Raw genomic sequence first — 144,179 nt, 5'->3', positions numbered from 1 at the left:
AATCAGCCAAGATTACAGGGCTCAGAAAAATTCAACTTTAGTAACTCAACCACCCAAAGTAAATATACATTTTTATGTGTTTAGCTTCCTTTTATGCTTAGACAATACAAAACGACCCAAAATATTTCATGTTTCGTCTCATTTCAGGCCACAAGGAGAGATTGGGATGGATGAGGATGAGAGGTTCAAACGATTGAACCTTTAAATGGCCAAAAAATTAAACAGTTAAAGATGTGTGAAAAAAACAGATCGACTGTAAATGGAACTTTCATTGGTATATTAAACTGTGAATAAAAGCTTCAGAAATGAAAAATCTAAAACTAAAACTGTAGATGTCCATTCATAAATCAATAATCAACGCTGAAATTAGTCAGTAAAGTGTCAATATTGATTGATTGATTTTTACCACCTTTATTTTGTAGAATTGAAAAAAAAAAAAGATTTTTATGAAGCTTTTTTCCCAAGAGGGTCATAAATGCTCCAGAGAAATCCTGTTTTTTGTGTTTGTCCATGTGTGAGGTCAATCCTAAAAGTGTGAGAAGCAAATAACTTCAAGTGCTGCAGCATCTGAAAGAACTTTGCTATGGATGTTGAGCTTTTTCTGCTGCAACAAGAAGATAATGATTTAAATAACGCCTGTACTTGGACTGTAACTTTTTTTTTTTATCTTTTCACGGCTAGAGTTAATTTATTCCCCATGAAAAAGGGGGGGGATCAACAAGACTCTGCTCCAGTTTTTGTACACATAGTTCATGGAATAAATTGGAGGTTTAGCTTTAACCGTTGTTCATTGGCTAGCCGGCTTCTCCAGCTGGTTCCATTTCCATTTGGTGCCACGTTGAGGTGAAAACGAGGGTTTTATTTGTGGATCAGCTCAGAGCGCGGGTCAATCTGAGAGCTTCCAGAAAAACTTGAGAGCTACAAAAATCCCATCCTCAGGGTGGGAAAACATAGAAGCGATGAAGGCGTAAAACACGGATTAAAAAACTCCCATGGGTGACGTGAAGGAGTGTGAGGCCGAACATGGAGATGTTGTGCTGGGAACAATTCAATCTGAAATGAGATAAAAGCACTGAGCTCTTCAATATGATGGAACTTCAGAGACCGAGCGGCTCTGGTAATTTGACAAGGATATTCTGAAGTTGGTTTGGTTTGGGGCCGGACTGTATCAGATGAATGGTGGTCTGTAACTGGATAAAACCCTCTTTTATCTTTGTACGCCATATCCATTCATAAAATATGGTTTTCATCTGATGTTCTGGAACGTGTTAGAGCTGACCTGGGAGAGCAGGCATGGGGTGGTGGGGGGGCAAAAGGCCTTCTGCTGTAAAAATATCAAGAAAAGAACAATAATCCTCATGACTTTAAACCCAATTGTGTTTGTGAGAGCAGGTTGTGTGCCAGTGGGTGGCTGTAAAACAGGACAGTATGTGGGTCACGCTCCAGAAAACATGGTGTGAGTGTTTGAACCTTGATAACTCCTCTGAGGAAGTTCCATGTACGATCATAATTTTTTTTTAAACATTTTTCTTATGATGGAGGACATATAAATAGAAAATTAGCCCTAAAATTGCATTTCTGAGTAGTTCTTTTCTCAAATGCAGACAAACAAATGCAGTTGGACAAAGCTTTGTGGCAGTGACGTAGGTGCTACAGTCAGCAAGCGCCACAAACTCCCTGTTCCGCTCACTTCTGCTACAGCCCTTTGCAGACAAATAGATCCATGTACCTCGCTGTTTTCCTCATCCAAGTTGGCATCTAGCTCAAAACTCTGCAGCTGAATTGCTCCAAAATTGCTCGCCATTTTTGTTGCCCATTTTGCATGGATGAAATTTTGGTCTTTTGTGATAAATTCAGAAGTGTTTGTTGCTTCCGTCATTCGTCAATGTGCGCAGATGTCTGTTGAGGGTCTTGGCTGATGTGACTTTATGTAAATTCGGTTTTGAGCTGTTTCAAAATTTTTGCTTGGTTGAAAATCAGGCAGTTTATGCATATTTTACTTAGTTTATATGTAATTATTATCTAACTGTTATCCCTGTTACATAAATTGTGTGTGATCTTTATGAGATGCATAAGCAAATTTGTTGCTTTCCACGACCGTTCAACCGTATGCCCATCTAACGGACTTTTACACAAGTACCACCAATGTATAATTTTTTTATAATTTTTAGAATGCGTATACGGCGCCCATATCACGCTAAAATTAAGTAATTGACGCATCAAAATACCAGTGAATTGCACATAAACAGCGCAATAATCACAAACGGATCACGGTCTAGGTACATTTACATGTTCTTTGTGTGGATTATTTTTACTTTTTCAGTGGTTTTAACGTGGTTCATTCAGGATACATCTGAAAATTTCATATGAAACAACTATTATCACTTTTTCCACGTGTATTCACATGTGACCAAACTTCATCAATGCAATACGCGCAAAATGCACGCAGTGTCTGTGTGACACGGCCTGATAGGTAGTGGGAGAACATGTAAACAGATAGATGACTGGAAATGGGAAAAGGCTTGCTCTGCACCAACAGTCCTGCAGAAACTGTGTCCTAGGAAACAACACAGGTTTTTGATTTTACCTTAGAAAAGCATAATTATATTTATATGACCACTGGGAATGCTTTTGAGATAGCTCAAATGGTGCTATCCGAGTGGGACTACAACCAAAAAAATCTCTCTGCTTCTCCACGGTTTTACTACTTTTATTGTTTTGATTCTCATCAGACCAGCCACTTCCTGCATCTGTAGAGGAACCTAAAAGCAGCGGGCACAAACCGAAGGGGTTCATCTTCGAGTTGTCTGAAACACGGCTCGGGTGATGGCGAAGGACTTCAGTTCTCCCTCCAAATTGGACACCTGATGCATGGAGCATGTGAGCGCAGACAGAAAGAACAGCTGCTGCAGACCTCCTGTTATTGCTGTGTGAAGGTCAGCCCTTTTCATCACGACGCGCCGCACCAGAGATGATGTCAACCTCAAACATTCCATTTTGTCAGTTCCCTTAGATCAAATCTGATGCAGATCTTTATCTTTAGAGATGAAGATACAGCATAGAGTATCATAGAGTATCAGAATGATACATTTGATGTTATTATGTGGTGCACTATAATTCAAAGCAGCATATTCAGAGCTTACATAGTAAATCCATTGGAGAATAGTGGGGGTAAAATGCAAATGCCTCCTTATGGGATACCAAGAGTAATCAGAAAATTATTTAATTGTAATTCAGTTATTCTATAATCATGTTGAGCCACAGATTTACATAACTTTTTTAACTTCATCACTTAGAATTTATGCTCTTTTGCTGTCTTTGTTTTAACTTCAAGTATTTAAATCATTAAACCCTGCAGATCCAGCAGCATTTTTTGCTAAAGGATCTCACACATTCAGAACTTCCTTTCTCTGCTTTCAGAGATGAGCTCAGCCTGTCACCATCGTCGGTGCCGCCTTCATCTGCGAACTTCCACATTTCATAGCAAGCCTCCTCACTTTCCTCTTTTAAACATGATCCGCCGTTTATGTACGATGCTCACACGCCATACAGGTATATGTGTCGCTGGAAGGCGCGTGGAGCTCAGAGTGGGCGTTTGTGTGGGTTTGGACCGTGAAGAGTTGAGTGCTGTGCAGCTGAAGCCCCCGCCTGCCCTGGTGTGAACTTTTAAAAAAGAGGGTCACGTGTCATTCTGTCTGATTTGTGGCCTCTTTATTTGGTCCAATCAGTGGTGTGTGTTCTTGAGGGGAAGAGCATGGCTGGCAGTTACAGGCGGGTGTGATGTTTCACCCGGAGTTTACATTGGAGCATTCAAATACCCTCAACGTATGACTTCCTCCTCTAGAAATGACCTACCAGCATATCAGGAGAGCAGAACTCTCCTGTGTTTGCTTTCAGTATAATTTTAAATATGCTTTTTTGTTTGTCTGTATCTGATATCTTCAATAACCATTTATTAAAGGTTAACAGTCCACATCAGCGCTGTCAGCCCTTGACTGCCTTAAACTACGTTCACATCGCCCACAGCAACACACGTCCAAGCAACCACTTTTAGTAAAAAGCCTGTATAAGCGCATATATGCGCTCAAAACCCTCAGACATGTTCAGACATAGCTGCGCAGGTTTCTACTATTGTTTCCAGACTCTGCGAACATAACGCTCGTCCATTCAACGCACGTGGAAAGCTTGACCAACTATTTTGGCCCAATTTCAGCACATTCAGCGCCTTTTCAGACCAATCACATCCCCGTTTGTGAGCTCTAACCAAAGTGACCTTGCACTGGAGTTGAGGGAAAAAAGATTGGAGGCCGCAGCTGCAGGAGCTGAAGGAGAAACGAAGGACCCATCATGTAGCTCATTTCACTCAGCACACGCTCATCAAATGCTTCGTCATAATCAGTCCCGTCATTCCCTCCATGGAATGAGAATCATGCTTCCCACCCAAAGTGAGCTTTAGCTCTCTTCTTGTGTCCAGAGACCCTCGACTACAACATCCAACTTTGCACCAGAAATCAACTTGTGCAAAATAAGACAGAAGCTTTATGGAGATGGAAGAAATATGTTGAAGCTTTTCTCCTGACTCAGATACTTAAGAAAGCTCAACATCAGATTTCAGGTTTCAGCAACTCCTCTGGACCACCAAACACTCCTTTGACCACTCACAGGTCAACTGTAACACTTGTAAATGTATTTTGCTGTCAAACTAAAAACAATTAGAGGGATTTATTTTTGTTCTCTGCAGTCCAAAACTCCTCTAAACTTTTCTATATTTTTATTAATAAAGCAAAACAATAAAAGCCTCATAAATGATCCACAGGAGATTTCCATAGAGAGAAGCTGCTGCCTCACAAATCAATCCTCCTGATTGATCAACTTTGTAAAAACTGCAAGTGTAATTAACGGCAGGCAGCGTGGAAGCAAACTGACTGAAAAATGGACAAAGGTGAAAAAGCAGGAGGCTAATCCTGGAGGCTTGAAGTTGAAAAAAAAAAAAGAACCAAAAACAAAAAAGCTTATGTTGGAGGAGAACAAGGTGGTAGTGGGAGAAGAACAGGAGCAATCAATGAAACTGTTATATGTTGCAGCAACTGAGAGATGAAGACAAGAGAGGAATCATGGCTGCACCGAGAGTTTGACTTCAAGCCTCATCGGTTTATGCTCTTATTAGCAACAAATGAACGACCTTGGGAGTATTTCAGGCAGGCAGCTCGAGCAGTGCGTTAACCTGGTTACTCCTCCCTGTGGGCGGTTCAGTCTTATCAACGCACCTGTTCAACGTCCTACTTAAGTTCCAGGTGTGGTCCAATCCTTCTTCATCCATTTCCCTAAACTCTGCGTTCGTCACCCCACCCTCCTCCCCGGCTTCCACCTGTGAGCTCCGTTAGGGGTAGTTTAATACCCAAAGTTTTCTATGGAGATCTTTGTTTAATGTATCTGAATGGAGCCTTATGCAAAACTAAAAGAATTATGGAAATAAACCTTCTTTACTGCATGAGTTGTCTGACTGAAATGATAAAAAGCTTGGAAATATTTTGGCGCTTCGCAATGTAGATAAGCTTTAGGATGAATATATATATATACTTAACCCAGGGGTCTTAAACCTGTGGCTACGGAGCCACATGTGGCTCTTTTGCCCCTCTATTGTGGCTCTCTGGTTAAAGAAAAGTAAATAGTTTTTAGTCATAAAAAGTAACTGTAAAGTAAACAGTAAGTAAATAAAATATAAATAAATTGATGAATTTCAACTCATTCACAAACAGTTGAGGGACAGTGCCTAACACAAGTCGAACTTAAACATTCTGACAGATTTTTGTGTCAAAGAAAATCAACTGAAGGTCAGAAAGCTCAACCAGAACTAAGGCGGACTAGATTATAAGGCAGGTTTTCTATTTTTGAACACCTTTTGGGGTTTGAAAAAATTCAGTGAGGGTCACTTCATTAGCTCAGATTTAATTTTTGTAAGTTCGATTTTTACAAAGTTCTTACTGAGATACACCACAAACGGTAAATTAAACTTGACTTTTTAAAGATCACTGATAACATTTCCTTCTACTACATTTGCTGCATTGAGAGGATCCCATGTGACGCAGAATTTAGTGGACACAGGGTGTCTTTTAATTTGAAAGGAAGTTGATAATTTCTGTCAAAAGTAATAAATTATTTCAAGTTTTGAAACATTTCCAGTTCATTTATATTTAGCATTATAATTACAGTTTAGTTATAGTGTGTTTTTTAAAGGGGTGCCTCTTAAATTGTTAAAGGTTGCAGAGCCTTGACTTGACATGTGCTTTTATGTATAACTGCATGTTATGCACTCATGTTTTAGGCATTTCTTTGTCATACATTTAGCCCTTATGTTAATAATCCCTCTTTTTTTAGATTTCTGTCTATATCCATCAGCAATTGAAAGAAGCAAAGAGTAAATTAACTAGTTATTGCTAGAAAAATGAGTATGATGAGGCGTTGAACTAGCAGGCACAAGTCTGTACATGCGCTTTTTTCACAGAACTGCTGGGTTTCTTTTGCTTTAGAATTCCGATGCAGACATGAATGAAAAAAGAATAAATTATTTATACATTGGAAGTAAACATATAGAAAAGTGTAAATTCATTTTGTAACTAGGAACCCCCACGGGATTAAGCACTCAGTAGTTCATGACAGCGAATGAGGGGAAGGTGAGTTATTCTAAAGGATAAGGTGGAAACCTGCTGACCCAGACAAAACTTTTCATCCTTTATTTTCCTCGGTTCTCATCTTCTCATCCATCCACGTCGAGCTGTTTGAAACCTTCTGTTGCTGATGACAGATTTGAATGAAACCGAGCAACACCGTCTGACTTTGTTCTTCCATGTTACCCTGCCCTTCATCTCAATCACACCCAATGCAGATTACCGCAAAGCCAGATGGGAAGCGCACACACATCTCCGAGCACAAACACACACACTGCCCCAGCATGAACAGCCTGGTAAACTGTGCGTACCAATATTTTCTCTGTGTGTGTGATGTTTAAAGCGTGTAATAAAGTCAGCCTGTGACCTCAGACTGCAGGTTGTTGGAGGCCATAAATCTGCCACCGAAGTCCAAAAGTTCCTCCGTTTGTGTTTCAGTACTGTCATGGTTGTCAAACAGGCATCCAGCGGGAAAAAATGAGGGAACAGATACAGACTTTCATGGTAAAATGAATTTGTTTTTTATTTAATTTCAAAGCTGTCGGAGGCTGAATAACTAACTTCCCATTTGGTGCGTCTCCCTTCACTCCTCTCAGTCTGATCCTGGGTTTACAGAGCTGGTGTCAGGCTGTCGCTGTCACGTCTTCTCGCCTGATTCTCAACCTTCTTCTTCTTCTCAGCTTTCCCTCAGTCGCATCTCAGCCTGTTTCTCGTTCCTCACCTTCTGTCTCGTGTTCAAGGCGGGCGACAGTTGTCCACTGCTGCTCTCGTAAACACCACTTCTCCCGGGGTCCCCTTTCAACCGCCATCAGCCACGTTTTCTCCCGCAAACGTGGTTCTCACCTTCAACACCAAAAGTTTCACCACTCCACTATTTTTACTACATCCTGTCTCTCACTTCATGTACATAGAGCATTTTAAAGATCGGGATCTATAAATGTGTTTAAAAAAAAAAGGATATGAAGAAAATGGGATTTAACCCTTTGATGCCTCTTGATGCAAATCAAACCACTTCTGCTCCAAAATCCCCTTAATTTAGCATCCAAAATCATTCATGATTGTACTTTTTTATAGCCGGAAATAAATTCAGGCGTCACAAATCTGAAAGATAAATGCTTTCGTTCCCAAAATGTTCCTAACCTTAAACAAAGAACCAACTCTTCAATTATGGCAAACCAAAAGAAAACAAATAAAATAAAAACAAGACCAGCTAAATGTTTATTTATGTTTCTAACCACACATTGGTTCTTGGGATTTGCCTTAAGTGGATTGTGACTTCTAACATGTAAAGGATAATCTATTATCCTAAAACGTCCTGATTCATCCTGAGAGCTATTCTTTGTAGCTACGTTCACACCCCTCACGCCCTCGGCAACACACATTCAAGCTGCCGCTTTTACTGAAAAGTCTACATAACCGCACATAAATGTGCAGTTCATGCTTCTGCGTTCAAAACTCTTGCATTCACACGTTGCTAAGCACATTTTAAGACAATTTTGGGGCATTACAAACAAAACGTGCAGCCATTATGAATGCATGTCGAAGGTTAAACCAGTTGAAGTTTGATCAGTCAGAGACTTGGATTTGGTAGGAACCTATGGATGGCGTCGATTTTAATTCACCCGTCTGTGTTTCAAGACATGCGGGTGGGTAGCCGACATCGCTGCTGACCCCTTGCGCCCGTTGTACGCGGTGCAACGGTAGGGCGGTCGACCCATTATCGTAAGGTTGCAGGCTCGATTCCCGCCTTGCACGCCCATGAGTTGAAGTGTCCTTGGACAAGACACTGAACCCCACCTTGCCTCTGCTGGTAGGTTGGCGCCTGTGTTCGGCAGCGGAGCCGCCACCAGTGTGTGAATGTGTGTGTGACTGTAGAGCGCTTTGGGCCTTGTAGATAGAAAAGCGCTATATAAGTATACGCCATTTACCAATGGTTTGAAAATTGATCATGAAGGAGAAACTAATAATTGTAGTATGTGCACGGATGGAATTATATGACACCAAGTCTTTCATAAATCGGAATACAGCTATGAAAGAAAAGCCAGGAGATTTGCACCGCTTCAACATTTCCCACCAAGGCTCCTCTAACTGTAGGTGGTGGACATGCACTAGTAAAATGAAGGCGAATCCCCTCCCTGCTGGTCCAGTGTTACAACCATGGACTACACGTTCCCGTGTCACATGCCTGGTATAAACGTAGCTTAAGGCTTAGTCAGCCTTTACAGGACAAATCTCTTAAAATAATTCTATTTATTCCTTTTTTTACACAGAGAGAGACCACAGTTTGTACCATAGGCAAAAGATTTTGACATTCCTTTGAAATGTAAACCCCACCCCCCACCCCACAACCCCCCCTCCGGGCATCTGTTGTGAAGAAACAAGCATACATGCATAATCTTCTGTCCACCAAGACTAAACAAATCCGCCAGGCGAGCAAACCCCATGCAGACTGGCTCGGCTTTGCTTGATGCCACAAGACTTCACAACAGAGACACCCAGGGGTAACTTGAGTTAAACAAAAGCAATTTCCTCCCCCTTTTAGCTCCGTTACAACATCATAAAGTCAGACGACAGATAGGAAAATATTATCCCGAGTTTTTATGAGGCTGTAACTGTGTTTGGGTGCAGGGCTTGGTGCATGTGAGAAGAGGAAGCTTCAAGTTGCTTGAGGGGTTGATAATAATGAGGGAAAGAGCTGCACTCCCCGTCAAAGGTGCACTTTTAAAACCGTATGCAACCCCCTTTTTCCTGCTTTGGGGTGACTATATTCACTGTATGGTTGTTTTTCCATGTAGCCAGACATTATTGTTGAAATAAACACAGAGACCGTGCTTAGAATAATTCACCGATACATAAATATTCCTAGGAGAGAAGCCAAATTGCTTCCATGTGCCGGTGCAGATTCCACCATCATCCGAGTGTGCCACTGCAAACTATCCCTGACCTCCCGCTTCATGTAATGCCTCAGTCATCCTGTCAAGTTTCCATCAGCTTCTCCAGCACAAGTTGGAAGTGACAGTCAAAGTGTGGTCTTTCTTTCCAAACTGTTCTGTGGACATCCTCTAAAGAAAAGGTGAGTTTTCTTCACTCTGCAGCTCCAGCATCACACCCGCCAGCAGAAGACTAAAAACTTCAGAAGAAACGAAGGGATTGGTGAAAAATACTTCCTGCGCAAACAAACATCCCACCATAGCGCTCACTAATACAGTCCGTTTAGAATTAGCAATCAAAATGTAGGTTTTGGACCGTGGGAGGAAGCTGGAGAGCCCAGATTAAACCCATACAAACAAGGGAGAACAAAAAAGACTTCAGTCAAAAAGCTGAGATTCAAACCAGGAACCTTCTAACTGTGAGGCAAAGATGCACACCACATCAAAGTGCCACCCGTAAATAAACCAGTCTTGCATCGTCAGAATTTGGTACAAAGTCCAAAATAATTAAACAACAAATTAAAATAAAAATGACTCTCATTAAACGGAATAAAATAATGTAAGCACTGCAATTATTGGTGACCTTTTAAATAATATTAAATTAGATTGCCAAACAAAATAGACAAGGTTCATCTGTTTTTCATTTTGGCTGTTCTCATGACGTAAATTAGCTAACGACTCATAGTTTTATGGCCTAAATAGGACCTTATTCTTCTTTACAACAGTGCAAACAAGAGAGCTCTTATAGGCGATGTTACATAAAGCACGAAAAACACAGTGAATTATAAGTAGAACAACAAAGTGATCATGAATCAATGGAGGAAATCTGGACTGAATAAATAAAAGCAGTGCTCTTTTTTGGAAAAAATTCCTTGGAGTCTTTTAGACAAAAGATTCCAAAGAGAAGCTATGTGGGAATGAGCAAAAGTCTTTTACTTTGATGAAATGCAGCCAGTTAAAACAAAAACACAATTCCCCAGTAAGGCACAGTGGAGGTTTTATTATGGTCAGTTTTTCGTGGCTACTGGGATCACAAGAATTGAGTGCACTGTTTTTTTTTTACTTTCAAATTATTGTGTTTGGTTTTTAGCAGCACCCTGATCTTTTTAAACTCTTAGTGCACTGTGCAAATAATCTGTAATTGAATTGAATTTGAAGTAAATGCATGTATTTGTGAATGAAAGACTAACTGCTGTCAAGAGCAGTGCAGAAAGATCAAAACTTGCAGATAAACTGGATGTTTAAATAAAAAAAAGCAAAAAGGCCCTGGTTCAAATACCAACTGGGTCTTTTCTGTGTGAAGTTTGCATGGGTGCATACATAGGTTCTCTCCAACTTCGTCCCACAGACCTGAAACACGCCTATAAGGATAATTGTTTCTAAACTGTCCATTTTTGCCCAAAAGTAACTGGGATAGGCTCCAGCAACCCCATGACCTCCGAAAAGGGTTGAGCGGATTTAGAGATTGCTGGATGGATAATGAAACATTTGAAAATATATTTTTTTGAATTTTAATGTTTTTTTTGTTTTGTTTTTTTGCAGAAGGCTCTGCCTGGTGTTGTTGTGGCCCACACTGCAAGAAAAAGGTGCTGGTTCTAGTTCCTGCAGAACCTCAAAAGGAAATTTGGTCTGGATGGAATTTGCGAGTGCTCCCTCTGAATGTGTGGCATCCTCCCATAAACCCAACAAAACTGATGGACTGATAGATAGGAGGTTCTAAATAGTTTCTAGGATTTTAGGACCTTTGTGAGGCCTCTGAAAGACTTGTGAGCTGTCCAGGACATTCCTCACCTTCACTTGATAACATCTGGGATTAGATCCTATCACAATTCCTGTGATCCTAGAGGAAAAGGTGGATACAGGGACAAATTTTTAAAGAAATGCTAATAGCTAGAGAAGTTGAGTCTATCAGCCAGAAAACTGGAACAGTTCTTGAGAAGCTATGTAGTGCAGTGATCCGTAAACAAGGTCAAACTATTATTGAATATGCTATAAAGACTAATTTGGCACTCTTTCTAAGTAAGTTGTCTGAGTTTTACCCCCATCTCCTCAATTGAAGTCAATTTTTAAGTTCTTTGTGGTCGGAAATGTCGTGTTTACTTAATGGCTTCCAGTAAAGCTCGCATAGTCCCCAAGGTAAATCTTACCATCCCCCAAAGGAGCTCCTCCATGCGCCCAATTAGTCGCTACATTTAAAGTAATGTAATCAAGACGTGAGCTTCGAAACCTTATTTTGAAGCTAAAACCTGACCACATGTCAAAAAAGAGAGTTTGGACATTCTGCTTAGCAATGCTGTTCCTGCATCTCGTCTCCAACAAACATATTATCGGATGAATTTATCAGTGTCAAAAAATTACTTTAAACAAAGAGGATCAAACGGGATATCCACAGTTTGTTGACTATTCCCTTTAAAACAGCTTTACCTGCATTTTCTTTTATATGAAACTCTAATGAAGTCAAACTTTGTTTGTAGAGGACTTTTGTGACTTCAACAGCTCTAAGTGATCTACGTTAAAAACGTTTTTCAAATATAAAAACAAAAAGCAACAAAAAAAAACAAACACACGTACCCCCCCCCCCCCCCCCCCCACACACACACACACACACAAACACACACAACATAGTAAGGCAAATGGAGCACAGCTCAGACTAGCACTGGACTAAATGTGTGTTTTTTCTTCACTACAGTCTCCATCCCATAGGATCTGTAGAAGCACGCCCCGGCCCTCATTAACAGGGGACCCCGCAGAGGGGACTCTGTTTTGAGTTTCACCTCTATGGGACTCCGAGTAATCACCAGCCATCACCACCTAAGGGTAGAACCCAGCCTGTTGCTCCACTGCAGAGGCAACCGGCCATCAAAAAGCCTTAGCTACGACCACAATGGCATTAACTGTTGGCATTGCAGCGAATGGGTATTTAATGGCACTGAATGCAGAGAGACATTTGGTAATGTGGGGATTATTAGGGTGTGTTATTAGCAGCCATCCATAGTGCTTTGGTTCAGTGGGACCTGCCCAGCTGTTAGGGAAACACACACAGTATGTTTAGGACACATTTTACGAGGCATGACTATGGAGAGAGGAAGCATGGATGTGGGGTTTCTAAGATTATTATGTTTCCCAATTCATCTTTGTTCCTGGGATTCTTCAAAAATCCTAAAAAAAATGACCCTGGAATATTTGGGAGTGCAAATGGAAGGAAACAATTTACTTTTGCCTGAGGTTTTTCTATTCATCGCGCAGCTTGCTCATTTGTCAACAAGTCACCCAGTGCAAGTTCAGAGATCTTCACCACAAAGTTTGACCTGGAGAACAATCTTTAAGTCGCTGTAATTGTTCTCTTCACATTGGTTTTTTTCTCAGAGAGTTTCCAGATTCCAATTTTTAATCGCATGTATCCAGTTGCACCTGCTTCTTCTCCCCCTGCCTCTGCCACCCCTTGTTGATGGGTTCCCTCATTACAGCTCCACAGGCTTCATAGTCACGCCGTTTGCACTCATGGCAAGTGTCACGAGCTGCAGCTGCACGGTCACCGAGAGGCACTCGCTGGAAATGTAGGACGTCTGTGTCTTATCACGCACGCAACATAGACACTACTTGAAACAAACGTGTAGCCTTATTATTTTTTTAAATAATACATAGATATTAACTATGATACATTGGATGATTGAGTTTTTGCTCATAAAGTTTTTGCTCACAATGTTAGTATTATGATATAAAAATAGTGTTTTTTGTTTAGTTTTTAGGGAAAAAAACATCTTATTTACCCAATGTCTCGAATTTGACATTTTTGACATTGTGTAACTTTATTACAAAGAATTGAATCATCAAATTTCGCCTTCTTTCAATACAATTAGTCATTTAAAGAAATTAATAACAATAAGTGAGTTATTCTCTCTAAAAATTAAAACAATTTGCTAAACTTTTCCCGCCCAAATGCCTCTGAGATTTCATTGAAGCAGTCATTTTGTAAAGAGCATGAAAAGCTCTTCTACTGCCCCTAGTGGAAGGAAGATGAACAACATGGCAGAAAACGAGTTGACAAAGTTGTCATGAAAATTGTGTTTTTGGTGTTTTTCACATGTTCTTGCGGCATTTTGCTGATGATGGAGGACATATAGAAAGAAAATATGATATGAATGGTTAAATAGGGTTAACAATCCCCAGAAACCCTGTTGCATTTTCTGATTCCACCTCAGTCTCCTTCTTTTGTAAAAAAAAAAAGAAAATTCTAAAGTTGCAAGTGAAATGAGTATCGTCTTTGCTCTCTTTTCTTCCGCTTCGTTGCATGCTGACATAATGTTGTGATATCCAACGCTGGGCTCAAATGAAGCATTTTATTTGATTCATTTCTCAGTAGGCACACCTGAGGATTCTGCTCACGGTTCAAACATGATTAACTTTTGACAAAAAAAGCTCCAGAAAGTACAAGAAATACAAGCACACACTCATAATGCAAAACCGTGTTTCTTATTGTGTTGCAGACAACCCCCTAACCCCTGCTGTGCACCCGTCCCACCGCTCGCTCTGCTTTTGCCTGTTCTGTCCAGATCCTCTCAGCTCATTTCGCAACAGCAGAAACCCACTTGCTTTGAAGAGACTCCAGCTCCTGCGCGCTCCTCACCACATGACTCACCAGCAGTGAGATCTGCCAGTCTGTTAGCAGCACTCTTCATGCACACAATAAAAACAAACAGCGATGGACATATTCCACATGCTCCGTGTCCACATCAAAAAAATAAAGAAGACATGGCACACCGTGTGCATGAGTTTGGACAGACTTGCATTGTTTCAGGCTGCAACTGAGGTGTGCCTGGCCCTCAATGTGCAGGATAAGTAGGAGCAGGAAGGAGAAGTTGTCTAAACTTCCAGTGTCTTTGAAGTTTGTTTGACATTAGCTCTAAAATGGGCCACTGTGTAATAATCCTTACAGGAAATGTTCAGGGACCATGTACTGTGTGTGCTTTCATATAATTCCTTCTTCTCTCGTACGCTTCAGTAATCCATCTGACATCGACGCACAGCAAGCAACAACAAAAAAAGGCCTGCTTTCCTCGATTCGGTGGTGTTCTAGACCAACTGGTGATGTAAACAGCAGGCAGAACAGAGGCCGCCTTTAATTTGATAACGAAAGAGTTTCCTTTATGTATACATCGGCAGGGACTTTCAATTCCACGGTAAAGGAAAACAGCACTACTTCTCTTCAGGCGACATCGCAAATTTTCCACTCAGGACTCTTGTTTTTTTCTCTTTTTTGTTTTACAAAAAAAGGCAAAAACTAAATTATCTGATAACTTAATTTTAATTTTCACAATAATACATAAACGAAACTCTTATTGTCTCCAGGATTAAGACTGAAATGGAATTCATTAGGGGTGTGGGGGTGGGGGGTGCTTAAAGGTAGGGATAGTTTAGACTCCAAGAACTGCTTTTCATTCAGAAATAAATAATGATAATTGTATGTAAATAAAAACAAAATTAATGAACAGAAATGGTGTTTTTCATTGTCTCATTTGTAAAAATGGATGCAATGGTCTATCAAAGGTAAAATGCTTGCAGTTTTGTTTGGCATTTAAATGTGCAAACAAGTCAAACGTGTGGAAAAATTGCAGAATTCATGAAGTTAGCAACTTGGTCATTAAAAATAGGTAAAAACTTGTATTTAAACAAAAGTAAAAAACTGTAAAAAAGGCAACAATGGCTAAACAATGTGTTTAGATGATCACTTATGCAAAAGAGGGCGTATTTTTCTCATAAAAGTGTTTTTTATGCACCCTTATAATGCACTTTTTTTTAAATGCTTGGGTGCAACAGAAAATGTAAGATTAATCCTAGAAATTAGCACATAACTCAAAACAACCAAGATAGGACCATTGAAATAATATCTACATTTAAACTAACAGGTTTTTTTTGTGTAAATGCAGAAAAGTTTGCATTAAAAGAAACAGGAATCCTTAATCGTAGTTTAATTTAATTGCATCTCCGGCCTGGAGTCTCCTTGCATGATTTAAACTGGACATTCCCTGGAAATGTTGACTGTAAATCACTGGAGAACTAGAAGCAAATCCATTTCAGTTCGCAGGACACCTGCGAGATCAGCTTGTGCGCACGCTCTGATAACATTTACCAGACACGTGCTTGCATGCACGCAAGACGCAACAAGCGCATCGCACCTATACACACAGCAGGACAGGATCAACAGTGCGCTTTCTGAAAACTAATAGAGCCACTCAGACTCAGTAAAAGTGTTGTTATTGAGAGAAACAGCAGGTTCTAATGCACCCTTGTGTGTTTAGTGTTGGAGGTATGTGTGTGTGTGTGTTGGTGGTAGTGGGGGGGGGGTCAGGTTTCAAATGAAAAAGAGCAGAAATTGAGCTGCTAAATGGCTTTTGTCATAAAGTGAAGAAGCACTTGGACTGAAAGGGAATTGCTGTAGGTATCATGACCCCCCCCCATCGTGCTCATCATGCACTCTTGTTGCAACCCCCCCCCACACACACACACCTCCTCCATCACGAAGCAGACCTTTCAGGATGTGGGGTGCTGACAGGAGACAATATTGCCGGCAACAAAATTCATTCACACAACCAGCAGTTCAAGGAAAGCAGTAAAAGGTTCCACATAAATTATCCCCGGGTCACTTCTGTTCACCTTCAACAGGTCAAGGATGGCTGAAGAGGATTGTAGGTAATCGCAAACCTGTCTGAAAACTGCCTTTTTTTTAAATTTTATTTTAACTATTCTCTCGAGGGCAAGCAGCTGTGACGAAGGTCGCCCGGTGTCATAAGCGTGCATGCTCTTCCTCACCCGCAGCGGTTGATATGAAAATATATTTGTTTGTGGTTTTCAGGGGAGCAGAAGGGACTCTGTTTACAAAAGTTTATGGACATGTTTAAACCTGCAACCGATACGGTGAACGCTCACACAAACAGGGCAGAGGACAGATGTAAAGAGATGGCAGGCGTGATCACGTAATGCTACTTTATTAAGACCCACAGCTTCTGTATGTTTGCACAACTCACTGCCGACTGTACACAGGAGGTGGGCTACTGAGAGATGCTGCAAAGAAACCTAAACAGAGAGATGGGATGCAGGAAAGGAAAGTCATAAAGAGGTCTTTTTAAGTAAACAGATGAATCAAGAGGGCAGGAGGCTGTCATAATGCTGGAGGATCATCATGGGGGGATTGCTTTAACCCCTAGATGCCTGAATTTAATTCCAACTATCAAAAAAGATTTTTTTTCCTTCCATGTAGATGCAAAATTAAGGTAATTTTGGGGATGAAGTGGTTTGATGCATATTATCCTCAATAGGCACCAAGGGGTTAAGAAGAGAAATCACTTAAAAATAAAATGTAGCTTTAAAAATATGGGTTTTACTACATAGGTAAACAGATTTTTTTAAGTTTTAATTTGATTTCTGAACTATATTTTTACTAAAATTTGGTAATTTAAATGTTTGGCTTTCTAAAAATCTAAAAAAAATAAAACAGAACAAAACAATATATGACAAACATCCATATCTATGGGTTTTGTTGGATTGTAACATTTTCAAAACAGCTATTGTGTGATTTCTTCTTTTCCTTTTGGCTTTTGCCTTCAGGGGTCGCCACAGCGCCTCAGCTTCCTCCATCTTACCCTGTCTTCTGCATCCTCTACTCCAACACCAGCTACCTTCATGTCTTCTTTCACTGCATCCATAAACCTCCTCTTTGGTCTTCCTCTAGACCTCTCCCCTGGCAGCTCTAGACTCAGCATCCTTCTATCAATAAATTCACTGTTTCTCCCCTGGACTCTCCGACTTTATCTCCTAAACCTCTAAGATGTGCTGTCCCTCTGATGTACTCATTCCTGATTCCATTCATCCCGGTGACTCCTACAAAGAACCTCTGCATCTTCATCTCTGCTACCTCCTGCTCTGCTTTCTGTCTTTTTCTCAGTGCCACGGTCTCTAGGCCCAACAACATGGCTGGTCTCAACAGTTTTCTACACCTTTCCTTTCATTTCAGCTGAAACTCTTCTATCACACATCACACCTGAAATTTTTCTCCACCCATTCCAACCTGCCTGCACTTGCTTCTTCACTTTTTTCCATACTCCCCATTACTCTGGACTGTTGACCATGGATACTTCAAATCCTCCACATTCTTTATCTCTTCTCCCTGTAACCTTCCTCTTCACTTGGGTCCTTCTCATTCACTCACATGTACTCCATCTTGCTGCATCTAGCCTTCATTCCTCTCATTTCCAGGGCAAACCTCCTCCTTTCAAGCTTCTCCTCCACCTATTCCCTGCTCTCACTACAAATCACAATATCGTCTGCAAACGTCACAGTCCATGGGGATTCCTGTCTGGAGTATAAAGACTCACTTAATGGGGAGTTCTAACCTAGCCCCCAACATGCCCTCCCAGAATCGACTCCACTCCAACAGTGCTACATTTTTTAGATCCAGTTTCAAAAGAAAGCAATTTCCATTTAACTCTCACAGTTTTTTTGATTGGCAGGAGGGTGCCCTAAACAGAACTCACTTTATTTTCTTTTTTCCGTCCAAACAGCAGTTATTTTCAATTTGTGGAGTTGCAAAGTCTGGTCACAGGGCTCCTCCCACCATTCAAAATTCCACTGTTGACATCGCAGAATATCCCTGCAGTTTATTTATGTCTTTGCCTTTACAATGAGCTGGACAGATCAACTTTTACTGTCAAAATAGTCGCTCTAACTGACAAGGGGAACGAATGCTCTCACCGCACAACACTAACTGATGAGAGATCGTCCAACTTTTTCTTGGCCGGAGTTTCATTGGACTAAAGATGTGCCCTGATCTGTATTTATTTTCATTAAAAAGCTCAGCGTTTCTATTGCGGCCTCAACTCACTCTGCCGGAAAGCCTGTCTGTTCGTACTGTTGCAAAATCTCATCATTGTTTATTAGCAACCAAACACAGACAGAGCTGTTCCCAATTGAATGGGAATTCGCTTGTTTAGTCCGATTCAGACGAACTTTCCCTGTTGCCCAAACAAAGTGGACTGAGAGAGGAAACCAGTTCTGTTGAGGATCTACCAGATCAACCAAAAACACCCTAAATGATGACACCCACAAATACATTTTTTAGTGAAAACAACAACATGGAAAGTGTCAGTTTTTTTCTTCTACAACAGAAACTGGATTGTGATGTCAAAAGTCCATTGAGACAAAACAGAACAACAGAAAAAAAAAAACTGTTTCTGAGTGATGTGAGGACTCTTTCTGCAAATAATTAGTCCAGCATGTGTTCTCTTTGTAAACATCATACTTTTGATGAGCATCCAACACCATAACATGTAGAAAAGCTCAGGACAAAGACATGACGCAGTGCAAAACTTCCTGATATAACAAAGAAAGACTCTTCAGGTTTGACAGAGTGCATCCTATCAGCAGCTTCAGTTGCTTTTAACTCTTAATAGCTCGAAAATAAAAGTGGCTCATATCCATGATTTTGCAAAGAGGAGATCATGTCTGAAAAAAATACTGTATTTCCTGCACTATTGACCCACTTAAAAGCCTAATTACTTTCAAAAAAGAATCACTGTGCACCTTATTACAGTGGCCGAAACCCACCATCACAGCAAAAAAAATTAACTCTGCAGATAAGAAGAAATGATGTTGCAAATAAAAGAAACCTTACAATGTAAAGGAAACGCTAATGCTGCAAAATAAAATATTCGCTGCAAAAAAAAGATCTTGCAAATAAAATAAATGCTAGATAAATAAAAAGAAATGCTGCAAATAAAATAAATGTTGCTGCAAATAAAATAAATGCTTCAAATAATATATAATAATTAAATAATAAATAAATAACTTCACATTCATCCAAATACCCGTTGTTACCCACGCCTTAGACAACCACAGTAAAAAGCTGCAGGAAGTATTTAGCCGTCAGTTTGTTCCACTTGGATGCGTTTTCGTTTCAGGATCTCAGTACCTCTTCGTTTGTTTTGTTCGTCTGGGGCAGAGGCTGCTCTGGAGTGAGACCGTGTGGTGGTATAACTGTGTTTTACTGCATTCTGGAGTAAAGCTCCAGAACTCGATTCTCCTCTTGTTAGTGGACTTTCAGCACACTAGCTTTCTCTGTATTAGTGTTAGTCGAAGCTAACAATAAACCGGCATCCTCCAGTTTATCTTCAATCTGGGGTTACATGGCCTTAAAACGTACATATAGTGACTATGAACCCTGAAATCTTTACTAACTTTCTCGTTTATTTTCCAATTTGTACTCCTATTCCTTTTTCTACTTCTTCTCACAGTGGTGCACGGGCAGAAACTATCCCTGAACGACTTACGTCGAGGCTTTTTTGTTTGCAGCCTTTTTTATATTTGCAGCAGCATATGCTTTTATTTCTACCCTTTTTTTATTTGCAACATCCTTATTTTTTATTTGCGGCAGTGTTTTTTTTATTTGCAGTTTCCTTTTTTGTTTGCACAGTGTTGCTGCGATGGCGGGTCTTGGCCTCAGTGCCTTATAATCCTGAGCTCCTTACATATGTATTAGTTCTGGTTGTCATTACTGATGTTGAAGCTATTTTGAGAGGTACACGACGCTCTGCCAAAGTGTTTGGTTGGTTGTAATTGTTGATTTGCTAACGTGGCTAACATGTATGCATGAAATAAAGTTTGGAAATTTAACAAGGACAGCAGAGAGATGAGGATGATCTAACATGATTCATTATATTAGGGCTGTGCATGCAGATGGGGCTAGTGAAGCGTTAAAGTTAAGAGCAAATTTAATGGGTTGTTGGGGGCACATCTGGACCACCGTCTCTCCTTCATCACCCAGCCACCTCCACGCTCACATGTCTCACTGTAACTGTAACTGCTTTGCAGCTGGACCGTCCTCGTGTCTGTCCGAATCACCGACGGGATGCGGGGGTGAAGACAATCCAGAGTTCTGGCTCTGGTTAGCTTGTTTGCTTTCTTAACACAGGGGGAGAAGGAAGCACCCCCGCTGCATCTCAGCGTCAACAGCCCACCACTCACCCGCCACGACCACTGGTCTGCGGCGAGGAGGCCACGATGGATGCAAAGGCAGAGGTGTGGTAATAGCGAAGAAAACAAGCGCCAGATCCCATGTGGTCAGTTTGCACAAAGAACAAAACTCTGGGAGGAGGGCAGACGAAAGCAGACAAAGCATAACCCGCTTTCACCTTAAACGCTTCACAAGCTGAGGTTAAAACCCAATCTAATGTTGGAATCTGGTGAAACATGCCGCAGTACCGCCACAAATAAGCCCTAATAGAGCTCCCCATTATCCACACCGCTGGAATGTGCAGCTAATGCACAGAGACCAAAGCAAGGCGCAGTTAACATACCTGCGGTGACTGCATGGTTAAGAGCAGTGGGGAGTGTCTGTGTATTTTCTGCTGTGATTACTGCAAAAAACGGGAATGAAGGAACAGGAGAGATTGTCTGGACTCAACAGAAAAGGATGCAAAAACCAAGAAGCTGACTCCTTCAGCTTTTCAGTATCCTTTGTTTCCAACTTTCAAATGTATGGAAAATCTACAGTTTTGAGTTTAAAGAACAAAGTATTTTAAAGTTTCGAAAATAGGATGCAAATAACAATTATTCTTGGTTTTTATTCATACATTCTTTAATACTTTTGGATTATTTAAACAGTTTTTGATGATAAACAAAAAAAAATCTATTTTTATGTTTATCCACACAGCATCAGACTCACAGCTACATTACAAAGATCTCTGGTCTACACTTTTGAAATAACTGTAATTAGTCTTTTGGCCCTTGTGTTATTCCATAGTTTAGATGTTTTTTCTGTAGAGTTATTAGATTGCATGAGTGCCTCCTCTTTTTAAGAGCTCTGCTCAACTGGATGGAAGTGCCTCATTACATGAAATGTGTAATTTCCTTTTTAAAAACCAAAAAATATAATGCAAAATGTCTAAAAATGGAACCTATGTATTTATAGACAGTGTTTTTTTTCCCCACACATTTTTTTCATACTTGTTCTGCGTCAAACCATCTATCCAACTCCTCAACCTGATGAATCCCTTTCAGGGTCATGGAGCCGCTGAAGCCATCCCAGCTAGTGTTGGGCAAAAGTGGGGTACAGCCTGAACAAGATTGCTGTCACAGACAAAAGCCTTGAAAATATGAGCACATCTCTAAAATTTCGTGAGAAATCATGTATTCGTTGCTTGTTTTTTTTAAATATTATTGAGCAATTTTCTAAATTCTTCGTTTTTTTCATGATGCTTTTGGATTTAAGCTGGTTTAATATCTTCACTCCAGTAAAAATATCAAAGCTGGGCTCTCAAATTTGATTGTGGATGTTATCAATAGTGTTAAAACAATCTCTGCAAGCTGTTTATTTTAGCTTAAATCCACTGAATCCAGCGTTAACCCAAACTGTCTATTAGAAAATTCCCCCACAAATTCTTAAAAACTCAGGTCCTGATTAAATATTTAAAAATGAAATAAAATGGTATTAGAAACTTTAACAGTATTTCTTATATTTTTATACTTTAACTGATGCTTGAATTTATTTCCAATTATGAAAAAGAATTCTTGCATTTTTGCAGCTGAATTGATTTGATGCCTATGTATATCAATCAGCGTCGAAGGGTTAAAATAACCTCTATTTTAATTTAATGAAAACAATTTTTTTACAGTCTCAAAAATTATAAGTCTCTCACTATGGCGTTTCCACCTGTAAAATCTGACACCTAAAGGTCTGTGTAGTGAACGCACCATAATAGATTTGAATGACAGCAGCCCGCTTACTATTAGATCACAACACTGAACCAACAAACTGGAACGGCACTGTGCTGCCAGCTGACCAGACAGCTGTCCTTGAGGTGCTCCTGTGACTTTCGCTCTGTCCAAGCATTTCCTGGTGCAGCTGCAGCTTAAATAACCATCGCCATGTGACTGAAGCCGCTTCAGTTTGGCTGAGGGCGATTGCACTTAATGCAATTGAGAATAAATTCCACTTCCTCCTCAGACTGTTTCCCAGACTTTTCCTGTGCTGCAGCATCTATTCATCCCTGGACTATTTTCTCTTTTTACCCCTAAATGACATTTCATCAGTCTTAAAGTGCTACGTCAACAGGGAGAAGTGGAGCACAGAATAGTAGTTTGGTCGGAGCGATGCACAGAAGATCATATATAAACTCAACTGAGATAATGTTATTGCAGCAGACACCAGAGAGGAGGAATGCATGTGTGACCCGAGCCTGAAGAAGCGAGGGAGGTCTAATAGTTAGGTTTGCAAAAATAAATATTCTGTCAGTCTACCCTCTGGGCCTCATTTGTGGAGTGATAAAGGTGGTGAGACACCACCTAAACCTTTTCAGGTGGATTTGGTGAAGTTCAAAGACAGAGAGTAAATCAGGTTTAGAGATTAAATGATGACTTTGACACCAGGAGGTCCCACAGACACAACAAAAGTGAAGCAGACACCATCTCTGCAGAAACAGGCTCAGAAACACACAAAAGTCCTGTGTGTCCTCCTGTTAATCAGAAATGAACAGAGGTCTGCTCCAAGCCTATGTGCTCGCCAGACTTATTTTTTCAGAAATGAAAGCAGCCTTTTCGCAAAGCTTTCAAAAATGTCATGAGAGGGGCTCAGAAAGCTTTTGGCTCTCCGACGTCTGTCATCGCTTTCATCCCTCCCGGCCGTCTATCCAGTTCTTCCCTTGTCCGCGTCCCCTCATCATCGCATCATTCGCTCGCTCCTTTGTTTTTGTGATGTCTCCCATGCTCTTCCTCCCTCCCTTTGGTGTTTTGTTGCGATGTCTTTGAGGTGGCGTGAGAGGAAGCTGGCCTCTGCTCTGTGCAACTGAGCTTTCAGGTCTGCTGCTGCAGCCCAAGCCAAGTTAGCAAGGAGCTGGAAATGACTTGTTCTCCATATTTGGAAAGGGTATCCCAACACAATCATTACTGATGACGACTATATTCTATCTACTCACAAAAACTTCCAAAAAGTGCTGCTTCCACTCACTTTTCCTGAACTTTTTTGGGTTTCTGTTCCCTGTTAAGCCTTTTTACTGCATTGTACTGTATTTAACACACAGCTAAAGCCTTCAGGTCTTGAAAACCTGTATTCTGCTATGTTTTCCAAAAAAAAAAAAACGAAATACACTTCATTTTTGTTAAATGGCAATCGTTATTACTGGTAAATGCCATATACCTATATTGCGCTTTAAGGCCCAAAGCAATTTACAGGCATAGTCCCATTCACTCATGCACACACACATTGACACACTCATTGATTAACTGAGGCTGTAAAATGGCATATAAGAGGTAACTCTTGTGCTTTAAATCCCAGGCTTGACAGTTATCATGCCCTTGGGCAAGATACTGCCTTGAATTCTTCGAAAACCTGTGCACAAAACCATCTGCTAAATGACTAAAAATTAAACCTTTGTACAAAATTATTAACCAAAGTTCATCCCCAAAAAGGATTTCAAATTCTTGCGCCCGCCAATCATCTTTTGATCTATTTTTAAAGCATTCCCAGTGGAGTTTTAATTATAATGATGCCCTTTTTTTGGGGCCAAAATCCAAAAACCTGTGTGGTTTTCTAGGACATACATTAGTTTCTTTCTTTTAAAGTTGCAGCATTTCGGTACAAGTGAATTGTTTCAAAAACTGCTAAAGTTCCAGCAGACTGAGGGGAATGTCACCGTCACCTTATTTGTGGTGTTTGTACTGCCAAAACTGAATCTCAAGAAAGTACAAAGACCCTTGATTATAGAAAAAATTTCTTATATTCTTTCTTGCAAGAAAAAAAAAATCTTCTAAAGAAAGATTTTCAATGGCAAAAGAAAAGAGTTTTTAGTGAATACATTTTTTTTCTTTCAATTCAGAATTTGGGTAAGACCATTTTTCATTCCCCCTTAGCAGATTTCTATTGCTTATTTAAAGAAAATCTGCCAACGCAGGAAGAGTTTTTGATTTATTTCTACTGTGCCTGTTTTGCAGTGTAACTAACAAACAACAAACCGTCAAAATCAGAAATTTGAGATCCAAAAGCTAGTGTTGAGTCACCCTCCTGTTACATCAGGTAAGTGTCTGATCTTCCTCATCCTTCAATGAGGCCCACATTTCCTGAAGAACATCTGGACCTTCAAAAACCGCTGGGAGATTATTTTTATCTAATCAAGAGACACAGAAGCCTAACAAGCATGTGCTGCAGAGCGATTCCCACTGATTTATCCTGACCATGTCTGGCACACCTCCAACAACACTGATGTTGCTGTTTTGGCTCAGGGCCACAGTTACACTTTCTTTTGAAAATCTTAGCAAGCAGCAAAGACTATTTATGGGGAGTAACCTCCAACCTGTTGGACTAAAAACTCAATTTATGCGGCAAAACTGTCACTTTGCTGAAAGTCGCTGAACGTTTGTCTACAGGAAACTTGGAACTCCCCCACAGACACAAAAGCATCCTGGGTTCAGGTTGTGTGCTTCATCTCAGTCTTGGAATCAGATGAGGAAAGCTGGGCTGAGTCCATCCTGAAGGAGAAAAGCTGCTTTGAAGGGGAATATCAGTTGAACTTCCCTCCAGGGAATGAGACCCTGCAGGTCTGCTGCTGCTAAAATTCACATGGCCTTTTCAGACATCTTTGTGGTGTTAGATTATCTCAAGTACAACAATGCTATCTTTACTGTTTAGTGGCTCTGTTTTCTGTGAAACCAACCAGGATCTCCAATGCCACCAACTCCAGGTTGAATTCCTGAACTCCTTTTTTTTTCTAGAAATTTAAAACAGGGTAAGGTTGAAAGAATTTTTATAGAATTTTTTAAATTTCTAATTAGTAGGAAATTGAAAGACGAATACAGAGCCCTGGACATGAAATCATTTAAAAAAAGAAAAATGGAACAAATGATCTTTATGTGCAAAAAATAGTATTTTAGTATCTTAAAGTTCTACTACTAATTTTTGGCCTCAAATACTGATTTGTGCCCACAAAATGCAAATTGTTCAGCACAAAATACTAACTCAACCGCACAAAAGTGCTAATTTGTGCACAAAAATTGCTGGTTTGTGCGCACAAAATACTCTTGTGCCCAAAAAAAATCCTCATTTGTGCACACTAAATGCTAATTTATACAGCAAAAATGCTCTTTGTGAGCACAAAATGCTAGTCTCTTTGAACACACAACAGCTCACTAATTTTTAAGGGTCAAAATGCTAATTTGTGCACACAAAATATGAATTTGTATGCACAAAATGCTAATTTGTGTCGAAAAAAACCACATTGAGGCCACAAAATGCTAAGATAAGTGTACAAAATACAAATTTGCAGCCACAAATGATCAATTTGAGGGACCAAATTGTTTTCGTTATATCCAGGGCTCCATTGACAGTAATGGAATTGATGGTTAAAATAAATCTCCTTTTAGGTTCTAAAAATTGCTTGTTAGCAGAGCAGTTTCACATTTTTGAACTATTGCACCTCTGTCTTTCTGTCCTGCGGTTGCCCTGTGAACTGACCTGCAGACAATTGAGTTTCCTCTCTGCGGGATTCAAAAAGTTTAATCTAATCTTAACTGAATAGTAAGAGATGGTAACCAAAGCATGATGCGATGGAAAAGAATGAGATAAAGAACTAGACTTCATGAAGGAACAAGGGATGGAAAGCAGAACAGACGGGACCCAGACCTAATGAAATAAAGGAATTACAATACAATAATATTTTTGTGGTCCCTGTGTCGAGGTCCGTTAAAACTGTCCAAAAAGACAACAAATAAAGTGGTTAGAGATGATCGATAATAAAAAGAGACAGTTTAAACTAAATGAACTCTAAAAGATGACAGCTCCTTTGATAAATGTGAGGTAACTAGATCCAACCAAAAGCCGGAGTTAAGGTTGTACTGGAATCATTTGGTCAGAGGCAACATCCATATTTCACCAGAGACAATAGTCAATAAAATGAAGGAAATTCCAACTTTCTTCTAAGAAGAGCATCTGTCTTTGGTTTGTTTTGTTTTTTTGAGCAGCCTCTGCTCTGTACCGTGCAGCAGGGTTGAGCTGAAAGGTACCGTTTGGTGCTGTATCAGTGAAAACAAACAACAGCTGACGGGACCCAATCCAAAATGCATGATTAAAAAGGAGCAGTCGGAAGGAGCCGCCTGCATGCTGGAGGAGGACTCTGCAGGCGAATGATTCAGCATCTGAAACTGAGATGTTACTAAAAACTATTTTTAATTTTCTTTAAAGTAGATAAATTGCAAGTGCTTTTTTCTTCTACTGTAAAAAAATGCATCCCCGCCATCTCTGATCTATTTTCCTCTCTGACGGAGCCTCTCTTGGATTGTCCTTCGTCACAGCTTGAGCTCTTCTTTCCCCCCTGAGGTGATGATCTAATTCTGTTGGTGGAAATGTAGCTAACGGCCTGTTGACCAAAATAGGGGGATGAGGATGGACGAGTCACTAAGAAGGGGGCAGAGCCTCTCTGGCGGGGTCAGAGGTGTGGAAAGGGTTTGGGAATATCCGGACAGACCTGCGGTGTCAGCACAGTTCCACGGGGCAAGCCGCCTCCTCTTGGGGGCGAATGCAGCATCCTGTTAGCCGGTAAAAGGAGATATAGCTGGTGCCAGAGGTTAACACAGCCAGGTTCAAGAGGTCAGAAGGCCGTGCGACCTCACCTGTCCTTCTCCTCAGTTCCAACCGTCGGAACAAACCTGTTACCACGCTTGAGGGAGGACAGACATGGAATTGCTGTGCTGAGCTGAGAGAAGCTCCCCGCTATGCTGCAGATGTGAGCTGCTGCGGCAGCAGGGGCTGCACATTTACAACGCTTTTGTTGGTATGTTAGCCTGGGGAGGTGAAACCAGAGAGAAACGTTCAGTGTTTGCGTGCATGTGCTTCACATTTGAAATGTCTCCACAGGTGTTAACGCTCTGAGAGAGAGCCTTGCTCTGAGGATGGATCCCACCAAGCTGGACACCTAGGAGACCAGCCATACATTTATGACTGTCAGTTTAGTTTCATAATTTTACAATAAATCAAACTTGAAAGTTTGCGTTTTCATAATCGGCACAACGTATTTAAAAAACACAAGTTCATGAAAGTGAGATGGTTTCATTTTATTTTTCCAACTAAGCAGGTAAATGTTCAAAAATATTTCTTGACAGGCTTTGTTCTCACGAATGTTTATCCTTTGGTTTTTATTAAAATGTTTGCTTTGTCCACTACTCAACCATAGCTCAAGGGAAGAGTAGCTGTCAGCTGGTCGGTTTTGGCTCCCTTCCCAGCCATGAGTCCTTGGGCAAGGCACGCAAATGCACACTGCCTCCACCTTTTTAAACTAAAAAAATCACTAAAAGCTACTGAAAGTCTATTGATGAGAGACACGGTCTTCAATTTCTCAAAACATCAAGGCTGAGTCATAAAAAAACTGATAAACCCCTAAAATCTGGCTATTGATTTATGTTTTTCCACCATATTTAAAAAAAAAAAACAGTGTTCTAGAGGTGAAAAGAGTCTCAGACAGGATGATGAGCTTAAAGTTAGAAATCGAAGGGGTGATGGTGAATGTAGTCAGTGGGTATGCGCCACAGGTTGGCTGTGAGTTAGAAGTGAAGGAGAGATTCTGGAGTGAGTTGGATGAGGTCATACAGAGTTTCCCCAGAGGAGAGAGAGTTGTTATTGGAGCAGACTTTAATGGGCATGTTGGTGAGGGCAATAGAGGTGATGAGGAGGTGATGGGCAGGTTTGGTGTGAAGGAAAGGAATCTGGAGGGACAGATGGTGGTGGACTTTGCGAAGAGGATGGAAATGGCTGTAGTCAACACTTACTTCCAGAAGAGAGAGGAACATAGAGTGACATACAGAAGTGGAGGTAGGAGTACCCAGGTGGACTACATCCTATGTAGACGAGGTCATTTGAGAGAGGTTAATGACTGCAAAGTGGTGGTAGGAGAGAGTGTAGCCAGACAGCACCGCATGGTGGTGTGTAAGATGACTCTGGAGGTCAGGAAGAAGAAGAGAGGGAAAACAGAAAAGAAGACCAAGTGGTGGAAGCTACAGAATGAAGAAACTTGTGAGGAATTTAGGCAGAAGTTGAGACAGGGTCTGGGTGGTCAGGATGAGCTTCCAGATGACTGGGAAACTACAGCAGAAATTATCAGGGAAACAGGTAGGAAGGTGCTAGGTGTGTCATCTGGAAAGAGGAAAGACGGTAAAGAGACTTGGTGGTGGAATGAGGAAGTACAGGAATGCGTCCAGAGGAAGAGGTTGGCTAAAAAGAAGTGGGATGTAGAAAGGACTGAGGAAGGTAGACAGGAGTACAAGGAAGCGCAGCGTAAAGTGAAGAGAGAGGTGGCAAAGGCCAAACAGAAGGCTTACGATGAGCTATATGACAGGTTAGACACAAAGGAAGGAGAGAAGGACTTGTACAGGCTAGCCAGACAGAGAGACAGAGATGGGAAGGACGTGCAACAGATAAGGGTGATTAAGGACAGAGATGGAAAGGTGCTAACAACCCAGGAGAGTGTACAGAAAAGATGGAAGGAGTATTTTGAGGAGCTGATGAACGTGGAAAATGACAGGGAAAGAAGGGAGGAAGATGTGGTTGTTGTGGAGCAGGAAGTAGCAGAGATTGGAAAGGATGAGGTTAGGAAGGCTCTGAAAAGGATGAAGAGCGGAAAGGCCGTTGGTCCTGATGACGTTCCTGTGGAGGTATGGAAGTGCTTAGGAGAGGCAGCAGTGGAATTTCTAACGAGGTTGTTCAATAGGATTTTAGAGAGTGAGAAGATGCCTGAGGAATGGAGGAGAAGCGTTCTGGTTCCGATCTTTAAGAACAAGGGTGACACGCAGAACTGCAGCAACTATAGAGGAATAAAGTTGATGAGCCACACAATGAAGCTGTGGGAAAGAGTAGTGGAAGCCAGGCTTAGGAAAGAGGTGGAGATTTGTGAGCAGCAGTATGGTTTCATGCCCCGTAAGAGCACCACTGATGCCATTTTTGCTTTGAGAATGTTGATGGAAAAGTACAGAGAAGGTCAGAAGGAGCTGCATTGTGTGTTCGTAGATTTAGAGAAGGCGTATGACAGGGTGCCGAGGGAGGAGCTGTGGTACTGTATGAGGTCGTCTGGAGTGGCAGAGAAGTATGTCAGAGTAGTTCAGGACATGTATGAGAGAAGTATGACGGTGGTGAGATGTGCTGTAGGTCAGACAGAGGAGTTCAAGGTGGAGGTGGGACTACACCAAGGATCAGCTTTGAGTCCTTTTTTGTTTGCTATGCTGATGGACAGGCTGACAGACGAGGTAAGACAGGAATCTCCCTGGACAATGATGTTTGCGGATGACATTGTAATTTGCAGTGAGAGTAGAGAGCAGGTGGAGGAACAGCTAGAGAGGTGGAGGTTTGCTCTGGAAAGAAGAGGCATGAAGGTCAGTCGTAGTAAGACAGAATACATGTGTCTGAACGAGAGGGATCAAGGTAGAAGCGTTAGGTTACAGGGGGCTGAGGTGAAGAAGGTGCAGGAGTTTAAGTACTTGGGGTCAACAGTTCAGTGTGATGGGGAGTGTGGAAAAGAGGTGAAGAGGCGAGTGCAGGCAGGTTGGAGCGGTTGGAGGAAAGTGTCAGGAGTGTTGTGTGACAGAAGAGTGCCAGCAAGACTCAAAGGAAAGGTGTACAAGACAGTGGTGAGACCAGCTCTGCTATATGGGTTAGAGACGGTAGCAGTGAGACAGAGACAAGAGGCTGAGATGGAGGTAGCGGAGATGAAGATGTTGAGGTTCTCCTTAGGAGTGACCAGGTTAGACAGGATAAGGAACGAGTACATCAGAGGGACGGCTCATGTTGCCTGTGTTAGCGACAAAGTCAGAGAAGCCAGACTGAGATGGTTTGGACATGTTCAGAGGAGGGATAGTGGATATATTGGTAGAAGGATGTTGGAGATGGAGCTGCCTGGCAGGAGGGCAAGAGGACGGCCAAAGAGGAGATACATGGATGTCTTAACAGAGGACATGAAGTTGGCTAATGTTAGGGTAGAAGATGTCCATGATAGAGTGAGGTGGAAAAGGACGATTCGCTGTGGCGACCCCTGATGGGAAAAGCCGAAAGAGAAAGAAGATTTAAAAAAAAAAAACAGTAGTGATCAGAACATGAGCTTTTAACAACTAAATAGAAACCGATGAAATTATGATATCTACAAGCAGTAGGTTTAATTGTGGAAACTCTTCCATTTTTTTGAATGAAACTAAACTTTTATATTAAATGTTCCATTTTAATTGCCTAAAAGCTGTGCAATCGCCTGCATAAAGACACGTGGAGGTGCAGCAAGTGAGCCATATGAAAGTGTGATGAATTAAAGCTGCAGAAGATTCAGAGGTAAGGAGGTTAGCACAGCACATCCATAACTGCTGCTCCTATTTCACAACAGTGGCTGACAGGGTGACCTCCAATCTCTGAACTCGTTCCTCCTTTTTCCTCCAGAGGAGGTATATTGCAGAATGATAATGATCTAAATTTACACTGCCAAAATTAGAGGAAAAGAGGGGGAAAAAGTGAAAACTAAGACCTGGGTCAACTCCTGTTGAACCCCTTTGTGGATTTAGGAACAGATCACTGAAGGCAAATGATAGCCATGTTTTTTCTTTGTGCTCCAAAGCCATTTTTCTCAATGCTGAGAAGAGCCTTGTGAAATATTCAAGTCTCTCTGAAGGATAGTTAGGGTGTAAAATGACAATCGGTCTCCAGATGAGTTTGCACACATATGGATGAGGCAATCCGAGCCTTTCCATAATGCAAACATAGTTAGCATGTAACCTTGTGTTTCTTTAGGATACAGTTTCAAAAAGGAAATCTGGATTTGGGATTCTGGAGTCGCATGTGACTCACATGCAGTGTTCAGGGACGGAAAATGAATCTCTTCAAAATAATTGCCAAATCAGGATTGTTTGCACTTCTGTTCACTCAAATTATAAGAGCCCTGGCCTTAAAGAACTGAAGATGTTAGCAAGGTGGCATCCACATCAACCAAAAGGGATTTTGCAAAAGATTTGAATGAGAGCAGGAGCTCTTTTAATACAGAACGCCCCTTAGTCTATTGGCTTGTACTGCTCTCATTTGAAGCAATAATGATGATGATGATAATATTCTCTTTCAGACGGATACTTTGAAAGAAGAGATGGGACAAGATAAACAAAAAATACAAGAAATTTCCTAAAGGGAGTGAGAAGTAGTAAACATTTAATAAATTTTAATGTAATAAATTAAAAAAAAATTACATTAAAAAAAAATTCATCACTTATTTTCTTAGGCCTTATATATAAAACCACAGTAATTAAGACATTTTGTTGGAACCATAACGTAGTTACAGTGCCATTAATAAAAATAAAGCATTTTAAAAGCTTTTAACCACTGGTGTTTTAAGAGCTAAACAGTTTAGTAGTTTAGAAATCCAAATCAGACTTAGACTGAAAAATCAGAATCCGAATTAGAATTAGAATCAGAATCAGAAATTGTGATGCTCTCCAGCCATTTGAAGAATATATATGTCAGGGTCAAATTAAAATCATATTTAAATGTAAAATGTAAAAAAGAGCTAAAATGTCTGAATTCAAAATTTATACATCTATTGCACATGTCAAATACCCGGTGATCTACTTTAATGAGATTTTTTTTCTTTTTTAAAATGTGCCTTAAGGTGTCTTTTTTTACCATTTTATTTTTCAAACTATTCGGCTCATTTAACAAAACAAGCTACTGGAATGAACAGCAGAACATCTTCCAGATCCACCTTTAATGTCCAGTTGCCCTATGGAACACAATCCTGTGATAACACGACCCGGGTGACCGCTGCTCATTGTGACACTGTGGTGAGTTTCCTCAAAGTGTCAGGTCAAACGTCTCCAAGGACATTATCTCTAAAGAGGCAACTTCCCGCCTTCACATATAACCATCTTGCCCAGCTAACGTCGCGAGCGGCTGACCAAGTCTGGGTTCAGGTCGCTGGAGATAAATAGAAAAATAAACATTTGGGCCAGCTGTCAACCAGACTATCAAACTGTAGCCTGCAGCAGATCTCTTTCATCGCTGCCGCAGAGGGCATAGTCTCACAGGAAAACAAGACAGACAGAGTGGAAAAGAAAACACAGAGACACAAGTGAAGAGAAAAAGAAGCAGTGTCCCTTGTTGCAAAAGGGAAACATTTTAAAAACCTACTGATGGATTAATTCACAGACGTGTGAAAACACCTCCAATAATGTCCACTGGGGTACTGGAAACGTCAACGGCTTTTAATCTTCTCCTCTGCAGAATCAAAACTGACAAGTTTACGAGAACGACGGTTATAACTTTTCATTTCTAACGCTCTTTGTGGTCCACAGAAGCTACAGTCTGGACATTTATTGTTTTTTTTTCATTTTGGAAATATTTTCATGGCACTGATAAAAGAAATCCATCCACTCTGACAAGTCCTGTGGTGAACGAAGGCCTGGGTTTTTACACACTGCAACTGCACAAACCGAGGCAAAAATTCTACTGTGAAAAAATAAATAGGTATCATATTTTCTACACTGTGAAGTGCACCGGATTATAAGGTCCACAGTCAATAAATGGAGCTTTTTCGCACGTATTTTATATTTTGGACGTCCTGAACTATAAAGCCACGATCACAGTGTCCTCAGCAACGCGAATTCAAGCGGCCACTTTCAATGAAAAGTCTACGTAAATGCGCATTTAAGGGCTGGTTTCGCGTTCAAAACCCTTACATGCACGGGTAGCACTCAAGTTTCTATAACTTTTTTTGGCTCAACATACAAAACGTGCAGTCATTAAACTCATGTTGCAAATGAAACCATTTTGAACTTTGACCAAACAGGGACCAACTTGGTAGTGACATACTGGTAGCATTTGTGGAAGAGCCAACCATTTGAAAATTAGTCATGGAGGAGAATTTAATCATTGCAGTTTGTGCCTGGCTCTAAGAAACCAAGAATTCTATCTATCAGAATAGAGCTGTGAAAGAAAAATCACGGCGCTTGTTCAGTGTGAATTTCATGTGCTAAATGTTCGTTCAAGACGCAGCGTTTAGTGCGTTCTTGAGGGTACGTCACATGCTTGACGTGTCTGTGGCTTAAAGGGCTTGTATCATGCAAAAATAAACTTTTGGAGCTTTTAAGTGTATTATAATGTTTATTCCTCGCAAAGAAATTCCTAAGTGGTATTTTGATACATTCCTGAATTTTAATTCAATTCAATTTTATTTACATATCCCATAGTCGTCTCAATGGGCTTCATACAGGTAATTGTAAAAGAACATGAAATTAGTTGTAAAATAAAATAGGTAATTGCTAAACGAAACCGACTAAGCTAAACTGTGCATCCCTGCCCTTAGATCCTCCTTCTCAGAGTACCCTCCTTTTCTGGGCATTCCTCTAAGAACTTGCGCTCTAAACACCAGCCCCTCCCAATCCACATCACATTGATAAGACATAGATAAGTTAAGAACAGCCCCTTCCAGGAAGAGTCTGCGCTGCCAGCACCGTCTCCAGGCTAACACGCACACTTTCTCTGTTGAGCTAGCGGTGATCAGCAAAACTCTTTCATTTTATATGCACAATATGCACATCCATCCATCATCTCCAAAAGTTTGGATGTTTTTTGTTTTCGTGGGCAAAATGCAGATACGCTGCCAAGTCAAAAGTAATATATGATCATATTTATGGATAGATTAGGCCTGAGTAAACCCGGATATAGTCCTTTTAAGGTGCCTTGAGCAAGACAAACGAGTTAGAGATAAGTCCGTCAGTCAGACCTTATTAACTACGTTCAAAGTAACTCTAGGACTTGAAACACGCTACATGTTAGTATTTTTGCAATACCTGTAACTCCTGTTGTTTTTTGAAACGATTAAGAATTGTAAATGCACCTTTTAGTACTGAAATACAGTAAATGGAGGCCATTGTGCATGTTGGACTTAAATTCCAAAGATAGGCTGTGTAGCACATGTATGATTGATGTTTTTTCAAGATGTTCAAAAAAGAATTTAACATTGATTTATTGAGACTTGAGCCAGCTTTTATTTGTTCCCACTAATAAAAGCTCATCAGGTTTTTATTCTCACTGATAAAAAGCAACAAAGAGCGACAGTGAATAATTATGTATGCAATTTCTGCCAGAAAAGGCAAGGCGAGCCGTGGCGTGGTGCACCACGATAAGAAGCTACAAGGAAAAACTGTTAGTTATCACCGAAATGACTCAGCATGGTAATGGATTATCTGCAGTGTAAACTTAAAACCACAAATTTCCCAGTCTCCTCCTCTTCCATGCTCCACAGTATGTTAGAGAACAGACAGCTCCTGCTGTGGAACAAAGATGCTCCGAGGCCCGAGAAGAAACATATCAGGTCCGTCTAAACAAGCAGATCATTATTTAAACGGCATCCTCGCACTGAGAAGTCCAGCCAAGCCCTGCGGCGGCTCAAAGGAAGCGCTCAGTGAAAGTAAATCACATCTACAGAAGGTTTTTAGCACACCAGGGAACAAGCTGGAAATATTTAGTAGTATCCAAATCATACGCTGGTGATTAGGTGTCCACATCTCTTGTTTAATTGCAGATCAAGGCTGGGAGCAGTGAAAACAATGGTGTTTAAGCAGGAGACAGTTTACACGTCTCAGGCTGGGACACGCTTCCAAAAACTTCCGGTCCTTCTCCTGATTGTGAGTTAATTAAATTAAATCAACATCTGAGGCAGTCTGAACGGAATTTCTGAAGAGTTCTTGATTGGGATCAGCCATCTTTTATCATAAAAACACAGAGAAGAAATGTTTGACTCGTTCAGTCATGAGTACCTACAGCCAATCACAACAGCAAGAGGGGAAAAATGAACCAAGCAAAAGCAGTGGACCAAAAAATAAAATAAACATGAACCTCTGAGGATGTTCAGGTCAAATCACCATTTAGAGAGAAAACACATGACAGGTAATTATGAAGCTTGGAGGGCTTTCCTTTTAGTACAATTCTGCTTCACTGGTTTATGGGAAACTCAGATTTAACTGCTGATGACTTTCTGTGAAGAGGGAACATGACAAAAACCACATCACATCTTTACTCCTGCACTCAAAAAGTTTTCTAATTTTTCCATTTCTGACTTAACTAAATTGAAATCCTGACCTTTTTTATTTAGTGCCGATTATCACCGACTGGAATCAAATGAAAGGATTCAATTAGATATCAGTTTATTTTAAAAAACACCATTCTAAAATTAGTTATTTTCTTTTGTAACAAACTGAATGGAGGAGGATTTTTAACAAATTAATTGTTGATTTTTACATTGGAAACTTACAGAAAATAGGTTTAAATAATACAGAAATTTCTTTGGAAAGGAAATAAATTTATTGATTCATCAAAACATTAGTTCCATTGGATTTAATTTAAACATTTTTAGATTTAGCCCTAATTTGTTGATAATTATAAATAGAGAGACTCTACAGATTCTATTTATACTCTACAACATTCCATAGACATTAGACACTCCATTGTGCTATTTATTGTATTTCAGTGCATTTTCTTATCTGTTTTTGTGTGTTATTTTTTTATTATTGTCTTGTTTCTAATTATGGTAACAAAGCAATTTCTCCTTTGTCAGATCATTTGAATTTCTATCCATCTATATATCCATCTTTATCTCCATCTATATATCCATCCATCCATCCATCCATCCATCTGAGTTCATTCTTTTTTTGTTAGCTGAAGAATCAAATGTTGAATCTGCTTCAGCCGCGTTTCTCCATCTTTTCCTGCTGCAGTGGGAGAGTCCAAACAAACTTGTTTTTCTTGGAAAATAAACAGAATTGTTTTATCTATGGTTTACAGTATGTTTTATCAAACATTAGTTGTTTAACAGGGAACAAAAGACAATTCAGTTGTAAATTCACATCATTAATACCTTTTTTTTAATTTGACAGCAAAATAAATAAATAAATATCCCTTTTTTGGGGGCAATTTCTGCCATATTTGTTTGCAATAAAGTCATAGTCATCATCGATATTTGCCAGTATTTGTTGTTTTAGTTTTTGTAAGGCCAATAAAAACCAGTGTTACACTGATGAACTCTACAGAATGAATCAAATGTGTGATTTTTCATCATCAACATGTGTGGTCTTCAAGCTTAAGGGAACCTGTTCCGACCCTGAAAATCCTCTAACGTGTCTTTGGTTTTAACCAGCAGCGCTTGACGGGACCTGAGCTCAGGTGTCCCAGCCTCACAGCGGGGCAGGGGCAGCACAGAGGTGACCTGCAACCTGAACGGATCTCTCCTGACACGCGTTTCAAACAGTTTCCCATGTTTCACACCCAACAGACGTCTCACTCGTGTCTAAACTTCCATAATCGATCCATGTTGGGCTGCAGAAACTCCAGACAACTTTTGTTTTATTAGAACGTGCGTTTAAGAAGAAAAGCTCCCATGTTTCTCTATTTATAATCCACAACCTTAAACCCCAAATTTGTCAAGAAAAATGTCAGAATGACCAAAAAGGATGTAGTGATCCCTTTAACTGCTCCTCATTAGTTTAATTCTGCTGTTTTAGTCTGGTTGTGCAGGTTTAATGGCTAATTTAAATGAGCTGAGTGAAGCAGAGAAGTGCTCAGTGTTTGTCCCCCATGATCTGAAACATCTGGGGAGGGAGGCAAGCTGACCTCATTTCACTTTGAGCTACACTGGGAAACGACAAGTGCCGTCACCCCTGTTTGGACTTTCACCACTTTCAGACCCACAACAGCAATGTTTCCTTCTCCATCACAAGTACTCGGTTGCTATGCAGAAGATCATTACACAAGTGTTGTTACCCACGCCAATTAATCACAACAGCCATAAGATCATCAACCAGCTTGTGAAACTTCATCTTGCAAGTCAAACTCCACTGAAAACAAGGGTAGATGTGAGTCAGGAGCATTGTGGGACGTTAAGGTCAAACTAACAAAGAACTGGTTTATCCTAGTGATAGGAGTGTCAATACCATTATAATAATATACATACCCATGCAGTACAGATTCTGGTATCAACTACTCTATAAAAGTATCAATCAGTAATAAATAAATGAGAAAATAAAAGTGCATTTTTTTTGGGTTATAACTACTGGTTATAATTGCTCCAGTGTTTTGTGCCAAAACACCCAGAGCCCACAGCATATTGAACTGAACAGAGAAGCTGCAAGTTGTGTGTTACCCATTGACTGTGTATAAGATCTGGACTGAGTGACCCCTCTCCCCTTCCGTACCAAACAGGAAGTACCTGTTGATCCCAACAATCCAAAATCCCATAGACTGCTATAGAGAAATAAACAGCTATTACTCAGTCCTTATATTTGTCAGAATAACCATTCTTGATCTGCTGCCTTCTTTTAACATGTTCTTGATATTTCTAATATTTTTTATGATAGTTTTTATGATAAGTTATAATTCTGGCCAGTTAGATCCCTCAACTAAAGTATGTGGTCTTGCAGACGTTTCAAGCATTTAATTGACTGATTCTCCAAAACCTCATCCAAGTGGTAGGGGTGTGGCCTTCTAACAAACTCACTCCTGTTTGGTGAGAGTGGTTGCCATACAAATGTTGAGTGACTTAAACCAATCACTCACTGCAGGGATGGGCAACTCCAGACCTCAAGGGCCAGCCAATGTGCCTGCATGATTTCCAGATACCCAAGCTATATTCGTGACTGATTACCTGGCTCAGGTGTGTCCAACCAATGAGACCATGCCAGAGCAGGATTTTTTGGAAAACATATAGGAATGTGGCCCTCGAGGACGGGAGTTGCACATCCCTGAATCACTGATACAGATGTTGACTTTATTTCATTGGAACCAAAAGTAAGTCATTGTCTATGGGTGACATCACACTTACTTGGTCCAGTTCTCATACTGTAAGGGTTGCTTGGGATAAAACAAAGTCCAGCCTTCTTATCCTTCTTTTTTTCCTATTCCTATCCCCCCCAATTTTCTATCCAGCTCACTCCTTCCTTGGAAAATGGCAGCAGGTCTGCAGCTGCTGGGAACATTTGCTGCAGTGTTTATCTCCCTGACAAACAAATGCCCGCACACAACCCACTTCAAACTCATAGAGAGGGGGGTCATTTAATCAGAAGACGGCCTCTACCATGTCAGGCCCTTACAGGACGAAGGGAGCCCCTTTTCACAGAACAACTGCAAAAAGCAAGGGCGCATGTGTGATGCATCACCTTTCCAGGCAACCCGCAGCTCTCTTTGTAGTTCCTGGAAGTAGTTTGTCATCAAGTGTACCTTTAGCATTAGCCCAACGAACGCTTGGATTCCTAATGAGGGATGAATGGACTTGAGTGGCGGTGCACGCGCAGAAGACACACATGTGGAGTGCGGCGGTGCAGCTGGCTTCAATTCAGGCCGAATGTAATCAGTCCAGAAAAGGCGATTTCTCCTACATACAAATATTGATACACATTTGGAGCCCTTCATTAAATGAAGCTCGCATGTGCTGAACACATACACTCTCGCTGGATGTCCTGCAGCTTGTGTTTATTTGTTCTCATGCATTTTAAGAGAACTCACAGACATAAACAGTTCGAGTCGCACTCTTCCCCCCACACATGCACTTGCTCTCTCTTCCCTTTTATATCCATCCGCTTTCCCACTTTTCCAAAGTCTGGAACACGGTTCAAGAGCTTTACATCCACCCCTTATGCTGTTGATACTTGACTCCACTCTTTGGAATAGACGTGAGGCTGGTGATTCAGCGCAGATGGGTGAGGGAAACAGGGCAGGATGTTGCATGAATAAACATGATGGTGGGGAAGCTAAGAACACAAGGAGAAAAAGGTCGTAATGAGCTCTGGAGCACACTGACACTCTCGCTTGGGTAGGGGTTTGATATTTGAGGAGCCCCAAAGCATAAAAAAGGTTTAGACTTCCTAACTGGTCTATCGGAGAACACTCATGACTCTAAGCACACTCGGTATATGAGCTTTTTACACCTCATCCATCAGTGTGAAAGTCTGTCTCTGAGCTGTTCCCTTTCCAAAAACATCTCTCCACACATTTAATTTAAACACTGTTACACCTGCTAGTTCTGGGTTTTTTCCTATATTCATTGGAGATTTTGTCTAGGTTTCATTTTATTTGGTCGTATTTTATGGTAATATTTGAAGGAAAGCAGATGTTTCCCACAGAGAAGATACAGATGTGGCTGACCGTCTGCTGCCTCCATTGTGAGTGTCCTGAATCCCAGAAAAGGTCCATCATGTTCAGGAGTAAAAAAAAAACTGGAGGCTAAGTCAGATATAGTTTTTGCAAAAACTGATTGAGTGATGCGGCTGTATAACAAGCCATGCAGGATTCTGTATGCAACAAACCCTCAATCTTTCAGTATTTAAATTGATAAATTGAACGTTCTTTACCTTTAGCCCTTTTCCTCATAAGATCCGAGCAAGCGTAGGTCTGCTTTACTTCTCAAACCACTTCTGCTCCTCTTTTTTTGAATCAGTATCACTGTAATGTTTTCAATTTCTTTAGGAAGTATTTCTTTAATATATGTTCCCTTATCCAACAAGCCGTTTAGGATAATGAGAAGAATGAATCATTTTTATGCAATAGTTAAGGCTTTCTGCCAACAGATATCTGATTTAGTTCAAAGCAGTGCACCTTTTATTTCATTTTAAACCTACGCATCAAACTACTTGGAGAAGAACCACTTTAACCCTTATGCTATGTTCACACCAGGCTCAAAAATGACAGTTCAAGTGACAAATTTACAATAAAAAGTCTATGAAAACACTCGTATATGCGCGTTTCAAGCTTCTGCATTCAAAACTCTTGCCTTCACACATTGCCAGGCAAGTTTTTAAGGCTGTTTTCAGGCTCTATAGACCACAAATTGTGCGGACATTGAACGCACATTGAAAGTTAAACCAGTTGAACTTTGAGCAATCATGGATTCAAATGTTTGTAGTGACGTAGGAGTAGCATCGTTTTTCATTCACGGAAATGCCAACTGTTTGAAAATTGATCACCAAGGAGGAATTAATAATTGTGGTTTGTGCCCGGATGGAATAACGTGACATCAAGTCTTTTAAATATTGGAATAAAGCTGCAAAAGAAAAAGCTTGGAGCAAGATCAGTGAGATTTGCAGGACTTTGACATTTCCCACCAAGACTCTTCCAACTGTAGGTACCTATTGGATGGCGACAGTCCAGTGTGAACACCGTATGTTAAAAGGGTAAGAATGCCCGTTTGACGCACATCACAAGCCTGGTGTATACAAAGCATTAGTCTGACGGTTTAATCCAGGTTTACCAATAGTGCAGAATTCATGTGAGAGGCTAAAAAAGTGAACGGCAGAACATGTTCAGAAATTTGTCTGTAGTGAAGTGATTGAAAAAGCATATGGTTAAGAAAGGCTGCCAAAGGGAGTCAGTGAGGTTAATTAGTCCCTTCTGATGCTTTTCTTTGTCCTAATGCTGGATAAACACTTACATAATTCAGTCTCACTTGCATGTGGCTCCTCACATTATTTATCACAGTCAATTTCACGTGTCAGCACAGAGAAGGGGTGAAGCTCAAACATATGTACATGCTATAAAAAATAATGTATATAGTATGACTCCGGTTACAGAGAGTGACATTTACATCAAATTAGTTTTCCACCAGGGGTTTTAAATGATGAATCCAAGTCAGTGTCAGGAATGGATGTGTTTTAGGAAGCAAGCTAATCAGGGCTGGTGAAACATGCTCTTGAAAGGTTTAATGGATACGTCAGTGAGGGCTGTGAAATGCCACATGAAGATGACAGATGATGGAAAGTCATGCAAACTGTGCGAGAGAAGAAACACAGAAACTGCCTTCAGCTTTTCCAGCTGCCGTAGCGAGATTTACGGCGTCAAACTGGCACGCAGTCTATCAGAGGACACATCCTGGTATAAAATGTGACTAGATGAGCAAAGCAGATGGAGGCCAATGATGTGTCCTCAAACTTAATCAGCTAAAATATCTGTTACATAGATTAAACTGTCTTTTTTTGATTAAGCTAACATATATTTAAACCAATTTCCATTGAATTATAACAAATTGAATTCTAAAATAAAAAATATTACAAGGATCTTAAATAAATATTCACATTTAGATGTAATTTCATGGAACTGAATCAAACTCAATTCAATGCGTTGGCATTTAATATATCATTACTTTTTTTCCTACAACATAGAGCGCTCAGCAATAAAAGGTGCTCCGCCAATAAATGGTCTGTTCAATCTTACATCATATATAGCAAACAATAAGGCACTTAAGCGAAATTATAGTTAGATAAATCCGTCAGCTGTTGACGTGTTAACAGTACCTGTAACACGTTACTGTGATAACGCTAACTCCAAAATCTGACTCTATATACAGAACTGGACTGAGTGACTCCTCTCCCTTGACATAACAAACAGGAAGTACTTCCTGGTCCCAAAATCCCAAAGGTTTTTATTGAGAAATAAACAGCTATTACTCAGTCAGGATAACCATTCTTGCTCTGATACATCTTTTTAGCATGCTCTTGCTAATCCTAGTGTTTTTTCATGATATGTTTGCTGTGGCACAAGTTATTCAAGTTATAAACTGACCAATCAGATGCCTCAATGAAAGTAGGTGGCCTCACGTTGAACGTTCGAACCATTTTGTAATGACATTGAGTTTATGGTGTGAAATTGTTTTCGTTTACTTTGAATTAAACATAGCTACGCTAATTTATGCTAAATATGATTTATTTTTAGTATATTTTTAAACGATTATCTAATTTAAACAGAATGTCATGTAATTGAAAGCAAATTCAAGAGCTACTACTTCCTCAATCCAGCTTCTCATCATAATTTACCTTCAAAAGACATGGCAAAGAGGGGTTTTTAAGACTTCCATCTCATAAAACTACACCGTACACAATCATTATTCTGTTTCTGCTTGGCTCAATCATCTAACAAAAAAAGGCCAAAAGCTACAAAGGCCCGTTCTGCCATTTGGAAGAGCACAGCTAACTTTTATCCTGAAAGAACGGCTGGAAAAATGCTTAGTGAATGTGGAGCAGCCAATAGAAACAGCTATAGAGAACCTGGTGATTTACCGTTGTTGAACATGTCATCATTGAGCAACAGAAGCCCAAGGATGGATCAACTCGAACAAGCTACAGTGCTCTCGGTAATGAATTCTCATGTCAGTGGGTTGGAATTTGTGGATGTTTTTGGACCAAAGTGGAGGTCTGCGGCTCAAAAGGAGACCTTTTTTATGGCATAAAGAAAAATTGCCAAATAGAATTGATTATTAGTTGCTGTCTTTAGACAGTTTAGTTTACAGTAAGAAAAGAACAATATATCATCAGGCTGTGATCGTGGAACGGAGTGGAAAATTAATTTATCTATGCATATTATTTCACTGGAAAAGTCACTTTTATCTAGAAATAAAAGCTGTTAACCAGCATAAGCTTTAAAAAAAGCAACAAAAAGGAGGTTTTTTTTTATTGGTCTCATTTTGGCAGCAGTTCATGTCCCCGTTATGAGTTAATTTAATTATCAGGCAGTATGAATTGCATTTCTTGGGAGCCTGAAGACATCCGGAAAGAAAACATTTTTGATGGAAAGCTTGTTGGTTCCTACCCTGCGACCAGTGACGTGCAGTCAGGAGAGGCAGGTGAGGCACAGCCTCACCTGTCATTATGGGAAGAAAAGAGAAACAATAAATTCAATTATTATATTTAATCTGTAATTTGTGCTTTGCAGTCATTTTCCATTTAAATGTACCATTTTTGGGTGTTTTTTCTTTTCAAAATCGCTGAATTTCCGCATTTGCCGTTCAGATACTAAGAAGTGACGTGCGATGAGGCACCAGCCCGCTGAGCCTCACCTTGGATTGCGCAATACCTATGCAGTCAGACGGTACTGCTGTCTCTCTGTATGTTGGTTCAATCACTTGTACTATATGAGCTGAGTTTGCATAATTTAGCAGATGTATATGATGTACAGTATTTGTTTTTATAAATAACTGTATGTGAGGGATGTGTTTCTTGTGCTGAGCGATAAACGCCGGCGAAAAAGCCGCTGGGTGAGGCCAGAAGTTCTCGTGCCTCATGTTAGGGGGCGCCGGTGAGCCCTGAGATTATGACGCTAAAAACAATAGAATAAGTGATTGCAAGCGGCAAGTCATTTTCTTCAGAAGGAGCGGCATATGGACTTTATTTACAAGTAAAGGTAAGATGATAATAACGTTTGTGCTTTTTTCTATGCTGCAGTTTGTATATGAAAAAAAAAACACGTTGAAATGATATTTTAAACAAAACACTTTAACTGTTATCAATTAAATGGTGAATAAGATACTCAGTATGGTTCATATGTTTGTAAATCTGACTGATGACGTCAGTGCCTCACCAGCCATTAACCTCACCGCACGTCACTGCCTGCGACAGACTGGCGACCTGTCCAGGGTGTCCCCTGCCTTTGCCCATAAGTGGCTGGGATAGACTTCGGCAGCCCCGTGACCCCGACAGGGATAAATGGAAGAAGATGAATGAATGAATGAATGAATGAATGAATGAATGAATAAATGAATGAATGAATGAATGAATGAATGAATGAATGAATGAATAAATGAGCTTGTTGGTTCCCTAGAGCTTCATCCCTTAGTCTCTGTAAACACAGAGGCAGTAACAAGCGACGAGAAATGTACGCAACGACAGACATTTTATACATTATAATAAAAAAATTATACGTTTTTTTCTCCATTAACCTCTTGACGCCGGAATTTCTTTCCAGCTATGAAATAAAAATAAAAATAAATAAATATATGAAATCACTTATTTTTTTGCTTTCAAGTAGATGCTAAATTAATTTAATTTTGGATCCGAAGTGCTTTGATACAAATTTGCATTAATAGGCGTCAAAAGTTGTTAAACTTGTGAAAGTTTCGGCTGGACTGTAAATGAAGGAGGTGGACGTTAAATCTGTAGGAGTGCACCAGTAACAAATGGCAGCACTCTCAGCCTGACAAAAGCTGTGCTACAAAACACACAAACATAAACCGCTACACAAAGCTTGTTTACAGAGTCTGGGACAGGTTACACAGGCCACATTTAAGCAGATCTTGTAAACATCCAGCAGTTTTTGTTTTTTTTTCTCAAAATGAACATCGGATCAGATGATGTTTGATCGGTCTAGCATCAATAGTGCACAAAATTTGGCATTAATTAAACACACATTTAGCATTGGATTTTTTCCAAACATCTCCCCCAGGGAGGCTAGGCAGAAGTTCCAATCAGCAAAACAGATGTTTACAATCTGCTAGAGCACATTCCAAAGACTATCATTTCTAAATGCATTATGAATAGTTACCAAAAAAACAAGTTTTCATGTTTGACTTCTCTAAAACAAGCAGCTAAATGTTTGTCTAAGGTACATTATTTTGTAAAATTGGATACCCTTAGCCTCCTATTGGTATTCATCTGCAAGTCTGGTTTTTACTTTAGCCATCACACGTGCCAACATCATATGGGTGCTAAAGGCTTATTTGTGGAGAGCATTCCAGCATGAAGCGTCTCCAGCACATTAAAGAGCCCTCCCCCGTATCAAACTAACCCGCCAACACACACATCTGTAGGTCCACAGGAGGGGGTCACACTTGCTTTATCAGCTTTGTTTTGCCTTTGCGCTGAGTATCCAATAGCAGCTGCCGGTACTGGCCTCGGAGTTTGTTGTTGCAGGACTGCATATCCCTTTTGAAGTGTCCGAGCCATAAAACTGTCCTCCGGCCCCATCAGACTTTGTACCACTATGACAGTTCCACGGCGGTGACAGCAGAGGTCTCCACCCTTAAAGGCTTTCACATGGACCAACTATTGCACTAGAATGTTAAATGCTAAATTAAGATGCTCCTCAGAAGAAGGTCTTCAGGTTTACAGATGTCAGGTTTCTCCGGTAAAAAAAAAAAAAAAAAGACAAAGCGCTGCTTTTCAATACTTCCTTTGCAATGAAAAATGAACACAACACTGATAGGTGCAAAGGCGAGGACTTGACTTTAAATCAATTATTTAACCAAACCAAAGGATTCTTGCAGAATTACGAGTTATTTTTAAAGACTGCTTCAGGCTAGCCACTTAACTATTGAACTTTAAGATAATTCAATTGCCTTCAAATGTGATTAAAAAAGGAGAAAATTATATCAAGTTATCCTTTTCTTATAAAATTTGAACTTGTTTACTCAAACATGTCAAACCAGTTTATCCCTGCATATGTTGTTATGATATGTTTGGAAACCTCTTACAGTGCAACGGGAAGTTTGAACCTACTTTACATGATACTAATTATCTTCTTTATTTTGATAAGCCCTATCCGTTTAAAGATCTGTATGGATATTCTTGGTTTCTATTTCTGTTTTTCCTTTTGTTTGTTTTGTTTTTGCAATTTGTTTCATTCAAGGAATCTGTCCTTGTCTGCTCCTTCCCCTGCATGCCATGAGCACACCAGGTTGGTGTTTGGAATGATCACAGCTGTTGTTGTTTTTTGTTCATTACTCTAAGTGTGTTTAAGAACATAGTTTCTTTATTTCAGGTCATCTGTTTTATCACTTTTTACTCCCAAACGGCTCCAATTTTAATTGAGTTATTTTGATGTTCAGGTTGTGTTATTTAGTATTTAGTCACATTATATAAATGTAATAAATCTCAATCTCCACCTGTGGTTCAAATGAGACGTGTCTGTTCTGTCTCTTTATAGCAAATGTTATTCTTCGACACTGACTTGCCAACTCTGTGGTTCAAAAATTGAGTAAACTCCTCAGTGGAGCCACTGAGGAAGTTTACTCAGTTTCAATAAAGCTTAATTTATTATGGATGAAGGGCTTATTTGAATTGAAAATGGAGTATCATATCATGTTATTTCTTATGTCTAAGACATTGTGCCCAAGACTGTAACAGATAATAAATAATAATAGTAGTTAATAATGGTGGTTTATGCAAACACAGCCTATCTTTACTTTTTTGATTTTTTGATACAGCAGTTGCTTACCTCACAATATATGATAAATGGCGTTTACTTATTTAGCGCTTTTCTGCATGTTTTAAGGCCCAAAACGCGTTACAGTCACAGTCCCATTCATCCATTCACCTGTAACCACCAGGAGCAATGTGGGGTTCATTGTCTTGTCCAAGGATACTTCGACACACAGACGGTGTGGCAAAGTGGGTACCGAATCTTAGATAATCTGATTAGAGGTCAACCACTCTACCTCAGCACCACTGCCACCCCAAAATAAATATATTAAATTCTAATTTTGGGTTTTCTTTGAGAGAACATGTTAAATCTACATTTTTTTCAATGAGAAAAAACAACAGTTAGCTTCTTTTTTGTTTTGTTTTTGCTGTTTGCCTCATCTAACCTGCAATGGGTAATGTGCAAAAAAAATAAAATAAAGATTTAGCTAACCACATTAGCATTCCACCATACTTCAAACCTTTGCCCACAAAGGTTATGCAGCTGCCATGTTACAAGCAGCTGAAGCAAACACAGGCAGGTGTGCATAGCAGTGGGATGTCATGTGACTGTTGCACTGATTCTCATTACTTGTAGATTTATCCACAAAGAAGCTGCAACTTAGAAAGAGCCTAGTATGTGATACAAACACCTTAAGGTGCTGACGATTAACTTTAATCCAAAGCTTTAACCACAGGGTTTAGTATTACAAAAACACATGATGTTAAGACAATAGTAAAAGAATGATAACGGCTGGTTATGGTTTTTGTTCGCAAACACCTTATCGGATTCTTTTTGCTTCTTTTGAAACTATGAGGCACACTTAAAGCCTTATTTTTTTTCAAAGAACAATGTAACTTAGACATGTAATGTAACTTGTACATGGATTAATTCTATATTTCTGATGTCCAAGCAATTTTGAGAAGCGCACATCTGTCTGTCAAAATGTCAGTCTGTTTTTTTTCTGGTAGCCCAGATGTGAAACATTAAAAATACAAGTAATGCCAGGAACTTATTTTACCTCCTGTTTTTTCTTTACTAAAATAACACGTTTACACTTCAGATATCACAATATCTTTTTATTTGTTTCTGAATGAAAGTTGTAGTTGTGGAGAGAGCTCTCAGAGCTTCTCCCAAGTTATCCATCAACTGTTCTTTGACATTTAGCCTCAAAATCCCAAAAATTTTGGGATGATTTCACCTTCGTTTTCCCAGAAGCAGTGCTTAATTTGGCAAAGACAGTCATCAGTGAACACTGATGTGTGAGACAAAATGTGGTCAGGACTGAGTTACCTTAGTGCAGCCAGCTTCAGAAGACATCCTGGTGTGAGATTTAACAGTTCTAATAAAAGCTCTTCCAACATACAAACATGCGCTAACTGTGCTTTCTTCCCCTGGTGTTGATGCTATATCAAAATGGAAAACTGCACAGTCACTCTGTAAACAACTCTGAAGCAGCAAAAAGAGATGGACCAAAAGAGTCCATTGCACTCCAGAAACCAAGAGTTAAAGAGTGTGTAGTTTAGACAACAAAAATCACTTCCATATGGCTGATCAGAGAGCCAGAACAGGACTGTGTTTAATGATATTTACTGGCACGTTGTCATAGTCCATGAAATATACAACAGTATATGCTCGAGTTGATGGAAATCATTCACTCTCATGTGCTGAGAGTCCAGACAGCTGGTTGTTTAAATATGTCAGTGAAAGATTGAAACTGGAAAAGTGAGATTTTGGGGCAATGTGGTAACAAAATCCAAGATAAGGAACGATAGAGAAAGAGAGAGAAGTGGGAAAAACCTCCAACACTTACCTTAATAAAAGAAGGAATGAAAATGGATTGCAGGAAATCGTCGACAAACATGGAAAAAAAAGGAGAGAAAAGATAGATGATTAAAAAATGCATATACCAAATGACAAATTATGTATGATGCTGAAGCCAACAGTGTCAAAGAAAAGCTTCAAAGTGAGTCAACACTGCAATAAATAAAAAGCTTCCAGTAAACCACAACCCCCCAAAATAACGTTATATGGGCATTTTCCATACACCAAACCTTATAACAGACAATACCCAGACGATTCACCTCCTATAACCTGACTTAGACTGGCACTGTACAACCACAGCCTGCTAAACATGTGGATTTCACAGTTATGTCACACTCTGGTGTCTAGTAGTATCTAGTAAAGCAGATGAATTAAAGCAACAACCCCTCATGGTGTCACGAGGCTGGGCCCTCATGCTAACTGTACATGCATGAAACCTAGAAATTTCAATTTGTTGTAAATCTCATTGATACACTTCATAGAATGTAATTATTGTCCAACATGAACCCGAAACTAACCATTTAACCTTTGAAACACAAACTTGATAGAGGAAAAATGCAGAACTGCATCCCAAGAACACCATGCCCACTGGGAAGCTTGGGGGTGAAGCTTCCACCCCCAAAGGGAACAGGATGACTGATACATGTTAAGGAAAGAATGAATGGGGCATGTTTGGTGAGATTATGGACAAAAAACCTTCTTCAATCAGTAAGAGCATCAAGGATGATACATGGTTGCATCTTCCAGCATGACAATGATTCTAAAGACATCGCCATGGAAAACAAAAAAAAAGGTACATAAAAGGCATGTCAAGGTTCTGGAGTGGTCTAGCCAGTCTCTGAACCACAAACCAATTGAGAATATATGGAGGGAATTGAAAGTCTGTGTTGTCCAGCGACAGTCCCAAAACATTGCTGCTCGAGAAGATTTCCATGGAAGAATGGAATCTGGTGAAAGCTACAGAAAAACCCTGATCTCTGTCACACTACGAAGCATTGAGATAACTTTGGTTATTGACTGAATACTTCATTTCTGCTGGATTATACAAATACATTCTTTAAAAAAATCGTTTTTTACATCTAAAAAAAAAATCCTCACATTTTAAATGGGTTTGAAGTGATGCATGTTGGTATTTTCCTTCATGTGAAAGGAAAAGCAATGAGTTTACAAAGTCATCAGCCGACTCGGACCAGAACAAATGAAGTCCAAGTGTGAGAGGACCTTAACTCTCTGGGAGTCATTAGAAAGAAAAGCAAATTTGGAATTTTAAAAATGACTTTCCTTAGAGCAAGCGGCAAAAACACACGCTACAACAATTATATTGGAGAATGTTTTGGTAAAAGACAGAGGAGTAGAGTCAGAAAAGACCATTTCACCTAGGCTTTGTGTGGGAGCGAGTAGGGCTACATCTGGGCAAAGTATAAACTCGAGCCCAATAACAATGTGCAGAAAACCACATGCTTCCAAAATCATTAATCTACTCGGTTAAGCACAAATTTGTGCGTTAGCGTGATTTCATCACACATGTCTTCTTCTTGCAACGCTAAACTGACCCCACAATGATCATAAACATGCACACGACTGTTCACATTTTTACATCATCATTCAGCAATAAAGAAGCAGGGTTAATGTGTAGGTGGCTCAAGTGTAAAAGCTACATTTGAAGTAACATACATGCTGGAATGTGATAATCTGTGAAAATGCACATGAGTCTTGATTGTTATTGCTTCTTTTTGAAGGTGTTCGTATGCTCTGGACGCCAGAGGGAGCCTTCTGACAGAAGCCTGGAGAAAGCATATCAAAAATCTTTGCCGTTGTTTGCTGAAACTTCCACTCTCCCATAAACACTGGCTTAGAGCTCTTTGCATAAGAGATGATTCATTAATCAGAAGCGCTGGCACAAAAAAAGGCCCATCCAGCCCAAACTGGAGTCTGTAACTGATTTGTTGGCATCAGAAGAGGTGAGTTATTCTTTAGTGAAAAGGCACCCTCTTGATGTGATGGAGCTGTTCAGAGAGGAATTTACTTTTCGTAATGCAGGGAACACAGTGATGTCAGTGTCTCCACCTGCTAATAATAACAGCAGGACCATAAAAATCACTTAACGTTTCTAAACAGCCTGAGAAGATTGGAACAGACTTTTCCTGTTTTGTTTTTTTTTTAAACTCACTTCTAGTCCTTTTTCTGCATCCCCGCTCTTCTCCATCAAAATGCTTTTCCACATCAAAATTGTTTTTATAGCTTTGTTGGCTGCTTGTGTTCCACAGCCCATTAGTTGAAGTTGTTTGAATCAAAAGAGTTTGGCCTACACTAGTATTTGGTGATGTTCAGCAAGGTTTATGACTTTACTAAGTCAGAATCTTCACACATTTTCTTTCAAAGTGGTTCCACGTTTACCTTTAAAATGTCCCAACAAATGTTTGAAAATAATTCTCTGTTAAAGAACAAAGAAGTAAAGCTAAAAATGTACGATTTGATCCTATATTCCCTCGAAATACCTTTAGTACTGGTTTCCCACGACAAAAAACTAAATTAGCAAAAGAGTATGTGTGCTCTGTAACTCCGTCTTTTATATTCTCCTTTATCATCAGCTGAATCCTAATTCTAACCATCATTTTTTTACCGTATTTTCCACACTATAGAGCGCACCGGACTTTAAAGCTTGCAGTCATTGAATGGTCTACCTTTGAAATGATGTCATATAGAAGGCACACTGAACTATAAGGCCCATTAAGTGAGACAAAAGAGTCAGATAAATCTGTCAGTTAGTCAGACTTTATTAGCTGCTTTCACATTAATTCTAAACTTCCCTGTAACCTGCCACAAGTTAGCCTCTTTAGAAGCGTTAGCCATGTTTTAACAATACAGTAAACCCTTGTTTTTCGGGTTACGTTCCAAAAAGAGCCCGTGATAGGCAAAATCCGTGAAGTGGAAACCTTTTTTTTCCTCCAATTATTATACAATTAAATACTCTATTATACATTGAAAAGAAATGACAAAACATTTTACAGGCTCAAGCATTTGTTTCACAAATAAAAGTACTTTAGAAACGTTTTTTTCAACAAACAACTTCTGTACTGTACTGTCAAATAATACTTTTAATCATCAATGTGAACAGAAGGCTTCAAATCGCGGAGATTAGCCCCGCCCACCGCGACCCAGATTATTGGATTAAACGGGAGAAAATTTAAAATGATTATGAAAAAAATACAAAGTACAGTGGGACAAATAGTGACTTAGGTGTATTTCACTGCTCGTCGGACTGAGCCGCTGCATCCTGACTCCGCTCTGCAGTGTTTTCTTCTTTTGAATCCGCGGTGCAGGTGTGTTTGATCGGGAGAAGAATAGTGATAGGCATTTGTTGTCGCTCTTTTTTCGATGGGTTTTAGAGAAACTCGATAGTGCTAGAGAATTTGCACGTACGTAATATAAATTTGGCAAGCTGTTTTACGTACGTGTACATATTAAACTGCAACGTTATTGACGCATAGGTAGAGAAGAAGCAGAGTGACTTTTTAGCCAATCAGAATGCAGAACACAATGCACGATGCAAATCCGTGAAATAGCGAAACCGTGAAAAGTAAACCGTGTTATAGCAAGGGATCACTGTACCTGTAAATCCCAACCTTTTGAGTAACACCAAAAAAAAGTCCAACACCACTACATGTTAGCTGTGTTAAGGTATTTATAATAACACTCCACATTGTTTGCAATTCGTATAAAATGAAAACAGGACTGACATTTTGACAGAGCGCCGTGTATTTCTATATATATAAATTTATATTTAACGCACTTTGTGGAAACAACCTCGTCGGGCGGTTCAGGCTTCCACTGCGTGCCTTAATTATTGATAATGCACACTCCGTCGGCCATTATCCCTTACATAAGGCGCTCCAGATTATGAGGCGCACTGTTGTTGTGATGCCAGACTTTGACAAGCCTCCATCTAACCCTCTCCTCTGCATCCTCCTCATTTACACAAACCACCCCAATGTCCTTCTTTACTATAACCATAAGATTCTTTTTCGGTCTTCCAAAGCCTCCTTTCACCAACATTATCCGTCCTCCGTCCCTCCTCTGAATAATCTCAATCTGCTTTCCTCCATTTATCTCCGAAACGTGAGCTGTCCTTCTGATGGATTCATTCCTGATCCTATCCATCCTTGTCATTCCCAACATCTTCATCTCTGCTACCTCAAGCTTTGTCTCTTAACCAGAGGCATGGTCTCTAAGCCAACAACATGGCTGGTCCTACCACAGTCTTTTGCACCTTTCCTTCCATTCTTCCTGACACTCTTTTGTCCCTGAAACCTTCCTCCACCCGTTCCGAGATGCTTCATCTTTTTCCCACACTCGCCTTTGCTCTGGGTTGTTGACCCCAAGTACTTAAAGTCCTCCACCTTCTTCACCTCTGCTCCCTGTAACCTCACCGTTCCACCCTCTTCCTAATCATGTTTGTCAGTGACTTCTTTATCCCGCAAAAAGAAAACTGAATAGAAACTAACAGAAAATGTGTTTTTGCTTTAAATGAGTAATTTAAACAGTTGTGTAACTGACTGGCAGACATATCCTGAAGTTTCACAACTGCAAAAAAATAAAAAAAAGTAAATCACAACATTTCTTTAGATGAATATTTGCTCTTTAATAAGGCTGATCCTGACTTAGACAAGGGGAGTGTGCCGGAAGGAAGGACAAAAACAAACGTGAGGAAAATCCCACGACCTAATTGAAGACATGTGTGCTTTACAAACTCAGCCATGACAGTGAACACCGACACCAGATGATGTGACAGGCAGCCCGTGAGGCAAACCAGACATGCCAGAAAACATACAAAGGTGTGTTCAAATGCAGGCTGAGGGTGATGAAGAGCAGAGTTTAGCTCACATATACGGATGGTCTGTTATCTACAACAGTTTATATTGTACAGAACAGTATTTTTAATTCATTTTACCAAACACGTGAACTGGTTTAATTGTATTATTTTCCTGTCATATGTTTCACTATGAACATTTTTTATTTCCTATATTTTGATTATATGTTTTTGCCTACCTTGCAAATTTTGAACAACTTTGTATCTGTTACACCTAATTTCTATTTATTTTTATATTTTTTTACTGAACCTTCCTAACCCCACCTTATTATCTTTCCATCTGTCTTCAACTGAAAATTTCCAGAAGATGAAAGATTTTCATCTTTGAGTTTCTTTGGCATTTTTAGAGAAAAGGGGGAAGAATGATTTGTAAATTTTCTGTAAAAAACAAAATAAAACCGATTTGTACTTAGTTTCAGTTTAGGATTTTGTGATTTTATTTATAAAATTTCCAAAATTTAATTTTGGAAGTAGCAGTTAAAGTAGAACAATTGTTAAAATCAAACAAAGCTGGTTTTAGGATTGACATTTCTAAATTAATCAATTGGTAATTAAAGTTAGTCAATTAGAATGTTAATTAGATTGAGTGGAGACAGTTCCTGTGCATTAATTCCCAGCCCAAGTACATTTGTATTTCAACATGTACAATTCATACACAAATTTGTCACTAAATCAGTCATTATTTATGTTGTTTCCTTTTTGTAGCCCTGCTATTGCTAGTCATTTTATGTCTCGGGAGCTCTGGACTTCAGGCATTTTGAGTAATTATACTCCAGAAGGGTAGATAAGGATCAGGTCTATCGACGATGTGTCAAAAGTAGGAAAACCAAATGGAATTCAAATGTTGAGATGCTGAAAAATGTCTGAAAGACCCCAAATCTCATTTCCATAACGTCCAATGGTTTTTAAAGCCATCATGACTACATGAGGATTATATAGTTGGTTGCAATAGATAGCATAAGAAAATGTACCGTAATGTTAATTCTATCCATCCTGTTAGAGAAGAGAAGATCCTAAACTATGCAGAGGGGGACTATGCAGCACTCTTTTTTCACACTTGTCCTTGACATGTTCCTCACCGGAATGATGTTGATGGATAAAGATTAGACATTAATGCATTCAGCTTAAGATGAATTGATTAAGAAATACTCAAAATAGAGAATTACGTTTGAGTTCCCTCAGAGTCATATTTGATATTTTTGTCTTAGTGTTTTTCATGGCAACAACTTTAAGTCATTCACACGATCCTGCTCTCTGATTATGATTTAAGACTTTGAGTCCAAGTCTTTTTGCTTCCTTTCCTGTAAATCATTTGGTGTCTGTTCGTTTTCTTTCTGCACTTGCACCTTTCCTTTTACCCCCCCCCCCCTCTAATTTTCTTACCGCGGTTCATTGAATTCTTGCATAACCTTTACAGCGCAAACGAGAGCCAACAAGCCATTATTCTTGCATCACTCATGTGCTCCTGCTCTGGCCCCGAGTGATGAAGTGATAAACTCTTGCCTCTTTATCTCTGTTCTCTCCTCAGACAAGCTCACTTCAATAGAGATTGGGTAAAATTATAGACATAGGAACATTAGAAGGATCATCTCTGATGTCACCCACTATATTCTGTGTGGCACAAGTGAAATCCAAAGTGGGATGAAAGGGTTGACCAGAGTTTTCCTCAGCCTGCTCAATAACATTCCAAACACAGTAGTTAGGAGGACAATTTGAAATTTCTTTGGGTCGCCCACCTGCCATTTCAACTAAAAACATGCCAGCATTACGTCCAAATTTAGGCTACACCCACAGGTATCATGAAAAAGAAATAAAGCAATATGCATTGAAGTGTCCTTGAAACCAGGCTGTAAAGTTGCAATTTTTAACATGGGACTCAATGGGAAAATCGCTGCCATCTGCTTCCAGTGGTCTTCTAAGGAACTGCAACATGGGGCTCTTCCTGGTTTGTGTCAAATTCTGCAGCAGAAGGAGGGGGCTGAGTTTCAAATCCACCCAAGATCTTTATCTTGCTTCTTCCATCTCCCCAGAGGGCTAAAACAACACAAAAATCAACACTTGGGCTGGATTTTGTTCCTGCAACATCTCACAGGGGAGCTGCCACTGATCCCAGTGACATCGTGTCATTAACTCTGAGAGGATCTTCAGCCTGAGCGACTAATTTCAGTAAAATACTTCTAAAAGCGGTCAAAATTGGTCTGAAACAGTCTGTTAAACACGTGCTCCTACGAAAATGTTCGTGGTATTTTTCTGATAATGGAGGACATATTAAGAAAATGAAAATAAAAAATTCATTTCTGAGTATTTCTTTATTCAAATATTGTGAATCAGGAGCTGACCAAAACTTGCCATTTGAAAATGTTTGTATTTGTGATGTCGAAAATTCGTAACAAGCTCCCTGATGCATCATCTTGCAGACAAATAGATCCGTGTACGTCTTCGTTTTCCTCATCTGAGCTGGTATTTGGCTCAAAACTATACGGCTGCAGAGCTCCAATATTGCTTGCCCTTTTTGTTGCACCGCTAATGTTAGGTTGGAGGTTGTGAGGGGCTGTAAGCTAGCGAGAGACGGTGTAAATAGAGAGCTCTCAGCAACAGGAATGGTGCTAAAAGTCCCACCCAAAACTCAGATGCGTATTCTAAGGAAGAGTTTTTTTTTTCTTTTTTTGGCTAAAAACAGCCCGATCATCTTTAAAAGACCACTGGGAACACTTTATAATAGATCAAAAATAATCGGAATGGAACTTTAAAGAACAAAATAACAAATTGCTGTGATGTTTTAGGTTTAGGGCAGCAATTAGATGAAAAGTTCTACGAACTGTCTGGGTGTTGCTGCTCAGCCTGTGATGGAAGAGCACATAAAAAAACTGCTCTCCATCTGAGCAACAGATGAACAAAAGATTTAGTTATTTTTCTCCAAAATTCCCTTTTTTCCAACCTATTCAATAATTCCTGATTTATCCATCCATCTTTCAGATTTATCCGTTTGTCTTGCAGCATGTTTCCTCGTCTTCTCTTGCACGTCTTCTTCCCTCACGTTAGCCCAGGTCTCCAGGTGCTTCATGTTTGGAGTCTGTGCTCTCTTTGCAGAGCGAAGGGCCAGGTCACACATCTGGCATCCCCTGGCAGGGAAGTCCCCTGCCCACCTCCCGCCACCCCCACCCCCTCGGCAGAACACACTGGCTCGAGATCTTTCGCTGCCTCGTCCTGCCTCCTGAAAAAACAAAACCGATACAGAAACCAAAACACTGAAGGGAGGTCTTTCTTTCATCTGGGAGCTGAGCAGGGGTTACACATGCTCCTGCTCACGAGCTGTTCACCGCTGGAACACAGCATTTATCAATCATCTATCAGCCTTTAATACGATTACGCGGAATAGACAAGTCATCTTCAGATAAATCGCTCACGGGGATGAGTTACAGCTTTCCCACGGGCCTTTCAAACCTCACAGCACCATTCCCCATCCACCCAACTCCAAACTATGGGTCATCCAGTGCTGGATAATGGAGCTCTTGCAAAGCCGCGGTGACAATGCCAATACAATAGCAATGACAATGCTAAGACCTAAAGCTAACGGAGACCATTGAGGGAGCGGAAGGGCATTAATCTCCCCATCACAGCACCCCGCAGTCCAGGCCAGCAGTCTGGAGTCCCTGAAGACAACATGCAGCCACATGGTGCAGACCCAATTACAATTTTAAGCCAACGTTTGATCTACATTTTTACTTTAGGGCTACGTTCACACTGCCCTCTACAAAATTCGTTCAAGAGCCCAATTTCAATGAAAAGTCCATATAAACGTGTGTGATTCTGGCGTCAAAAATTAAGTGAAGCTACGTAAGTTTGACATTTCACACCAAACCTCATTCAACTTTGAATAACTGCGCTAGTATCAGGTAGCGACAGCCCAGTGTGAACAACATGTGCTAATAGCATGTTCAAGAAAACATGATTAGTGTGTTCTTTTACTTGGCAATATTTGAACTCACAGATGGTTTGTTTTTATTTAAAAAGCCATGTTATGTTTTGAAAGTTGTGATAATTCAATTTATTGCAAAGAAAACACACTTTTTTAATAGGCATGTTGGAAATACCCAAAAAGTGGCATCTTGGAGTCTAATTCTTTCAATCAGTCTTGCAGTGAGAGCAGAAGAACTAAAGCCTGTATGGATTCGGTTACTGCGCTCCAGATTCTCCCATGTGTGAGCGCGGAGGAATTGTGGGACTCGTTTAGCATAAGCACAAACATGTGTGAGCGCATCGCTGTAACAACGGGCTAGCAGCATTCCTGCGTAGCGCACGTGATTGACAACCTCAAAAAGAGGCAAGATCTCAAAGCATGATCACTAAACCAGCAGGCTCCATAAATCCAAAGGCTGCAAATGTGAGAACTGTTGATTAAAAATGAATGAAATTGGCATTTGAATCTTTAAAGCCACTAGCACATCACAAAAAAAGATAAATGCACATGAGCCACAGCTTCGATGATGATTTATGCTCCCATGAGGGAAAACAAATGAGTTCTAAAAAGACAGGCTATTAAAGGAGACAGTGACGGGTTATTTTGACCGCAAAGCAGTGAGAAAGTGAGCCTGTCTGCATCCTCCTGACAGCTGACTCCATTAAGACTACAGAAAATGTTTGCGACTTTGCGTCCAGCCGTTAACCGCAGCCTCTCTGCCTCGGCCGCCAAGGATTCCGTCATCCACTTAGGGATCCATTGAGCCGCTTTCATTCATCTTTGCTGAACAACTGAGGATCCTTTCTGGGGAGCTTGAGTAAACACAAACCTGTAAACAAACACGCTCTGCTTTTTTGATATTTATTGATTTAGAAGGTCAGACTTCTACAAAGCATTTGTCTGCTGACAGAAGACAGATGTCCAGCTTTTAAAAGACGTGTGACGTGAGTCTAAAGGATATAGTTGATAGATGTAGCATGGTAGGAGAAAAAAATCAAGTGAGCGATCACATACTTGTTCAACAGCGCCTGGATTAAAAACTGATCAGTTGCGATCTGCAGTGGCTCTCACGCAAAGATGCATCGATGGAGGAAAACCAGGAATCGCTCTTTACGACCCCCGCCTCACCTCCTCCTTTCATATTTCAATTTATAGTTCTCTTTTTGAACTTTTAAGAGCTTAGTGGAAAGAAGATGATGCCTGATTTAAAGCCAGAGGAGTCCATTAGGCCTTTGCAGAGGTATCCCTTCACCGTTTCTCATTTTTCTTCCAATGCAAACATTGTAGTTCATATAAGATACATGTGAACCACCAATTTCACCTCCTGAAGTGAATTTAATACTTTAATTTAATTACTTTGATATTGATATGTTGGAGAAATATTCGCCTTAAGAAAACTAAAGTTATTTGTTCTTTCAACTTTTTATACTTAAGCTATGTTCAGTCTGGGCATGTAACACGCATGCGTTAAACGCTCATTCTTGAATGCGCATTTACTAGACAAGTAGGGAAGGGCTTCTTGTTCTTTTTCTACTGTATACTGGTGCATGTCCACCACCTAAAGTTGGAAGAGGCTCGGTGAGAAATGTCAAAATGGTGCGACTCCTGCAAATTTCTTTCATAGCTCCAATCTATGAAAGACTCGGCATCATATAATGCCAGCCAGACACAAACCACAATTACTCACTTCTCCTCCGTGATCAATTTTCAAACAGTTGGGACGTCCGTGAATTAAAAGGGATGCCGTTCATACATCACTACCAAAACGAGTCCCTAATTGGTCAAAGTTCAACCTGCTTCAATTTTTAACACACGTTCAGTGGCAGCGCCTTAAGTAAGTAGAGCCCCAAAACGGTCATTGAAACTTGTGTAGCTTCGTGTTTTCAAAGTCCAAAAACATGCATTTACATGGAGTAGAGAACATTCTACTCTTGATCAACCTGTCGGGTGTTTGTTAAGCATTTGCTTCTTTCCAGGTAAAAAAAAAGATGAATCCTGTAAATATGATAGAACAAAAAGAAAGTCTGGGATTGGAAGGAGATAAAAAAGCAGACGGATTAGAGAATCTAATCCGTTTTTGCTTTTAAGGTGTTTTACTCACGCAACAGCCGTGAGACTCAAGGTTATTCTGAATGTCTTATGATTGTATAAAAAAAGAGGAAAAACAATCCATGAATGTTCAACCAGAGCCTGGTGAGTTTGGGCTTTCAGAAAAATCCATAATAAGTTTTGATTTACATTAAGACACTCGTGGAGCTACAACATTTTTATATGGGGGGCGGGGGTGGACTTTGAAAGGGTGGCAAATGAGAACAGTGGAAAATTTGTACACAGTTTTATTTGCTTGATGCTTTTTATGCATTTGCAATGCTTAAAATAGCTTGTATTGATGATTTCTGAATCTTTATCAATAACTATATTAATGTTGACTCAAAAATGGGGGGTAAGTAGGGGGGCAAAGGTTTTTGCTGAGAGGAGAGCTGCCCCTGTTGCTCAGCTGCAGCTCCCCTCTGCCTTAAGACTTTTTACCAGTTTGGTCAAACCCTTTGAACATTAATTTCCCATCTTTAGCTACGTCAATAAACATGTTATAGTCCTAAAAGCCTCAAGCCAAGCAAAAAATAACTTTTAGCTGTAAAAAAAATGCTGTTTTCTTTATTCTGTTTATTAAATTATATATATAAATATTTTTTTTTTAAGATAGTTGTACTTCCTAAGAGGATCCCTACAGTATATTGGCTTTGATTTCCTACTTTGTAAACTTTTTTTACATATCATAATTGCTTTTCTTTTAAGTTTTTACATTAAAAAACAAAACAAAAAAAGGGGGGGGGGCTTTGTGTGTTTTGTTTCATCACCTATTACTTTAATTTTATAGCAGATCCACTGACTGTCATTGCACTTTATCAAATAAGCTACAGTCCCCCAAAAGTAATAAAGGTATCCAATTGCTCCCAATTTTTTTCCTGCAACAGAATAGAAATCATACAAGATCTAAGTTGTAGAATAAATGTTTGATCTCAAGCCCTTACTCCTTTTAAGAGATTATCGTATCAGCATACATTTGGATCAAGCTGCCTTCATATTTCTAAACTCTGCATTTCATGGTCACACAGCAAAAATAAACAGCTTTTTTTTTCAATCTCTTGCAGACGATAAATGTCTCCGGTCCTCTAAGTCTCCTCCCTCTTTGACTCCAAATCAAACAGTTCATCTTTTGACCTTGACCGATGTTTTTTAGCTTGTTTGTGCCAACATTTTCTCCTGCTTCCGGGGGACAGTCTGGTCCACAACGGTCTTTATTTTTGTTTGGAACAAACTGGCAGGAAGCCACAGTCCCAAACTAACCAGAATCCCCAACAGAGGTAAAGCTTCTGCTCAGATGAGCGCTGCAAAATGTGGCAGGAAAAGCCTCTGTCCAACTTTCCAGTGGCAGATGTGAATGATGCTTTTTTGGCTTTTGCTGAAATTTCAAGGGTATTTGGAAAACTTCCCGGGCTACGAAAAACACACAAACAGAAATAAATTTCATCCTCCGCTGCTCAAAAAGCAGTCCACTCTTTTCAGGATCCCGTGAGCATCGAGATGCTTGAACAGAAGCGCACAGCTGAGCGATAACTTGATTCTTTTTCCACCTCTTTAGACGGAGGACACAAAAGCTGGGGCTCAGAGGTGATTTAGCTGCTCAGTACGTCCTTCCTGCTTTATAATAACTAACCTCTGGCTATTGTCTGTGTGTGGCGGATGACTCAGTGTGTGTTGAGTGTGTGTCAGTGAGTACAAAAGCACGCTGGGTGCACTGACCGAGAGACCGAGAGAAATCAGCCATGTCATGAAGCTGTGGCCCTTTGCTGCCACCCTGTTTTTTGTGCCCCGAGGCCCCGTCGGGTTCCCAAGGGCCCAATCAAAACCCAGAGTCGCCCAGTGACCTCTCGACCCCAGCTGTAAGCAGTATGATTAAGAGCTCATCAGCAAACTGTGAACCTCACAGCTGCACACATTCACATGCTTGCACAGCACTTTGCTCTGCAGCACACTGACCCAGAAAGATGGACGGCTACAAGCTGGAGATGCTCTAACCCTGAGCTTCCATCAGCTTTTCAGACCTCATACCTGGCTGCTGCAAACATATCTGCAAACGTGTGTTTAATGTGTGTGCAGTGAGGTGGGAGAGGCAGGAAATGGGCATCCTGATCACAATAAGCCGGAATTGATTTCCATTCTCTAGCACAGCGTGAGCTGACATTGTGAGAGCTTGCAGGCTGGGCGAGATAGGGAAGAGGTGGCAAAATCCAGGAAGTACATAAGCCCTGGGATTGAAACACATAGATGGCACTTGTGGATGCAGCTTAACCCCCCCTGAGCACCTTCAAACACCCGTCAGACCCTCAGGCTTGCCCTGTTTTTTTGGTTTTACAATGACGTTATCTCCTCAAAGACCCACTCCAATGAAAATTGTGTTTTTAACATGTTCTTGTGTCATTTTCCTCATGACTGAGGACACATAATAAGAAAATTCAAATTTAAACTGCATTAATGTGAATTGCTTTATTCAAATCACTATGAATCAGAAGCAGACAAAAAGAAACGTTTGATAAAAACCGTATGTGTGATGTAGAGCTACAGGCGGCTGGCCACAAGCTCCCTAATGCATCCCCTCACAGACAAATAGATCCATCTACATCTTCGTTTTCCTTGTCTGAGCTGGCATTTGGCTCAAAACTGTACAGCAGCATAGCTCCAATATTGCTCGCCATTTTTGTAGCACTGCTAATGTTAATTTGGGGTTGTGAGGGGCTGTAAGCTAGCAGAAGAGTGTATTCAAAGGGAAGAGGGCGAAATTCAAATGAACTACTGCCGCTCTGCTGAATCTATGTCTTGAGAAAACAACAAGTTTTTGATTATGTCTAAAAACGGCATAATCATAATTAAAAGACCACTGGGAACGCTTTGAAATTAGACTGTAAGATGATCGGAGTGGGCATAAGGAACCCCCACCCTCTCAACGTTGGGGTTTGTGGTGGGATGCAAATCTAAACCACCTCAACATCCTGAAGTCTTTTGAAAATTATTTATTTTTGGGAGAATTCATTTCATTTAGATCTCTCAGGATAAAACAGAAGGTGTGCATTCCTCTGCATTCTACAGCGTTATCTGCAGCTCTGACTCAAACAGGAATTGTTGTGCGGTGAGACACATGTCCAACAGTGAAAGCCATGCAGAGGGATGAGGAACCCAATATGAGGATCCAACCAAAACAAGAAGTCTGTCCTCCAAGTGTGCTGCCAGCTATTCAGCACAAAGTATCCATACATTTACATCTCGTTTTCAGCTCCAGGCTGAGACTCCAGGCCTGCAGGTTGGGTTGCGTAAGAGCTGAAGCTGGTCTGCACACCTGCACTCAATTTACTGATAGTCACAGAACCAAACAAAGAAATGCACATTTGGATCTTTGACTGTTTTACAAAACAAAGAGGTGATTTTTTTAGAACATCCTCACAAACCTTGACAGCTATAAATTTCCTAAAACTTAGAAAAGAGGAAATTGCACTAAAACCTAAAGTTCAGCACCATCAGATCAGCGCAGACTAACCTGAGGCTGTTGTCAAACATTCTTCGGTTTCTTCCCTTCCATTGGTGGGCTCAGAGTTTGCTTCCACATTTTTTGAGTAGTGTGACATTGTATTACTCATTGACCTTATCTCATGTCTTCTCGTGTAACCTGAACACCAGAACATTACCAACAGCGTCCCCATAATTCAAAGCTTATCCCTCGTTGCTGGAGCGTATATGTACTTCTGTTAATTTGGAGAAACAAGCCAGAATGCATAGAAATTATGGGCAAAAATATGTTTGTTTTTTACAAGAAACATGCTGTTTATGATGATAATTCTAAATAGAAGAGAGAGAACTATATAGAAGTAAATGTTTTAGGCAATATAATCAATATACTGATTAATATGACTGAAACCTGTAAGCTGGAAGGACAAGAGACAATGAAAGAAGTATTTAGGAAGGGAAAAAAACAGGAAAAGGCCACAACAGTAGACTTAAAATCAGCTTAATGTGAAGGAAAACGCAGAAAAAACAGATTTAAAACCTATTTAACAGTATGCAGGTCTGCTGTATGTTTGTAAAGGCGTTGCACAATAAAACCGTTAGGGTGGGTAACATGGAACTATAAAAAAAACGTAATTAAATAAAGTAAATTCTATTTTTAAAAAAAATATAAATGTGCAAAAAAATGAAAGAGCGAGCTATTTGCATACTAAATACTCATGTGTGTTTTGATCTACTCATCTAATTGAACAGTATCTATCTGACTGTCAAGACACAAACAGATTAAAGTTCCTTCGTTTCCTTGCTTGGCTTCTTTGGGTTTGAAATCGACAGGCAGAGGAGCGTAGTCCAATACCGTTAGTGTTCAAGCAGCCATGCCCGTGGAAAAGAGAATAACTCTTGGAGTTTGAATTAGGGTAAAGAAGATCTGTAAATAGTTTATGGACTTCATTCCAGACTCAATATCGTTCAAGTGAGCTCCAAGACCAGAGAGGAAGTGCAGATAGAGGTTTATCAAGTCACTTCTGATTCTGAGTGGAGAAAAATGTCATTTTTATGTCCTGGACCAAAAGAACCAGATTGTTTTGACAGTTTTTCTGTCTTTTTGCACCTTCTTAAAAACTCTGCAAAATGTACATGCACCTATTACCTGATGAAAATGAATTCTGGGCCTACAGAATAACCACACCCAGCAGGAGAAACCATTAAAAAAAAAAGATTTGGACCAACATTTCATATGGAGCTAAACAAGAATATTTTTAAATCAAGTGACAAAACCAAAACATGTCTAGGATATCCAGAGAAAATGTTGAAATTATTATGGGATGGCCACAAGACCTACTGCTTGGCAGTAAAGGTTAAAATTTGGCAATTTTCACATTTTCCCACAATATGGGAAAACACTCACAAACTCACACACGCAACCAGGTTGAGTCTGCAACAACAACCGAAGTTTTGATAACCTTTGACCTGAAGAAGAGACTGCCATCTTAAATTTTCAAAGTAAATCCCCGTTGATAACAGCTACAAATTTAAACTCCTCCCAGGGATTTCGATCTATCAACTCCTAACTCCTCTGGCATCATTGGGAAGCTACTCTGGAAAGTATGTTGGAATTGAAAGATGTCGATTTTTAGAAGATGTTGATTTTGAAGTTCTGACAGGTTGGAGAGTGAGTGGGATGTAGTGGCTGTAGGCCAAACAACACCACCAACAGCTTTACTTTGGTTTTGTTTCATTTATTTTAGATCTAATTTAGATATAAAGATTATTAAATGTCATGGTTATTGGTGTTTAGCTGCACGATTGGGTTTTGTGCTTAAACTTTGCCGTGAGGAGATAAAACCCAGCAGCAGTTCAACTCCCACAGTCCCACGAGGAGCTTCACAGATAGAGGATGAACAGCAAAGACATGTAAGATGTCAACATGAGCTGATTTAAACAAGGAAACTGGGATTTATTCTCAGACATGTGGATTAGGGGCTGAACTAAAGCCCAGGAGTGAAAATAAACTTGACATGTTTGTATGATTTATTTATCTTTCAAAAGGAAAAAACCTTTTTGCATTGTGTGAAATTCCCAATGCAACATATCTTATTTTGAATAAATCTTTCATTACCCTTTGAAATTATGATATCGGGGCCAAACTGAGGCTTTACAGTAGCTTCACATACCTGAACTTACATTTTTTATCTGGATTGTGGGAAAAATAGTTTCAGGATTGTGGCCATCTAAACATCTGTGTGTTTTGTGTGTTGTTGTTTTTTAACACTTAGACCTGATAAAAAGAAACTCTCGTTCCCAAGAGTTGCTATTTTGTCAAACCCAGTAGTTTGTTTTAGACATCCAACACTTTTTTGGAAATCATGTCTTTCAGATATTTTCTCCCCACGTTCCCACATAAGGCGCGTTGAGGAAAGCCAGAGTCCGCGTGTGGACCTTTGGAGCTGACACTCTCTGCGTTTCTGCAGCCGTGATTGCAAATTGAAATGCATTTGGACAAATTGAAAATAAATTTGTGACACACAGAGATATTTCTCCATCTTTAAAAATCAAAAGCATGGCATTAAAAGGAGATGATCAAACACAAAAATTATGTTTCATTGGACACAACAGTAACGATTCATACAAACCATCAATTTTTGCTTTTTTCTTGCACCACAAAAAACTGTTAAAATCAGATCAGTTAAAAAAAATTTGTCTGTAATGGAAACTAGAAAAGGTTCCTTAATGTTTTTTGATGATTGATGATTTGGCGGAAACACTAAAAAAAAAAAGGAATACAGATAGTCCAGTTTCCACAGAATGTGATCAGATTGTATGGAAACAAAAAGTTTTTGTAAAACACTGTCTCAAAAACTAACCAAAGAGACATTTTAACCTCCTAACATGAAGGAGCTGTCAGGTTTTTACTTTTGTTGTCTGTTTGTGGTAAGTTCTTGGACTGTGTTCCATCGAAATCATTGGTCGACCACTGGATAGCATCTCCATAACTCAGCACAATTTGACTGCATATTTTTTGCTTCCTCAATAACAAGAACATGGGAGCCACCCGTAGGGCAACACGTGTGATAAGAGAGCACCAGATACATATTGTGTATCAAGGGGGTTTCAATAAAGATATCAAGACCACAGCACGCTTAAGCAGAAACAGGCTCGCCGACTCCCCGTTTCCCCAGCAAATGGTTTTCTGCTCCGAACATTTTATGCAAAAATCCTGACCTCACCTCTGAAGCCAATTTCCGGTAAAGTAGAAAATGCTCGTCTGTGAAGACTTTAACCCCGTTATTTAAAAGAACAAGAGGGCAGGTAAAAAAAAAAAAAAACACCTTAATGACAAACTTGCTCACATATATTAAGCTGAGCTGTCAGGATCGATTCAATCCAAAGATTGTAGGCTTTGGTGATCCAATGTAAAGACAAAGTGCTGATTGTCCAACATTTTAAGTATTCAACTGATTTTTGCTCTCCATTGCTTTTAGGCAATGAGAGGTTCTAAATAAAAAAAGGTTTTTTTTAGTTGGATAAAAGTGGATGAAAAAAAAAAGCTTCTCAAGTTAAGCTATGTTCACATCATCCTCGCCAACACGCTTCGAGTGCCCGCTTTCAATGAAAAGTCTATGTAAACGTGCATTTCAGGCTTATGCGTTCAAAAGTCTTGTATTCATGCGCAGCTTTTAAGAACTTTTTTGGGCTCTACGAACAAAATATGTTTCGAAAATTAAACTTTGACCAATCAGGGACTCGGATTTAGTCGTAACGTAAGGATTTGGTTTATCTGGTGAACCCAGGCACAGTGATGTGCATGACGATGTCTGTGGTTGTTTTTTCAAACAATGATAAACCAAGGCTACTGTTCTGACATCCATATCATTGCAAGCATGCTAGCAATGAACTAAACAGTTTCTCTTTTGTGCCCAAATCGCAAGATTTGCACAACTGTGACACTTTGCTCCAAGCTTCTTCCAACTGTAGGTGGCGAACATGTACTAGTAAACAGTAGAAAACAAGAAGAAACTTCTCCCTGCCTGTCTAGTGGGAACACCATGGTTCAAGAACTTACCATTAGCGTATTCAAAATAGTCTTTACTAAACCTGGTGTTATTGTTTGCTGTTATGGCCCTAGAGTTGTGACAGTGACAACAGAAATATTGATTTGTTGATGTGTTTCCCTGTCAGTGCTAGCTGGTTTAATCTCTAATGTGCAACATTATTGCATATTTATTCATCATATAAACTACAATAAACTGAAAGCAGATTATATACCAGTTCTTTTTTATATATTCTGAATCGCACAGTTGAAGTGTATCTATGATGAACGTTACAGACCAAACTCACCTTTTGAAGTGGAACAACTTGGAAAATCTATCAAAATCTATTGTATCTTATAAACTTGTCTGTCCTAAACACAGGAGAAATGCTACAAGAGGCCCTTTTAAAATGCCAAGCTGAGCTAGATTAGAGCTTCACACCTCAGCAAAGACTCATTCAGTTGACTAAAGCATACTTTCAATGGTCAGATTAGAAGCTGACTTTGGCATAGGCGCCTTGAGCTTTATGTATATGGCCTTTGAAGACTGCTAAATAGTTTTAACTTAGTCTTTTTCACCATTAGCTAATAAAAGAGCTGTTTGGCCATCTTGACAGTCAAGCTCTAGCTCTGCTGCTGAGGTCCTCTGCACTACTAAAAGCCTTGCAACAATCAGACAGTGGCACAGAAGAGCACATTCTCCACCTTACTGTACTTTTTGGAGAACAAGTCGCATTTTTTTTAATGGTTTGATTAGGGGTGCGGCTTATTTGTGATTTTTTTTCTTCTTTATTATGCTTTTTTTTAACTTATACTCCAGAGCAACTTATAGTACTGAAAATGTGGTACATAAAACCAAGCACAAAATATGAGAAAAAATGTCTTCAGTTTTGTATTTTGAAAATTTCCGTTTAAAGATCCTGTTCCAATATTAATGTATTGCAGATTTTCCGCCAATTCCCCAAAAGATTAATGGCTGCACGTTGCCAGCAAAACAAACCTCCTAATTGTCCTGGTCAGATGATGCTGCCCTTTGATTATTATCCTTGGAGTGGCCTATTAAGCTAAGAGTGTGCTTCATTAGCGCATGAGAGCAGATCTAAAGCTCCTGCTTCCTCACCTCACACAATTCCCTCTTTGACAGCTTTTTATAACTGACTGAAGCAGCAGTTCCCATGCTTTGGCCTGTATCACGATCGCACACTCATTATCCCTGTTGCCATCTGTGTTGTGGTACCAAGAGGAGATCAACCTAGCCTCTCTTCATCTTCTACACACATGACCTCCGACATGCCCTTTGACCCCTTAGGGGCGGCTCTCTGTGGATCCTGAGCACTTGGCCCCTGCTCTGTCACTTATCACCCATCAGGAAGCCCACCACGAAGCAGCTCTCTCTTGGGATGAAGGCTGAGGGCATGGCGGAAAAGAAGAAGGACGATGAAGAAGTTACACTGGAAAAACAAATCCACCGGCAGCAGAGTTGCCATGTTGAAGATTTTTGGATGTTTTGGGGTGTAAATGAATCATTTTGAAGCTACATTCACATTGACAGTGACGCCCAATAGAGAACGCAGGTTCTTAAACGCCCAGTTAGCCCCTGGTCTTCAGACTGAACTGTAGCTACCTAATACTAGCGCATGGACCTTCAGGTGGAAGAGGCTTGGTGCAAAACGTTGAAGTAGTGCAAATTTCATGAATCTTGCTGCAGGCTTTTTCTTTCCCAGCTCAATTCTGATTTATGAAGGACTTGGTGTCATAGAATTTCAGCCAGGCACAACCGCAGTTGTTTATTTCTTCTCCATGATAAATTTTCAAACTGTTGGCACTTCTGTGAATTAAAGGGGATGCCATCCTTATGTCACTATCAAATCTGAGTTCTTTATTGGTTCAAAGTCCTTCCAGGTTTAAGTTGCAATGTGCGTTCAATTGCCGCCTGAAAAAACTCATAGAAACTTTCGTAGAAACTTGCGTAAGAACGCGTGAGTGAGATGCTTTAGAACGTGGAAGCCCAAAACATGCATTTATGTGCGTTTACATGGACCTATTATTAAAAAAGGTCGCTCGAGCGCACTTTGCCGAAGGTGGTGTGAACGTACTATAGCTTTAGAATTACTATGGATCTGATTAGCATTTTTTTATTCAAGTAAGATTTTCATGGCATGAATTTGGTTTTTATCTTTAACAAAGAAGCATTATTGTTTACTGATGATGAGGCAAATAATGACAACAAAGACCCTTCTTCATTGGCTTAAAGTCCCCAGAGATGATTCTCGTTACTGCAGGGCCGTGAACTGTCAGTCCTTTCATTTCTCTCTGAACAGACGAGCAGGAATCTCCCCTGTGGAGCAGCACTGAAACATATCTGTGGTTACCTTCAGCGAACCTTACAGAGGACCGTGTGTTGCTCCCACTTCTAAGTGTGATCGTCCCAGCCAGGCGGCCTTGTTGTTTCAGCCGTATGTGTGGTAGTTTGTGAGTCCCAGCAGACCGATGTTTCCATTCCTGGCATTGAACCTTTTCTTGAAGATTAGGTTCAAAGGTCAGCAGAGCTCTACAAGTTCCACATCAGAAAGTACTTAGTAGCAGCGCACAACCCAGAACACATGCATGTCGCTGAACATAAAAGAGCACCTCTATAAATATTAAGAATGCGGTGGATCGTACAGGATCTTGAGCAGTGCTGACATGATCGGGGTTGCTATGGAAATGAATCTGGGTAAATTATTTCACTTTCATTGAGATACTCAGTAAGAGGGTAGACAACACTTTTTTTTCTCTTCTGTTTCTTATAATATCTAGGATCTTCCATAGATGTCAGGATTGGATGTTACTGTCACTGTTTTATCCTGCATGTGATGCTTGGACAAAGTAGACGATCATCTGATCTTGTAAATTGTAAAGTTTTAACCTGCGTAACAAGACAACAACAATGGCGTGTCCAAACTTTGATAATAGCAGTACCATCAAACCACAGACAAAGTGTAAAAACGTTATGCCCTAAGCTTTAGTCTCAACTGCACTTACAGGCAAGATACAGGCCGTTTGCAGGCGAAAAATGGACAAACCTGTATGTGGCATGCAGGTGGCCTGCATGAAATTTTAAGATTGTAAACCACTCAGTAATCCTATGGAGCTGTGGAGCTCACTGAGGGCATGCTGAGACTGACAGGTCATAGCGAACACTTATACAACAGCGGCTAAGAGAAATGTAGGGGTGGAGTAGGTGAGACGCATGCATGTTGTACAGATTTTCCATTTTTTCCATACCCTAAACCCTGCGCACAAGGAGCATGTTTGTTTAGTTCAAGTGATAAATGCGCTCCTTGCACGCCAGTTGCAGCCTGACTGTTAAGCTAGGTACACACTGGGCATGTGTGACAGGTTTAAAAACGTGCTAAACTCAGGTTTTTGAATTCACTTTTAGCATACAGTGTTCACACTGGTCTGTCGCTACCCGATACTAGCACATGTACTCAAAGTTGGAAGAGGGTTGGTGTGAAATGTTGAAGCAAATCTTGTGAATCTTGCTCAAGGTTCTCTTCTTTCACAGCTCTATTCTGATTTCTGAAATACTTTGTGTCATAGAATTCGAGCCGGACAAAAATCGCAATTATTATTTCTTTTTCCTCGATGATCATTTTTTAAACAGTTGGCACTTCCTTGTATTAAAAAGAACGCCACTCGTACTTCGCTACTAAATCCATGTCTCTGACTGGTCCAAGTTCAACTGGTGTAACTTTCAAGGTGCATTCAATGGCTGTGCATTTTGTATATGGACCCAGAAAATGGATTTAAAAAATTGAACGCAGAAGTCTGAAATACATATACATGCATTTACATTTGAGTAATCGTGATTTTTTTAAATGAATCTCCTAGTTTGTGTGGACATCCTACGGGCGTTCTGCAGACACGTCCGTAACGTGTGCACACCCTTTGTATGCAGCACTTGCACGCCGTCAGTACGTGAACTTTACTAATGATTAGTGTGGCCTAAGGGCACCATATGACACCATCCTTATGTCATAAATGCATGCAACTTAGATTATCTTCACAAATGATTCATAATATACTAACAACATACACCACAATGGTAAATTCCATTTTACTGTCGTCCCTTAAGGTGACCACAGGAGCCTCAAGGGCACTGCAAGACACACCTGGGCTACCTTTAAGATGCGGCCGCTCCTCTCTATGACCCTCCACAGGGGTCAACCCCCTGTGTGGGTGCATGTGACCAAGGCATAAACTAAGTTTCTGCCTTTATTTCAATTCCCTTCGAAGCAGATGTGAAAGAAAGTTCTTGAGAAGCTGATGAGAAGTGGCAGCTATGTGTCTTCACACCTTCATAAAACACAAGTGGCTTTTTTCCCCTTGATTGGCAGCTCACTGCAGAGACGGCTTCCAGCTTTGAAGAAGTTTTTCTCCAGGGGCATGGTTAGATTCAGTTTTAAAGCTCCCCTGGGTTTAAGGTTGACGGAACATCTCCGTCACAGATGGAGATGATGAGGAGATAAAGTGGAGCAGGTGGGAAAAAAAAGGATCAGGGGGAGCGGAAACAAAACGAGAGAGAGACAGAAGGCTAAAGGGGAGGAGCGATGTCCGATGCAAGAGGCGAAGACACTTTAGACATCGTAAGGGAGGAAAGGGAGCAGAGGGCAGCCTACTCCTACAAGCACTTCAAACAAATTCCTGCATTCATATAGAGATGTTGCTTTCTGGAAAGTTCTGCAAACACGATACAAACCACAAACCTTTAAAGGCATGCAAAGCTAGAGAATAGAGGCTTTGTTGTACAGACTTGCAAATGATTAGTGCAATAAATCCACCATGAAGTATTGTAATAAACCCAACACTTTTTACAAGATACTGTGCCGCAAAACTGTGGGAAGACCAGTGAGCCAAATGAGATGTACCCATAAATCAGTTATTAAAAAAGGCTCAACGGCACGTTTTCCTTTTGTCCCCGAAGACATTTGAAGTCCCACGTGAGACCGCAATTTACACACAAACATCTGCTTATGCCGCAGGAAGTTACCTCGCAGCCATGCCAGCCGGCACACGGCACTCATGCTCATTAACATTTTGTCTCCCATCGAAGTCAAAACAGACAAAGCTGAGCCTTTAAAAGAATGGCTTTTAAATCCCTCTTTAGTCCCTCATAAATTATAAACACATGGCAAAGACAAACAGACACACAACCAGACACACATCACAAAAACACACACACACAGTACAATTGGCTGAAGCAGAAGAGGCAAAGAGTGGGAAGGGTAGTGGGAAGTTTTCAGCATTTGCTTGTGTGAAGACCTGATGAATTTAGGGGAAATCAGAGACGATTGCCCCTCCGAGGGCCGTCAGACCTTGCTGTGCGTGTCTGTTTACAGCCACATGTGTGTGCACATAAACTTTCTTATTCTTGTTTTTTTTTTTTTTTTGCTGTTGTTTGGAAATGGGTAAAGCTAGAACTAATGACGCTTCCAATCACAGCGATAGGCATCGGTGGGCGACTGCATGCCAAACACACACTGCACTCTTTACTGCAACATGCCAGGCCACACAGAGGTAACAATTTGGGATTTCCGTAGAAAACAACTGCAGTCTTTAAATCAGAAACAGCTCAGTGAAACTATAGAAAACTCAAGGAAAGAGCAGCCAGACAAAATAAATGCTATTAATACTGATATGATGCCCAATGGAAAAAACAAGAGGATGGTTGCACACAGCTCTCCATATTAAAGCTCTTATTTTTTCATCACAGGCAAGAATTAAACACATTTTTAGGAGGATGTCTGACTTGAACAGTCTCACTCCAATGAAAATCTTTTTTGGTGTTTTTAACACGTTCTTGTGGCATTTTTTTTCTTATGATGGACATTTATAAAGAAAATTAAGCATAAAATTGCATTTTTAGGTAGTTCTTTATTCAAATGGTTCGTTCGAATCAGTCTAGACCACTCAGACCAAGCAAGCCTTAACGGAGTAGAAATACTCGTCAGAATTAACTGGACTGTACCGTACCACTCCTTACCATACCAGACCGTACCGGACCGCTCAGTGGAAAGGAGGCTTTTGTTCTTCAAAAACAACAGTTTTTTTTTCAACAAAAATAAGGCATAATCATGATTAAAAGACCACTGGGAACCATTTAATTGGATTGGGTTTGAGTCTCTTCCATCATGTTTAAATCTATCTCTATCTCTGTCTGAATTAAAGTCAGTTTTGCGAAAAAATATCTTAAACAAGTCATTTTCCTTTGAAACATCGGACAACAGAACAAGATAAAAAAAACTTGTAATAATGGGGTAAATCATTACTTTTGCTCATTTAAAGTTAAAATCTCCTGTTTAGGATGCATTTTCTTAATCGTAAGCCACATTATCAGGGTGAGATGTTGTTTTAAGTCACTGAGTCTTGGTTGAAGGAAATAAAAGTAAATTTATCTCAAATTATACACAAATATTTCAGAAGGTAACTATTTTTTTACTGCACAGGATCAACCATTAGGTAAATACATTGTCTTAAGTCTTTTTTTTGGTTTAATTTTGTTCATCTCTATGATTTAAAACTCAACGTTAAATGCCAATATGAATTTTCTATAATGCTTATAAAGATGACGTTTTTTCAGGACTGTCAAACACAACAAGAAAAGTAATCTGACTCAGCAAGAACACAACTAAATTTAACCCCTTCATCCCTGAATTCATTTCCATATACAAAGAATATGATTTCTTACATTATTCTATAGTATATTGCAAATTAGAGCCACACGCCATGAAGCAGTTAATATACAGTATACTTCAATATCAGGTATGGAAGCTTAACATGGTTAGACATGTTAATATGTAAAATATTACAAATTAATGTTATTTCTAAGACATCAGACAAAGATCTGATGTATGCACAGTAAAATAAGCTCCAATGATTTTTTGGGACTGTTTTCGCCTGTTCCGATGACCAAAGGAAGCAGCCTGCAGGATCAGATAGTGTAAAGGCAGTCTGGAGCACAGTGAGGCGTCTCTCCCTGAAGAAAGGCGAAGCATTTTTTGATCCGCATAGCAGAGCGGGCGAAGCTTGGCCACACGCACACCAAGCTCACATTCCAGCTAACCAGAACAATTATTCCCATAATGGAGACGTTAGGGTTCATTATGAGCTGTGCAGTCAGCAGCACAGAGCGCAGCAAGCAACAATGACAGTGACACTTAACCGGCTGAAAGATTACCCGGCTCTCAGGCTGCCCTCCAAATCCTCTGCGACCCTTCCTGGTGTAACATAATCGGACTGGCACTTTTTCAGATGAGTGGCTCAGACAAGAATAGCCTGAGTGTAAGAGTGTGTGTGCTGATATGCATGTTTAAGGCTACAGGAGTCGTGTTTAACTATTCCTTTGTGGAGGTGGGTAATAAAATATGCTGAGCCCCCTCTTACGGCTGAGCTTTCTGCCACTTGAGGTCCAACTGTCTTATGCCAGGCTCACGGTGGGCATGTGATGCACATTCAAGAACGCCCATTTAGCCCATGGTGTTCACACTGGACTGTCACTACCTGATACTACTGCATGTCCACCACCTATAGTTGGAAGTTTTCTTTCTCAGCTCTATAACCATTTATGAAAGATTTGGTGTCATAAAATTCCGGCACAAACGCAATTAATAATTTTTCTTTCATGACCAATTTTCCAACGGTTGACACGTCCATGAATAAATAAGAACACCTTCCATAAGTCTCTACCAAATCTGAGTCCCTGATTGGTTCAACCTGGTTGAATGTATGTTCAATGGTTTTGAGCGTTTTGAGCCTAGAAACCGTCCTAAAAACGTGCATAGCTACACGTCAATGTGAGAGTTTTTAACACGGAAGCACAAAATGGTCTTATGTACTTGTGTTTACATAGACTTTTCATTAAAAGTGGCTGCTGATGGCAGGATGACCGTACCTTTACTTGGGAATTCTCCCAGGAAAAAATAATAATAAAATAAAAGATTAAAAAAGTAAATGTTGACTAAAAGAAGGACTTTTAAAAGAGGTTGCTGAGCTGATGATCATCCAGCGCTAGTTTTGCTTGTGTTGGAATGCAAGTAACTCAGAGTCGCAGTCAACCTGACACCACGGTCACCAGACATGGCGGGATAACAACGGGCTATTCCAAACTCCTCCAAACGTGGCCTTTACTCCTCCAGCATTCCCAGAGTCCGACCACGTCTTCCTCTTTCGCTGCCGGAGGAAAACCGTCTTTGGTTCGTCTGCAGGAGCAGCCGACAGATCAGTAGACTTTACCCTCAACAGCTCTGATAAAAGCCTGACAGATGCTGAACACTAGCTCTGGATTCACAACCAGAGGGGCATAAATAACAAATAGACTTGTCAAAGAGATGAATTACTACATTGCAGATCCCTTAAATGCACTGAGAAAAGTCAGCACAGTCCACCTTTAGTCCTGGGCTGCTTTGAACTTTGTTTTATGAAGTGCGGTGCTGCAAAGGTTAGCAAAACTTGACAAAGGAGATTATAAAGCACATAAGAAATCAGAATCCATCTTAATTAAGCCGTAAACATCTGCTCTCTGTTTCATGACGCAAAGTCCCTGTCCGGCGCAATTGAGTGTCGATTTCTGAATGTGTCTCACCGTTGCACAGCTCTCAGACTAAACACCCAAGTATAGAAAGAGACTTTACTGGGTCTGATTGGTCTTAAACCTTATGAACAGGAGTTTACGTGCCTTTTTAATGAAACAAACCCCACATGATGAGAACCTAACAGCAGGCGTGGAAAACGAGCCGTTTGTTTAGCTCAGCTGTTAGTGTCGCCAGAGACTTCTAAAAAAGGGAGCCCCATCCTCAAGGACATCGGTTTGTTCCTTTAGGTTTCCTACTTTATCTCCCACCCACAAAGGCATGACATCCAGCATTCCCAAGATTCCCGGATGGTGCCAAACTCTGACCCACGGAAGGTTTGAAAGGTTCAACAACAAACCAACACCACTAAAACTGAACCACTATGTCACTTTGATTTAGCGTTCTTTTTCATATTTTGAGTGTAAACACTGTTCAGTAGTTTTCTGCTACTTTAATTTCTTTTCATCTCATGCATTTTTAGTGCCTTTTAGGGTTCATGGACCTAAAAGCTTTATTTTTTTGTGAAAAATGTATTTAAATGCTGCATTCAGGAAAATTTTGACAGGGAATTTTGTTTTTCCAAAGCTGCGTTCACACTGAACGTGATTCGTGCGGCAGAGGCGTCCAGTTTTAATGTCAAGTCAATGTACAGACAGGATCTGAAGTCCTAAGGTGGAATTTGAGCGTTGGGCGTAGCGTGTTGGTGTAGCGGCAGGGTCAAAAAATCTGAACTTTGTTAAAGAAGACATGTGTCAACCAACCAAGGATTCCATTTTGGCCCCCGACATGTTGAGCTCATTTTTGGATAAGCATCGAGCAGCAAATTCGCAGAGGTGGCCAACATTTGGTGTGAACGTAGCCTAAAGATTCATGATCCACAAATATGTTCTAATGGAAGATCTTTCAAGTCCACAGCAGGATGCACGGCTGCTTTAAGTGTTGGGCTGGGATTAACCCCCTTTGCTGTCTGCTGTCTTTATCTGTGCCATATGAATTCTCCAAATATGCCATCAATCCTTCACACCTGTCACGGATCACAACTTCCAAACTCCCTGTACCAGGTGCTGCCATTTCACACTTGAAGTCCATCACTGGGTCCATGTATTTGACCCGGAGCGTTGATGCAATCATCGTGAGCATCCATCTTCCCACCGCGGTGCTGATCCTGCTGTTCATTTCCACCCTCTGGTCTTGATCATCAAGGCGTTAGATTTGAAGCTGGTGTACATCCTCTATGTGGGAATGGTGACATGAGCAGAGCTTACAGTGAGCCTTAAATTCACCGCTGCTGCTCAGATCCTAATACTGCAATTGACTTCATTAAGAACCATCAGTGGAATCTGGGAAAGGTTACTTAGCGTGCTTGAAGTTAACATACGTGTTTCTGGTGACGCGTGTGGGCTATATGTGGAGAAAGAGAGCTTAAGTCCTAGGATCTGTGGACACTGAATACTCTGGGGTGAAACACAATCACAGCCAAAGAGGAAATGAGTGGAAAAAGAGACGCTTCCAACGAGGTTGAGGTCTTCCCGGGTCACTTGATGAGCAAGTGGCTGGAAACAAAAACAAGTCCTGTTGACAGGAGATTTTTGTTGGTTTCCACCTCTTTTTGTCGTCCATCAAGAAAGTTTAACCCCTTGATGCATATTAATGGTAAAAGGCATCAAACCACTTTGGCTCTGAAACCTTACCTTAGGATCTACTAGAAAACAAATACTTAAGCCACTTTGTTTTCCTCACAGCTGGAAAGAAATTAAATAAAGGCAAATGGATTTCTTTTCATTTGGGTAACTTTTTCTTGAAATAATTTTATTCTGTATTCTGGTTGGTAAAGTTTTCAACTCTGTCATGATCATTTTTAATTCTACTGTGAGGCCCCTCCAGAAAAAATTAGGCAGTTAAGAAATGTTAATATCGATTTCTGTAAAGTTGTTTGATCCTCTTTTGATCTGTTGTAAAAAATATTTCCAGTGGTCTTTTAATTAGGATTATGATGCTTTTAGCCGAAGTTTTAAAAAATCTTTTATTAGGACATATTTTCTGCAGAGCGGAAGTAATTCTTTAGAAATTCACCTGTGAGTTTTGGGGAGTAAGCCCACCCCCACTTCATCTGTTTACAGGCTCTCCTGCTTACTTACAGTCAAACCCCAACATAACATCAGTGCAACAAAAATGGCGAGCAAAAGATTCCAGTTTTAGACAACCAAAACAAAAACATACATGATCTTTTTGTCTGCAAGTGGATGCATCAGAATGGAGCGGAGCAGGGAGCTTTTGGCCCGCCATTGTAGCTTCTACAGGCTTCCACAAGCTTTTTCAAACTCCCGTTTTTCATCTGTTCCGGATTCACAAAAATTTGAATAAAGAAATCCTCAGAAATGCAATTTTACGCTTAATTTTCTTTACATATGTCCTCCATCATCAGAAAAATGCTACAAGAACATGTATAAACACAAAAATCAGCATTTTCAGCAGAGTGGATCTTTAAAGCAGAGTTGCCACATCACTTTCAAATCAGTAGCTCATTTTGCAGCATACAAGGAGCTCACTCTGTATTTGTCCTATTTAAGAATTGAGTCCTGCTTGAACATATAATGTAACACATAATAATAAAAGAAGAGAGTAAAATACATAAATATTGAAATGTACTGCTGCAAACATGAAGCTAAGAAGAATCCAGAAGCAACAATGTGGTGTCAATTTAGTGCCTAAAGAAGGTCCTGGTTCAAATCCCTGGCTGGGACCTTTCTGTGAAATGTTCACATGTTCTCCTCATGCATGCTTTGGTTTTCTCCAGTTTCTTCCCACAGTCCACAGATATGCTTCATAGGTTAATATGTGATTCCAAATTGCCCCTTTTGGGGTGAATATAATAATAATAATAATAATACATTTTATTTATAAGGCGCCTTTCTGGGCACTCAAGGTCGCCGCACAGCATGTATACAGTATAAAATACAATAAACACTTAAAACAACAACAACAATTTAAATAAATACAAAATTAAATAATAAAAAAATATATAAAAACGTGAAAAGGTTAATGTTAAAGTGAATAGGCCATTTGGAAAAGATGAGTTTTTAGCTTTGATTTGAAATGTGGGAGTGTGTCAGTGTTGCGGAGGTCAGGGGGGAGTGAGTTCCAAAGCTGGGGAGCAGAGCAACTGAATGCCCGGCTCCCCATGGTGACAAGACGGGCAGAAGGGACAGAAAACTGGATAGAAGAAGAGGAGCGGAGGGAGCGAGCACGTATGGAGACATGAAGGAGGTCAGAGAGATACGGAGGTGCAAGGTTGTGAAAGGCTTTGAATGCGTAGAGCAAGATTTTGTATTGAATGCGGAATGGGATGGGTAGCCAGTGAAGCTGTTGAAGAATAGGTGTGATATGGTTGATGGAGGGAGTGCGTGTGATGATACGAGCTGCTGAATTCTGAACCATTTGAAGTTTATGGAGGGTTTTTTGTGGGAGACCAAATAGAAGAGAGTTACAATAGTCCAGGCGGGAAGTAACAAGACTATGTACCAGTACAGCAGTGGACTGAGTAGTGAGGGAGGGACGTAGACATTGGATGTTGCGTAGATGGAAGTAAGCTGATCTGTTGACGCTGTTTATGTGAGAAGTGAAAGAGAGACTACTGTCGAATATGAGTGTTTGCATTTCTCTGTGTAGCCTTGTGATGGACTTCAGACCATCCAGGTGGCTGAGATAGGCTCCAGCAACCCTGTGACTCAAAACAGGACCTAGTGGGTTCTAAAATATAATGGATGCATCTAAATTCTGTTCTCCTGAAGGTGCCGCCACTTTCAGAAAAAACAATTTCCTTGGTGAAAAATGAACTGCTTGTCCTTCCGGTCAACATCGTGGATGTTCTGCAGCTTTTGTCCCCCCCCCGGTTGCTTTTGAAAATGCCTTTTAAACGGAAACAGGATGTTTCAGTACCAGAGAAACCAATCCGTTGTGGGAACAGGACGGACATAAAGCATTCATTTAAATGTGATGACGGCTTAAAGATTTTTGAGGTGAGCAAGACGGGGGGGGGGGGGGGGGGGGGGGCTAAAATGGTGAGAATGAGAAAAAAGACGGAGAGTTGTGGGGAGAACAGAAGAACTTAGGAGTCAAGGACAGATCAACTCGGGTCAGCTGATGGTTAACAGCACGACGAGGATCATGTTCTACAGTGGTCTAAACTTTTATTGTCCCCGTTTTACAAGCCCACCCCCCTTTGGCACAGTCAAGGTAGCAGAGCATGAACCAGCGAGTGAGCACAGTGATCTGACAGAAAACCCCCTTATTTTAATGAGAAAGGCCGGCCGGCCGGGCTTTTTTTGCACATGTGTGTTTAGTGTTATGTTGGCCTCCAAACATGGGTCCAGTCCTCTGCAGTTGTAAATGCAGTCCTGCCCAGTAAAAGTAACACAAGTGGTTTAGGCTTCACCCCCAACTCCGCATTATAAGGCCAAAAACTTTTTTTTTTTTTTTTTTTAAAGGACTTGGAATGAGCTTGGAGCAACATCCTGGCCCTTCAAAGAGGATTTACTTTGACCAATTTAACAGTCAATAAAAACACAGTCCGAAAAAAAACGTATGAAACCATGGGTTTGTTTAAAGGCACGAGCTCCCATTATATTTGCGTTCTGTTGTACATGTACAGCTGCACAGCTTTTATTTGTCCCCAGGGCCCAGAAAACGATCATTTCATGACAGTAGACTAAAAACTGCATGCCGGCTGCAAACACTGATTATGTTTTGGCACCACATCAATCCAAAGCTTCACAAATCCACTATTTTTTTAGGATCTAGGAGTTTCAAGGCATCCAATAAAAATCCTTCATTGTCATACAGAACATGAATGACAACATTTTCTGAGCCTGGATTGCAAAAATTGTGTTTGGCCTCATAAAAACAACATTATTAAGGCTATTAAGCGGACTTAGTTGACTATCCCCTGCACAGAAAAGAATGCAGGTCCTTCTCTCAGACATCCACACTGCAAACTTCTCTTCTTGTTCCGAGCAGGAGGCCCTGTAGCCCATTATGACAGCCAGATGCCGGTTCTTCTGGTGAAAGCGCATGTTCTTGATGTTTTTCCTGGAGCTGTCTGTAGTGTGGGGACCTCGTTTCGACAAAACGTCATAGCAAGCCCACATGGGCTGCATGTGCAGAATCTGCCTGATTGGAGACAGCGCCGTAAGTGTGGACACATGTCTGTCTCTGGAACATTGCAAAAAAAAAAAGTTTAAAAAAACACAACCACTTATTTGCAGTGAAAACAAGGTCCCTGTTTAGCCTGTCTGTCCCCTGCACTGTTACCACACAGGCAAACATGACTGCACTTCATTCTGAAAAGCAAAAGACCACATTCCGTCTGAACAGCAGGAGTCTGGATCCCAGGCTTTGTTCCACACGTCAATCATATGTCCAACGGCATGAGGTGTAAAGAAGTGTGAGATGAAGACACGAGGGCTGCAATAAGGAGAATGCAAACAGTGCTTTCATTCTCTGTACTGTAATGATCTATCTGCACGTCAGAGTGCACACCATCCAAGGGTGGCCACTTTCAATGAAAAGTCAATGTAATCGAGTGTAAACACACGTTTCAGGCATCTGTGTTTAAAACTCACATTCACGCAGGTTTCTACAATCATTTTTGGGCTCTATGTACAAAATGCGCATCCACTGAACGTGCGTTGAAAATCAATCCAGGTTGAACTTTGACCAATCAGGGACTCCGATTTCGTAGTGATGTATGTATAGCGTCCCTTTCAATTCCCAGAAGTGCTGACTGTTTCAAAATTGATTATGAGCTAGTATCGGGTAGCGACAGTCCAGCATGATCACACTATTGCCACACACTATATGACCAGTGTGAACGTAGAACGCGAGTGCATCTAAGACAAATATGCAGCTAAGGTTAGCCAGTTTCTAAAGGAGTTGACTCGGCTCCAACATATCCAGCTTCAGCTTGAGCTACAGCTGTGAACAGAGACATTTTTGAACTGGGCCTGTCCTGTGGGTTTGTACATCTATCCATTATTTGACGCCCTTTTAGAGTTCAGATTATAGCGAGAATGCTCAAACCTCTCCCCCTCCAGCCCCTCTTCCAGTTCCTCCAGGAGGATACCGAGCCACTCCCAGGCTGCCCAAAGGGTATAATCTCTCCTTCATGTTGAGATCTGCCACGAGGCCTCCTCCTTGCTGGACACGCTTCATCAGGAAGCTGTCTGGGTGGCAGTTTGCCAAATGTCCAAACCACCTCAACTAGTTCCTCTTGATGTGGCAAAGAAGTGGGTTCAATTGAAGCTCCTATGGCTGAGCTTCACACACTATCTCGAAGGAAGACCCTCGCCACACTGAGGAGGAAGCTCATTTCCGTCGCTGGTGTCTGTGATCTTTTCTGTTTGTTTGGATCCCACAGCTCGTGGACGTAGGTGAGGGTCAAAGATTTACCGGTAAATTAAGAGCTTTGCCTCCCTTCTCTCCCTGAACATCGCCACAACAAACTGGTTGAGGATCTGCATTAGAGCAGATGTTCTGAAATGTTGGTCTGTGATGTTCCATTTCATCAAACAGCTGATCCCTTTGAGGTCACGGGGCCGCCTGCTGTTGCAGGGCCACACAATCACTGACATGCACACCTAGGGGCGATTTAGAGTCACCAATCAACCAATGAAGCATGTTTTTGGACTGTGCAAGGAAACCCACTCATGCACAGGGAGAACATGCAAACCACACACACAGAAAGGACCCAGCTTGGATTTGGACCAGGGCCTTCTCACTGTGAGGCGAGAGCCACTGCACCGCTTGTTTCTTGTTCTCATTTCAGTGTGTTACCTGACTGTTCTGATCAAGATCTACTATTTTGCTTGTTTTCCAAACGTCTTTGCCCCGCCTGAAGATATTAATCTGGACCTGACGGGGTCAGCAGATCCACAGGCAGGATGGGAGGTTTTGAGGACTTGGGTTAGGCCCCACTGAAAGCTGATATTGTGAAACCCCTTTTGAGAAACAAGTACTTTCCTACCATGACCTGAAGTGACCCATGTACTTCTTCTGTTCTTCTGAGGTGTTTAGGAAAATGAAGTTTCTGTGTTCTAAAAAGTGAAGAAGAGGCTCAAAAGTGAGAAGAACTCAGGTCATCCTGTTGTTGAGGGATGATAAGACATTTTAGTAGTTGTTGGATATTAGCATGCTTTCACTGGGATTTCTCAAGGTTGCTGTCCCTTTTAGGTTTCCTCCCAAAAATTGATCACAGCAGAAAGCGTATAAGGTTGTTTGGCTTCCCTGTGTTTGATGGACCTGTGCAGGAGCGTACCCCGCCTCCCGGCTGATGACAGATCAGGGTCATACCGATGATAGAAAGGAGGGAGCAGGTGCTTGTCAGACAAAAGGTTTGAGTTTCCTAAAATATAGCTAAAGCACAACCTTTACACTGTTTCAGTTGCCGTGGAAAGGACTCACTATCAGATGGGTGGTCGCACATGAGAGCTGGTATCGTAGCAGCCATTTAAAACGACAATCAATAAATCAGATCGGAGTTCAAATCTGTGTGGACCGTCTGCAGCACCTAGACACAGCTGGAAACTTGAATTTAATTGTTTCTCAAGTAAATGTCTAAAAAAGGTTTTTGCACATCAAGTATGCGCCTTCTGAAATCAGGGCACTTTGTGGATATTTTAGGGTTCCCTTCCTTATCGTGTGGGATTAACAGAAGCTCCAGCAGAAGGTTTGTGTGGTGTGGGAGGCTGCACTTACATTGATTTTGTTTAAAGTTTACTGAAAGGGGGGATCATGGAGGCTTTGGGTTGATAAAGGTCAGGAGGTCGTAGAGTTAGAAAAGTGGTATGAATGGACATCGGTGGCAAACTGCTTTAGCTAAGTTCACACAAACCTCAGCAACGCATGTTTAAGAGGCCATTCCTAATGAAAAGTCTATGTAAACACGTGTTTCGGGCTTCTGCTATCAAAACATTTGTGTTCACATGTAGCTATGCAAGTTCTTAACTGTTTTTGGGCTCTACGTACAAAACACAAGGCCACTGAACACGTCTTGCAAGTTAAATCAGGGCGAACTTTGAGCAATCAGGGACTTGGATTTGGTAGTGACGTATGGATGGGGTTCCTTTTAGTTTAACCGAAATAGCAATTGTTTGAAAACTGATCATGGAGGATCAGCCTAAGGATCAGATTAATAGTGGTTTGTGCCCAGCTGGAATTCTATAACACAAAGTCTTTAATATATCAGAATAGAGCTGTGAAAGAAAATATAATGGAGCAAGATTCACCAGATTTGCACCACTTCAACATTTCGCACCAAGACTCTTCCAGCTGTAGGTGACGGACATGCGCTAGTAAACAGTAGAAAAAGAAGAAGTGTGAGCACCATAGGCTAAACGAGCTTTCAAAAACACATGTCCGTATAACCGTGGCTTTTCACTCAAAACTACAGAGACTTCAGTAAATTTTGAGTGATCGGGTTCTTGAAGACCGTAGGGAGCCGGTTTAGCTCGTGCTGGTTTGCGGCGCCTTCCATCCGTGAAACCAGGGTTCGACTCCGGGCTGCTCCCTGTTCCCTTCTCCACCTCTGTGCCGGTTCCAAGCCCAGTTTGAGAAGGTTGCGTCAGGAAGGGCATCCGGCGTAAAACATTGCCAAATTTACCATGCGACTTGTTCGCTGTGGCGACCCCTGATGGGAGAAGCCGAAAGAGGAAGAAGGGTTCTTGAAGACCGTGATCTGACTGTGAATTAATGGCAGCTGATAAGATCTCAGCTGTGCTCTGGGCAATCTGCATCAACAGCCTGTCAGCAGCAGGGACTATTTACAGAGCCGGCTAAAATGACGGGAGGGACCAGCAGATGGCTGAAATAGAAGTGAGCTGGCAACAACAGCTGTCTTCGTGTCACCATCCACACCGTGCTATATTTATATGACAATCAATCCGAGAAAACACAGGCCCCAGCGGTTTAGTGTTTCCTCCCCCTCCTTTATCTCCCTCTTCCAGCCTTCATCTTCATCGCGCATATTAATCTTCGCGTGAAACTTTTTAACGGAACAACAAAGGCGATGGAGCTCAGCAGCTATTTCCTAGTAGCTAGTTCAGTTCCTGGGGTGCACACTTAACCCCCCCCCACACACACACACACACACCCACACCTTTGGCCCTGATGCACCCGCTGATGTACGAGTGGGACAAACTTTGTAAACACTTTAAATAGAAGCGCCTGCGAAATAAATGAAAATCCAGTTATCTCTACTGTTCTTGATAAACTGCTTAATCCTGTGGATGACTTGAGGTCAAATACAGATAAGCCCAGCAGCTGTGGATTTAGGGGTTAATCCTGTTAAACATGGAGCCAGACATAGAAATCCAATTACAGCAACTTTCTTTTGGTACACATCAAATCCCAAGACAGAAATTTAAAGGTTAAAGTCCCACTCTGATCATCTTCTCATATATTGTAAAAGCCTTCCTAATGTTTTTTTAAGTTACTATTATGCTGTTTTTAGCCAAAATTTAAAAATAATTTTTGTCTTTTTTCTAGGACATAGTTTCTGCAGAGCAACAGGAGTTCATTAGAAATTTGTCTCTGGATTGTGGGAGGAAATGTTGGTCCACCCTTATTTTCCATCATCTATCTGTTGTCACGCTAGCTTTTGCGCTGCATCAAAAATGGTGAGCAATATTAAAGCCATGCAGCCGTACAGTTTTAAGCCTAATGCCAGAGGAGGAAAACTAGGACCTACAAGGATCTATTCATCCACAAGTGGATGTATCGGAATGGAGCAGAGCAGGAAGCTTGTGGTTTGCATTTTTTTCCATCTGCTCCTGATTCACAACAATTTTAATAAATAAAATACTCAGAAATGCACTTTGAATCTTACAATTCTTTTATGTCCTCCATCATGAGAAAAATTAACAGCGCCAAAGAACAGGATTTTCATCTGAGTGGGTCTTTAAGTCCACTGTCATGACTCGGACATTACTCCAACATGAGAGGTGATCGCTCGCAACAACAAACCCGGTGGGAGAGACGGTGGCAAACTGTAGAAAGTGACAGCATCGCTCCCCAAATGTTGATCCGGCTCCATTGACGTCCTCCTGCGAGGAGTTGGACGGACGCGGGGAGGAGAGACACCACACAGAGGGAGAAAAACGATCTGAGGGAAACTACAAACATGAGGATATTGTTTGAAAAACAAAGATAATGGATGGGGTAATAGGTTGAAACACTGGGCGGGAGTTGGACAGTGACAATATGCAGGGGAGAGATGCTAGGGTGGAGGTGGGGGGGAGAAAGGAGGCAGTGAGGAGTTTGAAGGAATGTGTGAGAGACAGAGAAAAGGGGTCACTTCAAGGAGGTTTCCAGCTGAGCTTTTCCAGTCAGCTCTTATCTGACCCGTTTGCCTGAAACATACAGGAGACTTCCATGCCGACCCCCCCAGCCCACCCCCACCAAGCTCCTGCACTCGGATTCAGAAAAGCTGGATGAAGCTGTGAAGGTGGCCGCTCCAGCACAGTCTCCTTACGGTTATGTTCCTCCTGCTATCTCACCCTTGGACAACGGAAACAGAGATTTCCATAAAGATGGAACATTTGTCTAAAAGTTCAGCCGTGATTAGATGAAGCGAAAATTAGAAGTTCCAGAGAGACGATCGCAGCTGTTTGATTGGATCAAAACATCTGCCTCCAATAAATCCTGCTGCCAAAAAAAAAAAAAAGATGCCTCGCAGACATGTTCTTGTTAAACAGATTCAACAAGATCCCAGCTTCTTCATTGTGCCAGGTGAAATGCTGCCCAAGGAGGCCGGGCTTTAGAGGACTGTAAAACAAGAAGTCAATGAGGGTCATTTTGTAGGAGGATGCTGGCGGCAACACAACCTGGAGCCATGGCCGTACAAATCAATGTGAAATCGGAGAGGTTAATTGTCTGTTCTAAGCCCAAATAGTCAGGAGCTACATGGTTTCAGAGAAGTTTAATGCTGCTGTAGAACAGTAAGACGTTCACCAACATCAGATCTGTTCTAGCATACAAGACGAAAGCAACAGTTACAGGTTACACTCAGACCACGTTACATGGCTTCTATATGTGAGAAACCTTTGACAAAATAATAAAAAATAAAAAGACCCAAATTGGGCTACTTCCATTTTAAGCTGAATCATGAGAAACTATTTGGATAAATTTTGTCATGTAATAATTAAACAAAACAGTTATTGATGGATTGGAAACAACTGTGAGCCAAATTGCTTCTCACAAACCCAAAAAAGAAAATAAATGATTATTAAGAAAATCATTAATAGTGGTTTTTTAAAACTATTTTAAAATTTCTTGGAGTTCTCTACATTTTTTCTGCAAACCTAAACAAACTAAAGGTAACACTATGTTTTCTTTCATCTTTTGTCTTCATTTTATTTTCTCTGTTTAAAGTTTGACATCCCTATGTGGAGTTCTTCCTGGTCCAAACTTGTCCCTTCAGCTTTTCGTGCTGAAACTAATTCTTGGGACCCAATCACTGGGGCTGGATACAGAGAGGGGGAACTGGTATTGTCAATGTGTGTATTATGGTTCATTTATGGAGCTAAACTTTGCCCAACTGTTTATTGGTTCACGTCTTTTAAGTCACCATAGCCCTTGTTAAAATAATGACTTGATTTGGTTGTAGAGGGTGTGTGAATGTAGCTTTGTATGTGTTTACTTTGTAATTTTGTACATTTTGTACATTTTAATGTTTAGATATATAACATTACAGTCTTAAAATAAATATCTACTTTTCTCCTCCCAAAACTACAGAGAACTCACCATTTGTCTTCTTTATTCTAGATGTTTAGCAACTTTGAGGGATCTAACGTCACATAGCTACTATTCATGTAAAGTAAATCTTCTTATTAGTATTTAAACAGGCTGTGATTATGTGATGCTTCCATCGTGTGGTTAACTTTTGCTGCGTGGATCCTGTTCCAAATTGTTGTTCACAGGAATGCTCATCATGCTTTTTCATTTTTGGCCCTGGCAGGAAGAGACCACACCCCCTGTCCACACCCCCTGCCCACGGCCCCTGTCCACGGCCCCTGTCCACGGCCCCTGTCCACACCCCCTGTCCACGGCCCCTGTCCTTTCAGATTGACAAATTTCCAACTCCAGCATCAATAAAACCTTCAGTTTGTTCTGTAGGGTACTGTTGCCTTTTACAACTGTCTTTATAAGCTGGATCCTTCAATTATGAAATAGTTACAAAATGATGAAGCTCTATATCTTCTCTATGTACCCAGTTATCCATAAGGTCATATACCTCTTGATTTACTGTAAAATTTGCATACATATTTACATCATAATTTAAAAAATAAGATGCTTCCATACCTGCCTAGTCAGTAGTTGAAGGCTAAACTGCTGGCTGTATTTCCCAAAACAGAATATGTTGACTTTTTTCCTGAAGCACAAAATCATGTTTCATATATTTAAAACATATTTATCATGTTAAACCAGCTTTAAAATGTAAAAGAAAAGCTTTTTAACCAATAACTAAAACTATTTTATTGCAACATTTGTTATTTTCCAAACACTGCATGCGAACCTCAGCGGCTGAGGTTGCAATTACGGAGTGTTCAGCCACAGTTTGAGTGATCGCACTCTACTTTAAGCCAATTCTGCTAATTATAACAAGGCCAGAGAAGCTCTCTGGCTGCCGGTTTGGCTGCGACTCTCAGCAACATGTTTTATGATGAGCGGCTTAGCTTGGAGATGATCTTTCTGCGGTGTGATACAAACTGTTTCCCCATTTTAGGGCCAGTTTGGGTAGTCGGAGCTGTGTAAACACAGTTTTGTGGTTTAAACAGCCAAAGTCTTTGTTTAGAAGGTTATAGGAATCATATGAGGCATGAAGCTACAGCTATTTCTGCTCATAAAGACATGAAATGATCCACGGTGACGTAAGGACAGTAAAGGATTTGAATTATTGGAGTCCATCTGTACGTCTCGCATACATCTTGAATTCCATTCGTCAGACTCAAACACATTCGTCTCTGCGTCGCTCCCTCCTGCCGCTCAGACTCTCCGGGCTCATCCCGGCCTTTGTCCTCGATCCAAATCGCACAATCAGAACCACATGGACAAGAGAATACACTCCAAGTAAATAAACCACACCGAAAAAGGAGGCGCGGCGGTTCCAAAAGGGCATTAAGAAGCATTAAGAGTGAGGAAGGCAGTGACAGCGCAATAAAACTGTCTGCACTTGATTGCACGTTGGATGAGCTGCAGGCCTCGAAATGTAACATTGACCAGCAGTCCTCTTATTAGGTCTGATTTAGACAAACACTGATGCAACACGTTGCCTCTTTTAACCACTGAAAAGGTGGAGGAGCCTCTCCTGTAGTGCACTGAAATGTGGACGGCCAAGGAAAACGAAGGGAATAAAATGTGGAGAAGGAAGAACATGAGAAAAAAGATCTTAGACCTGATAGATCGACCACATGTTCAAACTAGATGTTCCTGCGTAATCCGAGCTGAGTGGACATCTGTGATATACTCTGCTGGCTCCCAAAATGCACTCAGGATTCATTTGACTGTGTTTCTTGAGTGGAACAGCAAACACGCAGATAAGAAGTCCCCGGAGCAAAGATGGGCTCCTTGGAACACACGCGCTCCTGCAGGATAATTACACATGCAAGGTGGGCCAGCGTGCAGGCCCACTCGCAAAACACAAGTACGAACCAAACAGATGGAAATCTGAATCTGAGAAATAGAGGCCTTTCGAACATGTGCACCGGTCTGTGTTCGGGGTGGGATGAGCGGCAGCTGCAGACGATCTGACCAATGGGTTTCAGCTTCGCGCGGGAACGCCGTCCACTCGCATTTAGCAGGAAGGATCAAAGGTTTTGAGGAGGGCGAACGCACCAAAGCGGTGTCGCGCATGCATGTTAGGTGACGTCTGTGCTTGGAGGACGCAATTGGGCCTGACAGGATGATTGCGGTGCAGCTAAATGACTGTCCATCAGGATAGAGGGAGCTCAGACAGCGAGCGGTGCAAAAACTTTCAGGTTAGCTGCAGCTACTGAAAGGAAAACGGGTGGGGGGGGGGGGGGGGGGGAATCTTGTTAAGCTGAAGATGTGTTGCATATGGCTGCAGACATGGAAGCACCACATTTGAGGTCTCGTTCTTTGACATGCTTATGCTTTGGGCCTAGTTTGACTAAAGCCCCGATCATCCAACATCAAGGGTTCTTCAAAGATGTCTTCCTCTGACTTATTGTTAATCCTTGCGAGGCCTGTGTTTCAGATGTTTGGCGTCTTCTCTAAGCTGCCAGTTCTCTGCTGCCCCCGGAAGCTGGAAGATTCAGGGAACAGCCTGGCGGGATGAGCGCACCTTAGGGACTCCCCACTGATCCTGTCCAGCCGCATCAATCTTCCAGGCTGGTTACAGTCTGTGTGTGATGAGAGATGGCCCCCCCTTCACCTAACCCACCCCCTCCGCCTCACTCCCAGTTGAACTCTGGGTTCGTATATACAACCTGTGAAAGGTCTAGCCCTGCTGTGGATGTACGGCAGCCACAGGTCGGCCAAATGCCAGATCCTGTACAACATATACACTCCTCAAATCATAAATACACACAAGGCAGAGGAGACGGCGAAGAAACGGTGGGAAACAGAGGGGTGAGAAGACAGCGGTGGAAGGAAAAGAAGAGGTTGAAGACTCGTTCTGGTGTTTTTGACATGCTTTTGTTGCATTTTTCCTGATGATGGAGAACCTTTATTCAAGAAAATTAAGCTTAAAATTGCATTTCTGAGTGTTTCTTTCAGTGAAATCGTTGCAAAGAAAAAAACTGAAACTGAAACTGAAACTAAAGATCACAAATACATCTACGTACGTCTTCATTTTATTCGTCTGAGCTCAAAACAGGCCATTTTTGTTGCACTGCTAACGTTAGGTTGGGGTTGTGAGGGGCTGTAAGCTAGGAGGAGAGTGTGTAAACAGAGAGCTCTCAGTAACAAAGAGGGAAAGAGGGGGTGGGGTTGCTCCATGCCAGAGGTCCCGCCCAGGGACTCCTGCCGCTCTGCAGAAATTATGTCCTAGAAAATGACACAGGTTTTTGATTTGAGCTAAAAACAGCATCATAATTAAAAGACCACTGGGAACACTTCGCCTTTACACCCACAGATCGGCTCTGTCCAAATCATAAAGGTGTGTTGGCGTGAGCTTGATCTAAGATACGGAATAACACCACCAGTTTCCTGAAGGTGGACAAAGGGTTTGATGGAAAATCCAGAGGATGCCATCAAACCCTCTCTTCCCTTTCCAGAACAGATCCTCCTCTGCAAGCTCAGATAAAATGATTCAGCAGGTTTTTCTGCAAGCAGAGAAGCGGTTTGACCTCACAGGGCTGTCAGCCACCTGGTGGTGTTAAAGAGTTTGCGTGCTCCCCCATTAAAAGCTCATTCACCTCGTCACCTGCCACTTGCGGTAATTAAAGAAAACATGCTAATAGCTTCCACATTCAGCTCTGCCTTTGCTCTGCAGTCCTGCATACGAGACCACGCCAGCTCGTCCTGGAAATATTTCCTCCCTCTGGGATTATTTAGAAAGTATTTTGGAAATGGGATTTTATTACGGGATCGAAAGTAACTGATACTTTATTTGAGGGCTTAAAAGTTCCTCATACTTTTTTTTTCCAAATAAGGAGACAAAAGCTGTTGAGAATTGAAAGCATACTTCTCTTAATTTCCTTTTTTTTTTTGCTTCACTTCCAAAAATTCCGAATTTTTATCATTTCTGACAATTTGTTGAAAAGTTTCATTGTCTTTTGATGATCTGTTTTCAGATTAAAAAAACATGGTCCGTAAGAAAAAGATGCAACAGTGATGCTGTTATATAACCTTTCAGAGAGCATGTGCACTCTTAAGAGCTTCAGACACGCCATGAGTAAGGCTGCTCCGAAGACCCCGACTCATTCCAACACCCAAGAACTGAAGGGCTTCTTTGTGTGGTTTAGAGCTTCGCTCTGAGCTTTTGCTTCTCAAATCTCGCCTGCTGAAGACAATCGGCGCGTAGAAACAATTCGTATCGCACAAAGCATCAGTGTTAGAAAAGCAGCAAATCGGATTTTCCCCCTAATTCGGCCTTACTTTGGAGGCATTTTCTCGCCGGATGACTGGCGGCCTGTTTTTTAAATTATGACTGACAACACCCATCAAGCTACAATCAAGCGAAAACTCATAGCATGTTCTGCATTATCGCATTAATCCTGCACAAATGCAATTCCCCTCTTTGACTTCAACAAGCTCTGTGTTGTGAAACTTCAACATCCTGCTAAAAAAAAGAGGTTCGCAACAGTTTGAATTCTTATTTCAAGCAGGAAACTTCTTAAAATTCAAGAACATTAGATATTTTCATCTATTACAGCTTTATTTGTATTTGTGTTGGCTAATCTGAGCCATGTTTATGTTAGAGCCGCACACAAGAACAATTATTGTTTTTATGGCGTTGCACAACTGCTTCATGCTGTAAGGCGTGAGAACGCTTCTCCTCTATACTTCCTGACTTTTTGGACTTTCCTGGAAGACAATAACATAAATACAAACACGCCGTCCACTTAGCTCTTGCTTAACAGCCGGCTCTGTTTGGAGAAAAAGAAAAAAAAGTTTCCTTTTCTAGTCAAAAAGGCGACGAGTGATTAATTCAGCACAAGTGGATGCGCAACCCTTTACTTATTCTGTGGTTACTTTGTTAAAATCTCTACATCATTTTACACGTGCATCAGTCAATTTTAGCCAAATTTTAAAAAAAAAAAATGTATTTTTCTAGGACTTAGTTTCTGCAGGGCGGCACTACCTTATTAGAAGGTCACCTCTGTGCTGCAGTAAAGTAAAGCCCTGCCTCCACTTCCCATCACCCATAACTGAGAGCTCTCTGTTTACATGCTGTCCCGCTAGCTTACAGCCCCACACACCCCCAACCTGACATTGGTTTGGGGTGTGCAACCCAAATAATTTGATCAAGTTTATTTTCACAGTCCCAGATTTAATAGAAATTCAGGAATATTTTAGTGTTTACACTCCCAAAGAATGGAATGACCTTCCTACTCCACTACATTGTTTTACATCTCTGACATTATTTAGGAGAGTTCTTTCAAAACATTTACAACATACATGTTTTTGCTTCCATTGCCTACATTATTTGATTGTCTTTTGATTTCTCTTTTCCTTCTTAGGATATTGAAATCTCAAATATGGTCTGTGATTTGACTGAATATGTTCTTTAAAACTGTACTGGGATGGAAGGTAAAAGTGAGAGCTGCTAGGTGTGCATGTCCGTACGTGTGTTTGCGTTGCTTAAAATACCTTAGCCTATTTCATAATTTGTATTTTCTTTGTCTGATTATCTTTATTTGTTTTTAACTCTACATTTTCATCTTTCTCTTTTTTATATTTTTTGTTTTACACCTAAAAGGAGGAACCCCTCGAAAACGAAAGGCATCTCTAGAGACTAATCCTCCTATTGCTTATTAAAATTTGAAATAAATAAACCTATTTGTCTGCAAGTAAATGCATCAGGATGAAGTCGAGCAGGGAGCTTGTGGCTTGCTGTTGGATTTTCTACGTCAAATACAAGCTTTCTCAAATTGCAAGTTTTTCGTCTGCTCTGGATTCACAATGTTTATATAAAGAAAACTTATCTGAATAAAGATATATTCAGAAATGTAATTCTATGCTTTATTTACTTTATATATATCATCCATCATCAGGAAAATGATACAAGAACATGTTAAAAGCACCATTTTCATCAGAGTGGGTTTTTAACCAGGATGAGCCTCTTGAGATTTTTAAAATGATGACTCTAATCAACTCTGAGCAAATATTTGTTGATTTGCAGACTGATAATTGCATCCAGAAGAGTTTGCTATGAGTCAGCACAACACAAACAGGATGGTTTTGCCTGTTTGGAAGTGTCCTTCATTCATCCTTGGATGCACGGCGGTTACCCGTCCGCGTTCTCTTGGCAGGGTTCTAAGTGGGTCTCTGTGGGTTCCCGATAAGCCAGCCTACATGCAATTGTTTAGTTTACTAAAGACAGAAAGTGGGCCCTGCTGTTAAAACTGTTAAACATGGTGGTTCACAAAAACTAACTTTAATACTGTTGGGAGACACTGAAGGGAAGAGCAGTGCGGAGTGTTGAGAAACAGGTGAAACTGCTTATGAAAAGGGTTTTGATGGACAGATGAGGAGATGTTTCCAACATCATGGAAAAGGTTGGACTGCTTTCTTGGCAGCACCTTGAAATCGTGCCTTGATAATAAATCTCCCATTTACCTGTCAGGCTTTAGAGCTTTGAGATTTGCAGGTTATTTACAAACCTAACCTAAAGCTTCCACAGGTTTTTAAAGTAGAAACATGAAAAATAATCTTTGGTGGCGTAGATTCAACAAGTTACTGGAAACATTCCTCAGAGAGTTTGGTCCATATAGACATGACAGCATCACACAGTTGCTGCATATCTATCGGCTGCACATCTGCTGATCTCCCGTTCCACCACATCTCTAAGGTTCTCTAATGGGTTGAGATCTGGTGACTGTGGAGAAGATTTGAGTCCAGTGAACTCATTGTCATGTTCAAGAAACCAGTCTGAGATGATTCCAGCTTTATGACATCCTGCTGGAAGTAGCCATCAGAAGATGGTTCACTGTGGTCAGAAAGGGATGGACTTGGTCAGCAATAACTCAGGTAGGCTGTGGTGTTGGAACCATGCTTGATTGGTACTAAGGGTGCCAAGAAAATATCCCCCACACCATTATACCACCACCACCAGCCTGAATCTTTGATACAAGGCAGGATGGATCCATGCTTTCATGTTGGTGATGCTCAAATTCTGACCCTACTATCTGAATGTTGCAGCAGAAATGGAGACTCATCAGACCAGACAAGACTTTTCCAATCCACTATTGGTGAGCCTGTGTGAATAATAGCCTCAGTTTCCTGTTCTAAGCTGGCAGGAGGGACACCCGGTGTGGTCTTCTGCTGCTGTGAGTTTCAGACCATTCTCTGCAAACCCTAGAAATGGTTGTGGGTGAAAATCCCACTAGATCAGCAGTTTCTGAAATCCTCAGACCAGCCCGTCTGGCACCAACAACCATGCAGCTTTCAGAGTCACTTCAGTTACCTTTCTTTTCCCTTCTTATGCTCGATTTGAACTGCAGATCATCTTGACCACGTCTGCACGCCTAAATGCATCGAGTTGCTGCCATGTGATTACAAATTTGCATTAACAAGCAGTTGGACAGGTGTGCCTAATAAAGTGACCAGTGAGTGTAGAGCCTCACATCCTCAATCTCAATGCTCTCAAAGCTCCTAAAAGATCTGCAGATGAGTCGCTCATCTCCTTCTTCCTCTCACAGGGACTGTAGACATGTCATCCCAAAGCCAGACATGCCCCCACCCCCACCCCTCCTCCAGACAGGGCTCAGAGTCACATAAGCTTTTAGGAGTATTATATAATACTAAACAAGAAACGGGGCAGCTATAAGAAAAAATGCATGTGCAAAACCTTCCCGGATGCCATACTCACTTCGCTTTTTGTTTTTTTTTGTCCTCAAGACACGGAAAAAACAAATTCCGCACTTGGAGGAAAAACAACCTCCTAAAGATCAAACTCAGATTTGTGTTCCATGCGTGCACAATTACAGACACCTGACTCCACAACAACAGGAGAAAAACGATTTGATGCATTAAAGACTGTATACATTACTTCTCTCTTTGAAATCCCTCTTTTCCTCTAAAAAAAAAAAACTGCAGCCAGAACACTTATTGAAACTGATTTCCTGCAGGTATTGCTTCAGAAAAGCTCATTAATGGCTCTTTTGTTCTCCGAGGACTCCTCCTGTGGCGATAGGTTGTGGGTCTACAGGTAGCTGTGAGCTTTCCGTCTGATTTATGATGGTTTTAAAAATAAAATGTTGCCCTGGGGGGATGTTGCTCAAACTGTGAGGCTCCGTCTCCCCAAAACCAGGCTTTCCTAGTTCCCTCCTCCAGGTGGGAGAACGCAATGCTGGATAGGGGGAGCGTGCAGCTTGGCCTTAGTCTGCTAAGTGAGAGATCAATCCCACGACAGGCCGGTTAACCTCAGTGGCGGCTAAACACAAAGCCTCGCTGTGTCCTTTTTTTTAATGCTTTTTTCACACTTCTCAAATGATCGACATAACCTTTACACATTACAGTCATCTGCTTACTAATGTGAAAACTGTTGTGATCTCTGAGTAAAGACATGAATACAATTATCCCAATATTTAGGGGCGGAGTCTGTGTTCAATGTGCAAATGAGAGCTTATCTGACAGGAACTGATCTGGCGGCACAGCAGGAGTCCCGCCCTCCTGACACCACTCACCAAAAACACAAACTAAACGGTCATAATGTGAGTAAAACACCTTGGAAGTGAGGAACATTTGAGTTCTAATTTGGAAATCTTTAACACCTTTCAAGTACCCAAATTCTGCTATTGGTTTATTTTGTGCAAAACAAATCCTCAATAGCTTTAAGTCCCACTCCGATGAAAACCGTGGTGTTCTTGTAGCATTTTCTTCATGACGAAGGACATATTTAAATAAAATAGTTCCACCTACAACTCTAGTGAACTACTGCCACTCTGCAGAAACTATGTCCTATAGAAAACAAATCATTATCAGAGTGGGACTCACAGAGACCAAATGTCAACAGCAAAAAAACAAAAACAAAAAAAAAAGTCTGAAACTGTGGATAATCACCGCCAGGTTCTGCATCTCCAGGGTGCCATCAGACTAGCTAAACAGCCTTTAAATACCCCTCAAGAGAGGATCCAAACAGCCTCCACGTGATTCAGTTTTACCCCATGCTTCAAAAAGGTGCCCGAGTGTGAGCCACCAAACCGCACATCTGTGCAGAAAGCGTCCGTAAGTGTGTGAGCTGAGGGAGCTGATGGGTGTTAATTACAAACACATGAGTTGCTCTCAGTGATGAGTTCTTTTATAGGACTTCATAATTGTCAGCCATCTTCCAAATGTGGGCACACAAATGTCTCAAGGTGACTGAAAGTCTTAGTTTGCTTTCATCCAGTGGGTTTTGACATGAACATACTCCTATTTTTTTAACAAGAAGACAAAAATAAAGCATCATTCCAGGGCTGCTGCAGAAGTGCTGCCCCCTGTTGGTGCCCTCACACCCGTGCAGGCTGAAAGATGAACACCCTGGTGTGGCGGGCGCAGCCTCAGCGGCACAAATGCCACTCATACTCTGTGGTAGTGTGGCTCTCATGCGCATACTGGCAGGAATACTTCGGCCTCTGATCCCAGCCGGTGAAAGATTTGGGTTTCAGGTGGTGAGAGTCGACGCTAAAGCCAGAGGGAGGGGGTGTCTCTCGTTACGGCACCTCGGCCCCTCAAAGGCTTCAGGGAAAGACACCCTGATGTGCAGCTTTCATGCTGTCCACATGTCATCGTGATACGAGCTGAAAACGGCCTCCCAGAGATGCAGATGAGATGCAAAAATGCAGCAGCTTAGAAATGTGCAAAGATTTTTTTGTTTTGACAAGAAAAGCAGTCACAACTTATGCCCTCTTTCTCTTTCATTTGATGGAGACAGCAATGTCATTCCAAAGACCTGAACCAAAAGAAGCCTCAAAGCCGCAACAAGCATCACAGCTTTTTGTTTTTCCCAAAAGATATTTATAAAAACAAGCCACATTTACAGACCAGAAACTAAAAAAAGGGAGAACTTCAGGCATCAGTAAAGTGGCAGAGGGATCAAGTTTCAGCGCAGAAACCATGTGATTGCTCAGAAGTTCAGTTAAATTGGGAGCAAAACTGAACGCAACGTGCCTCAAGTCATGTGACCCATGGAGCAGCTTGATCAAAACTCATGCAGAATGCAGGTCTCCTGGAAGAGCAGGCACACTTTACCACAACTCTTCATTTGGTCACCTCAGGGAAAAGAGATCACAATCGTAAAAAAATAAAAGTTCCTGTGGCTTCAGATCAGCTGTTTTTTCCATCTTTAAGTATTCAGCGGTACAAACTTCTGCTGGAAAACAACATCTTATTGACGCAGAGCCAGAAATTCCTCTTGCGAAGACTTCTATTATTGCTGCTAAGCTGTTCACGCCCAACTTAGCCTTGGAAAATAAAAGCATCCAAGGAGAAATCACTGAATTCCACTTGTACTCAGGGGGTTTTGTTTGTTTGTTTATTTTCTCATTGGAATGCTGTAATGTCTTCTTGGAGAGCTCACAAACACATCCTGCTGCTTCCAGCCAAATAAGCAAAAAGGGTTTTTGTCAATAAAGAATGCCCCCCCGCCACCACCACCCATCCATATGTCTGAAATGTGATTATCAAACGCTTGGATGTTTGCACCTCTCAGCACTTATCCACACAAAACAGGACTTGACCTCAAGTGTACCAGAAGGCATCTTTCCTAAACTCACAGACATTATTGGGGGTGTGGGGTAGGGGGTTGTGAGTGTAACTTGATGTGGATCACACACTGTTCTCAACCCCAGGAACTAACACAAGCCCTGAAATCAACACCACAAATAAAGCCTGGCCAATCTTGACCCCCATGATTGCTCCATCTACTGTCCCCGAGCTCACAGGGGTGTCCAGAACCCAGACGCCTCTGTGTTGAGCCCTGCAGCCTCAGTCTGAACACTCTACTGCACACAATTAAAAAACACACACTCACAGAAAATTGCAGAGCAGTGTGCTCAAGTTCTTAGGGCTTGAAAATGACGTCTTAAAACTTCTGAGAGTTTCAGAAACAAGAGGATAAAAAAAGTTAGGTACCTGGAGGACAGACGCACTCTGGAGCATCTCTGACTGTCCGCAGTTTGGGCATCAGAGACGTAACTTTCTGCAAACACAAAGGGAGCAAATGTCACCCAAAACCCCAAAAGTTACCATACAGACTTCAACGTTTTGTTATATTGTTTATTTTATTTAATACATTTTAAATTAAGAAAAAAAAAATAGCACTGGATCCCTCAATTGTTTTCTGGAAAAATGAAGGAGAGAAAAACTGAAAGGGGCCAAATAAAAAGGCAGACCAAAAACGCGCATGGCACCTATTTACGCACGGATTACGCGCAGGTGAGCAGATCTCTGACACTTTTGTTTTTTGAATCAACTGTTTGCCTGAATCAAATAAATAAAACGTGACGTGTACCTCTTCTACAAGAGCCTCAATAGGAGCAGCCAGATCTGAAACAAGGCTCCCATCCTCGTTCTGAAAAGACCTGCGCAAAGGTTGGAAGATGGACGCCGTTTCCATGATCTGCATCTGCAGCCGGTTCTCCAACTGGAAGGTCTTGAAGCTCATCAGGAGACACACGGTGATGGAGCTGATGGACATCAGCAAGCAGAGAGCGATGGGGAACCCCGGGAGCCAGCGCTGCATCGAGGACGCCGGCTTCTTTTCTACCACGGAGCCACTGGATGTTTCCATGTCGCGATCCGGCTCCAAAGTCCGCCGTGTGAACGCAAAACAACCGTTGCTGGTTTTGCTTTTTGAACGGAGTCCTGCAACCAGACTGTAACAGGAGCTGACCAAGAAGCGCTCCAAACTCCGTCCAAACTCCTTAGTCTTCAGGTGGAGTTAAAAGTCAGCGGGCGCGCGCAGTTGGGAGTAAATGATGCAGACAGTAAACTGTGTTTCCTCCACCGTTCAGATTCACTGGTCACTCAGTCCACCAATAGATCCCGTTGTTTGCCCTGCTGAAGTTGAGTCTAACTATTTGGGATGCGCCCGCCCTGCAGACCACGTGGGAGGCTGCAGACTGACAGCTCAGTGCCTGGTGGATTCTCTGGTGATCAAGTCACCTTAGTTTCGGTTTTATCTTTGATTTTCTCTTTTGAACATGTTTTCACCTGGAGATGTTCTCGTTAATTGGAATCCTCTGCTTTCATGTCACACTCTCGGCTTAACTTCATCCCTGGTATTAAGAGAAAAACACCACCACTCCATTCGGAAATCTGAGGCTATTTTCGTCCAAATCACAGAAATCCTGACTTTCAGAGGAAAACATGACTTTGGTCGTCTTCCTAAAGCAGGTGCTTGAGAATCTGCGTATTTCCTAATCATCCACGTCTTACCTGCCGTTAGTTCTCTGCCGCAGGTGAATTAGATAGTGGAAAAGAAGCATCTCGATAACCAGGGTTCAAGCTAATCATAGTACTTTTAATTTGCTGCCACCGTGCGGCCAAATACAGTCACTGCAGGCCAGGCTTTCAGTTCTGTCATCATTTTTATTTGAACAGGATGAAAAAAATTACATGACAGGGAATTCTTTTAACAAGGTCTATGTACAAGTTTGTAGGATGCAACGTTCCTATTAATGTTTCACAAAACCAAATAAAGCACTGGTGAGATGTATCAGTATCCATCACTGAGCACATACTAATGCACAAAGAAAAGTTGAGTTTAAGACTAACATTTAATCAAAAAGAAAACTTTGCTTTTGAGTTACAAGTACAAATAAATAGAATCACCTGCTGGGTTGGGATTCATTACATCACAACATGCCAAAAAAAAAAAAAAAAAGGATGGTAACTTTCATTGAGATTGAAAACAGAACAGGCCGGAGCAAAGCTGTGACTGATACAGTCAAAGTACGTCTCTCCTGGAGAGTCAGGAACTGGAGGCTGCTTCAGAGCACCAGGATGGAGGTGGTGGAGCTCAGAGGCCTCATTTGCTGCCGGCACTACTGCTGCTGGTGCTTCTGTTGCTGCTGCAGCTTTTCCTGTTGCTGCTCTTGTAGAAGCAGGAGAAGAAGGGATGATGGAGGGCCTGCTCCAGAGTGATGCGCTTAGTGGGGTCATATTCCATCATCTTCTCGATGAGATCAAAAAGCTGCCGGTGGTCCTCCCCCTTTGACCACATGTAATGCTGTTGAGGACAGAAGGGGCAGATTTAGGAGACAGCTATCAGAAAAGTTTAAAACAATGTCTGAAGTACAACAGAGAAATGTAATAAAAACCACAACAAGATGAGAAATATGTGAAATGAAAAGTTAAGATCTATTATAGACATCACTTAAGGAAAAAAAAAGAAAAATGTGGCAAATTTGACCTAAAAAAAATTAAATAAAAATCAATGAGCAGCTTTTGTGTTCAATGACACTTCAGAGGAATTGTTTTCTTATTCTTTTTTAAAATAACTTCCATGACTCACCTTGAGGGGTTTGCAGTGTTTCCTGACGTATCTCCCAGAAGAGCTCTGACCATCCCAGTCCAGCCGGCTTCTGTGAACGTATCGTCGCTTCCTAAAGAACACATTCAATATCAGATTTTACAACATAGAACTCTATAAAAACCAGAACTAAACCAAACACATGTTTGAACAAAAGTTTATAACATACAAAGAACAGCAATACCCATACATGTAATTCTTCTGATTATCTTAATATGCAGCTGTTCAAAAAGATACATTTTATTCTTTTGTTGTTTTCCTTCAAGTTTTCTAACCTGGTCTTTTCCAGAAGCTTTGCAGGAATGGGGCCTAGGACTCTCTCCATCATAGCGAGGTGCTCTTTACTATCATGAGTCTACAGTAGAGAACAGTAAAAAGTAAGCAATGGCGTGAAACATGAGACGGGTGGCTTCACTTCCCACATTCTTCTTCTACCCACCTGGAAGAGGGTTGTTCCAAGGTAATATTCAATCAGTATACAGCCAATGCTCCACACATCACAGGAATGGTCCCAACCCAAGTCTAAAAGAGGAAATTAAACTTAATCAACTGGTAAATAAGATATCTGAAGTCCACAGGTAAGCTGATCAAAACGCACCTAGAATGACTTCCGGGGCGCGATAGTGGCGGGTGGAGACCACTGAAGTGTGGTGCTCGTGATCAAAGGTGGCGTTGCCAAAGTCAACAATCCTCACATCAGGGTTCTTCAGCGTTCGTTCATCTCGTCTCTACAAAGAACAAAACCACAAATCAGTTCCGCATAAAGAATGTTGCTTAAACATCTCAATGAATTGGAGCAGACAGGATGTTGTCAGAAAGGTACCTTCTCACGGTTGTATTCCATACTGTAGTTTGAATCTACAAAGAGTATATTTTCAGGCTTCAAATCTGTGTGAGTCAGCTTGTTTTTGTGCAAAACTAAAAAAAGAAGAAGAAAAAACAACATTTTAGAATAACAACACTCAATGATGATCCTCATATCCAATAACATTGTGTATTCGTAAACTCACATTTTACACCTCGAATAATCTGGAAGGCCATGTGCCTGATGTGTTCCAGGGGAAAAGGTTGGAAGTTGTTCTCTTTGAGGAAATCATAGGTGCTGAGGCCAAGCAGCTCAAAAGCGATGCAAATGTGGCCGTGGTAGTCAAACCAGTCTAGCATGCGCACACAAGAGCTGCACGGATGAAAGACAACAGGATTTTTGAGTCAAGAGTCGGAAGTGTTGTGAAGTTTGTCAGCAATGACCACAACTCTGAGGTTACTTACTATCTCTTGTCAGCATCAACAGAATTCAGCTGTTTCAGCACCTCTACCTCAGACAACGCTGCCTCTCGGTAGCGGTCTATATTTTTTATGATCTTCAGGGCTATTAGCTCCCCATTACTGAAACAGACAAAAAACAAAAGGTTTATCACTGCTCAACAACACTGGGGAATTAAAAATAAAACTTTTGATCAGGGCTTTTAAATACTGCTCATTTTTGTTAACTTACTTTGCGTGATCAATGCATTCGACGACTTTCCCAAAGGCACCCTCTCCTAGTGTATACACAATCTCATCTACAGAAAACAAAAAAGGTAAGTTAGCCACATGGAAAGGATATCACAAGCATTTGGCCTCTGACTTCTTTACTGAATGTTACATTGCTATCAAAATACTAGCAAAAAAAAGGTTTTCTATTCTTTTAAATCATTTTTACTGTTTTTTTTTTTAAAAGCAATGAGCAATAACTCACTGCAAAATGTAAAAACAAATATCACTTATGTGTACAAGCCCAAATATATCAGTCTCTTAAATAATGATTGAAAATATCCAGACGAGAGGAAAGAGTGAGACAAAAGGTTAACAGTAGAAAGAAAAAGGTATATATTCTGTACATCTCGCTCTTAGCATGTCTCCACTGTGATAGATGAGGTGACCCTCGCCATCATCCTCAACACTCCTGGATCTTTTCCTGCGGTGATGGCTCCTCCTCTGCACCGGAACCGCCGCAATCCGCCATCACACCAATAACGCATCAGCCAGCACCCGGCCATCACAACGCGACATCGTCATTCATTCAACCAGGCCAAGGGGGAGGTGTAGGGGTGGATAGATTCAGCCCGTTCAGTAACACCGCCAGGCGAATGGAAGGAACGACGGAGCAGCAAATGCAAATTCAGCCCCGTCAGAGAAAATGGGCGGCAGCCACCACATGATGTGTGTTACAGAAGAAAAACATGGCAACAAGATTTTCAGATGAGAAACTTTCTCAGTGTAGTACAGATAAAAAAAACTTCAACTTGGTTATACTTCTTTTATGTCATCATAATGCTTTATGCTTTAATCTCAAGTCCTACTACTGTCCTTAAGATTTTCATCAAAAATCTTTGGTTTATTTCCTCTTCCATACTCATAATCCTTTACTTCTTCTCCCCCAAAGCTCCCTCATTACTTGAATAATTGACATGATTATGCTTAGCAGTGGAGAACATGTAAAAACACAGCAGTAAAGACAACAAATGGGTGTTTAGAACTGTTTCAACCCCTGTGATAGTGATGCATCTACTCTGTTGATATTAAAAGAAAACTTTTTGGGGAGTTTAAGGGTAACTGGACAAGGAAATACTCGTACCGAGGAGGATCTGTGGCGAGAATGGCTGCGTCTATACTTTCGGTCTCGGTCTCTGTGTCTGTGACTGCCACGTCTGCTGCGTCCACTGCGCCCAGAAGACTTGCTGTAATGGTGCCAATCAAGGTCTCTGTCTTTGCAGGCGTCATCCCGGCTGTTGTCATCATAAATCATGTCAAAATTGTATTCATTTGTACGGTGCTCTTGAGAATCCAGCCTCTGGTTTAGACTTCGAGCCTCCAGGTGGTGCCTACAGACAAACAAGTCAAGACAAAAAGATTTAAAAAAACACCTGTGCAAAAGAAAAGGTTGGGCAAAAGCTCTGATAAGGGTGAAATGCTAAAATGAAATCGGGGTATAACAGTTCCTGTGAGCTGACTGTCAGGCACTGCTTTCCCCACCCCCACCCACCTGAACCCTTAATATAACATTTGTTACCAGCAACATCGTATTTTAAGCAACCAATTAGTTATGTTGTTCAAATAGTGACACCAGTTTAGGATTACATTTTATTAGAGGATGATCAGAAATAGTCATGAGTGCACAAAAGCCAACATGTAACCCAACACACAGCAAATCATCAAGTATAACACTGTCTCTTCAGTAATCTGAGATCGTCTTTTAGAAACAAACATTGAAAATAGGGCACTGAAAGTTAGGAATAAATATAAAATGTATAGCAAGACGCCAATGGTTACATTTGCCCACTTAAAAAACACACCTCCCCTTTTTAAAACATATCACATTATCCAAATATAAAATGTTTCATTAAGTGCTCCATACAAATGTGTTTCTAGTCAATATGAGCCTGGCACACCCAGTCAACACATGTCAGCATCTAAAAAAGGCCAAGAAACCCATAGGGTCTTAGCAACCAGGTGGTGTCAGTTGTCTTCCAGGAAGTCTGCCTCCCTACAGTTTTAAAATTAGAGTAGATGTGTACACATCAAGATGCCACAGTGTGACCCATAATACAGGTCCAGGAAGAACCAGATTTTATTTTACACGTCTTGTAAAAATTAGCTATTAACATGGAGTTTTTTTTATTTCTTTATTGATATTTAATACAACATCCTAAAAAGTTAAATCTCACTCCACAAACCAGAGGATTAAAAAAAGTTTTTAAAAAAGTACCCCTCATACGCCTTGTGGTGTCGCTGTTGTCTTCTGGATTTGTTTTCTCTTTCGCTGCTGTGCGAAAGTTTCCTCCGTTTGTGACACTCCATTCCTTCCTCCCAGCTATTTTCATCAAGCCAGACACCCGGGGAGCGCATGCGCTTTGAATGGCGCATCTGAAAAACAGAGTAATTCATTTTTGAACAACTACTGCACTCATTAAAGCCTTTGAAGGAAATCAAGCGTCCGTTCGTTCCTGTCTGGTTAATTCCGCGTTGACCTCTACAAAGAACAGAGCACACAGTGGGGGAGGGGAGCGCTCAGGTCGGGGCCCGCCCCGGTTATGAAACACCAAGTAATGAGCAAAACAAGAGCACTAATCTGAAATTAGCACAGCAGATTGAGCAAATAAATTACCGTGTTTTGTCAGAGCATTCTTTTTTTTGTTGCCATTTACATTAATTACGTTATTTTCAATCACCGCGCGCCTTCGAACGCTATATTTCAAAAGTAAATGCTAATAATAAAAAGCCAAAAGGGCAGTTAAGAAATAAACAAAAATCGGAAGAATTTATAAAAAAAGAAAATAAATCGATTAAACAGTCACAATTAAAGTTTAGCTAGTGAGCTGAGGATCCACGGGAGGGCTGCGGAGGAACAGGCCTTATAAGGTCTTCGCAAAAATCCCGTTTGTTCTTACATAAGCACCTGATACTTTAAGTGTATATTATTCTATTATCATATGTGCAACAACACAATTTCAAAAATTTAGAAATGTGCTTGAAAACAACTAGACTACAAAAGCGGGTTTTTTATCTGCTGTAATGGCGACACATCGGAAACAGTCAAACGGCAAAAGTTCAAATTAATAGCAAACATATTTATAAAACATCGTATCTGCTCGACAAACAGGATACATTACCTTAAATATTAACTCCAGGGAACAGAAATAGCGAGTTTTTAGACTGAAGAAAACTTGGAGTAAAGGTTTATCAAAACCGTCTGCGACTCGTTGTTCTCTCAAAGATGGCGTTCTTCCGCAGAATCCGATGGAACATTCTTTGCCAGTAAACATGACGTAAGGCAACTATATAACACCAACAGCAAGGGTTTGTGGGACTTGTAGTTTATCAGTAAACTACGTGGAGGCATTGCCTGTCCATGCGTGGAGTTTCTGATTTTTGAAAACCTATTAAAGCAATATTTCTGGAAATTTAGCACCAAAAACAGTCAGCTGTAATAAAGATAAACATATAAAAAGTGAAAATATAGGTCAAATGTTAGAGTTGTAGTGGTACATATATCAAAGCTGTTGTATTTTAAGGTGAAAACATTTATTTAACATGCAAAAATACACACAATGTGCTAAAACGTAATGCTTTTAGCACCGGTGAATGAAATGACAGTTTCAAACAGACTGAAAAAGCAATGTGGAAAATAAAAAGCATGTATCAAAAGATCTGGTGTTCATGTTTTATCTGTATATTACCAATTGTTTTTCATGTTTTGCAGGCAAATGCAAAATCACTGATTTACATAGAATCAAATACAAATAAAAGACTGTTGTCACGTTTTTTTTTTTTTTACTGAAAATTAGAAACTATGGAGATGTTACTCCAAAATGTAGGATCCTTACTCGTTTGAGACATAAAACGGATATAATGTTAGATATTCATCATCATTTAAAAAAAATCCTAATTTGTTTTATATTAATTTAACAGTATCTTTAACAGTTTCTTGACAGCAGCCTGTCTGATTTATTTTTGCTAGAAAAACATTTGAATGTCCATTTAAAGAATTTTTTGTTTTTGGAGAATTTCTTTATTTTGCAGGTTAATCTGACCCTACAACAAAGGATGTCCATGCTGTAGATTTCCAGCAGGACCCCGGTTATCACATGTTCGGTGTGAATGTAACATTAGCCGCCAAAGCATGAGGTAAAAAAAATATAATATAATATTTAGAGTGAAGCAAAAACATATTTGTCAGTCTTAAACTCAGCAAGTTGTTCCACTTAAATCCGATGAGCTTGGTCTGTAATCTGGCTGCACGATATGAGGAAAACTTGCAATGTCTAATATTATTATCAGCATTGCAATGACGATGTGACTTGTGGTACAGGAAACAAATAACAAAATAAATGGTTTCTATTTCTTTGTTATTATTTGAATAAGTTAACAAAAGTCCACATAGGAGGCAGGCATCTGACATAAAACGGACCCATTCGATTGGTGTGAATGGGTCCCTCTGATTGGTCAAATGCATAAAGGCCTCTATTTCATTTGTTAAATACTTCAATGCTGCCATTGGATTGTATCAGCATGTGTGTAAACATTTAACATAACAGTTTATTACAGTTTATGCCGTCTTTAGCAATGAAAATTTTTTCAAATTATTATGCAGGCCTAGTCTGTAATGTTTATCATGTCTTTAACTGGAAGAGATAGACTGTAAAAAAATCAAGGAATCGCATTGTTCGATTTTTTTTGCTCATTTATTTGTATCATGGTGCAGAAAATAGTACTTGTTCAATAATAAAAGTTCATCCTCAAAAACCTAACAAAACTTTTATTAGAAAAAAAAAAGCTTTTAATTTAGCTGTTTAACAGATGAATTGAGTTTGGTACAAAACCATGTCCCTAAACTCAACTGACTCATCCTCCGAGTTAATGTTCCTTATTAATGTGACACTGTTTAAAAGGACATAAACCAGCACTTAAAATTAAGTTTATTTTCTTTAAGAATACTTCATATAATTATCTACCGAAAACATCCTTTCTTGCTATTGGCATCAAATTAAATAAGGTCGAAGGACTCTTTCTCAAAGTTGTGCCTGGCAGACAAAACTGAGGGGAGCACTAAACATTAAGTAGGCTCAAGGAATTGTGGGTAAAACATGTCTGCGCTTGGCCATTAACCACCTTGATATTTTGGTTTATGGCTTTTGGTTTGAAAGATTTTGGTCTTTATAACATTTTTGTTTATGTTAACATCGAGGCTGAATATGTCGGAATATGCAGAGCCAACGAGCGGTTCCGGAAAGACGCCCACCAAAGCGGCCATTTCTCAAATACTGCAGAAAAACTTCGAAAAGCTGCCTGACCTCGACCAGAAACTCTTCACCTTGGGACCCTTTTATCTGGCGGGAAACGCGGGGCTCGCGGGGCTGATATCGAACAGTCTGTACCGCCGGGCCCTGAACATCCACGCCGCGCGCCTCGCCTCGAGCCTGCCGATGGCCGTGCTGCCCTTCCTGACCACCAGCGCGCTCTACAGCGCCACGGTGTCCCAGCCCCTCCTGTCCGGCGACCTCAACTGCCCCACCTGCGCCATGATCCGGGGGGCTCTCGTCGGTGTGGTGGGCGGCGCGGTGTACCCCATCGTCCTGGCGTTACCCCTGAATATCGGCCTTGCTTCCAGGTACAGCACGGCCCCCCTTCCCGGGAAGGGCAACCTGCTGCGGTACTGCGTGGACGTCTCCAGGCCGGTCCTCAATAAGATGCGGGCAGTGGTGTTGCTTCAGGCCTTCTTCGGAACCTACCTGGGCTCCAGAAATTTTGAAACTTACTTTAAACTCGCCCGGATATCGTTCGGTCAGAACGAGGAGCTGCAGGAGGATTGAGATGCTGCGTCCTGGAAACGCGCGCGCGCGGCTCTGCACGGATCTTCGCCTTAATAAGAACTGCCAAGTTTATTCCTAATAAAATATGGAGGAACTCTAAGCCCCTGAAAGAGTGAATAATTTAAGGTCAAAAGAATTAAACCTCAAAGGCCCAGTCTGATGACAGTGGTGTTTTATCATGTTCTTGTGCCATTTTTCTAATTATAGAAGACATATCTTAAGATATTTCATGTTAGAATAGCATTTTTGAGTATTTATTTATTCAAATCGTTGTGAAGCAGTAGCAGACGAAAAAATTCAGTTGAGAAAAGTTTGTAGGACCTCCTGGCTTTGCCCCATTCTGATGCATCCACTTGCAGACAAACAGATCCATGTCTGTCTTCATTTTCCTCATCCGAGCTGGCATCTGACTTAAAACTGTACGGCTGGACAGCTCCAATATTGCTTACAATTTATGTTGCTCCACCAATCTTAGGTTGGGGTTGTGAGGGACGGTAAGCTAGCAGGAGAGAATGGAAATAGATGGATGATGGGAAGAAGGGGCAGTCACACAATTAAAAGCTTTAAAACAAACACAATAAAAGTATTTTAACTCTCTCAGGGATAGTTGTGGTCAGATTTTTATTTTGCTTTTAAATAGTTTTGTGGAAAAATTAGAGATCTTTGTCAAAACTTTCCTATTTAAATTTCCAACTAATAAGGTTTTGCTGTTCAATGAACTTCATGTTTGGGAATAATTTATAGTCTACTAATTGAATAAAGGTTAAATAGAAGAGAACTACATTTTTCCTTTTTATTTTCAAAATGAGACCATTTCAACTATTCAAGTCAGAGTAATGTAACATTTATAAAATCCTTCATTTTTAAATGTCAATGTTTTTCTCAAGATTACCTTTTTGTTAAGTCAACATTTTTATGAATCCATTTGTCTTAATGCAAAAAGATAATCATAGATCTTTAAAGATCCAGCAACTGTTCAGTCAAAAACTGCAAAAAAAACAAGACACTTTTTAATTTTTTTTATTAAAAGCTTTTTCACAAATCTTCCAGTGATACAAGAGAGATGCGTCTTCTTGGCCCCAATGTTCTCACAGCCACTAAGTAAAAGTTAAAACTGGCAGTCTGGTAACACTGTTAGAAAGAGAAGATTGTCACTAAGTTCATTTGAGCACATGGAGGCTTTTATTTAAACAAACCTTCGATGGTCGAGTCACCTCTGCTTCTCCTGAACATTTTCTTTTTTTAGGAAAAAAAGGTATGAGTGGAGTTTGAGGGGGGGGGGGGGGGGGGGTGTCACAGTTAATCTTACAGAGATTCTTCGTCTTTTGAAGAAGCTTATATTACACCGTCGCTGTAGCTCCTCCCACCTCCATGAATCACCACGAAAGTCACAAAAACAACGCTTGTAGAGGTTTTCCACACATTTCAAGCGGCATATGAGCCTGAACCGTCACGTTTCCTTTGACGTTTCTGCAGCACAAGCCGGCGACAACAATGACTTAGAAAAGTTAAAATAAAATCAAAGTTATGACTTCATAAAAGGAGCATTACAACTAAAAACTTTACATCTGCCACCACAGAAGTCTCCATAAATACGCTGAACAACTGAATGTCAGTCAGAGAAATTTCCCGTCGAGCAGAAAGTTAAGGAGTGAACGCCATGTTCACATGATCTACACTTGGCCTATCTAATGTGGAGTTCCTTCCTTTCTTTTTTTGTTGTTTATTTGTTTTTGCATTGTTGCTTCGATGGCACGACACATATGAAAAGAGTAAACACTTGAGTCTATGTTGTCCTTAGGGTTCTTTCTACCAAAAAATACAATAAATAACAACAAAAAAAGCAAAACAGAAAAGATAAAACACAAAAATGTCCTTTACAAGCAGCTCGATCATATGGTGGCCCTAAAGTCCAAATCACATTGACAAATCTCCTATAGATAAAAGCATATCAGCCCTTCATAACTATTTATATCATATTTGATACACACATTTCTGAGAGCATGATTCAGACTTTTCCTTACAAGCCATTTTATGCAACTGCATGTTTTCTGCCCTGTAGTTCTTCATCCTTCCACTAGGGGGCGTTAGAAGGGCTTTTCCTACTCATTTTGAAATGGCTCCTTTCGTGAAATCTCAAAAACACTTTTGGTGGAAACGTTTTGCTAATTTTCCAAACTTTTGTGAGAATAACTCATCTACTGTTATTCTTTTTAAATGACTACTTGCTGAACTGAAAACATTCACATTTTTTAATAATAAATTCTTCATAATGCAGTTACACCATGATACAAATGTGTGGATCAAATTTCAGACAGTGGTGCTTTTTCTCCTGTCAATATTTTAGCATCTTTAACTAAAATTGTTGAGAGCAAAAATTTACCAAATCACCCAACGGATCATATATTGCATAAAAATATGCTATAGCATTTTTTGGTGATTTTTTTCAAAGAGTTTAAAAAAAATCCTAATTCCAAAATGTTGGAATTTTCCGTCAATTCTCTGATGTAGTGGGATTTAGCAGGGTTAAAGATCATAGAAATGCAAAACAAATAATAATGTAATTCCAAAAAAATGAAATAATAAAAAAAAGAAAAAAAAATTCCAAAACAAAAGTTATTTCTAGAAATCAAAAAGAAATTAAAAATAAGGATCAAAAGAAGAAACCAATGAAGGTAGGTACTATGAGACATTGCTGATTGAGTGATGACATTTGTTCCTCTTTTCAACAGCAAGTTATTTGACGTATTAATATCTTTTATTATTTTTCTTTCAGCGTCTGGCCACACCCACTGCACAAGTTTAGTGATTTCTTAATCAATTCATTACCACAGTTTAGACAAAACATTCTTCTGGGGTTCCTCTCCTTAAAAACTCAAACGTCATCATCCATTCAGTGACATTCTATAGTAGCTACCTTTTCCAGTTTCTCTTTTTGTTGCATTTTTTAATAACATTTTTGAAATTACATTTGTTTTCCGAAAAGTTTGTTTTATTTGTACTTTTGGGTTTCTGGAATTTTGTTTTGATTTCTGAAAATCTAATGTTTTTTATGTGTTTGACTTTTGTAAATTATAACTTTTAATGTGTTTTTGTGTTGAGTCATTTGACCTTCAGGGCCACCGTAGGATCGTTACAGGTGTACTCTGAACATCGGCATCACATATGCCTCCAGTTCCTTCGGTTAACCTATAAAATGCAATGACAGACGAGGGCAGTCCAGCGCCCTTAAGGTGGTTTTTATCCTTTGATACAGTACTTTACAAGGTCAATAAAAGAGGTGAAGACCTAAAGAAAGCTTCAGAAGGAAAACAGGGAGGAGAACAAACATCTCATCAAGGGGTGATTGAACTTTAGAAAGGGGTGACCCCTGTAACTGTCCTCCAAAACTGAGTAAAAATGCGAGAACGTCTTCCACAAACTGATGTGCTGAACTGACTTTTCCAACCTTTGCACTAATTTTTCCCCTGTGTTCTTGCAAATCCCATCATTTGATTCCCTTTTTTTTGCCCCCCCCTCACTATCTCTTCATAAAAATAAAACAAAACACCAAAGTACCAGCTTTAGGTTCCTTCACAGTTCAGATTAGTGCAAAGAAATTCCTCTCTTTTTTAGATGGAGAGGAGAGGGGGGGGTCAGCTCCCATCAGCCCATCATGTCTTCCCCAAGACGTTTGACCTAAGGGGGACAGAGGTGAAAGATTGAAAAAACGAAAAAGATGAGGACTGTTTACGCTTTATGGCCTATTTATGTCACGCTCACCTGAGGGCTTTCCACCTGTCCTTCTCTACCTGATTCTCTGGACTCTCACTTTCGTACGATGCAAGGTAAAGTCCTGCAGAAAGGAGGAGAAAGCAGACTTCAAATTCAGGTTTTCTACGACTTTGACATTACATAAGACAACCTGTTCACTAACACCAGTGAGCTAAAGGCTCATATTTGCAAATTACCTACAAGCACAAGGTCCAACAAAGGTAGTTAATGAACATGAGCGTTTTCTCAGAAAATGAAACAGCCAAACAGGAAGTAGATGAATTGATGAAGCACAGGAACCGCAATGAAAACAGGATAGTGTTACAGATGAAGTTGGAATATCAAAGCAATCGTTTATTTGTATTTTTGAACAACAAAAAGAATGAAAAAAAGTTGCAAAAAGCAGAAAAAAACAAAATCAAAGGACCTTAACATTGACTTCCTTCTAGAATATATTTAAACTCTTATTTTATGTATTGTTGCTGTTCAGAGGCCAAATTAATACAGTATAATTTCCAATCTACTGCAGCGGGACCTCATTTACTACAGGAAGTATTTTATTTTGAAAGGAACTTGTATGGGCTGCTGTCAAAAGTAATATAATGGAAATATAACACTGTTATAGTTAAATTGTTGTAATTAAAGCTAAACTTTATAAATGAATGATTTAATGGCCACAGAAACATAACTGGGGTTTATTTTCTAAATGTTGAGGTGGAACTCTCCCTCTCACTGGGTTTTGGTCTGTAAAAACTGGACCAAATGGCTCTTTTAGTGTTAAAGGTTGCAAACCCCATCCTAACCACAAGCTCTTTGAAAAGCTCAACTGCAGTTCTTGTCTCAAATATGGACCAAAAAATAAAACGGCATCAGCTGAAAACAGCAGACGCTGTGGTGTGGTCCTCACCGTCCTCACTGAAGATGGGAGCAGTGTGGAGGTAGTGCAGGAGAGCCTGATCCTCTTCAAACGGACACTCCACCTGCTTCCACGTCATGAACTCTCCAACCTGTCGGGCCAACTCCACAAATTTCTACAAAACAAACACACCCAGATCATCAGATTGAACCCATTCAGCAGTGTGAATAACAGACAAACCACAAATGCGGAGGTTTTACTGTCATTCCACACCTTCAGGTGATTTAACATAAAAGTGCAAAAAGAAAGAAAGAATTCACAGTGCAGCAAGCTTTACTGTCAAAACAAGCTGGGGTTATGAGGATGTGCATCTATGACTGATGCTTTGTTACCCCACAAACAAACCCACCTCAAAGTTGACATGGCCGTTGGGCAGGCGGTTGGCACAGCCTTCGTTCAGAAAATAAATGTCTTTAATCAGCAGGCTGAAGAATGGAATCACAACCTGAGGGAGAAAACATGAAACCTTTTCAAACAAAGCTGGGACTGGAATCTGGGAAGCGTTTGGCAAAACAGTTTCAAAACATTTGAAACAGATCTAGATCTTTGAATTTAGCAACATGGGGAATAAAGGCTGATGCTACAACCCTAAATCACTGTTTGCTGAGTAAACAGTGCAAAATTATGAACGTAATGATCATTTTTCTTTCAAGATTAAAATCAGAGTTCTCTCTCTTTTGATCTTTGCTGAGTTGTAACTTTTTGATGGGAGGTAGATCTGTGTGGGACTTCCTTTCTCTGGCTTTTCAAGCCAAATGCGGTTTTTTACCTGGTCTGAGATTTTTCCCATAGTCCCCTGCAGTTCATAAACCTCATATCTTCTGAAGTTTGTATGATCCATCCTCTCTTGGAAAGTCATTCCCTTTGATGGCTGTTTAATTTAAACTCTTCATAACTTTGAGACTTTGAGAATACTTTAGCTTACAGTCACATTCCTGACACGTTTATCTTATTTTTATTTTCTGCACATTTGGTTATTTGGCATCAAATTCTATTCTGACTCCTGGTTGTCATTAAATAACATATAAGGTTAATTAAACACAGGTTTAAGTTTCTTCTGTATACGTCAAACATATGGAAACTCCTATACAGTATAAAGACGATTAAGTTCAAAATTGCATTTCTGAGTATTTCTTTATTTAAATTGTTGTGAATGGGGAGCAGACGGAAAATGTGGTTTAAAAAAAGAGCAAATTTGTGATGCAGAAAAGACGCTGGGTGGGCCTAAAGCTTCCTGCTCCAAGCTCTCAGCAATGGGCAGGGGAAGGGGGGCTGGGTTGATCCGCACAAACAGTCCCGCCCACAACTCAGAGGTGAATTTCTAATGAACTCCTGCTGCTCTGCAGAAACTATGTTTTTGATTTTGGCTAAAAATGTCACAACCATAAATAAAAGACTACTGGGAATGCTTTTACAATAGAACAAAAAATTGTTGAAGTGAGTCTTCAATATGTAAATATTTCTAGAAAGGTAAACTTGGAAAATGTAAAAAAAAAAAAAAAAACAGCAGGGAAGCGGAGGCCGTACCTTTTCTCTGTTGCTGTTTGCAGTCCGGGAGCGATGGGCGGCCCCTCTCAGAGCGGTCCTGTAGTTGTAAAAATTTCCTGTAGGATCCATCTGGTGCTGTCAGAGCCAAAAGCAACAACAAAAGCCGTCAGCTTTGAACTATGACCTCTAATAAAATGACATATGGGAGCTTTGTCACCTCGAGAATGAAGAACTTTGCAGTCTTGGCTTTGCCCCAGGTCTTCTTCAGACGGGACACAGGACTCATATTCATACCAGCTACGCAAATTGGGAGAAGGCTTTTTTTAATTAACAGGGTGGATTTAAAACTGGCAAATTTTTAAATGGCAACTCACAGATAATAGCCATAAGAGAGTTGAAGTTTCCAATGTTGAAACACTCTCTGGCCACATCGATGAAGAACTCTATAACCTGGGCTCTCTGCTTCTTCTTTGCTGGCTGTAGACAGAAAAAATTATATGTATTTGTTTTTTTTCTAAAACATTTATACGGAAGAGGATTGGGGCCATGGAGAAAGAAAAAAAAAAGGTAATAGAAAATTCTGACTGTAATCTCAGAATTCTGAGAATAAAGTCAGAATTCTGAGATTAAAGCCAGAATTCTGAGTTTAAAGTCAGAATTTTCTATACCCTTTTTTTCTTTGTATGGCCCTAATCCTCTTCGGTACATTTAGCTTTTTCCTTTTTTATTTGCTATGTTTCATTCTCTACTGATAAAAATATTTTTAGGGCAGAGTGCAGTATTAACACATGTCCATTAGGGGGCAATGATACTCCATATGGATTATATGCCCTCAAATGCAGCTTAAGTACTACCCGTACATTATAAATTACTATAAAAAAATAGGAAATGGTTTAGAGCCAGAATATATAGTAAATATTGCTTTAAAGCAATAATCCTTAAATTAGTTTTGGAACAAAATTAAAACAAAACAAAAAAAATTATTCCACATCATTTGGGAGTTATTTAAGTGATTTTTGTATTATTTCAAAAAAATAAAAAAATAAAACTACCCACCATGCAAATTTCTGTAGCCACTAGGTAACAGAGTCTGTTGAACCAGCGGACATAAGCCTCCAGATTGGAAGTTTTCTTCTTCTGGTCACCGAAACATGGCTGCACAAACACACAGACACAGTAAATGAGTACAGAACGTGCGACCACAGGGACTGCTGCTGGTACTAATTAGCTTCCCATCCACAGGCTGACCTCAGGAGAGACAGAATGATGGAGAGAAAGATAGACAGACAGAAAGACGGGAGCTCAAATGATAAGAATAGAGTCGGAGAGAGCAGGAGAATATCAGATATGGAACATGACATTTGATTTTGTCTCCCACTTTTCGGTTTTTCCCACGTTTTCGTTTTTTATTTCTGAAAACTTCTAAACCCATGAGACATTTCTTTGTAGCAACAGTCAGATCAGAAATGATAAGAGACAGTGAACTGCATTGAACAGCTCTGCGGAGGCCAGATGGAGAAGTTGCATAATGTGGGTTCCGGCTCTGACTTGTGATATTTCTGTGTTGTGTTGTTTGTGGCGTTTGGCTCAGCAATTTCTCTTTGTTTGACATTTTCAAAAAGACCAAATATAATTAAGATCTTCAAAGTTATGTTTTATTTTACAATTTTTACCTTTTTCTGTTGATCAGTTACATAATTAAATAAAGTGATTACCCTCTTTAGCTTTTCTGCGCAAATGTCAGATTTTTCATTCTAAACCCAATAAGTCCCTCCACACTATAAATACGTATTTGATCATAATGCCTTTCCTTCCTGAGATTTTGTAAGGTAAAATTTCTGTTGGAAACTATAACAAACTTTGTAAAAGTTTAATATAAACCTGATTCCAAATTTCTAAATGTTTAGAGGAATAATTCAGAAATCCACACTGCTATTCTTCCAATGACAAAGGAGATCATTTAAAGGTTGGAAATAATAATAAAAAATCATTTTTCATTTTAGATAAAAAGGATTCAGAGCGTCTTATGCATAATCCGAGATGGAAGGTAACCAGAGAATCTCCAAAACTATGCAAACAAATTTAATCTAAGACCAAACAGCAGCGCACAAACTGTTTCTGCTTCATAAATGAAGTATTAAAAAAAGCAGAAAGATCTCAATGAGCAAACAGGCAAAAAACTTTAGTAAAGAAGAATAACTATGCTTTTTGTGGAGTTTAGTTATAAAACAGGAAGAGCAAATACATAGGATGGCGTGTTTATTTTGTGAATGATTTCTGAATGACAGGAGGCTGTAATCTTGGGCCTTTTGCACGTTTTCATGAAGCTGTTTGTTTATGGAAACTTTTAGTCAGGTCAAAGGTCACAATATTTGGTGGACATGATGATTTTTGGTATCATTTCTTCAACTCTTTATGCCCCCTTTCTGATTAAAAGTGACCGTTGATGGAGGAGATAAATCCCATTAAAACATAAATCCACAAAAAGCAATATAGGTGAACATATAATGTAAAAAAAACAAATTTCTCTGATTCTCTTGCAGGTTATTCTGTCATGGAGTCAAAGTTTACCAGCGTTCCATCTAGCGGGTCTTTCTGAACGAAGGCTTGAACAAACTCTTCAGGTCCAATGTGGCTCAAATGCTCCTGGAGAAAACAGAGAAAGAGATTTTTTTTTATTTACACAAACTGAAATGAGCAGAAATCTAAAAATGTACTTTATGATTAAAAAAAAAAAAAACTAGAATGTGTGACTAGGAAGTGATGTCCATGCGTTACCCACTGGGGGATTCCCTTTAACAGCTCTTTCATTTTACTAATGGAATCAGATCAATAAAAGGAAGTAACGACTCAATGAAGCCACTCGCTGTCTTCATATTTCCAAAGGGACACTTAGAGCACGTTGACTTCTACACACACTGTGACATTGCGATGACTCATGGAGCTCAGCGCTTCCTTCAGGTTTCTTCCCAAACAAGCCGCCGCAGACAGACAACACCATGGCAACCGTTCCGGACGGGAACCAACAAGCAAAAACCTTCACTTCCGGGATGTGTGTAGGCCACATGGCTTCTCCGCCTCCCTGCCTCCTGTCTTTGTGTGTGTGTGTCAGAGTGTGAAGCTGTCAGGTCACATACATCGGCTGCAGTCTTCTCCTCTTTGTTGGCCGCCTCGGGCACATCTCTGCCTTCTGGGGTGATGTCACCACCTCAGTGAGGGTGCAAGAACACGCTCCCCACAAAATCGCATGTGTGCACGCCATCAGCACATGTAAACTGGAACCTTAAGACTTTATTTTTTTTAAAATAACGACACATGAAAGTCTAGGTGAAAGCTTGAGGGCGGACCTTGGCTCTTGTTTTTAACCACAAACTCTCTCTTTCCAGCCTGTCACTTCCCATCACATCTGCGTTTCATCTATACGATCTGGATGTGAACTAAATGTCTACTCATGCTTCTCCATCCTTAGTGCCTCAACGCTATGCAGACATCCTCTCCTCCTTGTCCATCCGTGTTATCATCTCCCACATTGACCCCTGCGTGACCCCCCCTGCTGTGCCCCTCCCTCACACCCCCTCCCAGGGCCTTACCAGCTCCACGTGGGTGAGCTGCTGCGCCAGCGTGTAGGGGTCATTGCAGATGGAAAGGATGTCCTTCTGGATGGGCAGGGGCTTGGTCTTGAAGGCGGCCAGCTTATCGGAGATTGAGGAGGCGTTGAGCGAGACCTTGATGATGCTCTCCTCCTCCCGGCTCATCAGGTCCAGCCTCTGGCTGAGCTTCTGAAGCACCTGGTTCAGGGTTTTCCAGTACGCCTGAAGGCAGAGGGGAGGAGCAGTCAGTGACGCATCATTTATCAATGACGAACAGGCTGCTGGATGATTACGATAACTATGGTGTTCACACTTTCCTCTCACTGTGGAAAGTATTTCAAATGTGCTCTTCTTCTTTTACACTTCAGGGGTCATCAAGCTGGGACAGCTAACCCACACATCGTTCCTTTCCTCCCAAAATGTTAACACACAAGTAAGCATTAGAGATGTGTTGTAATGACTGGACTTCAACTAAAGTTTTTTTCATTGCTCTACCTTTTTTGACAACACTGTGCCTGACTAAAGGGAAGAATAAAACAATCTATTTTTAGACTGAATTTAGCAGCATCAAAAACAACTTAGGATTTATCAACCTAACACAATTAGATTCTAATGCTTCACACAGCCCACAATCTATCCCTACCGTTAGACTTACATGGAGGAACACATATACATTTTTTTTATCTATAAAGAAACAGGTAAATGTGTTTTATACGTAAAGCTGGACATGACATAAAAATTGTTCCCTAAAAATCATTTGGGGCAATGAATGAGTATTTTGTACGTTTAAATTAGCATTTTGTGGAGACCATTTAGTATATCTTAGTCACAGATTACCATTTTAAGGGCATTTTTTGGACACAAATTAGCATTTCATGTAAACAAATTGGCATTCTGTGGACAAAAATGAATATTTTGTGGACACAAATGAATATTTTGTGGGGACAAATTAGTGTTTTGTGCACACACTATGTGCACACACTAAAACCCAAACTAATGCGCTAAAACGCAAACGCTTTTTATTTTAATAGCATTTTGTAGGCACCAATTAGCATGTTGTGTGCACAAATTAGCATTTTGCATGCACAAATTGGTATTTTGCGTACACATATTACATTTTTAACAAAAAAGAATTTGGCATTTTGCACACACAATGTTGCATTGTCCAGGGACAAATGAGTAATTTGTGAACACATATTAGCATTTCGTGGGCACAATTTATCATTTTGTAGCCACAAATTTGTGTTTGAAGCACAAATGAGTATTTTTTTGGGCACAAATTAACATTTTTTGCGCAGAAGTAAGCATTTTGTGGCCCAAATTGGCATTAGTTGGGTACAATTGAGTATTTTGTGGGCACAAATTACTGGTTAGGAATTGAACTAAACTAAAACTAAAATATTAAATGGTGCCTATAACATGCTAATTTGTGGGAACAAAGTACTAATTTTTACCCACAATTTATTATTTTGAGGAAACAATGTATTATTATTTTGTTTAATGTCATGTCCAGGGCTCCGCAGTAGAGGATTTTGGTGAGATTTTCACATTGTGTTCTGATTTCCTGAATGTGCCTCTCCCTGCAGCTGACTGTTCTGCGGGGCCACTAGGGGCCACTCTGTCTCACATGTGACCCACAGCTCCCACATGCGGAGAGCAGCCAGCTGCAAGCAGCAGCCCAATCCTCCCCACCTGCCTTTCCTCTCTCCTCGCCACCATCACCTTTGCCTCTCACCCCTTTTTTTCTCCTCTCTCTCCATCCTTCTCTTCCTATTTTCCCTGGAGGTTGAGATAATCATTGTCTTTGTCGCTTTGCTCCTTCCTTCTAGGGAGGGAAGCTGCTCGCTCCATTACTCATCAAAGAGGCGAGGAGGATAATGAAATCTTCCTCCTTGTTACTATTCACCTCAACTTGAATTCCTGCCGAAAGTTTCACTTTTGAACACCGGGAGAAAATAATCCTCAAGTTGATTTTTTTTGGGACAATCAGTGTAATTCGCTCTGAACAAAGTAACAGCAGAGAAATGACTGTGTGGCCACAAAATCGTACCTCATCGCACGGAGCTATCCTGTGGATGATGTCCTTAAGCTGCCCGACCATCTTCTCTTCCCTGAAGTCCGAGGGAAATGTTTCCGTCCATTCCGTCAGCAGCTGCAGGATCTTGGGGCCAAACTTCCGCACTTTTGCCTTTTAAGCAAACGAGGCTCATAAATGTCTGCTCTTGTGCAGCACAAACATTGAACAGAGCTCCTAAAAAATGTGTCATGCAGAGAAGCCGTTCGTTAGCAGAGACGTGTTTGTGGCTGACCGTGTCCAGCGGGCTCTGGTCCAGCTGCTGCTGTTTGATGCACAGCTCACACACCCGGGACAGCAGCTCCGGGGGCGGAATGAACAAACGAGCGCTCAGCAAGAAAGCAAACACGTAGGCTTTCTGTCAAAGGACAAAGAGAGACATTTGATGGGACTCGGTAAAGATTAAAAAAGAAGACGAGAAAGCCTTAAAAAGGAGAATCTCTGTTCTGATGTAAGAAGCATTTGATTTTTACCTCGGGGTAGTAATCAGCAGTGGGCACCAGGTTCTGGATCAAGGTGTCCAGGGATGCAGAGGTGATCGGGGGCCCTTCAGCCAGACAAGCCCCGGGCCCCGGACCTTCCTGCGGCGCCTCCTCCTCCTCCTCCCCAGGTTCAGCACAGGCCAGGTGAGGGCTGAAGCCAGCGGGGGTGGTAAACATGGTGCCTGTGCACACAGTCTGGGGCATTCCTGACTGGAAAACAAACACAGACCACAGAACCAGGTCAGGCGGAAGCAAACGGAATCTTTTAGACCTCAGAGACGTTAGATTAGAGCAAATACAGGATCAACTGAACTTGTTGTATTGATGATAATACATTTGAGGGTTTTCTACAGACTGCAAACAGATCTTATTAGTGTTTTAAATAAAGTGATTGCATTTGGCAGCTGTATAAAAGAGCCTCCGACTATGATAACAGTTTTATTCAACAGCCAAAAAAAAACAAAAATCCCAGGATTCAACTGGATGTTAAAAACGGCCTCTTTTGTTTTCTTTAATACCAGGACATATGAAGTCATCCATTTGAAATAGGTAAAAGGAGAAAACCAAAAACTAGATAGTTATAGTTACTCGTCCCCCAACAGAGATAAAGAACTTGAAGTCCTCAGTCGGAACAGGCAGGAGCTTTGTTGTTATAGATCATCTAGTAAAATGGTGCTTAGTGGCGGTGGTGGGGGCACCAATTAACCGCCTTAGGAGGAGTTTACCGAAGCATGCGGAGTAACCAGACAATGCAGCTTCACTCCGGAGCCTTCGAGGGGGAGGGAGAGCAGATTCTTGGCCTGGAACTGTTGGTTGGATATTCGGCCTTTGTGGAACGACCCAGACCGCCTCATTTAGGAAGTCTAGTGGGGCTTAGAAAATGCGGACCGGATGACGGAGCAGGTGGAAGTCTTAAGGTCTAAGATCAGCTCCTTCACCAAGAGTAAAAAGGCTCCATTTGTTGTTGAGACAGATAAGGAGTTTCAGCAAATCTAAAACCAAAAAACAAAAACAATTAATATATAAATATATCTGTGTGTATTTATGCATTACAATTTTAATAAATGTGATACTGAAAATAAGGTTAAAATCCAGGCAGTTTCTGTGACATAAAATGATCTAAAATCACAAGTCACCAATAAGTTGATCAATAATTCCCACACCAGCCTTTTCTGCATGCTAGAAAGACAACTTTTGGTCGTTAACCTTGATTTTAAAAAAAGCACAAAGCTCCTTGTTTGTCATGTTCCTGCTTAGTCTTTGTTGACTCACATTCCTGACATCTATTAGATTTGATGGCCTGAATCTTTGGCGGCAGAGGACACACAAAGCCCTCAAAAGCAAAGACCTGAAGTTTCCACGCAAACACATTATTTTGAAATTTGTGACAAAACTGGAAAGTGGAAACTTCCAAAACATTTGATCTAAATGTGTCAGCTCTCACCCCAGATCTTCCCAGCAAACAGTTTTCCGATGACCCACGGCTGTGACTGACACATTCTGCATAGCACCCCCTACCCCCAAATGACTCCATCCTCTCCTCTAAAGAGAGAACTAAAGTGGGTGACCCCGTCGCAGTGGAGACGGCTGCAGCGTGTGTGTTCTCCTTCATGAAAGCTGTGCATCACACATCATAAATAAACTCTGACGGTGTCACTTTCGCTCTGATGTCACCAAAAAACAGTCCAATGACCTCCAACACTGGAAGGAAAGCAGCTGGAATTACACTTTCAGTATTTCCACATAATTAATCATAATATCTTATTATAAAAAAACGTTCTTCCACCATCCTTCACTAAAACTGTAAACTTCAGTCTATGTAGCAGCTCCTCAACATGTGGTTGGTGAGACCTTGAGCATCACGCAGGAAGCTATTTCAGTGCTAAGCAGTCGTTTCCCCCTGCCGCCCACAGCTGATGCAGGAAATAGCCAAGGTGGAGCAGCATCGCCTGCTTTTCTAAACTGAAACTCATTAAGAAGTGTGGATGGACACCTGGGAGGCTGGTATGGTCACATGGACACATGGCAGAAATCCTGGGTTATAGTCCAGGTTTGTTGGCGTCTAGACTTCCACAAGGGGGAGGGTCACCTACTTACCAATCATCTCAAGGTTATTATATCCAACTCCCACCAGTATCACACAAATATCAGTTTTACTTCCTCTCCTGAGGTTTTCTTCATAACCTACATTTGAGCATTTCTTCACCTTCATGTGCACAGCAAGCATGGTGGAGGATGGGAAGTCGGCCTTGCTGGGGGGGCTTGTTTTTCTTACCGCCTACTCACACACACCTCTGACACCCGCCACCATGTTTCCCATCATGCACATTGATGTGCATGTAGGGGATGAACATAACACGTCCATAAAGTAAGCCATTCTGAAGCTACGTTCACACAAGAAAAGTCCACGTAAACGCGCGTAAATGTGCATTTACGGCTTCTGCGTTCACAATGATCACATTCACACTACAGCTTTGCAAGTTGCGATGATTATTTTTTGGCTCTACGTACAAAACCCGCGGCCATCAAGTGCGAATTGCAATTAAACCAGGTCGAACTTTGACCAAACAGGGACTTGGTAATGACGAATGGATGACGTCCCCCTTAATTCATGGAAATTGATCTTGTTTTCCAGATGTAGCTGGCAGACATGCGCTAATAAAAAAAAAGTGAAAGAAAGAAAAAGAAGAAGTCCCTCCCTACTTGTCCAGTGTGAACACCATGGGTTAGATGTGTGTTAAAGCATATGCATTTAGCATGTTCTTTAACACGTCTTACATATGTTTGTAGCTTTAGAGGAGCTTTGTCCGAGCGAGTTGAGGAAATTCATCATGTGGGGAAGGGAAGAACTGAGTTGATAGTTTTTATTATTCATTCTTTATCTTTAAAGTTATACAATAATCGAAGCAGTTTTGATTGATTCTCCCTGAGGGCAGAGTGTAAAGCAATCCAATATTAAAATCAAATGGATTATTACGAAGCCTTATCAATTTGCCTTTAAAGAATTTTTTAAGGCAAAAACACCTGAGATACTTTTTTTAAATGTAAAAATTCCCAAAATTATGTACATAAAGTTCAGAATTTCTTTGGTTTGTAAATTATTATTGATGTAAAGGCTGAAATTTGACACATAAATAGAAAATTATCCAAATCAATCAAATCAATTTAGTGTTTTATTGCAGCATTCTTCATTTCTGTTCTTCAGACTGGTAGCCGTTTCAGGGGCTTTAAACCTGCAGGTGTTTCTTCAACAGCAATATGCATAAACCAGTGTAAAAACAGGAAGGAAAGGGAAGCTTTATGATAAATGAAGGGGATTTATTTTGCTTTAGGTCTGACAGGAAGAATACGCCGATCTGCAGGTGTCTCTGCAATTTTGCATCCTGCTGTAAATTTGCAGGTGATGAGGAATTAAGGAAACCCCTCCATATTGTGCCTCAGCAGCTGTTTGTGCATAAATGAGAGTACTTTACTATCCAAAACCAAACCGTCAGTGTTTTCCTGCTTTTAGTTTCCACTTCCTTTGTTCTCCCTTCTGCTTCCTCCTACATTTTCCTTTATAGTTCCCAGCTTTTCTTGGACCTCCTTTTGCGTATTTTATTCCAGCTCTGTCTCTGTCAGATCTGTTTGTGCCAAAGTCAGCTGTGTCACTCATTTTCTATCACACTATAAGGTAAAGAGAATTTTTTTTTTTTTTTTTTTTTTTTTAAACTTTATTTTCAGAAATTTTATGATACAAACTTAAACACACAAACCTGCACAGTAACCCTCCCACCCCACCCCAAAACATAATAATAATAATAATAATGAATAACTTTAGAACAAAAAAAAGAAAAAGAAAAAAAAATAAAAAAGAAAAAGGAAAGAAAAGTGTACATCCATGACAGAAATTTTCAAATGTTTTTCTCTATTCTCTCTGCAGAAACACAAGTACCCATGCATATTTAAACACTTATAGACCCACACAGATTCACACACTTATGTACGCATACTATAAGGTAATAACTTCAAAGCACCTCTCACAATCGGTGGAGGAAACGTTACTGTTTAGTCCCTTAATTCTGCACCCCCACGTCGGACTATTCTCCAAACTTTCCTCTGCTCTGAGATTTCACAGCAATCTAAGCAGCAGAGCCCCAGAGGCATCACACTTTTAGAACCCCGTAACCCTTCACCTTCTGTAAAAATGAACACATAAACACACCTTTTTTTTTGTGGTCCTGCTGCAGTGCAGTGTTGTAGTTTTAGAAGAATGTGATCTTATTGCTTTCCACTCATGCTTTAGGCATTCTTTTAGAATCAACTTTGACATTTTTGACAAATCTTCCATGACACGTACAGTTTGCATGTTTCCACAACATGGAACCAGGAAAAAACCAACTCAGTCAATAGACTCGAAATTTGCCATTTCCACTTCATCAAACACATGACAGTGCAGAAAAAGTCATCTGCAAGGGAGTCACTCGTTACAGTGAAGACAGCGAGAGAAGCCAAAGCTTCTTTAAGAGACTACATCCGGGTGAGAATTGGAGAGCCTGCTTTTACTTCCCATCATCCCTTTGTTTACACGCTCTCCCGCTAGCTTCCAGTCCCTCACACCAAAGGTAAAACAAAAATGATGAGGAATGTTGGAGCCATGCAGCTGTACAGTTTGGAGCCAAATGCCAGCTCAGACGAGGAAAACAAAAACATACATGGATCTATTTGTCTGCAAGTAGATGCATCAGAATGGAGCAGAGCAGGAAGTTTGTGGCCCACCCACGTCAAAATAAGCCCTTTTAACAAAAATATTTCTGCATCTCCTCCTGATTCACAACAATTTGAATAAAGAAATACTTAGAAATGCTATTTCAAACTAATTTTTTTAATATGTCCTTCATCATGAGAAAAATGCTAGAAAATATAAAAAAAACTAACAAACACCCTTTTTATTAGTGGGACTTTCATTTTCAGCAGCTTGGCATCTCTTATGTTTGCGATCGATCATTTCTGTTGCTAATTTATTTCTTTACTTATGTTCTTTTAAGTTCAACCTATTCACTAAAGAGAACAAATTTTGTTCTAATTAAAATAAGAAATTAACAAAATGTATCACTGTATTGTTTCAAAATAAAATGTAGATTTTATTTAGAGTCTTATAGCAATGTCTTAGCTCAAAAAAGTCTCTGTATACAGCATAAAAAATGGAACCATAAATAGAAAAGTACTTCAGCTAAAGTTCATCCTATATCTCCACTGAAATGTTAGGCAATAGATGTAGTTTGACAAAATAGAGAAAGAAAAAATAGACGATCAAAATAGGTTAAGTAGTAAAAAATAGTTTGATTTTAATGAATAAGATCTCTAACACTAGTAGTTATTAGATCTTCCATGCAGATTATTCAGAAAATCTTTTGCTTTTCTTTATTTGATATTTATTTATCATAGGCTGGCACTAAAGTCAACTAAAGTCAATGTATCGACTGAGAGTTGTGCTTCAGTATTTAAGAGTTCATTGCCGTCAGTATTATGGCTCATTTATTCTGTTAGCTCCAATTTATGCTGCTAATGGAGAAGAACGTTAAGTCTGCGCTGACTTTTCGTTCAAGGCAATGACAACTGGGAACTTGTGAAGGTCCTGCGCACCAAATTTTTCACCCAAGTGTTTGTGTTTTTAATTGGTGCCAAAGGATTTTTGATGTGTTTCTTGCCCAAAATGATCAGAAATTGCTTTTATGATCCTTTGAAAAGGTCTTTTGCTGCCCAAACCTTTAATAAACACTGGCTATTATGTTAGAGAGATAATAAAGCATCAAAATAATTAATAAGTATTTCCTTGTTTTTATTTAAAAATGTTTTAAATGTCTATCTAAGCCTAATATTTTTAAATATGCAAGTAGCAAAAATGTATGATGGCAAATGTTCTGAACACAACCTTGATGCTACTGTGTTTGCAGAAGCTTTATGGTTTATGTAGCTTACATGCTTATGGAGCTGATGGGTAAAGTATTTGCACCCTCAGCAGCTGGAAAATGATGTATGTCTTTGTCCATTTTCATTTCCCTGCAATCAGATCTGATTTTTTCATGCAGCAGTTGAAGGTGAACTGATCCAAACCCCATGAAGGTTCTAGATCATCAGCGTAAGGCACAATGGAAAAAATGTTCACCAGGATGGAGCAGAATTCCTTTCTGGGTTCTGTAGTCATATTGCATATTTTCCTTGCAGTGAGGTTCCTTCCTGCTACATGATTAATGCGAGCTCCAGCTGTGCTGTCACACCACATCAATGCTGCACTAGAAAATAAAAAAACAGATTGAGAAGGTAAGAACCTATAAGAACAGGTGAGGATGGCAACATGTGCACCAATCCCCCCTACTCGAGGTTTCCAGCAGCCACCCAACGGTGGCTCTCTTCCCCGTCTAGACAGCTGGGGGGGCACCATTGTTCAGGGCCCCTTCATTGGGCGAGTGTCAGTGTGTTTTGTCTTACGATCTGTCAGGCTGTTATCGGGGGATCCGCCTGCTTTGTTCTGTCGCGATTTACAGAAGGCAGCAGCCGGGAAACCGTCTCCATCGACACCTCTGACAGCAGAGCTGTGTGTGAGGTGTGTGTGTGTGTGTGCACGTGTGGGGTGTGTCTTCACAACACAAAGCCATTCCTGTCATCATCCAGCACCTTCAAGCTGTCAAACAGCTTCTAGACTCACTTTTACAAAACCTTTTTGTGTTTTTTTTAAATCTCTGTAAAACCTGTATTACAAAATGAACAAATCTACTGTGTGTGTGTGTGGGTGTGGGTGTGTGTGGAGGCAGAACTGCTGACGCATCAGCCTTTTTCCATTTAGGGGTTAATGGATGAAAATAATCGACCTTAGAACAAATTCTCCATTAAGACTGGAAGCTTATTAAGGCCAAACCGAAGCACGGTCTGACCTTTGACCTGAAAGAATCAAAGGGGAGCAGTTAAGCTTCTTTGTGGGGGTGAAGCTGAGGGACCCTACACATTCACTAAAAGGTTTTTTAAGAATAAAAGTGCTAATTTAACAAATGCGTTTAAATAGGCGTCATTGAAAGGAGCAATATATATATATATATATTTTTTAATGTATTGAAAACGTGTCTTCAACCTGATCAAATGCAATATTAATCACCTATAATGGTAAACCGTAAAAAGATATAGTACTAGGCCCACACAATAAATTACAAATGTATTGTCATCGTGATGTCAGCCTGTGCAAAAGATGGCGTAAAGTGCAATAAATGGTGACTTTAAATGTTTACACACACACTTATACAATTTCATGGCAGCTTGAAGTATTTAATGGATCAAATAAAGCCCCTTAATGCATTTGACTAATTGGACGGACCCTTTTACGTCATTCACCAATCGAATGGAGCCCTTTCATGTAAGACCTGAGTCATTTGGATTATAATTTCAGTCAGCTGTTTTTCGTTATGCTATTTGTTTATGTTACGCAAGTCACATCGTCATCACAAAATTGATCACTAATATTGCACATTGCAAGATTTCTATCCTATTTGACACGCCCACACACGTTTTTCTGCTCAGATGTTAGCAAAGCATTATCCACAGTCAAAGTGGCAACAACAGCAAAATCTGTTTTTGCTTAAAATTTATGTTGGAATTTCTACCTAAATGAAGATTTCTGACATTCTATAGACACCTATATTGGTGGAACATAAATCTAACTTTTTTCTTTTAAAGTCGGAATAGAATATGACGTTAAAATCATTTACAAAACCACGTTTTATTTATTACCATTTTTTAAGACTCAGCAGAGATACTGTACGCTTCCTCAGTGTTTCTTTAAATGTTTTCTCTCACATTTAAATGTCCGTTTCATCATGTAAATGTCAAAAAGCCATTAAGTTAATCAAATATACTTATAAAATAGAAAAATTGTCTTACCAAAAAAGCGGTTTTGCAGACCTGAATTAATTCACTGGTGCTTTGGGTAATTTCCAAACATTCATAATCTAAATTAAGGATAAAGAACATGACTGCAAGGCGTTTTTATAGATGCTGAAACTGCTGACCTCCTTGAAAGCTTTTAAACTTTGATTAATCGGATAGTTGATCTTATCCTTATACTTAGAAGTACCACACAACCAAGATAAAAGTATTCCACGATGCAACAGAGAGCTGCAAATGATCAGAAACAGATGCAGCACAACCCCTGAAAGTCTTTATGCATCAACCATTAATGAAAGGAAAACATATATGCCGCCTCACTACTGGTGCACACAATTACAGACTGACATGAAGCTCAGAATCATGGCTTTTTAAAGTAACTTCATAGTAGGTCAGGTTTGTGCACTTGTGGGGGTCCAATTTCCCAAATAGTTATCTCAGGTTGTAAAACAGAAAACATCTCTGAAACTATACCTACTGTTTAATAACAGACACACAATAAGACCATATTCTGATAACAGAGTGGATGAAGCCTCAGAGGATGACAGATCAGCACAAATGCTCTCAACCTGTAAAAATCTTGAGACCTGATCCATATAAAAACCTATAAAGACTTAGTCCGATTTACCCCGTTAGTAACTATTATATGAATCAGAGCAGGTCCCTGGAAACCGTGGCGGTCCAGAGGCAGCCAGCTGCACTGCAGCACAAGCTAACTGGGATGTGAAATCAAATCTGGGTGCACTTGAAAAAAGAAAAGTTGGGTGGAACAGTGCAACCAGTCCATAAGGTTAGTCTAGATCCCTGAATACAGATGTGCAAATTCATTCATTGTTAAAAGTCCAGTGATCCCCTGGGGCAACCAGATTTATAGTCTGTGAGCTGATAAGACATAGAAAGGCTCTGAACATTGACGAAAGGAAATACAAAAAAAAACTTGAGAAGTTAAATATTTCTTTACTGAAATGTAATCTTCGTTAGTTTGAATAATTTGTAATCAATCTGTTGCTGTACTGAAGACGAACAATGTTTGCCACCACTACAAAAGTGAAAATGCAGCAAAGCTAAATGTGCAAACATGTCTTCTTTTTTTTAACTTGTCCTGTCCAACAGCTGAGCAAACAGATGAGAGTTGAAGGCCTTGTGCAAGGATTTTTAATTTTTGAATTGGGCCCCCGACTATTGACTGCACATGAGAACTGGACTGAGTGACCCCTCCCCCAAAAAGGATGCACCTGCTCGCTCCAAGAAGCCAAAATCCCATAGAGTACTAATAAGCAGCTATTAGTATTTGTCAGAATATATTTTTCTTTTCTTAACATGTTCTTGCTAAACCTATTTTTTTCATATTTTTTCTTTATTGCAAATTATTTCAATTATAAACTGATCAATCAGATGCCTCAATAAAAGTAGGTGGTCCCATTGAATATTCGAAATGTTTGATTGACAGATTTTGTGTAGCCCACGTTATAGTGGTAGGGGTACGAACCCATGTTTCTGTTCTGGCCCTTTAAGGGAACAAGGTTTGATCATGTGTCGTGTAGAGTTTAAAATGTTTGCTTCACAAGCCCAGATCAGTCACTGAACTGCAGACAGCATCCCACCTCCCAGCTCACTCCTCCTCATTTACATACTTTAAAACTTCCTTCCACATGTTGGCACCTTTAACGTCACTGCTGTTATTCTGGGACTGCGCTCCACAAAAAGCAGATAATTGCTTATTTTTGGTCCTGACGCCTTTCTGTGCACCACGGAGAGCTGCAGCTCTGACCTAAATTGGTCTTGGTAAGCTTTCGTAACGTTAATGATTGAACAGCCTTGGTCGTCTCACAGAGGAACGGGGGCTTTGGTTAAAGTAAACACACCTCTTTGTCATAAATCCTCTTCTTCTCGGCTCCCCCCTCCTCCAGCGTCTGCCTCTCCACGCCCTATTTTCCTGTGTCCACTCAGGACGCCACTACAGATGGCCCAGTGAGAGCTTGTGCAGCTAGCAGGACTACTGACTGGCATGGGGTTTTTTTGGCCTACAGCCCAGACCGTCATCCCAAATCTCCACAGAAACCCAAAAGTGTGCTGGCGTATAGGCTGGACGTTGCGGCACCCAGGCAGAGGCAATCTGGCCGCTTGAACTGCACAGCGCCGACTTGGCAGAGGCGCCAGCAGAGACAACAAAATACCAGGCATGTCAATGCACACATGCTTCAGCACAAGCAGAACGCCGCACGCCTGCTGGGTAAGCGTGATTTTAGGGGAGAGGAGTACTGCAGACAACAAATGACTTCTTTGTATCTTGGATGAAACAAATGCACGCACACATGCAACCCACCCAGCTGCTAAATGCAGGATTGTATTACGTTTCGGCCACACCTCCCACCCCCACCCTCAACTCACTCCTCGGCTTTCCTCTGAGCCTCCAGTCAAAGTCACTGAGGACACATTCCCTTTCCGGAGAATTCCCCATGCGCTGCCTGTACTGGGATGTGCACATACACCTGTTCCACACCCAGCCGCTCCATCACTGCAATCCTTGCTGGGAATTCCTCGCCATAAAAGCGGTCAGTGTGTGTGTAGCAATGCTCATTCCTGAGCACAGCTGTGTGCATGTCAAAAGGCTGACAAAACATTTGAGTTGGAACTACTTCTTTTCCCAAGAAGGTGCTTTCCTCCATAAAAAACAGAACAAACTAAATAGAGAATGGTGAGGAAAGATGGGACTGAATGGTGACAATGAAACCTGAGATGAGAAAAGCACATTGTCTTGAGCTTACTCCACCCAACTCAAGAAAAATTCAGAAAATGGGCGATTGGAATATACAGAGTTTTGTTAAGTCCACCCACTTGTCAATCAAAAACCAAAACCAAAACATATGAGCACACAGCTGTCATGATTATTAAATCAGTCTGTATGTTTGTTGACTTTTGGTGTAACACTAACTGTTTTGTCCATAGGAGTCAATTGGAAGTAGCTCACTCTGGAAATTTGAGGAATTGCAGCATTTAGTGCTCCTTTGTTGGCTACAGATTTGGGGGGGAAATCAAAACCACCAAATATTGACAAATGATCACATTACTCATGTGATGCCATCTTTTTGACAGCACATATGTGGCGTGACGGGTAAAATTCTATGAGTCCCAGTAGTAAAATCCTTTCAAAAATATCTACTTCAAGTATTTGGAATTCTGCTCCATGTAATGTTCTGTGCACTCACAGAACCTAATCACAAAGCAAAAGGAGGAAAAGCAGAAAGTGGTGATCAGACGCTTGTGATGCAGCAGCCAGCTTAATAAGGGCAGGCTCTAAAATGAGACTTCTCTTCTGAACACCCACTCAGCTCCGGCACTTCTCTTCCTTCATCCAAACCTGCACATCAGCTACTGCAAACTAATGAGCAAGTCGGCAGCAGATGCAAACCCAATACCCACACTCCACTAATATCGCCACAGCTGCCTCCTGTGCTGCTAAACTGCATCTGTCAGCTCATTAGAAGCAGCACCTGAGGAGGCCGGCGCATAAAAGTGTCAGAGACCAGGACGGCTCCTTTGGTCTGAACTAGTAAAGCAGTGGGTTCCTCAGTTTGTTCTCCCACACTTTGGGTTGTGTGGAGTCCTGGTTCCTCCAGTTACTATCAAGAAATCTTGAAAACACTTAGTTTTTAAAACCAAGTTCAAAAAAAAGGTTTTCATAGGCTAACTTGACATACTTTTAGTTTTAATTTACTTTTAAATCAAACAAAACTTTATTTTCTAGTCAGCAGAGGCAAAAACCAGGTATTTTCCTTTCAATGTGGCCAAAGAACAGTTCATTTTTACCAAATTCACTGTTGTTTGAAAGAAAACTGAAATATGCCCTTAAAGCTACATTCAGACTGCCTTCGGAATATAAGTGCATCTATGTAAACAATCGTATCTGTGCATTTCAGGCTTCTGCTTTTAAAGCTCTTGCGTTCAAGCGTCACTATGAAAGTTTTTGGGCTTCACATTTTTAACGTGCCTAAAAAGTAAAAGCAGGTTGGACTTTAACAAATCAGGTAATCGGATCTGGTAGTGACGTACAGATGGCGTCCTTTCAATTCGTGTGTAGGGGCTGTTTTGAATTCATTGTTAGTGTAAAGCTGGTGTAAATTGTATTTTGGATTCCTAAGATGTTTTAAATTCGAGTGTACACTTGAACACACAATTACAAGTACACACAGTTAGGCACAAGATGTATTTTATCAGTTACAAATCAAGTATTACACACACAAATCCATTGAGACCAATTTCTCCCCATAAGCCTCTTCCAACTGTAGGTGGTGGACATGTGCTCATGTGTATCAGGTAGTGACAGTCCAGGGTGAACATTTTAAGATAAACGTGCGTTCAAGAAATTCAGGCTTAGCACATTCAAGAACGTGTGTCACCTGCTTGGTATGAACGTAGCAAAAGGCATAAAAAACATAGATTAAGAATGAAAAACTAAAATATAGTTTGTTTTCCTCCGGGCATCTGCAGTGGGCAGAGGACACTTCCATCATCAGTCTAGAGGCTTCCACCACTGGTTTACTGAACAACCATTGGTCTAATCTTAATCCGTTGCTTTTGTGACCCTGCCAAATATGAAGACTGACCTTCCGCCGCTGCCTGTGCGACTGCACGCAGGCATGGGGAGCACAGAGCGTTTCCATGGAGTCAAGGCTTCTGCTGGGGGGGGTAATTAGAGACCTGTTGTGCCTCCGCTGAGGCATCTCCTGCTTCCTTTTGTGCGCTATCCAAATCTCGCGTTTGCCCCCTGTCTGCGTGCCTCTAGGGGGCGGAGGGCTTGACTGACTGCACACGTGAACTCCATCTGACACAGCCTGTCAGCAAACTTACCCTCGTCATCCTCCTGACAGTGGGTGAAGATGTTGCATGAAGAGCTGTCAGGGACTTAAGCTATCGCAGCTTTCTGTTCATGAATTGGTGGAGTTTATCCATTGTGGATGTGAAAAACATTCATCTCAAATTAACTCTTACATTTTACAAAGACTACGGTAAATAAATGAAATTCCAGCCTGTTTTTGCCTACTCAACGCAAATGGAAGCTACTTCTGGAAATCCCCAAATGTCTGCTGGTAATAAAACAAACAATACAGGAACATGTTATACAGTGTTACACAATAATAAACACGCCCTTGGTAGATAAACATGACATTTTCAACACCTCAAACTGCTGAGTGTGCTTGTTTTATTTAGAGTAGCACATCAGTAGAACACAGAGAGAAAAAAAGTCTACAAACAACGTGATTAATATCTCATGATACACACATTCCTGTGTTTACATTGAATGCTAACCCCCTAATACTGGAACGTTCTTTGAATAAATGTCACTCTTTGACCATTCTGAAGCAGAGAAAAGCACCTTTGTGCCAACAGAGTGTTTACACAGTTCACAGATACCAACGGATTCTCACGTGGAGAATAGCAGCTTTGCGCTAATAGCGTAGCAAATTGACGCAAAGCTGCTTTTCTCTGCCTTGGAATGACTTAAATGGTCGATACCAGCATTAGAATTAGCACCAGAATTTTTTGTATTATTGCTGTAACCCTGTAGTTTTGTCTTTGCTTAGGTCCAAAACCAACATGAACAGAAAGTCTTCAGTCATAGAGAGACGCATGTACCGTTGAAAGCGGCCGTCGTTCAGACGCAGCTCATGCAGTACGCGGTGAACGTCACTGTACTGGAGAGTTTCTGAACCATCTCGTGCACCCAGACATAGAGAGACACAAGTATCAAAGCATTTCTAGAAATCTTCAAAATAAATAATTCTGATCGGCAAACATCATCTGTGTCTTCCATGAATTGTATGTGATATACAGATAACATCGGACGATAGCTCCGCCCACACACGGCAGAAGCATTCAATTTATGAACACATTTTTGGACAAGTGTCCAGCAGCGAATTCGCTGGGCGTCTTAACAGAGACGGAGGATGTGAATTCACCACATGAATAGTATTGCTTGTGTACAAAGCAAAACTCGTTTAGGTTCACTTCAAATCTTTTGTGCACTCGATCCTCTGTTTGCATTTACTGTCGTGAAGTGCACTCAGGGTGGCTTGAAATTGAACTGGGATGCTTGTTTTCAGGCGGCTCAGTGTTCACGCCAGAGTTCAAGTGAGCTTTCAAACCTGCCAATAGACTTTGTTGGAGACAAGAAGCACCCTAAACCTTACATAACTCAACAGGGGTGTGATCGAACCGAAATACGAATAAAAAAAATGTACATTCTTACATCTATTGTTGTTTTTTTTACATTGCAAATAACTCCTTCCTTCCAAGTACTGCTAACACGGAAAGCAGAGGCATTCTGTAATGTCTGTAGACTTGAAAGGTGTGTGATCTATGATGTAGTAGATGCACAAAGCCCTACCTCCCCCAACACATAAACACACACACACAAACCTTTGGGCAGTGATAAAGCTGTCATTGCATCCAGACTAACAGCTACTGTGTTCCTCCCCACTGACCTGCCCTGAAGAGACTATGCTTTGTCTGTCTCTCAACACAATCCCACACTGGCCTCCATCTCTGGGAACCCGCCTCCCTCTGTTGCATGTCAAACTAAAGGATGCCCTCATTACCAGCACACCTGCTACATTCTCAACGCTGTCGCACACTTGTTACCAACCACTTGTGCCTGACCCCGACTCCGACGGTTCATACTTGTACGGCCATCGTCGTCATTAACGCAAGGCAGTCTCTTCAGTTCTGATTCATTCTTATTGCAAGAGTAAGCCTTTGTGCTTGTGGACAAGGTCACGATCCCTAGAGTGCAGAGGATGATAATGATGGATTTACAGCTTATGCCTCCCTTCACTACTAACAAAAGCGATATCAAAGAAGGCTATAGGAAAGCACACACAGCCAGTGAAGGTGAGCAAATATGTATCGTACTCAGTTGTGAACTATAGGCATCAAACAGCTGGATGTAGGGGTTTAAAATTTAATTGACTTTAATAGATTATTTCTATTCCTACAATCCAACCAATTCAGTTTAAGGGAAGATGTTAATCAAGTCGACCTCTACCATGAGAAAATGCTTTTAAAATGAAATAAATCAATTAGATCAATATTGGAAGATACCATTTGAATTGAGAAATGTTAGGTTTATTTTACTATAACGTAAAAACAACCATCAGTGGACAACACACATGTGATGTTAGCAAAAAATGATCAATCCAACTTTACAGTGCAATGTAGAAACACTTTGAATTCAGCAAAGACATGTGACCATATGGTAGAATGTTCTAATAATGTTCCCTCTGGATTCTTTTGAAGTGCAAAAACAACAACTTTATGAAACTAAAATGTCTAAAATGATCATCTTGTAAGAAATACAGGGAATCTGGAAAACTTCACCTGCACTGTTAAGTACCCAAGTATTTATCTCTGAGTCACACTGGTTGAATTTTTGGTTAAAGATGTCCTGGATCAGTGAATAGCATTGTTCCAAATAAACCAATATCAACTATGAATCATATCGTCAACCACAAATTATGATATAAATGGAATCATCAAAAAGAATCGTTACGCCTCTATTGCTGGATGAGGCAGAGGTTCCTGAGTGTTGGCTCAGGAGATGATGCCTGAGCAGTGCAGCAAGGACACTTGAGCTCAGGGTGTGGGGGCAGCTTCCAGCAGCAGATCCGGCTGTACTTTAAGAATCTCTTTCAATCCAACTGGTTTTCTGACAGAATTAGTTTCACCTTCACGCACTCTATGTAAAAAACAAAAAAACAACAGTTTATATTATACTAAGTAGATGCTGCATTGCTTGCCCTTCAGTGAAAAGCTGATTGAGACCTTTAGATCCTATATGATTTTTCTAAATCCTAATTTCAAAGACACCCTCTTATTTCTTAAATAATCCAATGTCTGAAATGTGTCAAAGCAAAGGATGCAGAGGATCATCCAGCGCAGCTCCTGTCATCGCTGACGCAATGTGATGCCTCGTAGTAAGCGGCGCGAGGCGCGTTCCACGGGAGCGGAGCGTGCTGTCATCACCGCCGCGTCTCTAACTTCACAATCATCTGATAACAGTGCGGGTGATGCATTTACCTGCGAGTCCCAACCCAAGCATGGATGGGACTCGCAGGTAACGTGCCTTGCGCGCGCGCACCGGCTGAGAGCGTCGGTGGAGACTCAAAAACGTGTAAAATATGGCAGTTGTTGCTTTAGTAGGTGCGTGACTTACCAACACTACACTTCAATCCCCATCTGCGATCCAGTTTGTAGCCGATGACAAATCAACAGAAAACGCCGATATTCCCCAAATGAATGAGGGCTCGCGGAGCTTCTTGGGTTAGAGCCGGACTCACTCGAGAGCCGCTGCCTGGTTCAAAATGTCAGGTGACTTGCAGATTTAAACACAACCAAACATTAAAATTAAATCCCCTTGTCCTGGACAGGTTAAAAAAAACGTGCAAAAATGAGGGCTTTGAGCCGAGAAGCAGCGCCTCCTGAAGGCGTGGTGACAGGGCTGTCCTCCGCTACAGAGACACGGTCGTACGTCCGCCAGTCCTCGGAGCAAGTGTGAGGAGGACAGCGGGAGGGGAAAGCCAAATAACGAAAGCCGGGGTCAAGGAGAGGAAATTAGCTAGCTTCCGGTTGTAGATTTCAAATTAAAAGTCTCGTTGTAGAGATGACAGGAATGGGTGATCCTTCCCAAATAGAAGGTAGCAGGAAGCATCTCATAGACTTATATTAAAAAAAGGCTTAAGTTTTTAGTCAGTCATTCTCTTTGTCAGAATAACTATTCTCACTCTGCTACCTTTAAAAACAAAAACACAAAAAACATTTTCTTACCAATCCAATTTGTTCATTGATTTTTGTCTTTATCTTTTAAACTGACCAAACAGAATCCTCAATAAAATTATGTGGTGTCTGCTGGTCCCCATGACAATCAATCGAAACATCTAATGGACAGATTCTCCCAAGCCCACTTTCAAGTGGAAGGGGTGTGGACTTCCATCAAGCTAACTCCTGATTGGCAAGAGTGGTCGCCATAGAAACGATGGATCAGACTGATTTAGACCAATCACTGCTTACTGACGCCATCTGGCTCCAACATAGTTGTGTCTGAATTCCCTCATTACTCACCACTTAGCGCACTAAACAGTGTGTTCACCATTTTGTAGTGCTATTTCGAAACCCGGTGCCCTAGAAATATCCCAGAGGTCTCTGGGAGAAAGCAGTGTGCATCGATGCTCACTATATTGGCTAATAACCACCACAATGCATTGTGTTTGAACAAATTTTCATGTGAAAAACATGTATTTGACTTTATTGTTTTTTTAAAAATCAACATTTTTATACTTGAACATAGTGGAATTAATAAATAGTCTTTGTAAAATGTTCATATTTATTAGTTCTTTACTTCGAGAAATCATATTTGCCATTTAAAAAAGAAAGGAGAAAGCATGGTGTCCAAATTGCTATTTAAATCAAGGCCACTAGATGTTCCAGTAGTGTATAGTTTTTTAAGGGAGTAGGGAGGGAATTCGGACATATCCAGTGACATCATTGACTTCATTTGGTGAGAGCTGGAAGAAAGCAGTCTTCTATGGATGACGTCACTCTGTCGGTCCAATCAATGGGTAAAAGTCCTTGTTTGGCTGAAGATTGCTAACAAAGAAAACCTGTCAAATTATTTAACCTTTGTGCTATCCTAGGCACTTTGACATTGGTAGTTGGGTCATCTAGACCCCACTAGACAATGCGCTGAACAGTTTTCTTTAATGATTTGTGATCTTCACTGGTTTCCATGGATTACATGAAATCCTCTCCACCTTTATCCACCTTCGTCATGGTAAGGAGAACACGTCAATGGTCATCTTGACCCCATGGGATAGCACAAGGGATATAGACTTTCTTGTAGATTCTTATTATAATAATTCTATGTATCTTTTTCAATATATGTTCATATTTGAACTATTTTACAGTTTATTCCACAAGCAGAAAAGCAAAGTGTTCTAGATGTTGTTTGAGATTTCCTAATCAAAACGTAAACTTACCACATTATCTCCTACTAGTTAGTCATTTAGAGTTAGAATATGTTAATGCACCTCTAAAAAAGGAATATTTGTCTTAACGACCTGCAGTTTGAAGTAAACAAGCATTTCCTTTTTCAAGAGGGGCTTTTATTTTGGAAAATAACTAATTTCCGCTAGTGTGTTGTTTTTGACACTGCTGATGACGCGGCTGATGCAGGGATCTCTCGCTGCACAGTTCATCCATCATCTTTCAGACTATTGAAAGAAAATGAAAGAGGCCTAATGATGGTGTTGCATTCCTCCTGCAAACACACGCTTTCACTGGGATTTACTTTATTAAATTAATGTTAGAGGAAAAACCCGATTTGAGCTCCAGCACCGCAGGCCCATTCATTTCAAAGCCATTACCAGACCCAGAATGTATTAATTCCCAAATTAATTAGTGTTCTTTGATTAGCCAAGGAGTCTTTCCATTGTGCAGTGAAGTTGTTCAAACAGTTGCAGGCAAATGATGTCAGACAAGAGCCGTTTTCATGTTTCCTGTGATCTGCAGGCAGAGCTTCCTCTCCGATGGCATTTATCATGACACATGAGTAAAAAGACCTCCTGACAAGAAATAAGACTTTGACATGCCATGTTCTCATTAATTCTCGAATTCATTAATACCTTTATTTAAAAGTAACAATAGGGTGAAGCTGAAATGATGCATTGAGGGTCTAATTGGTGTTATGTCAGCCTCCATTGCATTAATCCTTCTGACAGATTTCCATGTTATTAGCGACAGCAATTAATTTGAAGGTGAGTGAAAGAGGCTGAAAGAGATGGAACATGACATACATAATCAAGCAGATAAAATGCAGAGTTGTAAAATCTTTGTTATGCCACAAGGAGCTGAGTGTGAGCTGCTGTCCTCTGCTGGACCTTCTTGATTGGATGAAAGGGCCTGAACAAAGCAGCAGATCATTTCGTGCCCACCTTTATTTATTGGTCCAGTCTTAAAATAAAAGATTTATTTGAAAATAAAACAATTTTCCAAATTCTAAAGATCTAAAATCCTTGTTTTTTGGGACAAGTACTGTTGACTATCTTTTCATTTACCTTCATCTGCTGAAAATTTTCAATGCTACATTTTTATTAACACTAGGTCACCATCCAACACATCTTTGTCAACACAAACTAATAAGTAAAAAAAAAAAATTGAGTATATTTTGGATACGTAATCTGGAAAACAAAAGAAATGTTTAAATTTTCTGATCTTCTGCTGACATCCAACAACTTATTATAATTTGCAGGTTTGCTCAAGTAAACATCTCACTTCACAGATCCTGCTGTCAAGCAAATTATGGTGACACATCATTAGCAACCTAAAACAAACATTTGTATTTTACTTTTTCAAATCTAAATGAGAGTTGTTACGCATAAAAGTATTGTTTTCACCCATAACTTTAACCCAAAAATACTGTGACAAATTAAAATGTAATAGATTTTAAGTTATTTTAAAATAAATTGAAAACAAACAAGGAATTTGAAGGTCTTTTTTAACATATTCATGCCATATGTTGCTAATTTGGAACGTACCATTAAATCCAGGACTATGCTTAACTCAGCTTAACACAACCTTTAACAGAAAAAAAATTAAGAATATTATTTTTTATATTTGTAAAAATAAACTTAGTCATGAAGGGGTTAACGTTCTATTTGCAAATTGCAAAATGCATTTTCATTTGCATTATGGTTCAAAAACACAGCAATTTCATGTCAGTGATTTAGCTGTTATTTAAAAATGTAATTATTTAATAATGTAAGACTGAAATGTAATTTTCATATTGAATTCCAAAATTTCTAAATGCATTTTTAAATTTCATGATTGTATTGCAAATTGAATTGTCAAGAATTGAAGAATTGAAGAATTCAATTCAATTGAATTCAATTGAAGAATTGAATATCTCTTTGAGTTATGGGAGAATAAAAAAAATCTTCTACATGAAAGCATCCAAAGAAGTCTTCCATTCATTCAAAAATTGATCTTTTTTGTGTTTAAAACCTAAATAAGCATTTATTTTTAAATGCATAAACTTTCCTGTTCTGACTTATAGAAAAGCAAATTTGTATGATTATAACTTCTAGCAAAATGAAAAAGTCATGTTGTGTTGGTCAATAACACAATGGTTACACACTGACCTCTTCTTTTTATCTACTAAAACCAGGCGTGATGTGTAATTCTGTTTAAAGATAGCTTTCCTTTACATGCTTATCATTTTTAGGCATCTTTGTTTCACGACTAAATACTGAACAAGCTTGTTCAGAGTGTAGCAGTACTGGTGCCACAGAAAGCATAAAAGAAACAAAACAAATAAGCATGATATCAATATTTGGAGATTTTTCGTGATAAGTGACTGTCATGAAATGAACAGTCGGGCCTGCGGTGGCCGAGTGTTATTCTCAGATGGAAGGGTGATTTCCTGCTTTGTGCTTGTGTGAGCATACGCAGTCACACAAACACAACACTCAACCAGCAAATAAAGATAAACATGCAAAAAGTTTAGGTACATGTAATTAAAAATCTCTCTAATTGGTATTTATCTGTTTTATAATAATTAGTTTCTCCTTTGTGTAACTTAAACAGTTATGATCACTCAACTGGCCTGCAGTGTTCATGCATGCGTTTTTATTTACTAACCCTAAAGGCATTTCTTTTTTAAGTTTATGGTTTCCCTCTTCACCCTGGCCCAATTTTTTCTTTACAAATTTGTCCTGCTTCTCATCTGCATGCCGACATCTACACTGAATCTTTGTAGCAAGCTCAAAAGCACACCTTAGAAGAGAAGTGTTGTTTGTAGACTTGACAACCACAGATCAAATCTCGCAGCAACAGCCTGCGTCTGTGAGAAACGAGCTTCACGCTAAGTGCAGCGTCACAGTGAAACTGCTCTTCAGGAAAGTCTTAGACTTTTCTGCTTTGATCTGAAGGTGAATGTGAAGCTGTTGCATTTACTGAGAGACTCTTTAAAAATCCACACCAAGAAAAATCATATTTTGTTGTTTCTAACATGTTCTTGTGACATTTTTCTCATGATGGAGGATATATATATAAAGAAAATTTGGCTAACAATTACATTTCTGAGTTTCTTTATTCAAATTGTGATGAATCAGAAGCAAAGCTTGAAGTTGGTACACAGAAACTACAAGCGGCGGGTCACAAGCTCCCTGCTCCATTCCATTCCAATGCATCCATTTGCAGATGACTAGATCCATTTCATGGAATTGTGGGTAAAAGATGGGTTCAGGCTGAGACGGAGAGGGACATTTTGAAATGCCTTCATTTCAAATGGAAGCATCTATTTTGAAATGTGCAGAAAAAGTCCTTCTACTGCCTCTAGTGGAAGGATGATGAACTGCAGTGCAGAAAACACAGACCAAGTTATATACATTGGATTTTAATGTAAACTTGGATCAATGCTAATGAGAAAGGGGTCTCAAAAACACCTGTATCATATGATATAAATGGTGATATGGGGTTAATTCTGCTGCAGCCAATACATCATTGACAGCTGATCTCAAATGAGAGGAAGAAGGTAAAAGAAAAGAACACAAAAGCTACCGGAAAGAACTGTATAAGTAAGCAGCTGAGAGATGTCCCAGAACTGACTCTTTATTCTACTTTGGCTCCAGTGTGACGCTCTTTGCTGCTCTCTTTTTGTTCTTTCTTCTAATGAGGGGTGCAAGTCAGACAAAAATCCAGTTGAAGTGTCACTCTCTGTCCCAACTGTGCATTTGCCACAGGCGCCTCGTCGTCTCAGCCTGAACCCATCTTTTACCCACAATTCCACTCCAAAAAGAACCAAAGGAGGTGAAACCACAAAAAGAGTGTTATCTCCTTTGTTGTTGTTTTTGGTTACTGAAAACAGTCAAAAAAACATTACAACAGTTTTGTCTCTTTCTATTTAAAACACGAAAAACCTGTCACAGGTACATTTTTGCAACAAAAACTGTGTGATTATAGGAATAAAAAAATAATGGATGGCATTGTTCTCTGTGTTAATGCTTCACAGTTGGTCTGACAGACAACAGATGCTTTATTAAAAAAAAACAGCAAAAAAATTCCAGTTTTTTATTTTCCTGGACTAAACAGTGAGTGCAGAGAGCTGTTTTTGTTTAACAGGGATTAGAGCATGAGCTGCAGAGACACCTTCTTCTGTCACTGCAGAACAATTGCAGTGACTAAAAGTTTCTGTGGGTCTGTGAAGAGCACTGAGAAATGTACGGATGATGGCGTGAAGATGAGTCACAGTGGAGGAGACAGAAAGAGTGTGGAACGGAGGGGAATCAAAACACGATCGCAGGAGTTTGCAGGGATTCTGGGAGAACAGGCCTGTGCGATTCAGTGCGACATCAAGGCGTGACAGAAGCCATCAATCTTTTTTTTTTTTTTCCTTCCCTCTGAGCATCCTGGCTATGACAAACAAGAAGAGGAGGCAGTGGTGACTATCAGCCAAATGCAGACTTGCACTCCCGTGCACTTGTTCCTTCAGGGTGGGGTGTGTGTGCACAATATTAATGATGTTATAGTCCAGTATAGCTCATGTCTGAACATCAATTTTCAACCAGAGATTGGAATCCCTTTCATCTTTGCTCTAAGTGTGATGGTGAGTGTGTGTTTCTGTGTTTAGTCTGCCCGGAGCACACCGGTCACTGTGGCATACTGAGCTCAGCTGTTCTCTACAGGATCTCCAGGGAACTGGGTGTGAAGATATGGCAAAGGAGGGAGTCAATGCCCAACTAAATGCCCTGACTGCCCCCCAAAATGTGATGCAATAATTCACATTTAACTAAAGAAATAAAAATTACAAAAAAAATCACAAAACACAAAAGAAAAACATAAAAAATTAAAATAAAAGACACACGAAAACATAAGAATGGACAAATAGACAGACAGACATATAAAGAGAATAAAAAAGCCTAAATGGGGCTCAAACCAGTCTCCTGCTTGTCCCTGTCCCAAGCCCGGTAAATGCATATATGACATAGATATAAAGACAGATGAACTGATATGATAATATCATACTTTGCTAAGCATTTTAGGTCTAGCAGGGATATGACACCCCAAACTCTCAGCACACCCTGACTGGCCCCCCTTAATTCTAAACAATATTATTCCACCTCCAAGTAGTGTTGGCTAAATCTGGACCTGCTGGTTGTCAGAATAATGGTTTGTCCCTCAGACAATAAACAAACTTGAGCAATAGTTCTATATTTAAAAATGTATTTGGTCTCAAATTTGTGATTGCCTTAATAGTTCATTTGCCACTGGTGCTCTAAATTAGCAACAGAGCCACATGGGCCACTCTTTTCAGGAAACGATGTGAGCACATGGAATCATCAGCCCAACACGCCTCAGATTTGTGAGTGCAGAATTTCAGCTGTCACTGTGACACCGCAGAGCCTGACAGTTTCTGACATGCCTTTGTGCAGACTGAGAAAGCGACGAAGGATGCAGGCCTGATCAGTTCAGGCAAGGTCGGCGTGGACGTTTCACAATGTGTGTTGACGGCTTTGGCCCTGACATCGCGCGCCCCATGAGGCTTTAAAGCAGAGTGCACAAACTGCACGTCTCAGGGGAAAGCATCTCTTCAGAGGAGGAAAAAAAAAACAAGATAGATGTTTCATTATATCTATTCGGAGCATTTGGCTTCAAAGTTTGCATTGAATGAGTGATAAATTAAACAAAAGGCTTGGCATTGACTCAGAACTCTCTGCTTGTGGAGCCGCAATGCTAGCAAAGAATCACATCAAAATGCTGATTGGCATTTGCAAAAAAGAAACACAAAATGAAACAAACAAATATAAATATATATAATATTACAGGGATATGACAATAAAATTATGCATATACTTGTACAAAAAGTGCAAATAACCAGGTGTGAAAAGATGGATGAGGTGGACTACTACAAGGTCCAATCATTATAGCCCCC

The 144,179-nt window shown here is 40.5% G+C and overlaps 3 protein-coding genes and 2 long non-coding RNA genes across 6 annotated transcripts; 2 read left to right on the top strand and 3 right to left on the bottom strand.

Annotated features, from left to right (window-relative positions):
• Window positions 1-27,298: 27,298 nt before the first annotated feature.
• On the top strand, window positions 27,299-27,619 carry LOC144994894 (uncharacterized). The gene is made up of 2 exons (XR_013658578.1): window positions 27,299-27,408; window positions 27,492-27,619. It is a non-coding gene; the product is annotated as an uncharacterized LOC144994894 (long non-coding RNA).
• Window positions 27,620-48,263: 20,644 nt separating this feature from the next.
• On the bottom strand, window positions 48,264-98,670 carry LOC144994893 (uncharacterized). Its single transcript, XR_013658577.1, has 3 exons — window positions 98,607-98,670; window positions 98,228-98,294; window positions 48,264-48,387 (listed from the first exon to the last, which is right to left on the bottom strand). It is a non-coding gene; the product is annotated as an uncharacterized LOC144994893 (long non-coding RNA).
• Window positions 98,671-99,665: 995 nt separating this feature from the next.
• clk4a (CDC-like kinase 4a) lies at window positions 99,666-105,441 on the bottom strand. 2 transcript variants are annotated; one of them, XM_023959236.2, is made up of 13 exons: window positions 105,281-105,441; window positions 104,377-104,534; window positions 103,246-103,492; window positions 102,509-102,605; window positions 102,124-102,190; window positions 101,898-102,014; window positions 101,639-101,805; window positions 101,452-101,546; window positions 101,227-101,356; window positions 101,068-101,150; window positions 100,904-100,983; window positions 100,611-100,701; window positions 99,666-100,325 (listed from the first exon to the last, which is right to left on the bottom strand). In XM_023959236.2, exons 1-13 carry the CDS (start codon window positions 105,431-105,433, stop codon window positions 100,125-100,127), a joined length of 1,686 nt encoding a protein of 561 aa, XP_023815004.1. In that variant the 5' UTR covers window positions 105,434-105,441; the 3' UTR covers window positions 99,666-100,124. The 2 variants fall into 2 exon arrangements, with proteins under 2 accessions (XP_023815004.1, XP_020562293.1); XM_020706634.3 differs by lacking the exon at window positions 102,509-102,605 and having other exon boundaries at window positions 105,281-105,423.
• A 492-nt stretch (window positions 105,442-105,933) lies between these two features.
• Window positions 105,934-108,580, top strand: tmem126a (transmembrane protein 126A). Its single transcript, XM_004073320.5, has one exon. It carries the CDS (start codon window positions 107,342-107,344, stop codon window positions 107,978-107,980), a length of 639 nt encoding a protein of 212 aa, XP_004073368.1. The 5' UTR covers window positions 105,934-107,341; the 3' UTR covers window positions 107,981-108,580.
• Window positions 108,581-108,984: 404 nt separating this feature from the next.
• Window positions 108,985-136,756, bottom strand: LOC101158208 (ras-GEF domain-containing family member 1C). Its single transcript, XM_023959237.2, has 14 exons — window positions 136,410-136,756; window positions 120,275-120,493; window positions 120,037-120,159; window positions 119,778-119,915; window positions 117,728-117,949; window positions 116,709-116,783; window positions 115,194-115,292; window positions 114,512-114,614; window positions 114,355-114,434; window positions 114,177-114,272; window positions 112,999-113,094; window positions 112,641-112,764; window positions 111,743-111,815; window positions 108,985-111,658 (listed from the first exon to the last, which is right to left on the bottom strand). Exons 2-14 carry the CDS (start codon window positions 120,485-120,487, stop codon window positions 111,634-111,636), a joined length of 1,467 nt encoding a protein of 488 aa, XP_023815005.1. The 5' UTR covers window positions 120,488-120,493; window positions 136,410-136,756; the 3' UTR covers window positions 108,985-111,633.
• Window positions 136,757-144,179: the final 7,423 nt, after the last annotated feature.

Source organism: Oryzias latipes, chromosome 10 (genome assembly GCF_053564925.1).
Source record: "Oryzias latipes strain Hd-rR chromosome 10, Olatipes_Hd-rR_3.1".
Classification (NCBI taxonomy): Eukaryota; Metazoa; Chordata; class Actinopteri; order Beloniformes; family Adrianichthyidae; genus Oryzias; species Oryzias latipes.
The sequence above is the reverse complement of the archived record's forward strand: the minus strand, read 5'-3'. Positions and strand labels throughout refer to the sequence as shown.

Excerpts from the sequence above, each read along its gene's own strand:
- LOC101158208 (XM_023959237.2), bottom strand. The coding sequence starts at position 120,487 with ATGCCCCAGACTGTGTGCACAGGCACCATGTTTACCACCCCCGCTGGC. Across the intron at positions 117,950-119,777 it reads GGATAGCTCCGTGCGATGAG|GCGTACTGGAAAACCCTGAA; the intron begins GTACGATTTTGT and ends CTCTGCCTTCAG. Across the intron at positions 111,816-112,640 it reads TCCCATCTTCAGTGAGGACG|GACTTTACCTTGCATCGTAC; the intron begins GTGAGGACCACA and ends TCCTTTCTGCAG.
- clk4a (XM_023959236.2), bottom strand. The coding sequence starts at position 105,433 with ATGTTTACTGGCAAAGAATGTTCCATCGGATTCTGCGGAAGAACGCCA. Across the intron at positions 103,493-104,376 it reads CACCACAAGGCGTATGAGGG|GCACCACCTGGAGGCTCGAA; the intron begins GTACTTTTTTAA and ends GTTTGTCTGTAG. Across the intron at positions 100,702-100,903 it reads AAGCTTCTGGAAAAGACCAG|GAAGCGACGATACGTTCACA; the intron begins GTTAGAAAACTT and ends TGTGTTCTTTAG.
- tmem126a (XM_004073320.5), top strand. The coding sequence starts at position 107,342 with ATGTTAACATCGAGGCTGAATATGTCGGAATATGCAGAGCCAACGAGC.